This window comes from Dermochelys coriacea, chromosome 3 (genome assembly GCF_009764565.3).
Source record: "Dermochelys coriacea isolate rDerCor1 chromosome 3, rDerCor1.pri.v4, whole genome shotgun sequence".
Lineage (NCBI taxonomy): Eukaryota > Metazoa > Chordata > Testudines > Dermochelyidae > Dermochelys > Dermochelys coriacea.
Window position 1 is genome coordinate 30,140,898 of NC_050070.1, and position 119,694 is coordinate 30,260,591.

The 119,694-nt window shown below is 43.6% G+C and overlaps 1 protein-coding gene across 2 annotated transcripts; it reads left to right on the plus strand.

The window, feature by feature from the left end:
- Positions 1-8,296: 8,296 nt before the first annotated feature.
- On the plus strand, positions 8,297-92,878 carry NOL10 (nucleolar protein 10). Of its 2 annotated transcripts, XM_038396545.2 has the most exons (21): positions 8,297-8,538; positions 11,951-11,996; positions 14,623-14,721; positions 15,871-15,948; positions 17,349-17,386; positions 21,537-21,673; positions 23,280-23,345; positions 23,944-24,004; positions 24,579-24,664; positions 25,046-25,124; positions 27,130-27,279; positions 30,950-31,016; positions 39,131-39,183; positions 69,254-69,380; positions 73,646-73,725; positions 73,867-73,965; positions 75,054-75,140; positions 77,464-77,637; positions 78,032-78,279; positions 85,357-85,459; positions 91,717-92,878. In XM_038396545.2, the coding sequence occupies exons 1-21, from the start codon at positions 8,473-8,475 to the stop codon at positions 91,831-91,833; spliced, it is 2,061 nt and encodes a 686-aa protein (XP_038252473.1). In that variant the 5' UTR covers positions 8,297-8,472; the 3' UTR covers positions 91,834-92,878. The 2 variants fall into 2 exon arrangements, with proteins under 2 accessions (XP_038252473.1, XP_043366180.1); XM_043510245.1 differs by lacking the exon at positions 14,623-14,721 and having other exon boundaries at positions 8,344-8,538.
- Positions 92,879-119,694: the final 26,816 nt, after the last annotated feature.

The following is a 119,694-nucleotide window of genomic DNA, read 5'->3' on the forward strand; positions in this document are numbered from 1 at the left end:
GTTTCCTGCATTGCTGTCATGATTTTGTTTTCATTCCCTTGGTCCACTCATGAAAACTGCCTTTCTCTTACCTGTTTTTTCACATCAGCACTTGTGTGTAGAACTTATTCTTCAAATATTCAGTAAGAGTACTACACTATCATATCTGAGGAACTGTCCCGGGCTGAGCTGTCAATAGAGAAGGTTATGGAACAAAGTGATAAATTAAACAGTAATAAAAGTCACCAGGACCAGATGCTATTCACCCAAGTTCGAAAGGAACTCAAATTTGAAATTGCGGAACTACTAACTGTGATAAGTAACCTGTTGCTTAAATCAGTCTTCACATACCAGATGACTTGTGGACATATAATGGAATGTTATTTTTTTAAATATGCTCCAGAGGTGATCCTGGCAATTACAGGCCAGTAAACCTAACTTCAATACCAGGCAAATTGGTTGAAACTATAGTAAAGAACAGGTTTCAGAGTAGCAGCCATGTTAGTCTGTATTTGCAAAAAGAAAAGGAGTACTTGTGGCACCTTAGAGACTAACAAATTTATTAGAGCATAAGCTTCAGACATATAGATTAACACAATATGTTGGGGAAGAGTCACCGTGGCTTTTGAAAAGGGAAATCATGCCCCACCAATCTATTAGAACTCTTTGAGGGGCTTAACAAACATGGACAGGGTGTACTTGGACTTTCAGAAAGCCTTTGACAAGGTCCTTCCACCAAGGGCAAGCAAAATAAGCACTTGTGGATAAGAGGAAAAGTCCTCTCATGGATCAGAAACTGTTTAAAAGATAAGAAACAATGGGTAAGAATAAATTATCAGTTTTCACAATGGAGAGAGGTAAATAGTGGGGTTCCCCCAAGAATAAATTCATGGAGGATAGGTCCATCAATGGCTATAAGCCGGGATGGGTAGGGATGGTGTCCCTAGCCTCTGTTTGCCAGAAGCTGGGAATGAGCTACAAGGGACGGATCACTCGATGATTACCTGTTCTGTTCATTTCCTCTGGAGCACCTGGCACTGGCCACTGTCGGAAGACAGGATACTGGGCTAGATGGACCTTTGGTCTGACCCAGTAGGGCCATTCTTATGTTCTAGATACGTTCATGGAGGATAGATCCATCAATGACTATTGGTCAAGATGGTCAGGGATACAACCCCATGCTCTGTGTGTCCCTAAACCTCTGATTGCCAGAAGCTGGACCTGGACAACTGGGGATGAATCAGTTGATGAATTGCCCTGTTCTGTTCATTCCCGCTGAAACACCTGTCACTGGCCACTGTCAAAAGATGGACCATTGGTCTGAACCAGTGGGGTCATTCTTATGTGCTTAGTCTTAGTCTACATTCACAGTTTTTGTACTGGTATAAATGTTTTGGTTATGGGTGTGATTTTTTTTTATAACTGAAATAGTTATGCCAATACAATCTTAACTGTGGATACAGTTATACCAGTATAACACTGTCACCACTTATTTCCCTTCCTGGATGGGAACACCCACACCAGCACAAAGCACCTTTATATGGGCATAACTGTATCTGCTCTATGGGTTGTCGATGCTGAAAAGTTATATTAAGAACATAAGAACAGACATACTGGGTCAGACCAAAGGTCCATCAAGCCCAGTAACCTGTCTTACGACAGTGGCCAAAGCCAGGTGCCCCAGAGGGAATGAACAGAACAGGTAATCATCAAGTGATCCATCCCTTGTAGCTCATTCCCAGCTTCTGGCAAACAGAGGCTAGGGACACCATCCTTACCCATCCTGGCTAATAGCCATTGATGGAGCTATCTTCCATGAACTTATCCAGTTCTTTTTTGAACCGTTATGGTGTTGGCCTTCACAACATCCTCTGACAACGAGTACCAGAGGTTCACTGTGCATTGTGTGAAAAAATACTTCCTTTTGTTTTAAATCTGCTGCCTATTAATTTCATTTGGTGACCCCTAGTTCTTGTGGAATGAGGAGCAAATAACACTTCCTTATTTACTTTCTCCACACCAGTCATGAATTTATAAACCTCTATCATATCCCCCCTTAGTCATCTCTTTTCCAAACTGAAAAGTCCCAGGTTTATTAATCTCTCCTCATATGGCAGCCATTCCATACCCTAATCATTTTTGTTACCCTTTTCTGAATCTTTTCCAATTCCAATATATTTTTTTGAAATAGGGCGTGTGATGGTGCCCCCCATAAGGCTTTATGGAAATATGCTTATGAATATATATATGATATAACTGGAATATGTTTTACGCTACATATGCCATGCAACATATCTATGTAAAGGTTATGATCTACTGAATCTATTAATCCTATTTGCATGCATGTAACATTTTTGTATTTGAAGTTATGAATATTTACTGTGTACTTGCTTGATTTTTAAATAGCCTTTGTAAAGCATTTGGTCAGCTTCTTGAGAAAGGAATGTGCAAATTAAGTGCCCAATCAAGAAGCACTTAAGGGACAATGGATCTTGGAAGGCTCCAATCCACATAAGAAGTCTACCTGAGGATGTTCAAGGTAGCATGTGACCCGTAGCTGCTACCTATAAAAAACAGAGTCATGCATGGACATGGGACTTGCCCATGTGACTCCAAAACTCCATCCTGAAGCTGGACTTTGCATAGGAGAGAGGAGGGGGTCTCCACCCACCAGAGAAAGTCTATTTAAGCCTGTGGGAGACCCCTCCATTTTGTCTTCAGCTGGCTAAAGAGATAGCCTCTCCACCCCCCAAGGATACCTGAAAGAAACTGGAACAAAGGACAGTAACTACATGGGGTGTGAGTGATTGCTGGACCTAGACTAGAAGGAGACTAGTCTGTAAAAGGAAGCTTACTGGAATTTCTCTGAGGGTGAGATTTTTATCTGAATTCAGTTTTCGTACTGTATTAGACATAGACTTGCGTGTTCTATTTTATTTTGTTTGGTAATTCACTTTGTTCTGTCTGGAACCACTTAAATCCTACTTTCTATATTTAATAAAATCACTTTTTACTTATTAATTAACCCAGAGTATGTATTAATACCTGGGGGGAGGAGGGGGCAAACAGCTGTGCATATCTCTCTATCAGTGTTATAGAGGGCGAACAATTTATGAGTTTACCCTGTATAAGCTTTATACAGGGTAAAATGGATTTATTTGGGATTTGGACCCCACTGGGAATTGGGTATCTGAGTGTTAAAGACAGGAACACCTCTTAAGCTGCTTTCAGTTTAAGCCTGCACCTCTAGGACATGTGGTTCAGTCCCTGGATCTGTGTTGGAGCAGACTGATGTGTCTGGCTCAACAAGACAGGATGCTGGAGTCCCAAGCTGGCAGGAAAAGCAAGGGCAGAAGTAGTCTTGACACATCAGTTGGCAGCCCCCAGGGGGTTTCTGTGAACCAACCCATGACAGGGCGACCACATCTGCATGCAGTATTCAAGATATGGGCATACCATGGATTTATATTGGGATAGCTATGTCTCTCAGGATGTAGCAAAATCAACCCTCCTGAGATGTAGTTAAACTGACCTAACTTTCAGTGTAGACAGTGCTAGGTCAATGGAAGAATTCTTCCATCAACCAAGCTACTGCCTCTCATGGAGGTGGGTTACCTCCAACAGGAATACTCCTCCCATCACTTTAGTGTCTACGCTGAAACACTAAAGCTGCGCAGCTTGAGGTGTATCCTTCTAAGTGTAGACATAGCATGGTGTACTGCTTTAATTATCCAGCATAATTAAATCAGTACAACTTTTGTGTGTAGATAGCCCTTAGTGATATTATTACAATAGCATTTAAGACCCTAATTGTAATTGAGACCAAAATATGTCAGGTGCTTCATATACATTAGAGACAATTCCTGTCCTAGAGAACTCAGTCTAAATAGACATGACAAAGAGTGGGAAAAAGGAATTATCTCCATTTTGCAGAAGAGCAACTGAGGCAGAGAGAGTAGTAAACTTGGCCAAGCTCAGGCATGTCTGTGGCAGAAATAGGAAGAGAGGTCTCCCTACTCCTACTTGAACACTGTTCATAAAACTATGTTTCCTTCCTCATCCTTTTTAGGATCATTTTCCTCAGGTAGAAATATTGGAATAAAAGACTTCAAAAGGGACCAACCAGTCTTATTAGGTCAGATCTTGGACATTAATTGGAGTTAGAGCATTAATTTAAAGTGGCTTATGTTGTTATATTTTGGACTGGTCTGTGTAGATGGGAGAACACCTATGTTATAATTATGTTACAGTCTTAAACTATTTGATAGCCACACTGGGTACACTGCTTTGCCTAGAGGCATCATGATAGCTGTCCTATTTTGTCATATTTAAGCCTTTTTTAAAGGTGGCATACGGTACACCCTTTTGTTCTACTGAATGACACAAATATGGGAATGATCAGGCCCTAAATATTTCCCTAGATGGCAAATAATCCTAGATAAGACTAATCTTCACATCAACTCCTGAACACTTTGAAGAGCTTCTTTCCAGTGAAGAATTTAGCAAGAACAAACTTTACTTTTTATATAGTTCTACGTGGATGTGTCTGCACTCAGGTAGATCATAGAGACCTCTGTTTTCAAGATCAGCCTAGTACAGGAGCTTCAAAAGACTGAAATATAACAGCACATTTTAGTACCAGCAGCAGCCTTTTTTCCAGTGCTATTAAACATGATTGCAAACTTGAATTCATGCACTTGAACGCTATTAGTGATTGGACATTCTGGGTATCAAACTCTTTCTGTGGAGAAGACTGAACTGCATTTTTAAATATGTTCTATGTGCAGGGGCATATATTAATCTTAATAATATAAAAAAGATTTTTCACCTGACAATAGTTCACTTGTGCATTCAGATATCCGAATTACATGTAGTCATGGTAAGCTGTTCATTGAAAGAAATACCCTTAAGATTAGACTCCGCATTAGGAGTCCTTATCACTATTGAGATGAATATGGCAGGGATTGTCTACATGGGGAATTTTACCAGCATAATTATACTGGTGTAACTCCCCACATGCATGCTTATTTTGGAATAAGAGTGTTCACATGGAGAGGTATACCAATATACTTATACCCCTAGGACAAGCCCTAAGGTCTGGTCTACACTAGAGTTAGAGCAACGCAATGCAGCTTATATTGACCTAACTATGTAAGTGTCAAGTTAAATTTCACTCCTGCTGATATAATTGCCCTGCTATATCAACGTAGTAACTCAACCTCCACGAGTGGCATAGAGTCAAGGCTGATGCAGAGTCAGTGTACACACTGCATTGCTTATATCAACCGTTACTGGCCTTCAGGAGTCATCCCATAATGCCCCACACCGACAGTACAATTGATACAAGTGCTCCTGGTGAGGACGCACAACCGCCAACACAAGAAGCAAAGTGTAGACATGCCCAAGAAATGTAATTACTGCAGTACCTGTATGCTGACATAAATTAGGTGAATTTAATTTTGTAGTGTACACCTGGCTTCAGTCTTACATCTTTACAATACTGTGTCGTTCTATTTCCTGTAAGAGTGAATTGGAGCCGGATCAACAACCTCTGGTTTCCAACCTGTGCTCCTGGATGTAACTTTCTTTTTTTAATTAAACCTTATGGTTGCAAGATTACATCTGGTTACATTTTTGAAGGTTAACAGACAACCTGAAAGAACAGGTCACAGAAAAGTGTGAACTGCTCCATTTATCTCACTAGGTGTTAACTCTGAAGCATAATTATGGTATTAACAAGTTCACCAGTGATTAAAGCACACAAGAAAGAAAAGGAAGTTGCACTATGGAGTTCTGCAGGCTCCACTGTCAGCAGTATTTTGTTACAGTATCAGGAGTGGGTACAGCTGGAATTGTAGAAACTGAACATTGGGAAAGTAACATCGCCCACACACAAATTGACCTCTGGTTTCTAGCAATTTGCATGTCAGGTACTCTGATCTCTTTCCTCCCTGTACTTGGCTTGTTGTTTAAACTCTTGAAGACACTTTGTTCAAGTGTCAAAAATTTCCATTAGTACGTTCTCCTCTTATCTAACTGTTCCTTCAGTGGGTACTTTGGAAGATCCTCCTCATCCTCCCATCAACTTTCTGAGGGTGTTCCTGCAACATACTTCTCTCTGGCCTTGACAAATGTAACCTTCCCATACTCATATCCAGTCAGAATGGTTCTGCAAAGAACGTTTTCCTAACCCACTGCTTTGACCATTTCACCATCCTTTTGCATCCTTACAGTGGCTGGGTCTTCTCTGTTGTATCAAACGGCTAATTAGCACCCTATCATCTCTCATTCACTTCAATCAGCTCATGATGTCAGCCTCCATAGCTCATTCGTTAAGTTTTTCAAACAAGTTACTGTGTGCTTCAATCCACCCTGCCCCTCACACTTGGGAAGAGTTGCCTGTAAATATCCACAAGGCTAATTCATTATCCCCCTTAAAATTTTCCTGTTCTGTGATACCTAAAAAACCCCCTGACAACAGTAAAGCTGTTAGGGGCCTGAGGCTGCTGAGCAACGCTATCTCCTTGCATCCTATCTGTCATTTCCTCTTAGACTGCAAATGTTCATGTTCTCTGTGTGTGTATATAAATCTCCCCACTGTATTTTCCACCGAATGTATCCGATGAAGTGAGCTGTAGCTCACGAAAGCTGATGCTCAAATAAATTTGTTAGTCTCTAAGGTGCCACAAGTCCTCCTTTTCTTCTTTGCAAATACAGACTAACACAGCTGCTACTCTGAAAACTGTAAACGCTGTATGGCAGGGTCATAGAATCATAGAATCATAGAATATCAGGGTTGGAAGGGACCCCAGAAGGTCATCTAGTCCAACCCCCTGCTCAAAGCAGGACCAAGTCCCAGTTAAATCATCCCAGCCAGGGCTTTGTCAAGCCTGACCTTAAAAACCTCTAAGGAAGGAGATTCTACCACCTCCCTAGGTAACGCATTCCAGTGTTTCACCACCCTCTTAGTGAAAAAGTTTTTCCTAATATCCAATCTAAACCTCCCCCATTGCAACTTGAGACCATTACTCCTCGTTCTGTCATCTGCTACCATTGAGAACAGTCTAGAGCCATCCTCTTTGAAACCCCCTTTCAGGTAGTTGAAAGCAGCTATCAAATCCCCCCTCATTCTTCTCTTCTGCAGACTGAACAATCCCAGCTCCCTCAGCCTCTCCTCATAAGTCATGTGCTCTAGACCCCTAATCATTTTTGTTGCCCTTCGTTGTACTCTTTCCAATTTATCCACATCCTTCCTGTAGTGTGGGGCCCAAAACTGGACACAGTACTCCAGATGAGGCCTTACCAGTGTCGAATAGAGGGGAACGATCACGTCCCTCGATCTGCTCGCTATGCCCCTACTTATACAACCCAAAATGCCATTGGCCTTCTTGGCAACAAGGGCACACTGCTGACTCATATCCAGCTTCTCGTCCACTGTCACCCCTAGGTCCTTTTCCGCAGAACTGCTGCCGAGCCATTCGGTCCCTAGTCTGTAGCGGTGCATTGGATTCTTCCATCCTAAGTGCAGGACCCTGCATTTATCCTTATTGAACCTCATTAGATTTCTTTTGGCCCAATCCTCCAATTTGTCTAGGTCCTTCTGTATCCTATCCCTCCCCTCCAGCGTATCTACCACTCCTCCCAGTTTAGTATCATCCGCAAATTTGCTGAGAGTGCAATCCACACCATCCTCCAGATCATTTATGAAGATATTGAACAAAACGGGCCCCAGGACCCACCCCTGGGGCACTCCACTTGACACCGGCTGCCAACTAGACATGGGTCCATGCTCTTGGTCTGTGTGTATTTGTACAGCGCCGGGCACACGGGGGTGCTGACCCGTGACTGGAGCTCGTTGGCCCTGCAGCCATGCAAATAAGGAGACAGACGCGCTCTTCATCCTGCTGCCGTTTCCTGACTCGCCCCTTGGGGCTGCAGGCGCCTCCGCTCTGATCCCAGTGACTTATCCGCCGCTTCGCTCCAGCTGTCGCGCTCTCCGTTACCGCCCGCGGCCCCCCCCCCCCATTAGCCGACTTCCCTCGCTGCGGCTCGGACTCATAGAGCGCCCTCGCCGCCCTCCGCTCTCCCCGGCGGCCCAGCCAGCCCCAGCTCGGCGGAGCGGCTCTGGCCCGTGGGAGGCTGGCCCCGGCCCGCGCGGCAGGCGCCAGACAGCCGCTGGCGGGGAGAGGGTCCTGACCCGCGCTCCGAGGCACAAGCCCCCCTAGGCCTCCCCGGGAGAGCGGGGTCGGGGGCGGAGGCGGGGGGGGGGGGGTGGAACGAGGAACTTGGAGGACCACGACCTAACGGCTCCCGTCCGCCCCCTCGGGGGGGGGGTCACTCGTCACTACCGGATCAAAGGGCAACCGGAAGTCCCAGCGCGAGGGATTCGTTCCGGGTCGCTGACCCCATCGCGTGCGCTGCCCTCCGCTTGGCCGGCCACCCGGCAGCAAAGCGAGAGGCGCGGGCCGGGAGTCGTCGTCGTCGTCGGCGGCCATGCAGGTCTCCAGCCTCAACGAGGTGAAGATCTACAGCCTGAGCGCGGGCCGGAGCCTCCCCGAGGTGAGACAAGAGCGGCTGCTGCCCGCAGCGGGATCCTGGCCCTTTCTCCGCCGCTAGGGGGCGGGGGGCGGCGCAGTCTCTGCTCCCGCCTTGGGGGCGGGCAGGCGGGGAGCTGCACGGAGCACCCCCGTGCTCCCTATGCGGGACCTGGACAGGCGTGTCTGCTGCAGGGGAGCCGCTGCCTCTGCTCCGTCTCGTGTCCCCTCCCCAGCCGCCTGGGCGCTCCCCTCCTGGCCAGGCCCAGCTCTGCTGGGGCGGGGGCGCTCGGGTTGCTGAAACCCCTTTAAACTTTGTGCGTGAAACTGACAGAGCGACGGTGTTTCTTGTAGAGCTGCTGTAGTTGCCAGTTTGGGGGGCGAGGGGCGGGGGGCGTGTTCAGGCATGTTTTTCTGTCTCTGGAAAGCCTGTCCCTGGCCGGTTGAAGATCTGCTTGAACAACAGGCGAAACGGTGAAACTTTCTAGACAAAAACTGCTGCCAAATTTCCAACGGGGGTGGGGAGAACTCCCTCCATCGGTGGTTTTCAACCTTTTTTCATTAGCAGATCCCCTAACAAATTTCCAGTGGAGGTGGCGATTGGGGCTATGTACATGCTACAGTTCAAGTCTGTATAAGTTATGCCACTCTGGTGTGAATAAGGGCTTGTCTACACTGGCCATTAAGAGCACTGCAACTTTCTCCCTCGGGGTGTGAAAAAACACCCCCCTGAGCCCAGCAGGTTGCAGCGCTGTAAAGCCACCAGTATAAACAGTGCCCCAGCACTGGGAGTCATGCCCCTTGTTGAGGTGGGGTTTTTTTAGAGCGCTGGGCAAACTCTTTCCTAGCGCTGCGCCATGACCACACAAGGCACGTTAAAGCGCTGCCACTGTAGACTAGCCCTAATAAGCTACCCCCTGAGCGAAGTACATTACACCAACGTAAGCACTAGTGTGGACAGCGCTATGTCCCAACGACATAGCGGTTACTGCTCATGGGGACTAGAGTAATTGAGTTGATGGGAGAGCTCTCTCCCATCAGCTTAGCGCATCTGCACTAGCAGCGGTGTAGCTGCAAGCTCTGTAGTGTAGCCATAATCAGTGGACGTGCAGGGGTGTGCGGACCACAGGTTGAAAGCCAGTGCCCTAGAGCTTTCTTCTCTAGTCTCTCTGGGATCAAGGTTTCAGTAGCATTCAGAAGGAGATTAGACCTGTATGCAGATAATACTAATATCCAGAATTATATTCGTAAAAACTCTAAAGCGTTTATGGAGAAATATAATACCGCAGGCTTCAAAGGTTAAGACAACCTCTAACTATTAGAGACTGGGGAAAGGTGAGCTGGGGTAGATTATCCCCTTTTCTATGCTTTCCTGCAGCATGGTTATTTTGCAGCGCTTCTGAAGCTCCTGGTATTGACTACTGTTGGTGATAGGATACTAGGTTAGATGTAGATGTACTGTGGTCTGATCCACCTCTGCAGTTCCTCTGTTCATACAGATGTTATGAATTGTGGTAATATGTCTTAAACATTGGGTTTTAAGTTGATGGTGTCCCCTTAATATTTTTGTCCATGTCTCACACTGATATCTGAGAAACATAGGAATAGGACAAAGTGAAGAAAACTGAAGAAAAATATTTTGTCTCATGAAACAATTCTAATAATTTTGAGTGAAGTCTGTGCTTGTTTTACCTAAATTAACTGTCCCAATAATGACCTTTTACATATTTGTGGATTATATCAGTCTCTCCCACCCCATTCCTAGTGTCTCCCTTGACTGCTATCCTAATCCTTGGAATTGTAATTTGCAGGGCTTTTAGACTTTGATAAAAGTTGTGTTGCCAGTATGTTAGCTAGCACATGCTAACTAATACATTTGAAAAGTTTAGTGTAGACTATGAAGTTTATATACTTTAACGGGTGCTAAACTGTTAGAGTTACAGCTAGGTAGGAGCCTTGTCTGCACTAGACTGTTAAAACTTGTTAGTTAATTAGTTAACGTGCTAACAGCACACGTTAAAGCCTCGTCTAGACAAGGCTAGAGTTGATGGAAAAGCTGTTTTTGGGAGTGTAAAGGGGCTAAGCCGGGGCTTGACCCTCTCTGGGGCGGCGGGGAGCCACACCGGCTCACTACACACAGTTAACTTCGGGGAATTTGTCCAGCCACCGGAGTCTCCCTCGGTACCTTTCGCGGTAACTGGGCTGAGCACCGTAGGTCTGGGCAGGGCACCAAATAGTCAGTAGCTCAGGCCCTCAGGCAGGGGCTGAGCAAATATCCTAATGTTAGTAGGCCAGGCCCTGGGTCAGGCGGGACACCAAATAGTCAGTAGCTCAGGCCTTCAGGCCGGGGCTGAGCAACACAGCATGTGTGAATTAGCCCAGGCCTCCAAGGACCTGGAAGAGGGGGAGACTGCCACCCACGAGTTGGGTGGCAGGGGGGACGCAGGCCCACCCACTCCACTGCATCTCAGCCCGGGGTCGTAGCAGCGGCAAATGACCCGCTGCTGGGTCAGCGGGGATCCTGACGCAACACACTGACATGGGTTCTGGCAGAGTTACAGCCAGACTAGGGTCGGCTGTCCCCAGGCTACTTCCTAACTCCCGTCCTTCTGGTACCTGGGTCCCAGCAGTGGTCTCCGGGGAGGTCCAGCACCATGGGTTCCTCGGGGCAGTGGACAAGCGGCCGGACTGGTAACTCCCCTGGAAAGCTGGCGCAGGGCAGGTCCGGTAACTCCCCTGGAAAGCTGGCGCAGGGCAGGTCCGGTAACTCCCCTGGAAAGCTGGCGCAGGGCAGGTCCGGTAACTCCCCTGGAAAGCTGGCGCAGGGCAGGTCCGGCCAGTCTTGGTGTGGACCTGAGGCCGTGGGGTTTTCCCAGTCGCGGGCTAGGCTGACTACGTCTGGCCGCCCCAGTGGCTGGTCCTGTAGTGAGCTCTGAGGGCCCACCTTTCTACTTCCGGGTTGTGCCTTTCTACTTTTGGGTCACCACCTGTCCCTCTGACGGGCGGGCTCAGAGCTTCCTGGCTCTGCCCACTCTGGTGGCTGGAGGGGGCACGACCCTCTCTGGAGCGGCGGGGAGCCACACTGCCTTGCTACAGGGAGGCTGTGATTCTTAAGATTTTATGTGGAAAAAAATGTATAACTGCTCTGATTGCAAAGATAAATGTTCTGAATTTAAAAGCTGTAATAATCGGGTGAATGTTGAGAGACTCACAGCACGCTCAGGTTTTCAATTACTTATTTTCTTAAGTGTGAAATTATTAAATATCTTCCTAGAAATGCTTGCTTTGCTATACATAGCACAATAACAGAAAAAGAATTAATTTGACTGTTAGATCCAAGCATTGTTTCACTGGCAAATTTGATAAGTCTAACTCACACTCTCTTTTCCTAGCACTTTAAGTTAATACTGACAGCAATTATTTTCCTTTTCTTACAGTGGCTTTCCGATAGGAAGAAGAGAGCACTACAAAAGAAAAATGTGGGTAAGTTGTCCTTAACACATACTGTTCAGTAAAAATAGGTTGCATTTATATAGCATTCTAGTCCAGAAGTAGATCAAAAAACTTTACAAACTGATTTAAGAGCTACAATTATATCTTGCTTATGTACGTAGATAGTTGGCAGCCACCTTTGGATTGAAGAGGCACAGCTGTAAATTGCTGTAGATTATGGGGTCAAGAACTAAATTTTCTCATGCGCAATATTGTACAGTTGACTGGATGAATTATGGGTTGTTGAATTCCTATGAAGCATCAGGTGTTGGCCACTGTAGGAAGTGGGACAGAATATATGCTAGACCCCTTCTACGTATACATTATGATAAGATTGTATCTACATCAGAAATGTGATAATTATGATCCTCAAGGACAATGCAGTTGGTTATACTCACATTTCCCAGCACCGAGTACTGATATCAGAGCATTCTTTTCTGGCAAGAAGTCCTGTCACCAAGATCTGTTGGTTAATTAAAATGTGGATTTTACATTTTGAGTTGAAGCCTCCTCTTCTTGTCCCAGACTCTATGCTGTTAAAAAAATGCCCAGCAAACAAAAAAACCTGCAAACAAAGATTCCTGCCCATGCGTAGTCATGCTCCTCTGCCTAGAGATCGGGAGAGAAACAAAACACCTTTTTACTCTGGATTTTTATGCTCTTTTTGTTTTTGATGTAAATACCATAGTGATAACTGCCATATGGAAAGCTAAAATAGATATATATTGGATTTTATTGCATGAGTCCATAACGGAAGGCAATGTGATGCACTATATCATGGTTTCTCAGCCCATGGATCGGGATCCAAAATTGATTCGCCAGAATGTTTCAGAGGATCTCGTGGCAACTCCTGTGGCTACACTCCTGTGGAGCTGACTGGGCTGTCTCCCTGCTCCAGGAAACCTCTGGGGTCCTAGTGCCACTCAAGTTCACTTGAACCCTGGAAGTTGCAATGCCTGGTGTGGAGAGCCACGCCCTGCCAGCCCCATAGCACAGGAGCAGCAAGAGCCGCCACTGTGGGGTGAGTGCTGTGCAGAATCTGCCTGAAACTACCCCAGGGCCTCCATCCCCAGATTATTTACTGGGTCATGACAGGCTATAAACATTTACAGATGGGTCCTGAGCCCAAAAAGGTTGGGAACCCCTGCACTATACTTTGTCTCTGCTATGTAAGGTAAAAAGCTATTTAACACTGTGTATACTATAATTATACTAATGTACCATAACTGAAATGACATGACTTGTTCTATATTGATATAGTCTACTTCTGAAAATTCACAGAATTTACTGATCTGTAAATTTACCACTCAAGATATTTTTGGAAGCAGCATTAATTACTTCTAGGGGAATTCTGTGCATCTGTGGACTAGCCGAATTCATTTGTCTCACATAATTTTGTAAAAAGAAAAGGAGTACTTGTGGCACCTTAGAGACTAACAAATTATCCGATGAAGTGAGTTGTAGCTCACGAAAGCCTATGCTCAAATAAATTTGTTAGTCTCTCAGGTGCCACAAGTACTCCTTTTCTTTTTGCGGATACAGACTAACCCGGCTGCTACTCTGAAACCTGACATAATTTTGTATTTTCCCACATAAAAAGCACTTTGCCTAAGAAGTGCTGAAGTTCCGCCTTTTGCCCAGAAGAGGCATGAAGGCAGCTGGCTGTTCTAGCGCCACAGCCGCTTCTGGTGGACAAAAGGCGGAACTGCAGCACTTCTTAGACAAAGTGCTTTTTATGTGGGAAAATACAAAATTCTATGCCCAACGCTGCAGAATTCTCCCAGGAATAGAGTTCATTACAGCACCCGCCCGCAGAGCCAGGTTAGTACAAAGTGGGGCACACTGGGCTGGGGTTCAGAATGGCTCATGGGGGTGGCGGGGGGACAGACTGGAGCATGGGCTTAGGAGCTAGTGGGGTGATAACATTGAGCCTGGGGGAGGAGGGGCCGGGGTCAGGGGCAGACATGCCTGACTGAATGAGAGAGGCTTGGGGTCAGCCAGGGTCTGCATGGGGGAGCCTTCCCAACACCCTAACAATCTTCTCTCCCACCCGTGCAAAGAAAAACCTCCCACCAACACCCTCCAGGTTCACTCTTAGGCTCCTTCCCTCTCCCTCAACTCCCTGACTCCCCCAAGCCTTTGCACTGCTTCTGAAAGGTGCAGGAAATACAGTTCTGTATTGTAACTTAAATGACTTACACAAAGTTCTGTATTAATATGCCTCGTAAGGAATCTATTTGTCAAAAAAATTACCAGAATCTTTTTTTTTTTTTTTTTTTGGTCTGTGTTGTTACAGGCATACTTTGACAGATATTTTGAAACAAATTACCAAAATAATTGTAACTGGCTTAATTATATTGTGTTATTTTGACAAATAAAATATGCAGAATTTTGCATAATATTCAAATATTCTGTTCCAAATTTTTAATTTTTTCGTGCCGAATTTTTAATTTTTTTGGCGCAGAATTCCCCCAGGAGTATTATATTAAATGTTAATCATGCTTAAAATGAGTATTTTTGTCCTTTGTTTCGTTACTAATGATACTGCCTTAGAAAACTTTGCCTGTCAAACAAAAGATGTTACCAGTTTTCTTTAATAGGAATGTTTTCTCTTCAGATGTTCGCAGAAGAATTGAACTTATTCAAGACTTTGACATGCCCACAGTTAGCACAAAGATTAATGTATCAAGGGATGGACAGTATATTATGGCAGCTGGTGAGTTAATTAAATGTTTATGTATGCCAAAGGCTAAAATATTAGAAAATCTTGACCTGGAGCTACCTTACTGAAGGAGAGAAGACTTTCTAGATAATTTTTAAGTGTCAGTGTATAGGTGCTTTTTCAGCTTACTGTTACCAGGTAGTGATCCTGGTAGCTCACATGTCATGATACTCCGTGAAGCACTTCTTTGTAGCACATGGGTATTTGTAGAATTTAATTAAGTTATTTTTTGCAAATGGAGGCTGCCCTTGACACTTCTATTACATGTCTATGAATCTGGCTTTCAAAATAAGTTTTTAAAGTTTAATTGATTGAAAATCCCAGTGACTACCAAACTATTTAATGATCCAAATTTGCATAAATAATGAAACCTGGTTTTGATTGTTTTTTTAAATCAAAAGTAAAAATCAGTGGAAACTCTGTAAATATTTCATGGATTGGCCCAGGTAAACTATATATTATTTGAGATTAAATGTACTATTTTAAGACATGATAGCTGCATGTCTGACTTGGTGAATGAACAGTAAATGTTGTCTTTAGTTATGAATCTCACTTTAATGGTAAAGTGTAAAGAAAATGTTATCTTCCTATTCCTTTCTATGGGTACTTCAGCCATTTTGGTTAAAATGCTCCTGTTATGAATATTATTCTTGTACAATAATTGTATCCTCTTTTAAATTAATCTGGTATTCTTTAAAAGGATGGAGGTATAGTACTACAACTAAACTTCACAGAGAGAACAACTGAGAATTAGTTATTTAAGCAGACCTGGGCAATCTAATACAGTACACAGGCTTAGCCTTTCAGATACTATTCTATTAGAAGGTACTATTGTTAAATCCAGTCACAGAGACCTTTATCTTCAGCTTAGATGTGTTTGTGTGTGGTTTTCAGAATAAATCTGCAACACCAAGGTCAAGGTTTTCAAAAACGGGTCCCTAAAGTTATGTCCCTATGTGGTTTGATTTTTAAAAGTTGCAAGCACTCAGCAGCTACCATTGATTTCTAGGGCTGAAGGTCGCAACAGTTGAAATAATGGCGAAAGTAAACACTGTGCATACTTAAGGCCTGACTCTATTTAACTGATTGTCTTGAAAACATATTCTCTGGTTTGCTTATGTCAGTGATAAAACTGTTTTGCAGGAACATATAAGCCAAGGATCCGGTGTTTTGATACCTATCAATTATCCCTGAAATTTGAAAGATGCTTGGATTCTGAAGGTCAGTAAATGATATGGCTTTAAACTGTATATGGGAAATAGTGTAGACCTGTGAGTAGAGCACTGAAGTGGAATAGAGACATATATGTTCTGTCTTTAACTTGCTGTGATTTTATGCAAGTCACTTTTTTGTACCTCCATTTTCCCATTTGTAAAAGGGGGATAGTGTTACTTAACGTATTTTGTAAATCATTTTGAAATCTGTGGGAACTTAAATTACATATCTAAAGCAAAGCACAGGCTATCTGATTTACCTTGTAACTTAAGTTTCTAAGATCATAAGGTTTTACATTGCACTTTTCTTGGTAATTGTTAGATCCAAATGTTCATGTTTATCTTTGGTCAACCCAAATGAGATTTCTGTAATCAATAAGATTGCTAGAAAGTGAGCCATTAATCCTAGATAAACATGCTTTTATGGCTGGCTGTCCTTAATTACAAAAAAAATCTAATCAAATAACCTTTATCTAATCAGCTATCAAGAAAAGCAATAAGTACAGAGTAAAACTTACTAATTTGCCTACTCCTGCCTTGAACAGTAGAACCTGTCACACTAGTATTGCAGTTTCTTCTTTCCAAGTGAATCAATCTAGTTAGTGTTCTAGAAAACTCTAAAAAGCTTTAATTTGTTTTTTATTCGGTATCAAATTTAAATCTGTAAGCTAGTTAAGGTTATTAATTATATGTTAATTGCTTACATTCTGAATGGAATTTGAAGCTTATTTCCCTTCTTTCCTATCAGAAAAGAACTTTACATGTTCTGAGTGCTACTAGAAATGAATAAATAATTTCATCTAAAAAACTAAATTAAGATATTGTTAAAGTTGTGTGGTTAAGTGCTCAAGATATGACAAAGGCAAGGTTGTACTTGCAATTTTGTGCATATTCGTTATAATAACCTTTAATTTCATGGTTTACATCTCAATTTGTTTTAAACTTTAAACATGTGTATAGTCTTATAGTATTCCAGAAAAACAATCTGTGAAAGTCATTAATTTACAAAGAACTCCTTCAGAGTAAGTACAACAGTTTAATAGTGGACACCTGCTGACACATAAAAGCTGCCTAAATTCACCAAAAAAAATTTCCTTTCTCTGACTTAACTAGCATCTAACTAGACTGAGTCAAAAAAAGATATACTTGAGTATTATTTTAAGGAAAATACATTGTTTACAAGAATGATAAAACATTACGAGATGCTACATGTGTAACTCTAAGGCTTTAGAAAAGTATATGAAGATTGTATTTGATCATGTAATTAAAGATTGCATACATAACGCATTGACGTCAGTGTGAACTACTTACATGATGAAAGTTAAGCATCAAAGATCTAGGTCACTGTTTGTAAATCATGTTTACATAATTGATTCTTAAACTTCCTTTGTTCCTCCTCTTCCCCAGTGGTTACATTTGATATTTTATCAGATGATTACTCAAAGGTATGTTTAATATTTTATTTTTAATGTCTGTTGAGAACTGAATTATTTTAGACTTCTGTGTATTGAAGGGATACTGCCAATACAAACTTTTGAAGTTGATGAGTTTAAAAAAATGAAAGTCCAGTTTCTTTAAATAGCATGTCCTGACTCTTTAAAATGATATTTAAAATGTTTTATTTTTCTCTGCCTCTGTTGTTTGTGTCTTCTCCTGAATAGTCAGGATACAGGACAAAGAACAAAACTGGAATCTAATGCAAAGTTTGGTCAAAAATACAAAAAAATGAAATGTGAAAAAGAAGGAAATGTCTTTACTAATTTCTTTCAATTATAGACATTTTAGGCCTCATCTATATTTGTAACAGTGTATCGGGTGTGTGTACCTATATGCCTTAGTGACTAGCAGGCTGCATCCATGCTGCAGTTTACAGCTACACATGGCAGTGGACCATCTTCTCCTCACTGCTTCTCCCCTTTCCCTGCTGCTAGAGCCTTCAACTTAGGCAGGGAAAGGCTCCCGCAGCAGGAAAGGGGCAAGGCAGTACACTGCTAAAAATAGCAGGGTAGATGTGGGAGGCATTTCTCAGGTGTGTAAAGAGCTGTGTAGGATAGATACTCCCGTGGTTCTGGTGTGTTTTTACTCATCTAAGGAGTTCCTCACCATCTACAGTACTGTTTATACCCATGCTAGGGGGCTGTTCTCTACACGCCACTGTAAATATAGACATAGCCTTAGTCACAGTCATTCACAACTACAAGGTAGGTACAAATTTTTCAGACAGAAATGTGATTTTTTTCAAATTGACTGTTCCTTTAAAAGTGAATGTATTTAAGGTGCTGATTGATCAAGTTATTAACATGTCTAATGTTAAGCATGTGAGTAATTTTGTTGACTTAAATATGACTACTCGGGTATTTAAATTTAGACATATGCTTAAGTACCTTGCTGAATCAGGACCTCCGTTTCCCTGGACAGACATTAGCATTTTATTGGATACGTAATCTTGTTGCTTGTCTAGATACAGAATGTCTAAAATTCTGCCACCTGCTAGAAAACTAAGAATAACTATGTCTGCATTGAAGGGGAAAAGGAGGGAACTGATTCTGTGAGTTACAGCAGCCTTCCACCTGCTTTCTGTCTAAAGGTACATCTACACTATGGAGACTATACTGGCATAGTCCAGTAGCGTAGACACAGCGTACGTTGACAGAAATGTTGACGTTTTCTGTTGGTGTAGGAACACCATTTCCCAAGCGATATTAGCTACATTGATGGAAGCACTCTTCCATTGACGTAGCTGCTTCTACACTGGGGTTTATGATGGCATAGCTGTGTTGATCAGAGGTGTGATTTTTTTTCATACCTGTAACCAATGTAGCTTTCTAGACAAAGCCTAAGAGAAAATGCTGGCCATCTTAAGGACTGAAAAAAAAAAACTTGTGAGGTTAGCAGAAGACATTTTTGTTTACAAATTAGTTTCCTGTCTGGTTACTAAATATAGTCTTGCTTTTTTGTGTTTAACTGAAATTGCCAATATATTCAGATGTAGAAAAACTATCTAGAGAACTTGTCTAATTCCATATTTTCCTTTTTGTATGTCTTTTTTTAACTTTATTATCCAAAAACATACTATATTATCAATAAGGAGAGAAACTGAAAACCAGTCCAAATAATCCTACCTACTTTAAATTAGCAAAAAAACTAGGAATACTTGTGGCACTTTAGAGACTAACAAATTTATTTGGGCATAAGCTTTCGTGGGCTAAACCCCACTTCATTAGCCCACGAAAGCTTATGCCCAAATAAATTTGTTAGTCTCTAAAGTGCCACAAGTAGTCCTTGGCTTTTTTTTGCTGATACAGACTAATATGGCTACCACTCTGAAACCTGTTACCATTTAAATTAGCAGTGCATTCAAGATATTTTTAATCAAAGAGGCATTACTCTGGAAGTATTTACTAGTTGATGTTTTTATGACTCGATGTATAGGTTTAGTAAGGAATGGTGTTTTTGTTCCCTGACCTTTTCAAAGAAGGTTGTCTTTCCATTTGTCATCCAATGGTTTTATTTTCTAGGAATAACTCAGTGGTGGCAGAAACTGACATGCTGTTAAGGGAAAACTAATATAAAAAAGTTCCACTGACTTGGATCTATTTATTAATAAAGGAAAACCTGAGTGTTTTTCGTTCCAATATTGTAGAGACTTTCCAAAAATATCAAAAACAACAATTATTAGAGATTGAGGGAAACGTCAACATTTGTATGTCCTTTAATTACTCTGAGCTTACTTTATGGAGGAATGAAATTTGATTGTGTTTTATTTTTTAGGTACATTTTGAAAAGTCTTTAAAAATGCTTTTTATGGGGGAAGTAAAGGAGGATGAATATTCAGATTTGTCATTGAAAATAAACTGCATCTCTGCTCCCCTTGAGAGTGATCCTTTGATGTCTTTCCCCCTTTCCTTCTGTTGGTGAACTTAGAACATGTTATTGAAACTTAAATTGAATATGATCTCATTTTGCGTTAATCTTTTTAATTTATTTTCTGTACTGCTCCATGCTTCAGAAACTTCCTTTAGTTTTACTAGACTGTCGAGTTAGAACAGAAGAGCTTCTAGTTAGACTAGAGAAGAGAATTGACCTGGGCATCATTGTAAAAAGCTGAATGAAGAGCTCTGCTTAATGTGCAGCTGCGGTCAAAAGCCAAGCAAGACGTTAGGCTGCATGAGGAATTGGATGGAGAATAAGTTGGAAAATGTTGTTATGCCATTATAATAAATGAATGAGGTGACCTCATTTGCAATATTAATTACCCACATTGTAAAAAAAAAATAAATAAATTGCAGAATGATCAAGGATGTGGGAAAACTATGTTGAAGAGAGATTGAAAATATCTGGATTGTTTATATTAGAAAGGAGATGAATAAGAGGGGACATGATAAAAGTATATAAAATAATTAATGGTCTTGAGAATGTAGATCAGGAATTTCTGTTCTCCCTGTCTCATAACTCAAGAACAACAGATATTCAATGAAATTAAAAGGTGGCAAATTCAAGTAATTTTTCGCACAACCTGTAATTGAATTCTGGAACACATTGCCACAGGAAATCGTTGAGGCCAAGAATTTAGCAAAATTCAAAATAGGTTTGGACTTCTATGTGAATAACATGAATATCCAGAGTTGCTATAATTAATGGTAACAAATTTTGTGGCATGGATATTCAACCTCTAGCTTCAGGGTTTAAGTCAGTCTCTAGTTCTTGGATCATGAGACCTAATGTATGGAGCTGATTATCTTGCATCTGTCTGCTGCAGCATTCTTACACCTTCCTCTCAAGCATTTGCTGCTGGCCACTCTCTGAGACATGATACTGGACTAGATAGACCTCAAGTGTGATTCTAGTTTGGTAATTCCTATATTCCTGTTAGCTGGCAGGGAACTCTTCCCTCTATTCTCCAGAATACCACAATTTATTCTATTTAGTATCTCAGTCTTCACTTGAAAACATCTCCCTTTGCCAGAAGTTTAAAATAAGAAGTTAAAAGGCTTATAAGTCTTGTGTGCACTCAGGATTATTTTAGCACTGGTGCAGCTCCTTGTTGGATAGAATGGTGGAAACACTAGCACAGACTGGGTACAGGTACTTTTACCTCGGTCATGTGTCAGGACTTCCATCGTTGCTAGCAGTGCTGCTAGACCAAGTCCTCCAAGATTATCAAAAGTGCTCATCTGTTAGACATCGGTCCTTTCCTTCCCTTCAGTGAGTGGTGATGGTAGGGGAGTTGTTTATATATGCATACAAATGAACAGAAAACGCCACCACCATTATGCAACTTTTTAAACGCATGTTTAAATTTCACTAAAAACATTGATCAAAGGCTACAGAAATCATTTGGAAAGATCAAACTCTCTCCCCGTACCCAATGAAAATAGTGAGGCATGATCAATGTTAGTAAATTTTACCATTGTTAGTTGAATACAATGTTAATTAAAAATAATAGCCAAGTCAGTTGGTTTTGATAAAAACCTGTGAGTTTGAAAAATCACTGGAGTTTTCTTTAAAGAAAAGAGTAATGAGGGTGGGGAAGGGGGAGGAAACCATCGAAAAAAAACAACCAACCCCCAAATCCTTTCTGCTTTATATTTTCAGATCGTCTTCTTGCAGTGTGACAGATACGTTGAGTTTCATTCACAACATGGCCGTTATTACAGGACAAGAATACCAAAGTTTGGTAGAGATTTCTCCTACCACTACCCATCATGTGACCTGTATTTTGTAGGAGCAAGGTATTGATCCAGATGGGCTGGTCTTTGTTTTCATTTTTCTTAGGACTGTTTTTTTCCAAGTTTAAAATGAAGCTAAAAATATACTGTAAAAATTGACAATTCCATCTACATGCATAGTGGAAAATACTATTCTTTGGTGAAGAGTAGAAAGTGTTTGTGATAGAAAATCTAAGTTGGTTCATTAAACAGAAAACTTTACAAAATTAATTGCAATAACACTCAGAAAGGAAAAATCATACACAAATACTAATTTGGGAATAACTCTGTAGACAATAATACTGCAGAAAAAGATTGGAGGGGATATTGGATCACAAATTGAATATGGGCCAACAATGCGATGCAGTTGCAAAAATGGCTGATATCATTCTGCAGTGTATTCACAGGATTATCATATGTAATATATTGGAGGTAATAGGCTCTCCTTACCACTGATGAGACCTGAGCTGGAGTACTGTGTCCAGTTCTGGGCACCGTATTTTAAAAAGATGTGGACAAATTGGAGAGAGTCCAGAAGAGAGCAACAAAAACAATAAAAGGTTTAGAAAAACCTGACCTATGAGGAAAGGTTAAAAAAACTGGATACATTTAGTCTTGAGAAAAGAAGATTGATATGTCTTCAAATATGCTAAGAGCTGTTATAAAGAGGATATTGATTGATTGATCTCCATGTCCACCGAAGGTAGGACAAGAAATAATTAGCTTCATTTTCAGCAAGGGAGATTTAGGTTAGATATTAGGAAGCACTTCCTATAAGAGTAGTTAAGTTCTTGAATAGGTTTCCAAGTGACTCTGTGCAATCCCCATCACTGGAGGTTTTTAAAAACAGGTTGGACAAACACCTGGCAGAGATGGTGTAGACATACTTGGTCCTGTCTCAGCACAAAGGGCTGGACTAAATGTCCCCTCACGGTCCCTTCCAGCCCTGCATTTCTGTGACTCTCTAAGTCCCTTCATTTCCTTAGTGTGTTACCATTGGATAGTTCTCTGCCCAGTTACGTTATGTTCTTGAAAATAGCTGTCAAAAATTACAACACAATATACTGTCATGTTGAATCATGTGTATTATGTAATGTAAAAATCAGAAAAATCCAAAAGTCAATTTATATTTTTCCATGTTTGTCCTTGTTGATGATTTTGTTACAATTTAACTCAATTTAGTAAAGTTATGTAAAAGCATGAATTATAGAGTCCCTAGGAAGGCAGGGGAGTGAAAGCCATATGTAGACCTTCAAAGTTTCAAACCAAGATGAATAGTAGGTTGGGTTTTTTTTAAGGAAATAATTTATATTTTATCTATAAAATAAAATAAATAACAAACAACAGAAAATGCTGAGAGTTGCTAAGACAACATGTTAGAAAATTAACACATTCCTTATCTGGGATGGTGTAGTTTTTAGTATAGTACCAACATTTTTTGTTGGTGAACATTTGGAGATGGGAAGAAAGGTTAGTCGGGCATAGGAGTTTCCCTGCTCTGTTCAAATTAAGTTCTGAAAATTTATATTTGCTGTAAAAATGAGATCTAAACAAGAATTGTCTTATGATTTTCACTCATTTAAAATATGCAGCATTTAGAGAGAAATAATTAACTTTAACTTCTTTGTAGTTCTGAAATATACAGATTAAATCTGGAACAAGGAAGGTACCTGAATTCTCTACAAACAGATGCTTCGTAAGTAACTACAGTTTATCATGTTCATTACAATTTTTCCAGCAGGGGGAGCCAAATATTTAGCTTGCTCATTATCAATAGCACGTTCCATGCGCAATCCAAATGCACTTTAATATAAATAAAGGTATAGTTTGGAAGAAGCATGGTCAATTCTGAGCTTCGTACTTTAAAAAAAATCTTCACTCTGACAATTAGATGTGTTCAATTTATTTCTATGGATATTTTTTAATTGTCTAATCTGCTCTTTAAAATAGATTTTATGAAACTTCCTTTTGATTAATGTGCCCTCATATAACCATCCCCAGTGCTCTTCAGTCTAGCGATTATATGTTGGCTGATTTCTTGCAGTCTTCATGGTGGAAGTGGGTCTTGAGAAGGGACTTTGAGGCGATAGACTTGTAAATCATTTTAGGGAAGATTTCAAGTACAAGAGGGGATGAGAAACAATAAGATTTATGGAAGGAATGAATAAGCAGGCAGTTGAGGGTGGGATTGTTGGTAGGATTGTGGTTTTGGGATAAACATGATAATTAAAATTGTTGTAGTTCTTCTAAGTCATTTTGTGGGTCATTAAACTTTGCCCCTCTTTCTATTCTAGGGAGAATAATGTCTGTGACATAAATCCCATACACTGCTTATTTGCTACTGGGACAGCTGAGGTAAATGTTTAAATTAACCTTTCTCAGAACTGCGGTAGTATTTCTTTCTCATTTCTTGCTATACAGATCATAGAAGTAAATCATAATATATAGCTGAAGAATTAATTTGATCTAATATATTACGTTAAATGTGAATTGATTAAGATGTTGGACCACATGGCTGTTTTCAGAGCATAATGCAAACACAATTTCTTGCACTATATTGGATGTGGAGACGTTTGATTCCACAAGAAAACAAAGAAAATAATCCTCACATTTAATTTTAAAATATAGACATATGTATAACTTAATTAGCCTACACATATCCTGTTACTATTTTAGGATTTAACATTTTAAAGATATTCAGATCTGACCGTATTTTTTAGAAAAAGAAGAAAACTAAAATGTGGCAATTAGCATGTTGTCACTTAAATCCAATCCTTCCATGAGCTGTTCACCTTTACAATTAAAATGGCTTGTAAATAGATCCAGCATCCTCTATAATTTGATATCTGGTTTCTGACAGGGCTAAATAATTGCACTGTAATCTTGAATTATATATTTTTTTTTCATTAATTGTTTATACTCTGTTTAGGGGAAAGTGGAATGCTGGGACCCTAGAACAAGAAATCGAGTTGGTGTGTTGGACTGTGCTTTAAGCAGTGTAACAGCAGATACAGAGTAAGTAATGATTGGCTGTTAGTGCATAATGTTAGGTCCTGATCCTACATTCCAGTCCTCCTACACATCAGTAATCTCATCAACGTTATTGTGTAAATGCTGTAGAATTGGTCCTTTATCTGGAAAGTTAGGTCTCTTATTTCATTGGTCTGACAGCCAAAGGCTAACTTTTAAAAATGCACATCAGCACAATGCTTGTGAAGATGAACAATAATATTTCTGAAAAATGCATGTCATTGGTGTCCCCATTAGTTTTTGTATCTAATTTCTGAGTATATAAAAAAACATTCAGTATTTTTAGCCATTAACTATAGGCATTTTAACAAATATTCACAGTCTTTACTAAAAGGAAAATATAATTATAAACAGTGTTCTTTTCAGGATAGATGGCCTACCATCTATTTCAGCACTGAAGTTTAATGGAGCTTTGAATATGGCTGTTGGCACATCCACTGGGCAGGTAGGCATGCTGTTGAATTAACTTTGTTTGCTGTAGATCTTGAGAGATACAGTTCTTGTACCAAAGACCTGGATCTTTTCAGACATTCAGTATAATTTTTTTGAAACCCGTTTGTACTAGCGGAGGAGTAAAATATACACAAACAAACATTTTTGTTTGCATACAAGATAGTAATACTCAACGTTAAGGCACAGAGTAACTTCATCAAGAGGAATTAAAGAGCTACAAAATAACAATGTAGTGATATCCTGATGGGATGGTGGAAAATCCGCCCCCACATGCACAACATCTCAGTGTAACTTTCGGCTGACTCAATAGTGTGATGAAGTTACTGTTTTTTGTGGTTCTGCTGCTTTTCAATTCAATGTGTCGTATCCACTCTCCTCCTGGCTATTGTAGTGAAAGGGGTTATTTTTCATCTTTCTTCCAACTGCTCCCAGGTGAAGTTAGGGATTGGCCAACTCCAGTTCATTGATTCAGTATTACTTTGGCTGTCCATGTGTAGTGCAGTGTTGCAATTTCTTCTGTCTTCAGTATTCTGTTTGACTGTAGAGTCCCAGGTTGAGTATTGTTTGTGTACATCTGCTTTCTGAGTACGTGTTCCGTATGTTTTGAGAGAGCCATTCACCTGAATGCTTGGGGTGCAAAGTCTAATGTTGCTGAACCAGAAGAATATTTAGTACTAGCATAGCTCTGCTCATGTGTAGAACTGGGTGCTTTACAAAGGTAAGTTAGCATTAGTCTCCCCACTTTACGTTTAGAAAATTGAAACACTGTCTAAGGCCCAATGACAGATCAGTGGGAGAGCCAGGACCAGAATTTAAGTCGCCTGAATCCCAGGCCAGGGTTCTTTCCTACTGGACCACATTACTTCCCATAAAGGGAATGTGAACACTAATGTTCTCAATGAAAGAGTGAAAATGACATTCCGAGGTAGTAAGTTGATTAAAAAATTCTAAATCCTAAGGAGCTTCTAAGAACCTGAGTTACATATTTTACTTGACGTTACCTTGCCTTATCACCATCTTGTGCCATAAAGGAAAAATAGCACTGGAATACACTAGGCAGATGACAGCACAGATAACACTTCATTTTTGGTATTTACTAGGAAGTGTGGTAAATGCTTACGTTCATATATAATTATCATGGTACTGAAGCATCTCTGTGGTATTGGTATAAGACAGAGGTGGGCAAACTATGGCCCCTGGGCCACATCCAGCCCGCGGAGCCATCCTGCCCAGCTTCTGGCCAGGGAGGCTAGCCCCAGGCCCCTCCTCTGCTGGCCACGCCGCAACGTGGGCAGCTCTCCAGGCGGCGGGGCTGTGCGCTCCTGCAGTGCAGAGCGGCAGTGTGTCTAGCTCTGGCCGGGCAGCGCGGCTGCCAGACATGCTGCTCTGAGCAGTATGGTAAGGGGGTGGGGGGTTAGGTAAGGGGCAGGGGGTCCTGTGGGGCAGTCAGGGGACAGGGAGCAGTTGGATGGGGCAGAGGTTTGGGGGGGCAGGGAAAGGGGGGTTAGATGGAGGGGTCCCAGGGAGTGGTTATGGGTGGGGGTCCTGGGGGGGGCAGTCAGAGGACATGGAGGGGGGTGGTTTGGATGGGGAGGGGTTCTGAGGGGGGCAGTCATGGGATGGGAAGTGAGAGGGGGCAGATAGGGGGCAGGGGCCAGGCTGTTTGGGGAGGCACAGCCTTCTCTACCCAGCCCTCCATACAGTTTCGCACCCTGATGTGGCCCTTGGGCCAAAAAGTTTGCCCACCCCTGGTATAAGAGATTAATTCAGTGTAAATCAGGCTTGTTTCATAAACAATAATCCGTTCAGAACTTCAATTGCTTCTTAGTTATATTTTTTACAGACTTGTCTAAACACAAAAGTTGTACCAGTTTAACCTAAAGGTGGCGATGTACAAATTTTAGTTTAACCGGTACAACATTGAGAGTAGGCCAGGTCTAGGTTGAACCCACTTGATTAGATAGTACAGGGAATTCCTGTTGTCTTTATTTTTCCAGGTTCTGTTGTATGATCTCAGATCCAGTAATCCATTATTAGTCAAAGATCACCAATATGGCCTGCCTATTAAATCAATCCAGTTCCAGGATCCATTAGATTTAATAATATCTGCAGATTCACGAATCATAAAAATGTGGAACAAGGACACAGTAAGTCTATTAAATTATTTTTCATAATTTTGTTTGTGATTTGAATTTATGTCTTATGTCTGCATTTCAATATAGTGAGGCTTTTTTGTGTATCCTAATTTGCTTGGGATTGTTAGATTCTGTTTGACTTTACAAACAGAGCCTTGGGAAAATCTTAAGTAAACTGTTGTGTATTCAGATGCACAGACTGTTTTCAATAGTTATATAGTTGCTTATAAGCCTTTTTTTTAAAAAAGTAAAGGTCTAAAACATATGTAAAATTGGTGAGATGTGAAAAAAAACAAAACACAAAATGTTTTCCTTCCTCTGTCCTTTTGGCACAAAGTCTGTTTTGCCCAAAATGCCTTTAATTCATTTCTAACCCCTGTGATCAACATTCTGTAATTCAAGGAGTCAGATGCTTATATTTATATAACTATGCCAGTACAAAGAAGGAGAAATTAAGCCTACACTCAAATTGCAATTTGCAATATGTTATATATTGCATTAACTGACTCATTTACAGTCTTTTTAACCTTATAAGCTTAAAAGACAGAGATACAGTTGAGCTTTCAGCCTGAATATCCATATGATGCAGGAGATGTCATGTTTGTTGGATGTTTGACAATCTCTTTGTCTTAATCTGTGCATTCATACTAATGTTTTGTATGGAATTACTATGCGCAAATTAGCAGATCCATAATAGCGCAGCGGTAACTTAGTTTCATTTCAGAGTCTTTCATTTTTTGCTGTTTTTCTCTTACCAGTGCTTGCATTACACTCCTCAGTGACTCACTAGCTGTTCTGCTCCTGCACTCTTCTTCTCTTCTGACTTGATGATGGACTTTATCAAGAGAAGTCACAGCCCATTCAGTAGTTTCCAAATGCTTTATAGCCTATTTCAGACAGTCATCTAGGGTTGCACTATTATTTCTCCACCACAGGAAAACTACTTGCCTTTACAAACACCAAGAGGCCTTTTAGGTTCACCAGATTTCTTACAGTTTTCTCTGATCACATATGGGTTGGTTGGTAACAAGCCCTTTTGCAGTAACTGTATAGTTATTTACAAGACTTGATAAATCCTTGACTAGTGTGTAAACACCAGTTCCAGCCTCTCTCAATTTTTCTTAATTTCATACATTTCTCTCAACGACAGTTAAGCACCAGAAAGCTTAGTAGGTGGCTCCTGAGGTGGGAAAAGAGTGTTTCTTACTGCATGAGGCAGCGCTGGGTTTTGACTCTTTCCTAGTGTGGGTGCCAACTGGCCTCACCTCCACCAGATGTTGGTTCCTGAATATCTCTGGCTGAGTGCCAACTGTGCAGAGGGAGATTGGGATGGAGAGTCTCTGGCTTTGATACCAGAGTAGCCCCGTGCTGAGACGTGCTTTCAGGTGGGGAGCGGGAGGCTTTTGTCTGCTGAGATGGGGATGGGAGAATGCTGTTCTATTAATCATCAGGGAAAAGACCAGTGATGGGTGGGGTAACAGCATTCGCCTGGGAGGTAGGTGCGACTGCTGCAGGGAAGGAAGAAGAGATGAGAAATGGGATCCAAGTTTGCTCTGCTTTTGTCCCTCATTTTAGAACACTGAGGACGTGTATGATCATGCTTTTAGTACTGTGGCCCAATTCTTAGAGGCTTCTTTCTTACTGGCTGTCTTATACGTTTGCTTATAAAAGCACCTAACTGTGCTGTCTGGGTTTTCCCACTCTTAAAATAGTCTTGCTTCTGAGTCCCTCTAAATTTGCGCGATAATTCTGGATTCAGTGCAAAACAGGTTCTGACCATAGTGGTCATTAAAGCTCACTTGGCACATTTCAGGTTAGTAAGGATAGATTTGCCATTTCTTTAATAACAGAAAGGGAAAGAATAATAGGAATAACTACCAGCTGGCAAGGAAGGGTATGAACCAAGTGGGTGCCAAATGGCTATTTCAGGGATGCAGCTGCTTTTCTCTGTCCAACTCAAAGGGCCAGTCATCAGAAAATTATGCTGGGAAAGTTTTCTATGAACGAGTGACCCTGTAATCCGTGCAATCGCTGCTTGCAGAGAAGGGACTGAATTCCTACATTTTCAATCAAAACCTTTGCCTTTAGACATCCGCATCTTTGGTAGTAACCTAATGCTTGAAATATTATTATATATTAGAATTTCAAGCGCTATGTTTCAATGTGTTTTTTGCTAATGTTTCTATAATGAAAACGGAGATTGACATCAATTGCTTCCCTCATTCGGTACCCTGCCACACACGGTAGTTTCATTGTCCAGGCACCATTCTAGTTGGTAATCGCATTCTTCCTAGCTAAATTTCCCCTGTAGATTCTACATATGGTATTCTTCACTTTGTCTAAATTGATGTATAGTGTTGCTATGCGTTGTTAAACAAGTCACATTCCACTCAAGAACAGGCTGTCTTTCAGTTATTGGTGAAGTGATCGGCATATATCACTCATGTATCTCAGTTCGTGGTTGAGGATTTGAGATCCTCAATTGAACGGCATTGTATAAATGCCAAGTGGTATTAAATGGCTATTTATGATATAGGATTATACCCAGAATATACTATATACCTAGTTTTCACCTCAGTGTAATTAAGAAGCAGGTTTGGCACCCTTCTATGTCAATTTGTTAGAACAGGCAGACGCCCATTCCTTCTATGCTGTCAGTAATAGGATCCATTTTAAAATATTTAAAAACAAAACTTTTTTTTTTAATTAAAAAAAACAATTCGTGTCACAAAATTATTTTAGTGCCTATCTTGCTTATCAGTGGGATTATGTGTAGCAACAGGAACTGAAAATGGCAAGGTTGTTCAACAACAGATCTTACCCTTTTCTTAATGTTGTGCAGCATTGTTTCCTGTTTATCTTTTTCTCCTGTTCTGTTACTTTGGATATTTTTTAAAATAGTTTCCTCTTATCTGTCTTCACTATAGTAGTTTGGCTGTAAACTGAGATGTCTTTTTTTTTTTTTTTTTTTTTTTTTCTTGATACATCGAGTCAAATTCCTGAAGAGAGACAAAATCCTTAAACTGCGTACTTTTAATATCATTATTAAATCACTATTAACCTCTATTCCAGTCATTCTAAGTTACTTACTACTGGATCCTTTTATTCAGACCTCTTTAATACAACGTTAATAAATTACAGGTAGTGTAAAGTGCTATGCCATGCCTTGTGTTACACACAGGAGTAGGGTGGGAGAACCAAAGCCCATACCCAACCTGTCATTTCAGCTCTCTACTATAGATGGGTTACTTATTAAAATGAAACTACATAAACTGGCACATTCAAACTTTGCCGAAACGAGGGCTACTTTGGCAACTTGCCTTGAACCTGAGGGCCCCATCCAACTTAAATAAAATGGAGTAGATTGCTGACATTCCCATCTTCAATGCAACAGTTCCAAAAGGGAGATTACAAGTCCCAGCATGCAGTGTTGTATTTTGAGTTGAGCAACTAGTAGGCCACATATTCTTATTGAAGAACTGGTCAGCCAGGGGCTACAATGTAGAATTCCTTGAGCTGCCTTTGCCATCATAGTGCAAAGCCTTGTTTGTATCATGCCTTGCCTACTATACTCTTCCACTATATTTTTAATTTCCATAAGGGCTACTTTTTAATCGGTTTGTTTTATTAAACTTCGTAATTGCATCATTTGAAATCTAATGTTTTCTTCCTACTATTTCAGGGGAAAATATTTACTTCCATGGAGCCAGAACATGATATCAATGATGTCTGCCTTTATCCTAATTCAGGTATGTAAAATACCCTAAATACCTATTACATTCAACAGGAAAAGCACCTCCTGCCTCAGGCTGTGATCTCCTTAGCTGTCATAGTGATGGAGAGTCAGGCTTGGTTGACTTTGGTTGGTAGACTTTTTATGGAGCTTCATGTTGTCTTATCTGTATCCTCCTTTCCTCTAAGTCGGTAATGAATCAGTGTGACACTATGGTTATAGGCCACTGTACTGTCATTCGGAGGATCAGCTGCTTTTGGCCATTGAAAATCCCATGCCATTTTTCATAAGAGTAGCGGTTTTAGCTCTGTGTCCAGGCCAGGACCTAATTTGAGTAAGGAAAGTTTTCTTTTCAGAACTGGACAAGTCTTTTTTTTTTTTTCCCCATCAGTTTTTTGACAAAAAATGATTTGTCAACAACATTTAAAATGTTTGGGTTTTGTCATAATTTCTCATTTTAAAACCGACAATTTTGATTGTTTTGAAAAAGAATAATTTATTTTCCCATTCTGTCAATTCTCCATTCCACAGATGTTTTTTTCAGTGTGTGTGAGAAGTTAGATGGGTGAGGGAATCTCAAAAAATTAAATGTTTGAATCTCAAATTAAAGGTTTTTTTATTACTTTTTTGTTGTTGAAAAACAAAACAAATTTTTGAAAATTTTGGTCAGATTGGTTCTTTGGCAGCAGGCGTATCCTTTGATTCACTATTGTTTTGGGGGGGGGTAAGAGGACTGACTGTTTTCACAGGAAAATCTGTCATGTCGTTGGCATGTTAAGTCATGACAATGACACTACTGTCTGACAATGACACTACTGTCTTACAATTCAGTTTAGTCTTGCCTGTTATAGATTCATAGATACTAAGGTCAGAAGGGACCACTCTGATCATCTAGTCCGACCTCCTGCACAGCACAGGCCACAGAATGTCACCCACCCGCTCCTATGAAAAACCTCACCCATGTCTGAGCTATTGAAGTCCTCAAATCATGGTTCAAAACTTCAAGGAGCAGAGAAGCCTCCCTCCAGTCAACCATGCCCCATGCTACAGAGGAAGGCAAAAAAAACCTCCAGGGCCTCTCCAATCTGCCCTGGAGGAAAACTCCCTCCCGACCCCAAACATGGCAATCAGCCAAACCCTGAGCACATGGGCAAGATTCACCAACCAGATACCTAGGAAAGAATTTTCTATAGTAAATCAGATCCCATCCATCTAATATCCCATCTCAGGGGATTTGGCCTATTTACCCTGAATATTTAAAGATCAATTACTTACCAAAATCCCATTATCCCATCATACCATCTCCTCCATAAACTTATCGAGTAGAATCTTAAAACCAGATAGATCTTTTGCCCCCACTGCTTCCCTTGGAAGGTTATTCCAAAACTTCACTCCTCTGATGGTTAAAAACCTTCGTCTGATTTCAACTTCCTAAACTTCCTGGTGGCCAGTTTATACCCATTTGTTCTTGTGTCCACATTGGTGCTGAGCTTAAATAATTCCTTTCCCTCTCCTATATTTATTCCTCTGATATATTTATAGAGAGCAATCATATCTCCCCTCAACCTTCTTTTAGTTAGGCTAAACAAGCCCAGCTCCTTAAGTCTCCTTTCATAAGACAAGTTTTCCATTCCTCGGATCATCCTAGTAGCCCTTCTCTGTACCTGCTCCAGTTTGAATTCATCCTTTTTAAACATGGGAGACCAGAACTGCACACAATATTCTAGGTGAGGTCTCACCAGTGCCTTGTATAATGGTACTAAAACCTCCTTATCCCTACTGAAAATGCCTCTCCTGATGCATCCCAAAACCGCATTAGCTTTTTTCACAGCCATATCACATTGGCAGCTCATAGTCATCCTATGATCAACCAATACTCCAAGGTCCTTCTCCTCTTCCATTACTTCTAATTGATGCGTCCCCAACTTATAACTAAATATATGGCAAGCCAGCTCTGCTATACTTAAGATTCAGGTGCACTTTATAATCTGCATGTCTATTTGGACTATCTTGAAATTTGCTATGCTTCATAGAGGTGTAGGTGGTGTTTGTTGTCTTTGTTTGGGCTCAGAAGAGTAAGGGGTTCCTGAGATACAGCCCCCCTGGAAAAAACAACATTTTACAAAATCTGATTCTTATAATATTTTTTGCATGCACACCTGGGACTCTACCTACGTCTCTGATCATCCTCCAACTGATCTTAGTTCTGTATTTATCTCACCTAGTGCATGGCACCTATTGCTTCTTTGGGGAAGCAATATTGACAAAGTTATTAAAGAAGAGTTTAGATCTCTAGAATGGCACATACCAAAACTATCAAGTCAACAAGATTGAAATACAGATGTGCAGCAAAAGTAGGACTAGAGGGTTCCAGATACCTTGTTGACAGTATGTGGGTAGCTCAAGAGACGATGCTGTGGTTATTGAACAGAGCTACACCCATGTACTGAGAGTTCAAACCCTAGCCGTATCAGGAATCTGAGAATGATCTGTAGGCATACTGCTACTGTCTGTCTCTGTTAACGGTTTTTTGACTTTTGGGAAATGTGCCCAGTAAATTTAGAAGGAGCTCTGTTTTCTGAATGATAATCAATTACACGTGCGCTGCGTAAATATATTAGAGAGATTGCTGGGTACTTGCTACTTTTCTACCTGGGGATTATTATAGCAGAGTGCTAGCATTGATTAACTGGAAGAAAGATGAAAGGCCTTTAGGATAATGTAATCATGTTTCCTGAACAATGAACCGAAGGAAAAGGAAACCTTAAAGAAACCAGGTCGCAGTATCATTTGATCAAGGTGTTCCCGATACACAGCCCTCTCATACAAGATGCTTATAACATTGTTAGATTCTTATAACTTTGTTGGTGCAAAGCTAGGGAATACAAGGGGTCAGAGCAGTAAGGTGGAATGTAGGAGGGTGTTGGAGTATTGCTGGAGGTGTGAGGGATTAGGGGGCAAAGGTGTTGGGGGAATAGGAGGAAAGGGGGATGATTGATTGAAATGATGAGGGGGATAAATGGAAGGGTGGTAGGGACAAGGGATTGTGGGTGTTAGGCCAAGAGGAGGGAGTGGGGATTAGCGATGGTAGGACGGATGGGTGGCAGGAAGTGGGTGGGGGATTAGAGGTTGGGGGCTTGTCAGCTTCACATTCTCCCCTTCTGTGTTCCGAGTCCCTCTCCCTGTTCCCCTATGTGTGCCAGGATCTGGGGAGATCTGAGGCTGCCTTCCTTCCCCCCATGTGTGTGCTGGAATGTGGGTTGGGAAGGGTGTCTGCCCCTCTCCATATCCCCCATGTGACCTGGTAACTGGGGGGGAACATGGTTCCTCTGGAGAATCTGAATTCCTCTCTCTGTCCCCATGTGTGTGCTAGGATGCAGGGGGTGGGAGGACCCTGTTCCTCTGCTTGGTGAGCTGAGAACAAGCATGCATGGAAAATGCACCAAGTATACAGTGCTGAGTCCAGGATGGGGAGCAACAAGGAGTATCTGTCCCTCCCCTCAGAAAATGTCCATGCTGACTCCATGCTAGTACCTATTCTGTTCCTGCAGCCTCTCCCCAGTTCCTCAGTCTGCAGCTCCCACCCTGACACCTGGCTCTCCACAGGAGGACTCTTGTGGAGGGAGAACCAGGCTGTTTTGGACGGCAGAGATAGACAATGAGAAGAAAGCACAGAGGGAGTAAAGGGATTAACAAGCAGCCAGTGCATTCTGTGGCCAGGGTAACTGTTGACAGAGATCCGGAGGCAGTGCAAAGGGAGTGCTGGCCTGTGGTACATGGGGATGCTGAGAAATATTTTTTTTTTTTTATAAAAACAAGGAAATTAAATGTTCCCAATGTCCATCATCTCAGAATTAAGATTGCCTAGTGGAGCCTTGTACCCTTTTGGAACATGGAAGCTGGCTAAACTTCTGAAAACCAGGAAATAAAGTTACAGTAATGCAAACTTCTGAAAACTAGGAAGTGGAGTTAAGGTGCTATCCATTGCAGTCTTAACTCTTCCCTTGGAGTGATGCTCCAATGTGCCCATAATATGCCTACTAACAATCTGCCTTTGCAGTTAGTACAGAACACTCAGGGAACAGGGCACATGATTAGAGTTTAATACCTTATGTTTGCTAAGGCAAAACTTGTATTTGGGTGAGGGGTACTAGCCAGGAGCTACCTATACCTGCCCTGCACTCAAACACAATCTTCTCCACAGACTCAACAAAAAACTTGCTAAAGTGTACAACCCCTTTGTCCTAATGCACAGGATTCCATCAAACACTGTACTTTCATTTACCCATCATTAAACCTACAGACCACTTTCACATTCCACCTCACTATGGCAAGAAGAGCCCCTGTACACCACTACTCACACAACTTCAGAGCTAGTGCTGAAATGAGACGTACTGCATCCCTCAGGCTACACACGCACCTCTTTCCTTTTATATCATACATGGGGTGCCTTGGAGAGAGGCTCATAGAATCATAGAATATCAGGGTTGGAAGGGACCCCAGAAGGTCATCTAGTCCAACCCCCTGCTCAAAGCAGGACCAAGTCCCAGTTAAATCATCCCAGCCAGGGCTTTGTCAAGCCTGACCTTAAAAACCTCTAAGGAAGGAGATTCTACCACCTCCCTAGGTAACGCATTCCAGTGTTTCACCACCCTCTTAGTGAAAAAGTTTTTCCTAATATCCAATCTAAACCTCCCCCATTGCAACTTGAGACCATTACTCCTCGTTCTGTCATCTGCTACCATTGAGAACAGTCTAGAGCCATCCTCTTTGAAACCCCCTTTCAGGTAGTTGAAAGCAGCTATCAAATCCCCCCTCATTCTTCTCTTCTGCAGACTAAACAATCCCAGCTCCCTCAGCCTCTCCTCATAAGTCATGTGCTCTAGACCCCTAATCATTTTCGTTGCCCTTCGTTGCACTCTTTCCAATTTATCCACATCCTTCCTGTAGTGTGGGGCCCAAAACTGGACACAGTACTCCAGATGAGGCCTCACCAGTGTCGAATAGAGGGGAACGATCACGTCCCTCGATCTGCTCGCTATGCCCCTACTTATACATCCCAAAATGCCATTGGCCTTCTTGGCAACAAGGGCACACTGCTGACTCATATCCAGCTTCTCGTCCACTGTCACCCCTAGGTCCTTTTCCGCAGAACTGCTGCCGAGCCATTCGGTCCCTAGTCTGTAGCGGTGCATTGGATTCTTCCATCCTAAGTGCAGGACCCTGCACTTATCCTTATTGAACCTCATTAGATTTCTTTTGGCCCAATCCTCCAATTTGTCTAGGTCCTTCTGTATCCTATCCCTCCCCTCCAGCGTATCTACCACTCCTCCCAGTTTAGTATCATCCGCAAATTTGCTGAGAGTGCAATCCACACCATCCTCCAGATCATTTATGAAGATATTGAACAAAACGGGCCCCAGGACCGACCCCTGGGGCACTCCACTTGACACCGGCTGCCAACTAGACATGGAGCCATTGATCACTACCCGTTGAGCCCGACAATCTAGCCAGCTTTCTACCCACCTTATAGTGCATTCATCCGGCCCATACTTCCTTAACTTGCTGACAAGAATGCTGTGGGAGACCGTGTCAAAAGCTTTGCTAAAGTCAAGAAACAATACATCCACTGCTTTCCCTTCATCCACAGAACCAGTAATCTCATCATAAAAGGCGATTAGATTAGTCAGGCATGACCTTCCCTTGGTGAATCCATGCTGACTGTTCCTGATCACTTTCCTCTCCTCTAAGTGCTTCAGGATTGATTCTTTGAGGACCTGCTCCATGATTTTTCCAGGGACTGAGGTGAGGCTGACCGGCCTGTAGTTCCCAGGATCCTCCTTCTTCCCTTTTTTAAAGATGGGCACTACATTAGCCTTTTTCCAGTCATCCGGGACTTCCCCCGTTCGCCACGAGTTTTCAAAGATAATGGCCAAGGGCTCTGCAATCACAGCCGCCAATTCCTTCAGCACTCTCGGATGCAATTCGTCCGGCCCCATGGACTTGTGCACGTCCAGCTTTTCTAAATAGTCCCTAACCACCTCTATCTCTACAGAGGGCTGGCCATCTCCTTCCCCGTTTTGTGTTGTGCTCAGATCACTCCTTCTGTATATCTCCTTACATCACAATCACAGTTTTGCCAAGCTACTTGGCTAATCGCTCTGCCACTCGATACAACTTCTCATAACACAGTGAAGGCAGCTGGAACGCATGCACATAATTCCCAGTGACTGTTGCCATCTCAGGGGTGGGGGTGCAGAGTTAAGGTTGAGTTGGCATGTACCTTATCTGTACTTCCTGGTTTTCAGAGGTTTATATTTGGCCATTCTCCATGGTTTTGGAGGGCATGAGGTACCACTGGCCACCTTTAACTCTGCGTTATCAAAGTTGTGTTAACTAAGTTTTTGGGTGTATAATATTGATTGAGACATAATCATATTTCCATTGAGTAGAAGTCTCTCTGCCCCATCTACTTCTGTTCATTGTAAGTTTCTAAAGAACTTGTTTTTTTCAAACAGGCTCCAAATTAATACTTCCCATTGAAAAGAGAGTTCTTGCTTATTCCCATCTGTGAAATCTCTTGCATACAAGAAGATTAGTCTGGTTTGTGGTTTGATAGGTGTGTCTCAGTTATCATGAAAGATGGTCAAGGCTAACAAGCTGAGACAACAGAAACATGCATAGGAGACTTCTTTGATCAAGACTCTCTCTTTTTCTATTTCTTAAATTTCCCCTGTGGTATACACCCAGGTACTGTCCCTGAGACAGTTTCCTCCTCTAATTGTTGGTGGAATCTTCCCAAGATGCTTACCTTTACTGTCTTCTTTGAAGCATTAGGCATAATTGGTAAACTGCTTCTACCGTTCTGTCTTTGGGGTTTTCCCTGTTCACTGAATGAACTGTTTTTCCTTTTCTAGTGATAGTGAAATGCTAATGATCCAAGGCACTGTTAATCCATGAAATATACCATAAATCTTTCTGGTTTTATTTAGGTTGCCCGTAAACTTTTCTGGGCTTGGTTTTTAACCTTGCTACTGTGACTCTTTTGGTGTTCCAGAAATATTCACCCCTTTTTCGGTCTTCTAGAGTCCAACTGTATTGTGTATTTTTAATAAAAGGACTGGCTGGAAGGGATTATCCCCACCAATATTAATTGTGTGCCTCTATTTGGGTTTAAATTGTATTTCTCCCCTCTGGCTACATGATGATTGACTGCATTATTCACAGTCTCAGAGGAATCTTTTAGAATCTTTTTAGGTCAGAAAGTTATCTAAATTGATTGATTTCCCCCTTTGTAAGAGTAGGTATTTCCCATTTTAAAGTTGCACAAATTGAGGTACAGCGATAAACTAGCTTGTTCAACAGTATCATAAATACAATTGACACCTGAGTCACAAGATCCTGGCTCCCACTTCTGTACTCAGACCATAAGTCTGATTCCCAGAATGATGTATTCTGGGTCATCACCAATACTGTAAATGGCAGTTGCTTCACTGAGACAGTCTATAGATCCCCAAGTAACAGGAAACTAAAAATTGCTACCGAAGTGGACCCTATCAACGCGAAGGAAATTTTTCAAAAATTTCACCCCAGAATTAACATTGTTTCATCTCCGCTGGTGCTGGCCACCAAGTTAAGCATAGTATTAATTAGACGCCCTCTGAGCAGAGTGAGAGGACAGTAGCAGCACCTGGCAGCCCACATACAGTAGGGCTCATAAGAGTGCTCACATCAGTGGAGATGAACTAGCATTCGCAATAATGGGATTTTTTTAAATAGGGCAATGAGGCAGGGATAAGCAACTTACTTGGGGCCCAGTTGACTGGCTCTATTCAAGTCCTAATCAGTTCTGTTTAGATATGCTGTAGTTAACACTTTTTTTTCCTCAAAGATCTTTCATGTTTACTCAGATTGCTATTCTAATAATTCCTTTTTAGTCTTATTTTATTTTAATAAAATTTGCAGTTACAGGGCTTTAGGAAAAAATAATTTAAGGGAAATGGAATTGATGTACAAATCTGCTTTGTTTTGAATAGGACCTATTTTCTTAAAACACTTCTAAATAAAATAGATAAGCTAGTCTTTTATGGCCACTGTTTACACTATGTAATTGTCTCTCTCTCTCTTTAGGAATGCTGCTGACGGCCAATGAAGACCCTAAAATGAACATCTACTACATTCCAGTAAGTAATGCAAATAAGTTTGGCCCTGCTAGAAATATTTATGAAATATTGTTTTAAAACTGTCAGCACTTTAATGTAGCACATTTTCTTGTCGGATTGTTCTATAGTAAATTTTGTGTGCAGACTGAATTAATTCTGGAAATCTATAAATAAGGCTTCTAGGCATGTGTAATAATTTGTAAGTAAAATCTATTGCTTGATCTCATACTAAACTAGGTATTGGAAACAAAGTGTGGTGTATTTATATTACATCATTATTTTATTGAAAATCAATCCTGAAGCTTGCCACACTCTTAACAATTCCTAAATTGACTAGTGGCAGTGGGGAAATTCAATCAGAGCCCAAGAGAGAGAATCTGCGTATTTTCTATCAACTTGTTAAGATAGATCATTAAATATAAAATGTGGAACTTACCGTCAAGATATAAACTGTTTTCTGAAATAATTACCCTAGCATCATAGTACAGCTGTAGGCAATATATCCATGGCTGCTGCTCTCACAGTCATCTTAATTTTGGTGGCACTTCTTAGCACCTGGTTACCCAATGTCCTATTTGAATTGGAGCTTTTGATTTCAGAAATTTAAATATATCATCAATCTTGAGGTATACTTTAACCAGGCTTGTACCAATCTCTAGTTGCTCACATACAGCTATGCTTGCATTTTAGTCTAACGCATGCGTGTTTGGACTCTTTAAAGTGTATGCACACGTCTTTATCTCTACAGTGTTCAGGTGCTAATATACATGTGAGCAATTTTACATGCAGAAAAGGAGTCCACCTCTGAAAATAGGCCTTTCACCAATCATTGTATTCATGTTGGCTGTATGTCATGCATCTATACCAAAAATGTTGGTATATCAGACCACAGATAGGGCCACCAAGCCTTTTCAACATTCTGGCAACACTTCCTTTCCACAAATCTGACTTGCTCTACAGATTGGCTCCTTAATTATCATTGTTCATTCAATACTTCGTTCCTTCTGAGTCCAGCATGTAGTTTAAAAGCTTTCTGTGGTAGCATATGAGTTATTGCAAAGCTGTCTCTTTAGGAAGATTGAAGTTATGTTAAAAATGTTTCAATCTAGTGTCTTGTCAGTGTTTTCAGTTCAACTGAATAATTTGGTGACTGTACTTCTTGTTTCTAAAACAACATCCTAAGTATGTTGCATTATCTTTTTTTGTGCATGTTATGAATATCACGTGCTTTACAAATGTAGTAACTTACCTATATTCTGTTGTGATGGTGCTGGGTTTTGCAGTGACAAATCCAATGTTGTTTCATAATGAAAACATTGCATGTATGCCTTCTTTTTCACAGACAGGCATGCTATGTTACAAAATGCTATACTCCAGACTTATTTTGGTCAATTTCCTTTTCAATGAGTACACATGTATAAATTATAAAACAACTAAAAAGAATCCATTTTGTCCATCTCAAAAATCTGAAATTTTAAAAATCCTCCTAGGACTGTTGAATTTACACAGTGTTTCTGAATGCAACCTTTTGTATTATATTTTAGATATATTTTAGATTATATCTGAGAAATCATGCATAGCCGGACATTCCCTAGTGACGTAGCATATGTACTTGTGTAGAGCACAAATTATTCCAGTTACATTCAGCATTAGCCTAGACTCAAAATTTTCTCCTTTGCCCCATTTTCCTGTTAGCATATGTCTTAACTGTGTGTGACTCTATCCGCTTTTGATTAGACCATGCCTTCTTTTGGAGTTTTCCTCTCACAAATACAAAATATGGTCCTGGAGAGAGAGACTAGCGCTTAGACACCCAAATGATAAAATGTTCTATAAATACTTGTAATAGATGAAGTGCGGGTTTTGCAGGACTGTAGCGTTCGAGGAAATTGAATTTTGGAGTGGAGATCGTTGTCCAACCATATAACAAATTTAAATGAAGTTCTCTCATTCACCTCAATGAGGCTGTTGAGTTTGAAGTCTACTGAGGATAATTTAAATGCCAACATATGTTTTTAGTACAAAAATCTGTGATCCATTTAAAATGGAAAGTTCTGATACACCATAAAATATATCGAATTTAATATCGAAGTAAACAGCTGGACTAGAGGGGAAGAGAGCCTGGAAAGGTAATGCCACATAACTCGGGGGTTCAAGATGCATATTGAATCTAACATGTCACAATCTGAATTTGCGGTAAACTATTTCCTGAAGTTAGAAATGTGAAAATGCTTTTACAGGCTTCATAGTTAACAAATGGAAATATAAAAGACAGAGATCAGGTTAGTCCTAATATATTTCATGGCATTTATCACCAGGATTAACTCAGCATTTCTTAGTGTCTTCATGCTACAGCTTTACTTTTTAAGCAGTCTGGCTCAGAGACAGGCAGATTCACATCTCCATGTTTCCTGTAGTTTGCATGTCAGTAGATGATTTAGAAACAAAAGTATTTTTTTCATTTTTCTTCACACTTCTGGCTTCCTAAGTGATGTGATGGTTCCCTTGCAGAGAGACAAAAATTGCTTTAGCCCTTTGGCTACTCTGAGCAGATCTTAACCTCCAGGACCCAGCTACTTGCTGTTCTAACTAGTCCAATTTTCCCCAGGCAAGTTTTCTGACTATTCTGGGATTGGTTTGAGCCAGGATTCAATTTTACCAACAAATAAGGGCTTAATTGATTTGTTTGTTTGCTGCAAGTTAGGAATGAATAGTGCTTCAGATACCCTGTCTTTTTAAGATGCAGACAAGAGCTGATTTATTATCCTTTAATTTCACAACCAAATAAATGCCAGCAGAAAGGGCTTACTAATGTACAAGGCAATGTTCCTTCAGAATCTCTGGGGATAATTTAATGTACCACACTTGAATAAAATCCGTTCAACTGATCCTGTCTCTTAATTATTTAGCATGTGCATAGTCATCTAGCCAAGCGATGGCATCTTCAGTGGCGTAATGGCATTCTTTTACGCCACCGCTGAACCTAGTCAGCAGGCATTCATCAACAATGTGCGTCATCGTCTGTATTGCGCCGCAGCTGCACAAAGGGCTGTCATGAAGGCCCCAGTGATACTGGTTGGCTGCACAGAGACCTTGCCCGGTCCAGAACCTGTTCAACAGGGACCATTGGCAACGGGGCAGCTCATAACCAGGCAGGGAGATTGTGGGGTCAGCGACGAGGTACTGGTTGGGGATTATAACAGATACCCATTCTTCTCCCCAGAGTGTTTCCACCCTTATATCCTGGCATGGCGAATGAGACCATAATGGGTGACGTGACAGCATACATGCAGCTGGTGGTTAAAAAAGGCCATTTTGCAGCAGCAGGCTTGAGCTGGCATGTACTTTCTCCGGGCTCCGGGAGGTGCTTAACTCGGGCAGCTCCCAGAAGTTGCCAGCATGTCTGGCTGCTAGGTGAAAGGGTCAGGGGGCTCTGCGTGCTGCCTGCTCCTGCATGAGCAACCCCTGCTGCTCTCAATGGCTATGGTTCCTGGCCAATGGGAGCTGTGGAGCCAGTGCTCGCAGTGCAGGCAGCACACAAAGCCCCTTGCCACCCCTGCACCTAGGAGCAAGACATGGCACTGCTTCGGGAGCCGCACGGAGCCAGGGCAGGCAGGGAGCCTGCCTTAGCCCTGCTGTACAGCTGACCGGACTTTTAGCGGCCTGGTCAGCAGTGCTGACTGGAGCTGCTAGGGTCCCTTTTTGATTGGGTCGAAAACCAGATACCTGGCAACCTTAGATAACATTTAGTCATGTCCCAAAGGAAGCACAGAAGCAGGATGCCTTCAAGAGCTCTCTGGTACACCAGAACATAGATGCTGCTACGCTCATATATGTAGCGGAGATAGTAATGGAGGTTCCTGCTCTATACCCCATCGCCACCCCTATTGGGGTGCAGCATCTACCCCCAGAATAGTTGTAAGGGAGTAGTGCCTATATGCCCCAGGGCGCAGAGACTGCAGTACTGTCAAGGCCTCGTGCAGACCTTTAAACGGTTCCTTACTCTCTCCCTGCGCTGCCTAAAGGCCAAGTGGAATTTGGCCCTTGATGAGACGTTTTAATTTTATTTGGCTTATATGTCAAGGGTCTGGCCTAGAAATTCCATTCTTGTTTTATTCTGTTGGCCTTAACGAGGGCAAGTGCCTCTGAACTGAATTGGGCAGTTTGGCAGCAGCTTAATAGTTGCCTACAGCTTATGCAAACATTCGGAACCTGCATCCCATGAGCCGGTTTCCTGATACATAGTTTGATGTGTGCCTCAGGAAGCTTGAAATCAAAGGTAAGTGTGCTTTGGGATATTTGAAGGCTATTGATGTTAAAAGTGTGCACTGAGCCAGGAGTGTACCCAGAGACTGCTGCCAGGGAGATGAGGAGGAAAAATCTGTTGGGGCAGTGAGGTCCAGTGGACTGAGATCTGAAATTGGAATCAGGAACTCTTTCGCTCTAATTGCAGCTGTCAGATAAATAGATTCATAGGTTTTAAGGCCCAAAAGGACCACTGTGATCCTCTAGTCTGTCCTCCATTTACATAATGCCTTCTGTTCAAGGATTTCAGAACCCCTAATATAAGGGTTTGAGAGTCTTTAAATTATCATTGAGTTAGAAAAGCATTCTTATCGACATTTAAAAATGAGATGGGGAAATTGAGTCTCTAAAAGGTTATATGGCCCAAGGGCTGCATCACTGACACGCCACCCTTGCTGCCCCTGGCCCCGCCCCCATTCTGCCTCTTCCCACCCCTTCCCTGCCCTCATTCAAACCCCAGTCCCACCCTCCAGGGGGCGCAGGAGGGGTGCGGGGTGTGGTGGGGCTCAGGGCAGGGAGTTGTGGTGTGGGGTGCAGAAGGGGTAAGGGGTGCAGCAGGGGGTCGGGGTGCAGGGTGTGGCAGGGGACTCTGGGCAGGGGGTTGGGGTGTGGGGTGCAGGCTCCAGCCCGGTGCTGCTTACCTAGAGCAGCTCCGAGGTGGCAGTGGTGCGTACCGGTGCCAGGGCAGGCTCGCTGCCTGCCCTGGCCTCTGCTCCCGCGCCACCCTGCTCCGCTCTGCTCCAGGAAGCCGCTGGAACCACGTCCGTGGGGATGGGGGGCACATGGCTCCATGTGCTGCACTTGCTGCTGCTCCAGGTAACTCCCCTGAAGCTCCCGTTGGCCGCGGTTCCCCGTTCCTGGCCAATGGGAGCAGCAGGGGGCAGTGCCTGGAAGCGAGAGTAATGCACGGAGCCCTCTGCATGTCGGAGCCCCCCTTCCCCCCCTGCAGAGGCATGGTTCTGGCCACTTCAGGGAGCAGCGCAGGACTCACGGCACCGCGGGGTAGGCAGCAGGGTGTGCCGGGGGGGCGCGGGGAGCTTGGCGGGCCACACGAAAGAACCGCGGGCCGCATGTTTGAGACCCCTGCTCTATATTATGGAGGGATAACAATCATTCCACATTTGAGGTTTGACCAGCTTTCTGTTTAATACAGTCTTTACTCCCTGATGTTGCTAAAATTACATTAATCCACCTGTAGCTTCTTGTATGGTGTAATAAAATGTCTGTGTGACTATATCATTTTCCAACTGCTAGCTCAGAGCAGTCATAATACTGCTGCAGCTCCTAGAGATTGTCATTTCAGTTGTGGTCCTAGATTCCCATCCTGGCTGATGACTATGTTATATGGGTGAAATATGTGGGATGTTCTCAGTTTTTCTCCCATTTCATAAATTTTGTTTTGTAAAGTTTGGGAGTAATGGTATAAGGCTCGTCTTAGCTGATAATTTGAAAAAATCAGTGTGTACATTTAAAAAAAGTTTTAAATGTTTTCCTACCTTGTAACTGAAAGAGCTGTGCAGATGCCACTTTGACAGATGCCTGCCTATATCATAAATTGGTGCTGAATACTTAATTAAGATCAAAAATCCAGTTACAAATATCCTAGAGTCCCTGTAAGGTGGAGCAGTTCATTAATAAATTCTAAGGCCAGAAGGGACCATTGTGATAATCTTTTGTGTAATACAGGCCATAGAACTTTCCCAAAATAATTTCTAGAGCAGATCTTTTAGAAAATCATTTGGTCCTGATTTAAAAATTGTCAGGGATGGGGACTCCACCATAACCCTTGGTAAACTGTCCCAATTAATTAGTTAAATAGTTAAACGCTGTTAAAAATGTGTGCCTTATTTCCAGTCTGAAGTTTTCAACTTCTGGCCATTGGATTGTGTTGTACCATTCTCTGCTAGAGAAGAGTCTATTACTAAATATTTGTTCCCCATGTAGGTACTTACAGACTATAATCATGTCACTCCTTAATCTTCTCTTTGTTAAAATAAATAGATTGAGCTCCTTGAGTCTATCACTAAAGGCATGTTTTCTAATTGTTTAATCATTCTCCTGGCTCTTCTCTGAATCCTCTCCAATTTATCAACATTCTTCTTGAGTTGTGGGCACCAGAACTGAACACCGTATTCCGGCAGTGGTTGTACCAGTACCAAATGCAGAGTCTCATTTCCTAGACTTAAAGATAACTGATGTGGGTTTACATACTTATACCAAATCTGGAAACTTCAGTGTATTGGTCTGATTGTTAAAAGAGGAGTGTGGAATTTTTCTAAATTAAAAGTGTGTCTGCTTTAGAAGTTGTTGACTTTCCTAAAGTCTTGGCATACAGCCACATAGACTGGCTTCTCTTGACTGAAAGTAGTTTAGCTTCTGGTGCAAGGAAGAGATGTTAGTCTCTAAAACTTCCTAGAACATCTTTGACTTTCAGGTGGCTTTGGATTCCTTTGATTCCTTAGCCCTTTCCTGGTTCAGGGCTAGTGTCCTACATGAAACTTGAAAATGCTTCAAGATCATCTTGTGGGGATTTTTCCCCTTGATTATTTCTTCCAAGAAATATCTTTAAAAGGTTCTGGTTTTAATAGAATACTCTCTTTTAGCCTCAGTTTTGTTATGTGGGCATGTCTCTTTATGGCTCCATCCTCTGAATGTCTCTTCATTGTGATTTCTTCTCCCAGAAGGATCAGCAATTCGGTTGACTTATCCACTCAATCTTGTTTGCTTTTCACCTATACAAGGTACTGTTTAAATGATCAGTTCTTGTATTTTCTTGAAAGTCTTCTCTCTTATCGGTATTAAGCAGGATATTTCACTACTTTGCATCTGTACTCATTGAAAATCTCATTTAGAAAAGTGGTGTTGATTTTTCAATAGCAGTGCTCTAACATGTTGTCAACATAGAATGATCTCATCAAATTCTAGCCTTATGTGTGCATGTGTCTTCCATTTAACTAACTGAAAATTGAATCAACAAATTCATGTTCAATGGGAAAATTTGTTCCCCACCCCCCAATATAGATGAAAGGAGCTTTTGACTTCTATAGTCCATCTCCCCTGCTTCACCCTCTTCTCAATCCACAGCAATGCCAAAAGGGTGGCAGGATTGGAGTAAGAATGAAGACATTCTTTTTATCCTGCTGTAGGCTCCTGAATTAGGTTATACTTCTAAGGCCACATGTAACTGAATGGGTAAAGAACTGTGTTCAAGAATCCCATAGACAGAACAAGACAATTTTCTTGAATGGTATTGTACTGTAGTAGTCTGTTGGGGAATGGGTGCTGTAAGAGATGGCAACTAAGCTCAGGGGTCTTGTATAGCTATCTTCAGCATGCCAGTTCAGACAACCTAGTGAGAAACCATCCTTTGTTCACCATTTGCCTCTGCAGGTACAGCCTTGAGTTGTAGTTGTGCACATCTAGGGCTTCACAGGTGTTTGTCACGTCTGTTTTTTGTTATTTTGGGCATTGCTGGTCATATTCCATCTCTTGAGACAGGACTTCTTTTAAGTTGAAAGTGGTGAAGAAGGGACAGAAGCATCCAACCTACCCAGCACCCATTTACTCTCCCTCTTCATGCAAGCACCTTGCACTTTCACTCCCAACATTCAAAATCTCATTCCTGGTTTTTTGCTATGGCCCAAATCCCACAAACCTTGGTTGGTGCAGAGAGTTTGAGTTGCAGGAGACCTTTAAGTGGTTGGGCCCTGTGTGGAAAAAGTTAAGAACCACATAGTGAAGGATGCAGGGCTTGCATCCATTTACCAGTTGATTCTTTAATAGAAGTAGACCAGCAGAGAGTGCCAGAAACAATACTGATTGTAGTTGTTGCTTCCTGTAGATGGCAATAACTGCATCCTATTTGTTATGTAGTGCAACGCAAAAAACTAGTTGTCTTGAAATAGACTTTATCAGTTACATTGCTTCATGTGCATTTATCAAATGTTAGCCTATTCTGTTTTCATTGGAAGAAAGCTATCAATCTGGATCTTAATTCTCCGGGAGTTCCAAGTCTTTTCTAAAAACTCATTTTTTTTCTGCAATGCTCACAGTCATTGACCTGTGTCAGTGAAATGTTGAGCATTATGTCAAGGTGGAGAGATCAAATTCTCATTCCTTTCTCTGTTTTTCCCAGTGTGCTCTCTTACTTGTCTTTTGTAAATTGCAAGCTCATTGGGATAAGATGGTTGTAGAACTAAGCACATTTACAATTCAGAAATAATTAATAAATTGATTTTTCTTTAGGACATTCTATTGTTTTGTACTAGGTAGCATTAGATCACTGTGGGATCAATACTGTCACTAGGCCTTTTTAAAGCACACCCTGTTGGATGAACTTTAGAAGACCAGTGATGTGTATCCTTCAATGTAATCCTTACTGTCCTAATTTTAAGTGAGGTGAAAGGCAACCATGAAGCAAATGAATTGTACCATAAACTCATCGACTTTGATGAAGCACTATGAAATGTGAAATGTAGAACAGTCTCGAATCCCCAAATTAAAATCACTGGTAACATAAACTTAGTGCAGTAAAGAAGATGAGATAAGAATTAAAATGCTGTCCTCTGAATGGAATATTGTGACATTCTGTAAAACCACTTAAACATGTCAGTGGAATTCTTATTTTTTTTTTTTGTTTCCCCCTCCATTGTAACTGTAGTTAACTGTAGTCATAAGGGGCCTTAAAGTCAGGATTCTATTCCCAGCCCTACCATTGAATATCTGCTCTTGTCACAGTTTTAGGCCAAAATTTTCAAAACTGACCACTAATTTTGGGTGTCTAACTTGCCACGTCTGGGCCGAATTTATAGAGATGCTGAGTACCTTCAGCTTCAGTTGAAGTAAAAGCAAATCAATTTCCAACATTTTTAAAATATATATATCAATGTCAAGTTGAACTTCTTCCAAAATAAGTAGATACTTTTGAAAGTTTTGGCCTTAACATTTGTTCATCTGTAATACAGCTAACAGGGATGTTTGGGGGTTGTCATGGAATCACAGGGGCTGGTCTATGCCCCAGCCTGTAATCAGTCCCTTGGGAGTGACCCTTTTAATGTGCTGAGCCCCAGGGATCCACACAGTTTCACAGGGGCAAGCCTGCCACCTCTACAACCCCAAAACTGGGCCTTCGGGATTCCGCAATCCCTGTCTTTTCTCCATGGCTCCCTGCAGTGAATCCAGGCAAGCCAGACTCCTGTGGGAGGCTTGTTCTGTACCCCTTCAGGATTCAGTGTTCTCAGTAAGTATCTGCAGTAGCACCAGGCAGTCTTTTCAAAAAGAAGGTAACAATTTATTAGTCATCTGGCTACAGAATCTGAAAGTCCATAGGTTCACATAGAGAAATTAAGGTTAAGACACAATCTGTACTGGCTAAAGCCAGGACGCCGTTGAAAGCTTTGGCCTTGGGCTGTGCTAGGAACCATGTTGGTTTGCTTTCTCTCTGTCCCTTTGTTAGTCTCGGTCAGAGCTGCTGTCTCTCTCCAAAGGCCAGCTCTTACTACAGCCACCTGATGCCTTTCAATTTTGTTCTCTGGCTCAAGGCCTTTCTCTGATTCCCTACAGGTGGGGTGGCTATGGGGGAAATCTCCTGCCTCTTGGCTGTTGGTTGCTAGGTGTGAGTGTCCTGGCGATTGAGTTAACCATTGTCTTTTGGGATCCTCTGTTGATAGGGTTGATATATTTCAGCCAGTCTTTAAGGATCCATTCATATCATCCCAGGCAGTTGCATGACCTAAACACCTCATGTCTCCCACTGTGCTCCAGGTGTATTTTAACTGTTGTGCGCCAACTGGATAGTCATGTAAGTCACTGCGGTGCATATCATTCATAAAAATGTTATGGAAAATTCCCACCACATCACAGTTTAGTGCTGACAAAGATGTTTTGGGAGCCTCGAGCTAAAGGGTGGTGGCATTAGAAGCACAAAATTTTTTAGTATTAAGAAAACCACTTCTTATTAAAACCAAAGATGAACTTGTTTTAAGACTTGATACATCATCCTCTTTAAAGTATTTGCAAAAAGAAAAGGAGTACTTGTGGCACCTTAGAGACTAACAAATTTATTAGAGCATAAGCTTTCGTGAGCTACAGCTCACTTCATCGGATGCATTGGAAGTGAGCTGTAGCTCACGAAAGCTTATGCTCTAATAAATTTGTTAGTCTCTAAGGTGCCACAAGTACTCCTTTTCTTTTTGCGAATACAGACTAACACGGCTGCTACTCTGAAACCTGTCTTTAAAGTATTTGGTTGTTGTGTAAACTTGAAAATAAGTTCTATCATATCATCCTGATATCTTAAACATGAGTTTGAGCAAATACACTATGAAATGTGTTTTAGGTGAACAATATGTAGCCTGTTTTACAGTATGTTAACAAATTTAACACAAAAAAATTGTTTGTCGATGCAGACGGAAGTGTGAGCTTCCTATCTTTAACCTGAAGATTTTCAGGCTGAAAAGTAGCACACTGGGCATATTCCCAACAAAGGAAATCCTCTATTTCCCATCAGCATTAATTGGTTCAGAAGAATCACACCCGTGCAGGCATGAATACCCAAACCATCAATGTGTGACATTCAGGAAGCAATTTCCTGGTCATCCTGTGGAATCTTTTTGGTGTTGATGTTCAGCTAAAATCATGTGGCTGCATTATGAAAGTATATGAAGCCTTCATATTGCGATTATATCTAATACAAGATAATACAGTAATTAATTGTCCATTTTAAATTGACACTAATACACTGACTCATGACGATAGCCCATGTCTCATTTTGAGGGAAGTAGCCAGTCTAAATACAGACTACACCAAACAGCTCAGGTAGCTTAGTTAAGCGGGACAATACTCCTTACAAAATACGTTATGCTATGGCCACTATTTTTTGTGCTCTGATTTTTACATTAATTACAATAATTGAATATTATAATATCAAAAATCCTTCAGACTAAATTCTAGACAATTAGCAAATTTTACTGTAACAGTGATAAGGAAAAAGCAAGTATCTTCAGTCATCCTGTGAGTTAGAAGGGACCAGTAATGTGGTTATCTACTTGCCCTCTTGTTTCCTAATAAGCTAAATTAGTCCAGGTAAGACTTCCCTTTATGAGCTAGATCATATATCCATACATTCGTAGCTCTAATAATAATAAAGAGGTTAAAGAAGCCAACAAGAAACTGCCCTTTTTGTTCATTAACCCTCTGCTGTGTAGCTCCCATTTTCTTCTGAGCTCTATTTGAGTCCTGAATTGCAGTGTTCTCTATCATTTCTCCGGCAGATTTGATATTCCAAGTTGTGCTCAAATTTTCATTGCAGAGTGCTCCTGCTTTTTGAAGGTTAAATAATGTGCATGAGCAATAATGTGCAATTTTTGAATTGAACTGCAGACTCCATCTTTCGCTTGGTAGCAGGGAGGGGGCTTGAGATAGAAGTAAATTCTCTGCCACTTACATGGTATGTTTTCTTTACCACCATACATGCAGATGCTGATATTCTGAGAGATTTTGTGTTGTGCTTCTAGAGGGCTGAAGCATAAAGCTGAGAGGGGTATGGCCCCCGGAATAACTTCAGGAGGGCAGCCTGTCCTTGGCTGCTCAGAGGCAGCAGTACCACCCAGAATCCTGATGGTGCTACATGCTGTAACCCCGCTCCCAGTCTTGTCTCGGACGCCCACCCCATTTCACCCCCAATGCACTACAGCTTGTATGTGGAGCACTGTAACTGGGCTATTGCAAAGAGAATTCCTTGGATAGTCTTTGTTGTAAAGTTTGGGTAGATGGGCAGTCATTGTCCTACAGATAGTGGTTGCACCTTGCCAGTTGATTCTGTGGGTCTGATTTAGTTGAGTCTCTTCCGTAGATGTGGTGAGAGTTTGTTTGCAAAGGAATCAGTAGTATAGGGACAGCTATTCTTGGGTTCTCATTTTAAAAATAAAAAATGGTTTTGGGGTTCCCCCCCTTTTTTTTTTCCTCTAAGGAGGCAGAAGATTTGAACTTCAATGATCTCTTTAAAAGTTGCACTTGGTAGTTCAGTATATCTGACCTTGTACAGTGTGTGTGGTTTTTCTTTGTCATGTTTATGCAAATATAGAGACAGTGCAGTAATTTACTTAGCCCTAGCCAATGAAAGGGTAAAGGAAACCATCTGCAAGTATTTGAAGGATGTAATAACGATGTAGGGAGAGTTTAGAAACTGGTCTTGTCTAGCAGTATATAAAAAAGAGTAACTGGATATTTGTCATGGTAGACTCCTTCTAATAAAAAAAAGCATTTGTGATTTTTCTCTGCAGGGTAACTTTAAATGTTTGTGCTGCTACCCAACCTCTACATTGTTTCAACTCGTATAGGTATTGGGTAGATTACTCTTTTTCCTGTGAGTAATTTATACAGATTATACTGTTTTATAGTGTGTTTTACTATTAAGCTAAATCCTTCCTTGGTTATGACTCCTCATAATTATGAACCAACAGTCAGAGTTATGAGGATGTAAAGATGTGTTCCCATTTCTAATGTTTAAAGCTGTGAGCTAAATACAATCAGCAGATGCATGAAAGCCAAATAGGGTGACCAGACAGCAAATGTGAAAAATCGGGACAGGGGTTGGGGATAATAGGAACCTATATAAGAAAAAGTCCCCAAAATCAGGACTGTCCCTATAAAATCGGGACATCTGGTCACCCTAAAGCCAACATTAGGAATTATATATTTTGTTTGCATATTGAAAATTGCTTTTATATTCAGAAAAGCTATAAAAAGAACTTACTGCAAATCACTAACTGGTCCCTAACTGAAACTCAGCTATGTACAGTTGCAGGAATAGACTTTTACAGTTTATGCTGGACATCTCTACATTATCTGAATAGATGAATTGGAGACCCCAACAGTTACCCTTCCTTCCCTGTATATTATCAAGCAGGAGTTGTGAGAACTGATATGCCAGTCTTCCTTCCTTCAAGGCTTATAAGATAGGACATTGTGAGGGAAGAAATTAGATTGCCGTGCCAGTGATTTAGCACACACTTGCTCATTGCAAGATTCCCAACTAATTTTCAGTTACACAAGCTAGAAAACATACCACTAGACCTGGCATTCCTGATCCTTTATCATCTTTCTCTCACACACTTCCCATTATTCCTCCAACAGGATTCTCTTGAACGCAGCCAACGCTTCAGACTCCACAACAATATGTAGACTAAACTTTTTTGATAAATTTAATTCCAGTAGAAAGTCTAATATAAAGTAGTCTCAATAAGGAAAGTGTCATAACCCCTATTGCTCTAAATGACTTAAAACTGAGCTAGACAGGTCAGTTGACGATGTAGCACATGAAAAAAAATTTGTATTGTCAGGGCTAAGGACAAGATGACCTGATGGAGCTTTCCATTTCTGGTTTCTAGAAATGACTCTTAGCAACTTTTATCAGTTAGTTTATATTGTATTATATAGGCCAACACAAGCTTATTGAAATCAGTCTCTTGTGTTCCTCTCCTGTATTTTTAGATTTTACTGCTTCAAGTTGGGTTCTGAGCTACCCTTAGTCTTACTGTTGCTCTAAAAATACTCTTGTCATGGAATTCTTTTGTGTTTTGAGATGACAAATTCTAAAATTTAGAACAACTTTAAAAAGTGGAATGCTGAAAGAAGCTTTTTTAAAATAAATTGTGGAGGGTCTTTATTAAATGTGTTCTTCCACAACCTGTGCCATGTTCTATCCCCTGGAATTTTAAAATACTGTTAGTGGAGAAAGGTCTCAGAAAATTATGTATGAGCTGGGTTGCTGCACTTCATTATAAAGAACAGTGGGATGAAATAGTCATAGAGGCTATGGAAGCGCAATGCTGATCAGGATACAATAACACAAGTTTCATGGATAATATTCTAAAGCTATCTGTGTGTTTGTCTGTATTAAAAATGCAAACTGTGTCTTGGTATAGACATTACCATTCAGCTGGTGGTCAAGATAAATGAGACACACGTTTGGGCCAGGAGGTACTATCCTTGTGCCTCTAACATACTATGAGCATGGTAGCCTGGGCACCCAAGTTTTTCTTCAATATACTTGGAAAACAAGGTAAAAGTTCTCTGCCAATGTGCAAAGTTACTGGGTCAGATTCTCCAGTCTGTAAAGGCTTCTTTGCCTTAATTCAGCTGGAGGTAGTCAGTGGAAACTTCCCACCTTAGGGGAGCCCTCTGCAAGTATAATGCTTGTGAGAATGGATCCACTGTGTCCTGCACCAACAACAGCCCCTAGAGTAAGAAGGAGAGGGCATTATGGGATTTGTATTCCCACAGAACATTATAGTATACTTGTGTGTCTAAATAAGATCAAACAGAAGGAAATAATTTCATTTTCCTCTTTTCATGGGTAATTTGGTTAACTAATACCAATTATCAGTCCTTAACATGAATATTCTGTTCAGCACAGCAATCAGAAAATACACAGGATACAAATACCCTAGAGGTTGTAAAGCTTATGAAAAGTAGTGTTTATTTTTATGACTGCAGTGCCTAGGAGCTCTAGTCAGGGACCAGGACCCCATTGTGTTACATACGGTACAAAGGTAGAATGGAAAGCTGGTCCTCGCTCCAGAGAACTTACAATCTAAGACGATGTGGACCCAGAAAGGAGAATATAAGAAAACAATGAGACAGTATTGAACAGCATGAAGGGCCATGCATGGTCTCTACAAATTGTAAAATCATCCTTTTTAAAGTGTACTAATCTTGTGCTTCAAAATGACACTTATGAAACTTGTGTGCTTTTTTTAGACTAAAGTGCTTCTATTGATGCAAAACCAGTGTGTCTCCTACTTTAGTTTAGCAATTTCATCTGCTAGGCTTTCCTGCTGTTGGTGTGTCACTATCAATTTTTAGATAAATTTCTGGCAGCAAGAAGAAATTCAGAAGTAAGTAAATATAAATAGTTCCGTAGGTGCCAAATCTAACTGGAAATGGAATTTCTGCAAATTTTAATTTTAAGCTCATTTAGGGCAACTTATCGATCATAAGGTTTTATATTGGAATCCATTATCATAGTGTTAGTGCTTCCCAAGTTCATTAGATTGGATTAATGAAGTCTTTAGTGAGCCTTTGACTCTCCTTCCACTTCTGTTTATGTGAGTCTCTGCTTGAAGCTTGTGGTCAGGGTTTGTTTTTGTTTTGTTTTTTAAATTCACTGTCGGCCTGTACTCCAACCAGTTTGCTTGGGTGCTCTCACATACCAGTTCTTGTAGCTGCATCTGCTGCACCACAGGTGTGTGAAAGTACACACAGTCATAGGTGTGGCTGCAGGGCATAGTGGTCTAGTAAGAGGATCTGCATTTGAGGCCCAGGTCAGATGCTGCACCTAGGCAAGCTGGGGATGGTGCATAAGTAATAATCTGGTATGAGGTAAAAGGAATGTTGAGTGTCACGCTCAGGCTAGCCCTGGCTGCTCCCACAGCCCTTCTTAGTTTCAACTGATCAGTTGATCTAATGTAGAGCCACTAGGATTCCCTCCCCCCCACCTTATCTCATCAAGGCCTCTTCAAGAGTTAAAGCAAATAAGTAGGGAGCTACTCCTCCTTGGATGTGTGGCAAGCTCAGAATGAATGGGAAAGAGTTTGTTTTACTCTCAGGTATATATCTACATAGATTTTCCTTTTTCCTTATCTTCATATTGAAATCTGAAAGGGATTATGGTGAAAACTTAAAATCCTGTTGATGATCCCTTAAAGCCACTGCTGGTTATACTGAGAAGCAAGACATAAAAGAGGAAAACTGAATCTGGTACTATAGAAGGACAAAAGAGTTTTCAATGGACTTGCAGCTTCTGACACCAATGGTGAATTTGGCCCCAAGATGTTCCTCACAAATAGAGTAACATTTAAAAACTTCTTGAGGGAAAAGAAAGATCTGCAAATCCAAACATAATGTAGGAAACAATGAAAGTGGTAGCAAGATGTTGGATAATAAAATACTAGAGACCAGGAACCAGAATCTAAAACTAAAAAGGTAAGACAATAAACCCAAAATGTCACCAACCAAGGCAAACGGGGTGACAACAAAAAGGAGAGAACAGAGTTGGCGATGAATAAAAAGGAATAAAAAGATTGTTTTTTTTTTTTTTAATTAATGACTCTGTTACTGTGGGGACACTTGAAGATCTGAAAAGACAGCTGTTAGACCAACTAATAAGAGCAGAATAAAGGATGCATTAAAATGAAGAAACAAAGGGAAATTGCCTCGAAAAGAGGCTTCTATCAATTTAATTTACCTTTTTTAAGGAGTGACTATCCTGCCTACTCTGGAGAAACTATTATTTAAACTCTTAGTGATTCCTGTTCCTCAGGGCTGCTCCCACAGACAATGAGCAACACATCCATTGTCTTAATCAGAATCCCAAAAGTCACCCACGGTATGTGAAGTTGGTCCTGTCAATGAATGAATGACTGCAAACCCTGACAGAGCACAGGATAGGATGCATAAAACTGTAAAGTCAAACTGGCGTGGATTAACAAAAATAATGGTTATTATCAGATAATACCAGAATGGGAAGATATTAAATATTACACACTACACTAAATCTGTACAAGTTCTTGCAGCAGTCTGTGTATCATTGTAGAAAAACTTGTTAATAAGAGTGTGGCGTTCTTTGACATGCTGAATAAGCAAAAACAAAAAGTGGTGTTTTTGCAAAACTCTTGTACACATTGTCCAGGTTTTCAGTATGTGAATGTTTTATGCATGGGCGAGATTTGCCATGGGGTTAGCAAGAACATAGCAATGCCCACTGTCCCATCTTATTTGTTATGACTATTGAGCTAGTGACACACTAACTTTAACTTAAACTACAGAGAATGAACCTTTTGGTAGGGGAGAAAATTAAACTGGACCTACTTTATAAACAGGTGACCTGTTATTGTCTTGTAAATCCTCAGAAGTCTGTCTCATGTGCTGGACAGGGCATATCAAAGAATTATGGAAGTCAAAACATCTGCAGCAATGTTTTTGAGAATACCTTGTAAACTAATTAAGAGGTCGAAGGCTTAAGAATCACATGGGGAAAAAAATTGTCTTCTAATGCAATTCCATCCTAAGATAGAAAACTGAATGGACTGAATGGTGTCTAAACCAGAAGGTGGAAAGGATAAAAAGATTATTGGAGAAATCGGGTATAAAAGGTCCTGCCAGCAGTCCTACTGCACCGCCAGGAGATGACGATGGCCAGCAGTCATACTGCACCGTCTGCTGCTAGCAAGATGTATAAAGATAGATGAAGTGGATCAAAACAAGAAATAGACCAGATTTTATTTTGTATTCATTTTCTCCTCCCTCCCTCCATGAAATCAACGGCCTGCTAAACCCAGGGTTTTGAGTTCTGTCCTTGAGGGGGCCATTCTGTTTCTCCTTGATGCAAAGCCACCTCTTTTGTTGATTTTAATTCCCTGTAAGCCATGTTGTCAATCGCCCCTCCCTCCATCAGAGCAATGGCAGACAATCGTTTTGCGCCCTTTTTCAGTGCAGACACCATAGTATTGGGAACATGGAGCCTGCTCAGATCACCGTGGCAATTATGAGCACTATAAACACCGTGCGTGTTAGCCAGCAGGATATGCTGAACCATAACTTGCAAGAAAAGCAAAACCAGGCAAGGAGGAGGCGACTGCAGCACGGTGACGGGCCCCTGCAACGTGCACATCATGGTGTCAGTTGGGCAGGTTCTGGGCCCTGGAAACGAGCACAGAGTGGTGGGACCGCATAGTGTTGCAGGTCTGGGACGATTCCCAGTGGCTGCGAAACTTTTGCATGCATAAGGGCGCTTTCATGGAACTTTGTGACTTGCTTTCCCCTGCCCTGAAGCGCCAGAATACCAAGATGAGAGCAGCCCTCACAGTTGAGAAGTGAGTGGCGATAGCCCTGTAGAAGCCTGCAACGCCAGACAGCTACTGGTCAGTCGGGAATCAATTTGGAGTGGGAAAATCTACTGCGGGGGCTGCTGTGATACAAGTAGCCAACACTGTCTCTGAGCTGCTGATATCAAGAGTAGTGACTCCGGGAAATGTGCAGGTCATAGTGCATGGCTTTGCTGCAGTGGGATTCCCTAACTGTGGTGGACGATAGGGACAGGGGTTCTGTCTATCTTGACACTGGAGCACCAAGGCAATGAGTACATAAACCAAAAGGGGTATTTTTCAATGGTGCTGCAAGCACTGGTGGATCACAAGGGACATTTCACCAACATCAACGTGGGATGGCCGGGAAAGGTACATGATGCTCACATCTTCAGGAACTCGGGTCTGTTTCAAAATCTGCAGCAAGGGATTTACTTTCCAGACCAGAAAATAATCCTTTTGGGGATGTTGAAATGTCTATAGTTATCCTTGGGGACCCAGCCTACTCCTTAATGCCATGGCTTATGAAGCCATACAAGGCAGCCTAGACAGTAGTCAGGAGCTGTTCAACTATAGGCTGAACAAGTGCAGACTGGTGGTAGAATTTGCATTTGGGTGTTTAAAAGTGTGCTGGCGCAGTTTACTGACTCGGTTAGACCTCAGCGAAACCAATATTCCCATTGTTATTACTGCTTGCTGTGCGCTCCACAATATCTGTGAGATTAAGGGGGAGATGTTTATGGCAGGATGGGAGGTTGAGGCAAATCGCCTGGCCACTGATTACGCGCAGCCAGACACCTGGGCGATTAGAAGAGTTCAGGAGGGAACGGTGCGCATCAGAGAAGCTTTGAAAACCAGTTTCAGGAATGGCCAGGCTATGGTGTGAAAGTTCTGTTTTGTTTCTCCTTGATGGGAAACCTCTTCCCTCCCCCCCCCCCCCCCCGGGTTCAGTCTACTTTCCTGTACGCTAAGCACCCTCCCATCCCCCCTTCGATCATCATTTGCAGAGGCAATAAAGTCATTGTTGCTTCACGTTCATGCATTCTTTATTTATTCATCACACAAATAGAGGGATAACTGCCAAGGTTGCCCGGGGGGGTGGTGGAGGAGGGAAGGACAAGGCCACACAGCACTTTAAAAATTTAAAACTTATTGAATGCCAGCCTTCTGTTACTTGGGCAATCCTCTGGGGTGGAGTGGCTGGAGGCCCCCCCCCACTGCGTTCTTGGGCGTCTGGGTGAGGAGGCTATAGAACTTGGGGGGGAGGGCGGTTGGTTACACAGGGGCTGTAAGGGCGGTCTGTGCTCCTACTGCCTTTCCTGCAGCTCAGCCATACACTGGAGCATATGAGTTTGATCCTCCAGCAGCCTGAGCATTGACTCCTGCCTTCTTTCAGCAAGCTGACACCACCTACCATCTTCAGCCTACCACCTCTCCTCGCAATCATACTGTGTTTTCCTGCACTCTGAGATTGTCTTCCTCCATGTATTTTGCTGTGCTCTGTCTGTGTGGGAAGACAGCATGAGGTCAGAGAACATTTAATCACGAGTGCAGTTTTTTTCGCCTTCTAATCTTCGCTAGCCTCTGGGAAGCGTATGCAGCTGGTGGAGGGGAAAAAAAAAGGGAGAGTGGTAGTTTAAAAAGACACAGTTTATAGAACAATGGGTACACTCTTTCACGGTAAACCTTGCTGTTAACATTACATAGCACATTAGCACATAGCACACATAGCTTTCATTACAAGGTCGCATTTTGCCTCTTATTGAGGGTATGCTGGTTTGGTGTGAGAGATCACTCACGCAGGGCCGGGTAGCAGAATTCAGCTTGCAGGTAGCCATGGTAAGCCACAGTCTTTTGGCTTCTTTAACCTTCATAACATGTGGGAATGGCTTCAAATAGCAGCGCCCTCATTTCCCATATGAAGTAGCCGTTGGATTGGCCATCTAAAATGGGTTGGCAATTTAAAAGGAGGGGCTGCGGTTTCTGAGTTCATGTGCTGCAGAAACCCAACTAACACCCCCCCACACACACACAATTCTCTGGGATGATGGCTTCACCCCTCTTCCAACTACATGGCTAACAGCGGGGAAGATTTCTATTCAGCCACAGACAAACAGCCACGCAGGAACGGGCACCTCTGAATGTCCCCTTAATAAAACCACCCTATTTCAACCAGGTGACCATGAATGATGTCACTGTCCTGAGGGTAACACGGAGAGATAAAGAACGGATGTTGTTTGAATGCCAGCAAACACCGGGACCATACGCTGCAATGCTTTGTTCTGCAATGATTCCCAACTATGTGCTACTGCTCTGGTGTGGTAAAATGTCCTACCATGGAGGACGGAATAAGGCTGTCCTCCCCAGAAACCTTTTGCAAAGGCTTTTGGGAGTACATCCAGGAGAGCTTTATGGAGATGTCCCTGGAGGATTTCCGCTCCATCCCCGTACACTTTAACAGACTTTTCCAGTAGCTGTACTGGCCGCGAATGCCAGGGCAAATTAATCATTAAACCATGTATAATACTTACAAAGGTACACTCACAGAGGTCCCTTCTCCACCTTCAGGGTCCGGGAGCCCGCCTTGGGTGGGTTCGGGGGTACTGGGTCCAGGTCTAGGGTGATAAACAGATCCTGGCTGTTGGAGAAACCAGTTTCCCCACTTCCTTGCTGTGAGCTATCTACAACCTCCTCCTCCTCCTCATCTTCCTCACCCCCAAAACCCGCTTCCATGTTGCCTCCCACTCCTTGGACAGAGTCAAAGCACAGGGTTGGGTTAGTGGTAGCTGCACCCCTAGAATGGCATGCAGCTCATCATAGAAGTGGCATCTCTTGGCCTCTGAACCGAAGCGGCCGTTTGCCTCTCTGGTTTTTTGGTAGGCTTGCCTGAGCTCCTTAATTTTCACCCGGCACTGTTGCGGGTCCCTGGTATAGCCTCTGTCCTTCATGCCATTGGAGATGTTTTTCAAATATTTTGGCATTTCGTCTTTTCAAACGGAGTTCTGCCAGCATGGATTCGTCTCCCCATACAGCGATCAGATCCCGTACCTCCTGTTTAGTCCATGCTGGAGCTCTTTGGCGATTCTGGGACTGTGTGGTCTCCTGTGATTATGAGCTCTGCATGGTGACCTGTGCAGGTGAGTTTGCCACGCTGGCCAAACAGGAAATGAGATTCAAAAGTTCGCAGGCCTTTTCCTGCCTACCTGGCCAGTACATCTGAGTTGAGAGCGCTGTCCAGAGCAGTCACAACTGAGCACTCTGGGATAGCTCCCGGAGGCCAATACCGTCAAATTGCGGCCACAGTACTCCAAATTCGACCCAGCGAGGCCGATTTCAGCGCTAATCCCCTTGTCAGGGGTGGAGTAAAGAAATCGATTTTAAGAACCCGTTAAGTCGAAAAAAAGGGCTTTGTCGTGTGGATAGGTGCAGGGTTAAATCGAGATAACGCTGCTAAATTCGACCTAAACTCGTAGTGTAGACCAGGCCTAAGAAAACACAGTATGCAGGCACAGCAGGTCCATTTCCTTGAAGAGTACGTTTGGTTCCCTTTCCTGCATATGATTTACAAATAATCTACCAAAAAGGATTGCTAAGACACACTGGACATAATTGGGTTGAGATCCAAATCGATCCAATTTGGAATTGTCCCCTCATTTATAATGGGAAAGCTATGGAACCATCAGACCTAAGCTCACATGGGCTGAAAACCATATGTGATATTGCTGCCAATTATATGCTGCAAAAAGTGAAATGTGGGGTTCCCACAACTGATTTCTTGTTTAAAACTGCATTCCAATATGCTCCTAGCTGACTAAAGAGAAGATGTGATTATGGTTATAGTGTTAAATCTCCCAGATATTGAGGCTGATGAGAATGTGAGATGTTAAAAAATAGAAATTTATGGGAGAGAGACGTGGGGCCAATCCTGCAAACCCTTATTCAGGTAGGTTGCTGCATTAAACTAATTTGGAGTACTTGCCAAAGTAACAGTTTGCAGAGTTCGAACTGGTTTTGGAGATTAAGTTGGAAAGAGCATATTTGAGAGAAATCAGGGAAGAGCCTGTGGAAATCAAAGGTAGCAAATTACAGTTGATATCTGATTTTTATTACTCTGTGTAATTTTTGCAAAATTCTGAGCATGAATGTAACAAGTGTTGGATCTGGCCTATGCGATGCAGTCTGACATATGCTAACAAAGCCACAAGATGCTTAGCTTGTAGGCTCTTTTGGACAGGGACAGTTTCTTATGTGTCTGTGATGGAGATATCTCATATTGGACCTCTTGGGGCCTCTGGTTCCTTCTACACTGTAAATATAAATGAAATATGGAAACATACATTTCACACTTTATTGGATTTTTGTAAAAATTACTGAGCAGCCTGATTCAGCAGTGCCAAAAAGATGGGGTAGCAGGACAGAGAATTTAGAACCACAGATGTGTCAGGGTTTTGAGGTCAATCATGATATAATTGCAGAGGTACTCTTGATTGGAATGGCTGATTTTGATAATTTATACCATAGATAAGGAGAGATGGATTTATAGAGATTATTATGAGATGGTTGAAAAATATTTAATGGAAAATGAATAAAAGACTAGTCCTTCTGATCATTGATGGTAACTGAAAACAGGAATGCCTTGACAAACAGTTTGGGCTCATTGCACTAAATGAGTAGAAGATTGTTTTGTCCTTCATTAAGACTGCAACTAAACGAAGTAGTGAACGAAGGCTGTTCTTGTGCTTGAAGTCAGACCCATGTCATGAATTGCAGCCTAAAAAGTTAAAAAGAAATAGAAAGCAATGCTGTCAAAGATATAACTTGGAAACATTAAAGGCTTGTTTGCATATTGGTTTTATTTCAGATTAACTGCCATTTTATAAATTAAAGTGGACGGCGTCCACACAATGCAATTCTTCTTCTGAATTAACTGGCTAGTTAATGCAAATTGGATAATTCATGTTGAAAGTTGGTTAAATTCATTTCAAAATTAAATTAGTGTGGGAAAAGTTGTATGGTCTGTATATGCTGTATTTTGTGTTAACGTTTCAATCCTCCCTCTGATATACCACAGTGCATTGTTTCACACCAAGATCAGCCTGTCTTTTTACATGTGCCCTCTACTGCCCCAGGGTCATGATAGCGGGATGTTACCACCCTGTTTAAATCTGTTCTTGGCTAGTAACTGTGTTAAAGTAAAAATGCCTTCCCCCTTCCTTCTCTTGCTTTTTCAATACAGATTATGGAAAATAGTTTCACATTCAGATCGATATCTCTAATGTTAGGAAATAGAGAAGAAAGCATTAAAATAGTACTCTTTAGGTGAGTCATAATTAATTACTCATGCAAGTGCATTGACTAAACTTGGTTGTGCAATTAGAGAACTAATTATGATGAAAATGCAATTGCACATTTAAATTGCCACCCATACCCTGAGGGTCATCCATTTGTTTCTCCTTCCTCATTTAGGCTTGTTGTAGTCTCTCTGCAATTTAAGCAGCACTACTGAAACCTGCAAGCATGTGCAAGTGTAATTATGTGCCCATTTAGACATACTTAACCTTTTTAACAAGTGCATCCTGTTGAAAATTTAACAAGTAATTTTTTAATGTTTAATTAAAAATATAGATACATTTAGACAAGTTTTGCATGAAAGTCCTAATCCAGTAAACTCGTATACATGGATTGACTCTGTTGAAGTCACTGGGGCTCTGCATGGGCATATGAACTTGCACCATCAAAGTCTAAAGAATATATACCTTTCATAACTATTCTAGTCTGTCAGGTTAAATACACAGTAAAAACTGTACAAAAATCCACCTTTATTAGAGAACCTTCTGTTTTAAAAAGATTTCCTCAATGCCTCCCCCAAACATAATGGGCAAGGTTTTCGTTTACACTAAGGCTCCTTTTAAGCACATTCTGGGAATGTAAAGAGGCCTTGCCATGAGAGTGTCTTACATTTTGCATCCATTTTAAGACCCCTGTGCATTACCAGAGCAATGTAAAGTGGCCTTAGGGTATGTCTGTACTTCAGTGTAAGCTCAGGGTTAGTAGAATTCAAGTTAGCAGAGCCTGGGTCTAACTCAGGGCTTGAGTGTCTGTCTATGCTCACTTGTAACCCCAGCTTTGGAATTGTTGAAACCTGGGACTCCAGCATCAATGCTGCATTTGTGGGTTTGAGTCCGTCTTCCCTCCCCTCCCCTCCCCCCCCCATCCGAGACTTCCTAGTGCCCTCCCAAAGTGTTGTTGCTGTAGCCATTTGTTTGTGGGGCAATGTGGGAAAACTTGACTGTACAGAGGATAAAGAAAGTGGAATTGTGGAATACTTTTGGTAGACTCCCAGAACACAGACAAGTGGGGCTGTGCCTACACTGCAAAGCAATAGGGACTGAATGCTGGGTCCCAGCTTGACTCAGGCATGGACCCTCCACCCCCAGGAGTACTGGGACCCTGGGTCCGATCCCTGGATTAGCACAATTTATGATGAAGCGGGGTTAGGCTTGAGCCTGAGTTCGAACCCTGGGCTTACATTGCTGTGTAGACATAACCTTACTATAAAGGAGAATCTGACCAACCAAGAACAATTCTGTTCCACCTTAATTTGAAGACCACCATTAGATAATTTTGTGTGTTGCCTGTTCAAGACAAATCTGACTGCATAGTCTAGCTGTAGTAAAAGGCTGTCTTTGTTGTTTGAACTAGTTATTCAAACCTGATGCATTTTTTTTGGTTTATTTTTTAAATACATTAATACAGTTTTGCCACATGGCTGAGATTTTGCATTCCAAGGTAAATAACCAGTCTGGAATCCCCTAAAAGAGAGGCTTATTTAATATGAAGAATGGAGACACAAGTTATATGCACAGTGATATGGTGTTAACTAGGCAGCGGAGGTGAGAATTACATGGGGGGGGGGGTGGGCTGAGCACTGCAGCACCTGCCTTGTAGGCACCTTGCTGCCAAGTGGAATTCACAACTCTATGTTAGGCACCCAGGCTCGCTATGCAATGCAAGGGAGGTTAGTTAGGCACCTGTAGTGGCAGTTAAGAACTGAAGTCCCCCTTTTGAATCCCACTCGTAAAGCCGCCACTATATCTGCTGTGGAACCCATAACAAAGTAGTAAATGGATGTTTTACAAGATTACACATTAATCAATACTGACCTAAAATAAGAATCCTAAGATTGACTGACTGATAACTTGATAGCCCATATATCCTTGTGTGTTTTGTAAAATGTGAAGTGTTAATTTGAAGCATTACAAATTAGTTTTGTGTTCTGCCTTCCGGGCAATTTAATGCAGTTTAGACTATATAATTCCAGTTTCTGCTGCTTGCAAATATATATTTTAATATTTTTACTGTAGTAGATAAATAGTGCAAAATATTTTTTGTGCAGTGGGAAGACTTACTGCAATTTCTAGCATCCCATTTACAATTTGGTAATTCCACTATAAACTCTTTTTAGGGTCCTATAATGTGGCATTTGGTAAAATAGAACTTTTTATAGAAACTTCTGCTTCCTTTGAAAACTCTTGTTAATTTCAGTTGTATGGGATTGGGCTCATAAACTGCATAAAACTGATACTTAACATAGTACTCTCCCCTTCTTAAAGTCAACTTTGTTCTGTTTATCTCATAGGGCTTGATCATGTGTGGTACTGAGCACCCTCAACTTCCTTGTGAAATCAGTAGGAGTTTAGAGAGTTCAGCACCTTTTGGGATTGGTTCTGTTGTTTCTATGGTTCAAATGAAGCTGTGGAACTGACTATGAAACTGACTGACTAAACAGCATTTAACTGCTCAATTGCTATCAAATGTACCAAATACAGGTTCGCAAGAGCGTGCTGTGCTTTTGAAATAATATCTGGTATATCCTAACATTTCATTAACTTCAGTGGAATGTTAATGGGATGACAACAGCGTGGTATTATCAGGAGAGGTCCGCAGAAATTTCATACACTTTTTCTTTAAATTCATCTGCAACAACATAGATTAACAACTGCATTGTATGAGAGCTGTACCACATGAGGCTCTTGTATTACAATATCATTCTCTTAGTGTTAGTTTAATTGTCCTTTAAAATACAAAGAATAGTAAATCTAAAAAAGAAAAAAAATGTAATTTACAGTAACAGTCTTTTTGGGGAGGTTAATCCCACCAGAAATTTTCTCCCTTTTATAATTAATGTTTGAACAAGTGTTAGGCATATTTAAAACTCAGTTGAACATCTCAGAACACTTCAATAATAGAGGACCCATTACACTTTGTCTTGTGTTAATAATGAAAAAGCTGATAGAATTCTTTGCCCAAACATTATAATGTGGACTAGGAAAACTAGGCACTGTCTGTTGATTTTTTGCATCTTTGCCTGGTGAATCGGAAATGTAATGGCTAGATATTTTTGTCCATATTAGACTGTAGGGGGGAGACTTAGGTGTCCGGCTCTCATTGATTTTTCACTTGGAGTTTGGTGCCTAACTTCCCTTTGTGCCTTTGAAAATCTTCCACTTCTTGATGAATATTGCTAGTGATTTTGAAATTTCTATGTTTATAGAAATATAGAACTCAAATAAAAAATGAATTTAAATGTGTACTGGTTCAGTGATTTACAATTTGCTAACTTTATTAAAATTGGCATTTTAATAGATTAGAAATGTCATTTGTTAATATTGTATAACTGGGAACTTTCTACTTTGTCTAGTTTCATCACATTGTTTTCATTTCTTTTTTTATCTGCAGTTGCATCAGCTATCCTGTTCTTGACCTAATTGCAAATTTCAATGTATTTTTCTCCATTTGGATTTTGTAGAATTATGTATCTCTATGTTGGTTCGTAGGCATATTAACCACTTAGTCTAAGCAGTCCTCCCGCTTAACCTCTCTCAGTGCAAAGCCTGATCTCCCAGGTGGGTAAGGAGTCTCTGTTCCCCTGGCTGTGGCATTGGTAATAGGGAACTGGACAGTCAGACCCTCTCAGCTCCCAGAACACTTGTTGACCCATCAATAGTCTGTGTTTGTACCGGGGGAGGATTTGTCTCTGAATGGGAGAAGCATAGAAACTCTCTGATGGTGCCTAGGACCCTGTGGAGATGGAAAGGCCAAGGCTGGAAGAGAGGGGAAGGGAATGTAATGTGTTTTAACTGAGAGAGGAAGTAAGAAAGAGGAGGAAAGGAATTAATAGTTAAAGATGAAAATAAAACTACTGTAAAATTATTAAAATGGAACATATGCTATAAAGCAAAGGGAGGATGGGCAGGAATTCATTTCAGAGGGCTTTAGGGGAGAAACAAAAGTGGTAAAACTAATAAAAGAATATCTGTATTTAGAGATACAGTACTGTGTTAAATGTAAACTAGATAAAATTAGAGTTTTTTTTAAAAAAAGATTTGACATGGTAAAGAAACTGTTTCTGTGCTTGTTTCATTTAAATTAATATAATATGGTTAAAAGCAGCATTTTTCTTCTGCATAAAGTTTCAAAGCTGTATTAAGTCAATGTTCAGTTGTAAACTTTTGAAAGAACAACCATAACGTTTTGTTCAGAGTTACGAACATTTCATAGGTTTCAGAATAGCAGCCGTGTTAGTCTGTATTCGCAAAAAGAAAAGGAGTACTTATGGCACCTTAGAGACTTCCTTTTCTTTTTGCGAACAGTTCATAGTTATGAACAACCTCTATACCTGAGGTGTTTGTAACTCTGAGATTCTGCTGTATTCAAGATGCACTTTGGAGCTCACTGTGCCTCTGAAATAACCTGTGCTTTAATGGATAAACCTGTAGTTTTTAAATTTTGTTGGACACAGCCTGAGGATGTGGTGTGGTAGCAATGGATGATATCTATTTTTTAAAAAGTTGTCCAAGTGACAAGCAGGAACCTTGCATTTGTTAAAGCAATGTGACAGCAAGATGTTATGAAGAGCTAGTTTTCTGTGGGATTCAAATATACACGAGTTAAGAACTCCACTTATTTCAAAGACTCTTCAGGAGACAGACTAAGATCATGATGACAGAGAATATTTCTCAGCAGTAACATAGGAAAAAAAAAAGTGAATAGAATTGTGTCCAAAACAAGAATTTAGGTAACCACAAAACATATGACTAGGAAAAATCCTTTCTTTTAGCTATGGTAATGAAGCAACATTTAGCAGTGACCGTTTGAATTAGCATGAAAGACTGGAACATTTGTACTCAGTTGACTGAAATCTAGTTTTATTAAAAGCTTTTCATTTAGCTTTGAAGCAGGGAAAAAACAGGAAATATAATTGGAGACGTTTAAGATCTAAAAGGAGGAAAAAATGTCTGACTGGAATGATGACTGTAAGATTCTGCTGAATGTTACAGCATGTAACCATGTGAGTCAAGTGGTTGCTGCTGTTCAGACAGCCATGGAGATTTGATTAATCCAAACTCATTGATTAAGTAGGCAACTGTTTCTGTTGTCAGAGACAAATTAATTGTGATCTTCCAAGGAAAGAGCTAATCTTGGTAAAACGAATGGCCTGGTTAATGATGCCAGTGCACATCTCCAGTTGCCAGGTTTGCTGTGGTTGCCAACTTTGATCACAGTCAGACCTTATTCTTATTTCTTATGACTTTAAAAGATAGTGCTGCAAATATCTAAACTGCAAAGGATATTTATAAAGCCAGTTAATAGAGCAGATTAAACAAAATGAGGAACCCTGCTAAATCTGCCAGATGTTTTTCTTGATGAAGGAAATATTGCATCGGGGCATTTAAATGTTGTTGAATAAATTTGAATGTTATGGTCTGGAATACACTACTGCTATTTTAAGACAACTATAGTTATTTGAAGAAAATGCATTTTTAAAAAGGGAAATTACACTTTTCTAATTGGAGCAGAATGTCTTGTTGTCTTCATAGACTTTGAGAGATCCTTATTGGTATAATGCAGTCTTCACATTAAGAACAAATTTATATGTATTTCATTATCAAATGTTGCCTAAAAAATTCTTTTGAACAGCATCCTCTGCGGTATCTATTGCGACTTTTTTTTCTCCCATTTCACGTATTAGTAATGATGGAACAAAAAAGAAAATGGATTATTAAAAGTTCCACTCTGCTGGAGTTAGTGACCTCCCTTACATCCCAAGCTTCCCATTGATTCTCCACTTTTCCCCCTGGAGAGAGGACCTTCATGTTGACCTTTTTTCCACAGAGCTAGCACGCCTACTAAAATAATAGGCTCAGCACAGTGGGTGTGATTGTATGCATCAAGATTGAGAAGGATTCGTATCAGCAGTGGAAAAAGTGAGGGGTGTTAATTTTTTTTTTTTTTTTAAAACATGCTTTTTGGGAGGAGGAAGCATGAATTGAAAGTACGTTGATAGTCTAGCAAAACTGTGTTCAAATCTCACACGTTTACTATTTAAATTTTTTAAATGTTTCCAATTACCAGCTCACAACAGTGTGCTTTTCCTCGAATGAAAGTATGTGAAATGCACACAGGCATCTTAATTAAATGAACAGGTCAAAATGGGATTTAACATAATTGCCCAGTGAGCTAATAAATTCAAGATCCAGCTGAGTGTAAAAGATTTGTTTGATTTCTAGCATTATTAGGTGAGTTCAAAACTATCCATCATGTTTGGCTTTTAATATATAATCAGCTCAATTTGTCACATTTTGAAGCAGTTAAACTAGAAGCCTCTAAATTGTTGACCTAGATTTAATTACCTAGATTGTAACTGTAGTGCTGTCAAAGAGTATACAGGGTTATTTCTGTTTGTACTACAAGCAGTAGGTTTGACTGTGCTCTCAAGATGATAATGTTTAAGCATATTTGGCTTCAGTGTTGTTTATTTACTTTCATACTGCAGTAGAGCAGCAGATGTGAGGAACTGGCTGTGCTTTTATCTTTTGAGTGTATGTATAAATTCAGAACTCTTCTTAACATGCCTACAGGTTTTAGGTCCTGCCCCAAGATGGTGCTCATTCTTGGACAACTTGACAGAAGAACTGGAGGAGAATCCGGAGAGCACAGTTTATGATGATTACAAATTTGTTACCAGAAAAGACCTTGAAAATTTAGGTAAAATTTAAGAGACCTTCCCCCCACCCCTTTCTTTTTGTGTGTATGTATTTCTTGTCCTCTTTTCCTTGCTCAGTTTTAAAACACTCACATTGCTGCATGTTGCAGGTCTGCAGTTTGGGTGTGCTGTATAGCAATAAAAGGACTGTTAGAAAGTTACTCAAAGTAGTTCTTCCCAACTCTTGCCACAGTTTCTAACATGCCAGTCCTGATTGCCCTAATTGGTGGTAATCTTTGTCAATTTAATGAGAACCTTTGCTCACAGCTTGTCTCCTGAGGAGAAGGTTGATATACAGTGATTTAGTGTGTCTGAGGAAGTGCTTTGAGGTTCTTTTAGCCCAGCGTTTCTCAAATGGCGGCATGCAGCCATCCCTGCGGCCAGGAAGAGCGGTGATGCAGGGGAGAGGCAAAGCATCGGCCCTTCCCCACTCCTTCCCTGTTCCTCCTGGATGCGCAGCCCTGCCCAGCACCTGGAGACAGGTGCGGCAAAATGTTGCAGGAGCACGATGAGTTCTCTACTGGGGGGGGCACAATGAGACTTTGGGCATGTCTACACTTACCTCAGGAGCGATCGATCCAGTGGGGGTCGATTTATCGCATCTAGTGAAGATGCAATAAATCAACTGCCAAGCGCTCTCTGGTCGACTCCAGTACTCCACCGGAGCGAGACGCATAGGTGGAGTCAACGGGAGAACGTCAGCAGTCGACTTACCGCAGTGAAGACACCACGGTAAGTAGCTCTAAGTATGTCGACTTCAGCTACGCTATTTTCATAGCAGAAGTTGCGTAATTTAGACAAAGTTAGCTTCCCTTCCCCCCCCCCCAGCGTAGACCAGGCCTCAGGCTTCAGCCCTGAGGTGCTTGGGAAGCAGGTTCCAGTGGCGGGACTTAGGAAGCCTGGCTGCGTGGACCAGGGCTCCAGGCATGGGGCTTCAGGTGCCAATACCCGTCTCCAGCTGCAGGGTTTCAGGTGCTGACTCCCATCCCCAGCCTTCGGCCATGGGACTTCAGTTCAGGCTCCAACCCCTGGCCACACGGCAGCAGGCTCCAATCCCCATCTCCGGCCATGCAGCGCCGATCCAGTGCCCCGACCCCCGATCCTGGCAGCAGCTGCTGGCCCTGGGCACCAATCCCCGGCCATGTGCTCCGACCCCCAGTCCTGGCCGCTGACCCTGGGTGCTGACCTGAAGTGCCAGCTGCATGGCAGCAGGCGTCGCTCTGGGTGCCAATCCCTGGCCCTGGGTGTGCGACGATCCCAGGTGCGCAGCAATGTGTGCTTGCTTTGGCCTTGTGGCGGTGGGCACTGACCCCCACATCCGACCACGCGGCCTCAGGCTCTGGCCACGTGGTGGCGGGCACTGGCACTTTGCTCCAGCGCCCTGCCTCTGCCCTGCAGCTCCTGCTCTGGATACAGTCACTGACTCCCAGCTGCACAGCAGCAGGTACCAACCCCCGGTTCCAGCCACGCAGCTGCGGGGCTCACCACCCACCCTCCTCTCTCTCATCCATGCCCTCTCTCCATCACCCCTGGACCCCACTGTCTTCCTGGCCCTGCATCCACCCCTCCATCACCCCAGGCCCCCCGCTGCCTTCTCCAGCCCACATCCATCCTACCTTGTCCCCCACTGCCTCCGTCTCTGACTCTCAACCTGCCCCCAATCCAGGGCTTAATTTGTCCTGAGACTTGCTGAGAAAAGTGATATTAACAAAAATACAAATATCACTTTTCACTGTATTATTTTTATTGAGTCTGCAAAAAAAACCCATACATAAATAAATTACAATGATGTGGATGTGTATATGTGCTATTGATTTGTTTTTCCTGAAGTTAATCAAGTATTTTAGGAAAAAGTATCAGTGCTGCCACTGTGAGGCCACCAAAAAATTTGTTGCGAGAACCCCTTAGCCACACAATGAGAAATACATTTTCTCGTCTTTCATTTCTCGGAAAGGAAGAGAAGTTGTTTCTACTTTTAAATATTTATGAGATGCTCAGATACTGTGGTGCTGAGGCCATAGTAAGTACCTTGATAAAGGAATCCACTTGCAAATGGTATCCTCAGTAAGGAGTATATTTTGGACTCTTATACAATGAGATTCATACAAATGTCAATGGAAACTTATTTTTATGGGCTTTTTTATGTGTACACCACCCATAACGCTTTATCTTCATAACATCACTGGGAGATAGGGAGGTATTATTCCCCCCCCCCCTTTTTTTTTTATTTAACAGATGGGGAACTGAGGTACAAACTAATGTCTGGTCTACACTTGAAACTTAGGTCGATATAGCTACAATGCTCAGGGTTGTGAAAAATCCCTAGTCCTGAGTCCTGTAGCTATGCCAACCTAATCCCTGGATAACACACAGCTAGGATATAGAAGAATGCTTCCAGTGACATACCTGCTATTGCTAGGGGAGGTGGAGTTCTTACAGCTATGGAAAAACCCCTTCTATCACTGTAGTCTCTGTATACACTACAGGGTTACAGTCTCAGTGCCATAGCTAGGCTGCTATAGCGCTTGTACTGTAGACATGATCTTAGCAACTTGACCAGCATAATACAAAAAGTTTGTGGTAGGCCCAGGAATAGAATCAGATCTCTAAGACTGTGTCTACACGACAGAGCTTACAGTGGCACAGCTGTACCCATGAAGCTGCGCCACTGTCCTCTGTAGCATGGGTCACGGGTCACTTGGCATGGGTCACTGCTGGAGGATTCTCTGCTCCTTGAAGTCTTTAAACCACAATTTGAGGATTTCAATAGCTCAGACATAGGTGAGGTTTTTCTTAGGAGTGAGTGGGTGAGATTTTGTGGCCTGCATTGTGCAGGAGGTCAGACTAGATGATCAGAATGGTCCCTTCTGACCTTAGTATCTATGAATCTATGAATCTATCTCCCACGTAGCCATTTTATGCCGATGGGAGAGAGCTCTCCTGTCAACATAATTAAACCACCCCCAGTGAGCAGCGACAGCTATGTTGCACTGTGCACACTTATGCTGGCAAAATGTATGTCACTGAGGGTTGTTGTTTTTTCCACACTCCTGAGCAACATAAGTTTTGCCAACATAAGTGGTAGTGTAGACATGGCCTAAGACCTAGTCCAGTGTCTTAACCAAAAGGCCATTCTTCTGTGAATTTGGAGAGGGTTCAGAATGTCCCTTTTGAGCAACTAAGCTGCAGTTTGGGATTTTCATTAACCTGCAGAAATCAAATTCACCTAGGATTGACAAACCAGGTTTATTGGGGCATCTTGCACCTAGAACTTACAGGTATTACTGTTTTGTACCATTAGATGTCAATTGATGTAGCGTCTTTTGGAGCTATACATCTGTATAAGCTTAAGTCCTTTCTATGACTAGTAGCAATCAAGTTTATAAAATTTAGTCCTATGTTTTACAATGATAGCATTGTTTTTTGAACTCAGTCATTTTTTTCTCTTGAAGATACTTGTGTCTTGTTTTTAAAAACCAAATTAGTTTGGGAGATAAGAGAGAAACTTGGTGTAAATCTCTTATTTTTGAAATTGTCTTTTAGCCAAGATTTATTAATTTCTGGACCTATTGGATCTGTAGGTAATGTTTGCTTTAAAGAAAAATTCTCCTTTTTCTTAACTATACAGAGTTGCCTGAAGATAAATACTCTCTCAATCTTCTCCCATTTGGAGATTTTCATTCTTTATTTAGGTTAGGGCCTAGGGTGACAGTTTTATGAACTGCTGTGGTATTTATATCTTTCAGCATATCTGTATATGTGCTGTATTTATATCTTTCAGCATATCTATTCTTCAAAGGTAGTGACCCAAGGCAAAAACTCTTAATTAAAACATCAGTATGCCACACCAAAACCTGTAAATTCAAATGTGTATATCAAACATGTACATACCTTCAGAAAGCTCTCTCCTCACAAATAATGCTTCTCGGTAAACTATCCATAGATTGTGGGCTAGTGGGCATCTTTAAAAAGTGCGCACTAAACATTTACTACAGCAAAAAGAAAAGACTGTTTCTGTTGTGGAGCTGCTCAAATTCTTTGCTAGCTTAACATAATGGTTTGTGGTGCTACAGTCTCGATAGAATGGACATGAATATGGTTAAGTTTGATGCTTCCAAATCAGTACCGTTGTTTTGCTTTAGTCAAGTATTCAGTCAGCTTAACTGGGAGAATTTCCTATATCCTACTCTCCTTTTAAGTCCTCTGATAACATTATGCTGTTTTGTTTTTGTTCCACCTCTTCTCCCACCCCCTCCAACACCCCCAGGCCTTGCCCATCTCATTGGATCACCACTGCTCAGAGCATATATGCATGGCTTTTTCATGGACATACGACTCTATCACAAGGTAAATAAGGTTAATTCATTAAGGCTGATTCTTGTTTTGGTACATTTTTGCCATTATGTATACTATATATTTACTAATTTATATATTTACTCCTTCATTATTTGTTTCCTTTCTTTAATGCCTTCTATTTGTGTTTAAAAGGTGAAAATAATGGTCAATCCATTTGCCTATGAGGAATATAGAAAAGAGAAAATTAGACAAAAGATAGAAGAAACACGTGCACAAAGAGTTCAACTAAAGGTAGAATCCTATTTATGATGATTAAACTTTTAGAGACAATTGTTCATATGGAATAATGTAAAATAACTATACCACAGAGCTGTAATTGGATTAGGAGTTTATGGTGTTTCGCCTCATACATGAGTTTGTTGTTACCAGAGCCATGAAATCAAATTGGAGCCTCAATCTATATACCTCTTTTATATGGAACTGTGACATTCACATGTATATGGAACCCAATTTGATGAAAAGAAACTGAGATGAAGCAGTAGAAGAAAAAGGACACTTTAATTTTGTCATGCTTCAAAACTTCCACAGACTACTCAAGGCATAAAGCTTGCACTTGTTTTCTACTTCTATATGTAAAACTGGAGGTTTACCAAATGACACAGATCCTTAAAATGCAGTTATGCTCTGAAAAGTGACTGTTGAAAATGGTATCGTGGCCTTCCATGTTTGTTTATCAAGGCTTTCCAGATCAAATCTGCTCAGCATACAAGTAGAAAGGAAAAAAAAAAAAAAATTCCACCCCCAAACTATCTGTCCTGATATCTTATCCCTGCCAAGGCCAAAGATGCTTCAGCATTTCAGTACAACTCTACCAATTCCTTTGAACCAGTGATCAGAGGGAATATACAGCTTCTGCAGCTTTCTAGGTGCTGTGTTAACACTGCTTTTGCCCTGTGGTTATGGCAGAGGAATGACCTCTTCTGAAACCGTGATATGGCTTCGCAGTCAATAACTAGAACATGAAAACATGGTATGCTGTTTGCCAGAAGACTCAGTACTGCTTTGGAGACCTTGACCTTTCTTATTAACTTGACAGGGAATAGTCCTCTGACTGTTTCTATGCTTAGGTCTTAGGAAGCTGTTAGTTTAAACATTTTTTATAATAATGTCTGTAACTGTATTGGATGGGTAAACCCAGTTTTTCATTAATTTGGGTTAGACTTTGTGATCACAGTGAGGAAAAAAGTAGAGATGGTAGAGATTATTATTTTTGTCCTTGGAACTAAATTCATGACTGTAAAATGTGTAGTGTAGCCAAAATTTCTTGGGCACGAAAGAATAATATACTGATGAGTTCTACATTTCCTTTTCTTCATTAGAAACTTCCAAAGGTTAATAAAGACTTGGCACTCAAGCTGATTGAAGAGGAAGAGGAACAGCAGCCTACTAGAAAAAAGAAACAAAAGGTAAAACTTTATTTAGGAGGTGTCCAAAACTCTACAGAAGCACCAGGATAATAAATTGTTCTGTGTGTTCATTATTATAAATGGTTAGGCAGATTCGTAGGTCAGTGTTCCTTTGGTTTTTAGATGATCATACACTGAATCTTCTAAATAGGTGGCTTTCCAGTGGAATTCATCAGTGCTAGGGAATCAGGAATAGAGTGCGATAACATATGGCCAATTGTATAACAAACCTATAATGGCGAAGCTCTTGCTCTGGAGACGAGGTGAGATGGAGAGTCCAAAAACACTCCTACTTTTGATCAGTAGAGTATCAAAATAATAAACCTAACTACTTACTTACTTCTCTCTCTCTCTTTCTCTCTCACCTACAATGTGCGAGGCATTGACAATATTATAGGACGTGACAGTTCTTTTCCCAAAGAGCGAACAGTGTAAATATTGTACTTTGTACTCTGATGCAACAGTAACTCTTGTACAATTGACACTGAAAATGCCATACCCGTTTTAGATACGGGCAAGTCTAAACAAATGTTTAGTATCTGGCAGAAGAGAAAAATAGCATATTGCAAACCAATGGTGGAGCTGTGTAACACCTTTTGACGGCTCTTTCCAACATGGGCCATATAAAATCTGCCCTGACACCCTCCTGGTATGCAGCAGAGACTCCCTTTACTTTATATAGATGAGAAGGGTGACTGAGCTACAACGGAAGAGCATTGGAATTCATATCGTTAGCAGAGAAAACATAAGGTTCATGTAGTGTCTGGTCTGGTGAGAGTTTCTGGCTCACAAGTGGGATCGTCGGAAGAGAGAAAGGGGTGAAGAGGTAGATGGTGGTGGTGCAAACTTTCTGAGTCTCTATCTAAAGTCTCAGCTTTTACTTTCATAGTATATTTGTTTGGAAATATATATTATACACTGTGCATTAAAGTAGAAATAAAATACCATATAAAAATATAGGTTCTGAATATTTCCCTGAAACAATATTAAGGATTTTACCAAGGACAGGTGATTTAGTTTTTGTTTGTTCTGCTGTTTATTTTTAGCCAGACATTTGTAGATACTAAGCTTCTCTAATTTAAACCTATCCCCTTTTATGTTTTTTCCTTTCTAAGCAGCTGTGAAAACAAATAGTTGGACCAGAGAGAGCCCTCCTGGTAGTAATTTTGCAGCTGCATCAGACAAAAGGGTGTTGTTGTTTTTTTTTAATTAAAAGAGAAACGTCTTGAGGAAATCTTTAATATGAAGCGTATTAATACTAGTTGAAATTATAAATTCCTTATGCCTGATCCTGGATCCAGTAAAGTCAGTGGCAAAACTACCATTGGCTCCAGTGTTGCAGCATTAGGCCCTTTAATGAGACAGACAAAATTGTCTCTTTCCTTGCTATGTTTGGGATTGGTTGGGGGGGGGAGAAGGGGAAGTATGCAGGATGCATAGAACCCTTGGGGGTGGGGGGAGTCGTAAATATATTTGATACTAAAGCAGTCTTATAAAATATGAATGGAAATGCATCTCTGTGGAATTATTGTTTCATATGTGATGGAACCATCCTGGTCAAGCAGTTTTTTCCACCTGTAAACACGGCTGACTAGCTAACAGATGCTGAGGAATGTCCAAGTTCACATATATTCAACACATTGCCGATGCTAGAGTTGGTTTCATGAAAACGTTTTTTTTGTGTCAAACGGTTTCATTAGGACACAGAGGACTCTTAGATCTAGAAAAGGCGATATCCTGTTTCAGTACTAAGCACCTGTCCTTAATGATTTCAAAAATAAAAATAGACTATTTTTTAATTATTTTGTAATCTCAGCAGTAGTAGTGCATAATGACATGTCATAACATAATGTAAAAATAATAAAAATGAAGAAAAAACATAAAATAAATTCTCAAATAAATATTTGAAATTCCCAAATGAAATTATCGGACCAGAAAGAAATTTCAAATTTTAAAAGTCAGAATTTCCCATGAATTGGAAAGTTGGAGTTTTGACCAGCTCTAATAGACACTTACCTTGAAATATAAAACATTGGACCTGAGGTTCCTATAGTTTGAGTAGCAGAATATATATTGTTAACAGATGTGTCAGAATAGTTTTTGTGATTTATATGAAAATAGTAAAACCATACTATAGATAAATTGAATAGATCTTGATGTAAATGGTCTGGGAGAACCAAGCAATCAATACTTTATATCCAGTTGTCTTTTCTTACTTAATTAAACCTGAGTAGTAATTGAATGAGCTTCACATTTTAAATCATTGTACCAGCATTTGTTTCCAAATTTTGTAACTAACTCTTGTTTTTCTTCTCTTTTGTAGAATCTGCCTAACATTCTCACTGATGACCGGTTCAAAGTCATGTTTGAAAACCCAGATTTCCAAGTGGATGAGAAGAGTGAAGAATTTAGGCTGCTTAATCCACTTGTTTCTAAAATAAGTGAGAAAAGAAAGAAGAAACTAAAGATTTTAGAACAGCAAGAAGCACAAGAGCAGGTAAAACTTTTTCCTTCTAGGTTAGGATTACTTATAGTTCTTTGTTTTTTATTACAAGCATTCAGGCTTTTCTTTTGTAACCTTAGAAAGGAGAAGAAAACAATGGAAAATTATCAATCTGTCTATAAATGAGTGTGATTAAGATTTATATACATAACTTAAAATTAAATTGATATTAATGTCTAAATATACTAATTTATTATTATATCTATCACATAGTGTGTCTGTGAATGTAATTAGAGTTTACTCTGCATGCTGTATTTGGTTAATGTATTAGAATTCTAGTTCTCTTCAAATTAGACATATGTAGAGATTGTCACGTACTCTAATTGGGCAAATAGTTTTTTAAAAAAATCAGTTAATGGTTCCTTAGAGTAACTATTTTTGTCTGCAGGAAGAGGAGGAAGAACCAGAAGGAAAACCAAGTGATGCAGAAAGTTCTGAGACTTCAGATGATGAAAAAGGCTGGGTTGAAGAGGTCAGGAAACAGCGCAAACTTCTACGCCAAGAGGAAAAAGTAAAACGGCAGGAAAGGTTGAAGGAGGATCAGCAAACAACGCTGAAACCCCAATTCTTTGAGATTAAAACAGGGGAGGAATTCAGAAGCTTCAAGGACTCTGCCAAAAAGCAAAAGTTAATGAAGTAAGACTAACACTTCAGTTTAATGAAGTTTGGTTGGCTTGTTCGCAACTGTCTTTTTGTTATGTGGGCCCAGGTTATTTTATTTAGCAGGCACAATGATCCTGGGAGCAGTTTCTACAGCCAGACTTTTGTAATTAGGGGGCATAATTTGAAGTGACACTCATTTAATCTCTTATTCCCTTGTTATGTGAATGTGGTATGTGTATTCCCTGTGCCTTACTTTAAAGGAAAAGAGTAAGGGTTTGACACTTTGAACTAGATTGGGAGGTCCTTACCCCACACTGGTGAGAAGTTTCTCATATAGATGTTAGTGGGACTACTCCATGTGAGCATCAGTTCACCAGTGTGAATAAAGGGTCTTACAATTTCACCCTGTGTGATCTCTCTCCATTAGAAAACATAGAATACCCCATGATTTCTCCATGCTTACAAAGTAAACCTCTCTTTGCTGGGCGGGGACAGTAAAAACATCTTTTGACCTAGATAGGTCCAAAATGTCTGGATTCTATTAAAAAAAAAATGTATTTTAGTTGTCAGAGTTCTAGTCTCCAGGCTTTCTTCTTGCAGTGCTAAAAGCCATGATTAAATATTTTGTCTGAGTTTCATATTTTTTTTTGTATATAGTGTTGTTGTAGCCTTGTTGGTTCCAGGATATTAGAGAGACCAGGTGGGAGAGGCAGTATCTTTTATTGGAACAACCTCTGTTGGTGAGACAAACTTTTGAGCTGATACAGAGCTCTTCTTCAGGTCTGGAGAAAGTACTGAGACTGTTACAGCTAAACACAAGATGGAACAGGTTGTTTAGCATAGTCCCCAAATTGTGGGTTGCACTCCCCTAGGGGACTTGGAGGAACATTTGGTGGGGGAGGGGGGCGTGGCAGGGCCCAGAGCAGCCCCCAATGGGGGGCAGGGAAGCACGCATTTTAAGGGATTATTCAAAGCGAAGTGGCCGGTTGACACTTTTCTAGTCACGGGGTGAAAGGAGACAGTAAAAATCATGGACTGAATAGAGAGACTGGATTTATGGCTTATTACAACTATCTATAACCCACTAAGCTGCCTCCTTGTTTTTTTTCCTCCTTCCTTGCCCCATGACAGGAGAGGTGTTAAATACAATTTTGTGTGTATCCTTTAACTCAGCTGTTAGCTAAAGCATTAGGATTCTGTATCAAGAGCATTTCTGTCCTTTAGAGATGCCAGAAAGTGTCCTGATTTTCCAGGTGTTTCCAAGTGCCAGGCATTCTCATTGACCTCACTTAGATATCCTCAGCATTTCAAAAATCAGACTTTTATTACAATTTTATTATTATAGTAATATATTTTATTATATATTATATATTTATTATATATTATATATATTATATTATTATAATTATATTTTATAATTATTTTTTATTATTATTAATTGGAGAGCTGTGCTGAAACTAATTTAAAAAGCCTTGAAAGACAGCAGCTGCTGAGATAGATATGTCACAGCATGCCAAGTGATCAGCATAGCTCTGACTAGAATGAGTGCTATAACAAGAGGGCGATTATACATGCCAAAACATTTCCCACACAAATAGTGAACAAATGCATCCATCCTAATGTCTGATGATCATTTTGCTGCTGTTCAGATTGGGCAGATTTGTCAAGATATCATTTTGTCACTCAGCTGCACGTTGATGGGCATTTTAGAAATTGTTAGGTAACACAATGATGTGTATTGAAAGGAAACACTGAACCCAAAACCTTTAGGACCTGTTCTTTTTTGGGTTTTTTTTTTTTAACTGTAAAATTGGTTCTGTAATATCAACCTTTGGATTCTACTATAAGCACTATAGAAATCCCTAAGATAGAAAACAATACAAGAAACAATTTTCTTATGGAGTACTATCTAAAACACTTGGCATCATAAAAACTCTGAAGTTCATATGCATATGGGGGCGTTCTTTGCTCATAAATGTTATCAACATGTGTGAAGAGGCCAGTGCTCAAAAATCTATGCAGTTGGAGGCCAGGTTAAAGAACGTTGGGAAGAGACCAACAATCTACATGTTCTGTCTGTAAAGTGACATACACATCTTTGGCACCATATTATAAATCCTAATTGAGATTAGTACTTTAACCTTTGTCTGTTCTGCAGGTGTTGCTTGCATTTTCCCTGCTCACTTCTTATTAGAAATTTTACACATGGCAGATTTGTGTTCATATCTTTATTCAGCGTACATGTTCTGGATGCTTCAACTCCTTATCTAGAATCTTCTTCAGCTTATGTATTAAGTTTTCAGTTTATTTGCTCCTGGCTGTTTTCCTTCTTTTCATTCCAGGGGATGGGGCTGCTTTTGTGCCCTTTTGAGTTTTTCAGAGGCATACAGTTTGTAATGCAAGGTCACTGGGTGCTCTGTCAGAGGGGAGTGGATTGTATGCATCTTTGTTTTGCCACTTCAGCCAATGATCTGAAAAGTAGAACAAATTGTGATCAGGTGGCATGTGCTCTGATTTCCATTGCAACAGAGGCAGAAATGGGAGCACGTTTCACTATTGCCAGCCTACTGTTTTTGTAAGTGCATGCAATGACCTCTGATTAAGGTGTTCTATCCCACTGAAGGAAACTTTCAAATGCTTCCTTGATCTTAAATGAAATGACTGAGGAGCAATTACAAACAGACGGGAACCTTAACTGTAAGCAAGTGGACTGAAAGATTCAATTAACAAGCTAAAGTCAGCTCTAGATAAGACTGAAAAGTTCAGAAGAAATTAATACAGTGCAACACAGCAGAAAAGAAATTACTGTGGAAATTAAATAAAGAATCTTCTGTGTGGATGTGCGGTTGGGTGTGTGTCTGTGTGCGTGTGGGTATATTCGTTGTCTGTTGTAGAGGAGAAAATTGATGGCAAATACTGTAGATCTCTTCATGGGATAAAGGATACCAATGATGACAAACTGAATAGACTTCAAAAATGCTGCCGTATGGAAAAAGTGCCTATTGTACTACCAGTGGGCATGATGTTTTACAAACTTAAAACAAGAAATGATCCTACCATGTGGGGCTTAGGCAAAACACAAATAAGACATAGTGACATGATAGCAAATGAAATGAAGAAGAAGAAATAGGATAATTAAACAAGTGAAATGGACTAGAGTGCACATCGCATCCTTTTCCTTTTTCAGTGAGCTGCTGTTGTCATGCCATGTAAAATTCTTTCTCCATGGAAAAAAATGTTTAAATTATAAGTTCTGTGAAGAGTGATCCCATTTACACTCAGCCAAGAAGCATTCAAACTGCACATGGGGTACTCCCCAAACTTTTCCAAAACCTTAAATTATCAGCTGCTGTCAGTTTATAATACTGTATAGCTGATCTGATGCAAAGCACGATTTTTCCTGGTCTGTGCTTTATCATAAAGGCACAGTCATCATAGTATCAGCTAGCTTTATTATTTAGAACCATGTTTGAACATGGTAGAATTTTGTAAAGAAGACTAGCCCTAAAGAGAAGTCTACTGGCCCTATATCATGATAAATGCTCAGCATTTTTATGCTGACTCTTTGAGCAATGTACTGAAAATTGGAAAGATTGTAGTGGCATGTATCATCTGGTGATTCTGGCATGTTTGTCTTTGATTTGATTTAACCAATTTAAAGAATGACGGTCTGTGACCAACATAATTAAGTACCTTAATGCCTCCACTACCCACTTAATAGCAAAGCGTTCTTTTTTCTATAGTTGTATAATGTTCCTGGGGAAACAGTTTATGACTTATATAAAACTGGGTGTTTCTTTGTCAAGTTCCTGACTCAGCGCTGCTCCAAGCCTAACTTCTGAAGAATTGGTGTATACTTAAAAATGTCTTCATAAATTCAAGGATTTTCAGGACAGGAGCATTCTGAAGCATATTCTTAAATGCAGCAAAGTCCTTAAGATTAGTGTCTAATGACATTTACATAGCGAGCAGACTGAGCTCAGAACCAGTACTCCATCCTCATTCTACTTTGACTTGTCAGCCATGTTTTACACTGTTGACCAAGTTCTTCTTGAAATTCTTCTTTGGTTCCATGACACACTCTCCTGCTTCACATCCTACCGCTCATCGCTCCTTCAGAGAGAGGATTCTCCTTATCCCCCACTCCAACTTTTTGTGGGGATTTCACAGGACTCTGTCTGTAGTCCTCTTCTCTTCTCCCTCTACACCTTATCTCTGGGTACTTTATTTGCAAACAAATTCAAATACCATCTCTGTGCTGACAACTTCACAGATCTATCTATCTACTCCAGGTATGTCTCCTGTCCAAATTAAAATCTTGGCCAGTCTTTCTGACATCTCCTCATAGATGTGCAGCCATTAGCTCAATTTCAGCATGGCTAAAACAGCTCTTAATTTTCCCCTTTCCTTTCCCTCCAAAACTAATCAAAGCAAAACAACCAAAACCCTCCCTGCTACTGCCTTTATTGGTCACACTGGACAACACCAACATCCTGCCTATCGCTCAGACCCACAACCTGGATGTCATCTTCAGTTCAGCCTGCGCGTGAGGACATAGACCTCTCTCTGTGGCCAAAACTTTCAGACTCATTCTGTGTAATATCTCTTAAGATACAACCTTTCATATCCATCTCCTATAGCTAAGACTCTCGTCCAGACTATCATCATATCATGTCTTGAGTACTGCAGCATCCTTTTCTCTGGGCTTGACAAATGCAGTTGTGCCCTGCTCATATCCATTGAGAATGCTGCTGCAAAGACCATTTTCCTACCACAGTGCTTTGACCATGTTTTCCAATTTCTTTGCATCAAATATAAGCTGCTTGTCTTCACTTTCAAGCCCTTCCCAATCTATCCCCACTCTATCTTTCATTCTCTGTCAACATGTCAGTGACAGCCTCCATCATCCGCTTATTAAAGTTTCAGATAAACACCTTTGTGTCTTCTCACATGCTGCACCTCCTTAAAACTCCTCTGCTCTGATGCCTGCAAAAACTCCACAACAATTAAGCCGCTGGTGTGCTGAGATCAGCCTATTCTGCTGACCATTGTTTCCTGGTGCTCCCCTGTCTGTCTGTATCCATCTGTTGACTCCTGTCTTACATTTTGTTTCTGCCCCAAAGAGCTTATGATCTGTCATCTTTTTCTGTCTTTGTACAAAGCCTAGCATGATGGGATCCTCGTCCTTGGCTGGGACTCCTACATGCTATGGTAATACAAATAATAAATAATAATTGAACAGCACTCTTAGTGTACCCGTTGGGCCATGTTTTTGGAGGAGATAAAAAGTATGTTTCCTTCCCCTTTGCTATGGATGGAGTAGTTGTATGTCACAACATAGATGTTTAAGCAATATTTTTGTGAGTATATACCACACAGATACATATATGCACTACCTTATTTATAGAATAAAGCTATTATCCCATAGCATTTTCCTACTATCTCCCCCATATTAATTTTCCTCTGACTGAAGCACCATCCAAGCAGTCATGCTAAAGAATTGCTGGGTAGCAGCCACATTTCTCTCATTCACTTTCAAAGGGGAGAAAAGTGAACTTCAGTTTAAAGTAGCAATGCCGCTACACTGTCAGTGACTGATCTCCTGCCATAGTTAGCTCTGAGGCTTAGCTTGTCTTCTCAAATAGCACAGATGGAACAAGTTTTTACAAGTTCTCACTGAAAAATATACTGGAGGAAAACCAGAGTCAAAATAGCTAGTCATGGGGGGTAAAGCAATTCTTGACAATAATTTTGTATAGTTCATTTGAAAAAGCCTTTCATATACATACATTATTTTTTAACCAATATCCTGCAAACTCCCCTGGCTCCATACTGAGGGCCCAGTCTTTCAGCCATTTGTCTGTCTGTTTTTTCCCTTCATAAAAGTAATCTGTGAAATAGATACATCAGTACCTTGCTGCTGATTTGCACAAAAAAGGCAGTCTCTCTCCCCATCTCAACAAAGATCTAATAGTGAGATCATGGATTTCTAAGACTTCATTACAGTTATGTTAGAGCATTTATAATGAATGCTATTTAAAAGTAAACTACAATTGGCATACTAAATGATGCATATTGCATAATAAAGTCTAATCTTCCTTATTGATTGGTCATTTAGGCCCTGTCCTATTTGCAGTTAGTATTACAGTACTGTACTACATAGGGCCCCAATCATGGATCAAGGCCGCATTGTGCTAGGGACTGTGCAAACACATAACAGACACAGTCCCTGCCCCAAAGAGTTTAGACTCTGTGTCAATGGGAGAAGGAGTCTGTCCACATAGAGCTGCTTATGGAATCAGGGTCTTTCTTGCTAATTCAGAAAAATTCAGTCATTCACAAAGGTCTTCCATTCATTAGTGCAGAATCATGAGGTTTGACTGTATTTTTAAATCTAAACCTATGATAGGTATAGAATATTTTCTCCTGATATAGATGTAGGATGAAACTTTTAGAATCACTTACATTGAGCTGCCGTACTGCCAGTGTTGTTTTAATCAGCTCGGGTAGCTGCTACAAACAGGGGAGTCAGAAATGCCAATTATAATGGGGAAAAAAAAACAAAATAAATATTAGTAGAAGTAGAAGGTAGAAAGTATTTTTGGCTTTAGAAACTAAGGTTGCTAAGCAAAATGGGTGCATTTTGCTTTAAAATGCCTGTCTTGCATTTTATTTAAGATCAATACACTAGAATATCTACTGCAACTGAATTTCTTGGCACCTCCAGATATTCCATAGAAAACTGTTGTCATAGCACATGTTGGTTCAGTGGGAATGGCATGGACTAATTGGGTCTGATTTGTGTCTGAACTAAGGCCTGAATTTAAAAATTAAAAAAATCTGTCAGAAGTTGAAAAACGGCTGTACAATGAGCAATACTTGAAGGGAATAACTGAAACTTGCTTTTCATTTGTTTTGACTGCATGTATGTTGCTTAATAATTAGGTGCAGAATGACAGAAGTACAACCCAATTGCAATTTTTTGCACGTTATAGGATTTGACTGTTTTGTAGAGTTTGTGATTTCTTCTGTTTGCTATTGTAAAGACTGATAATACAATGTGATGGTGACAAGAATAGAAACAGGCTTTTCTTTAATTGTTCTCTGCAGAAAAACTCTTGGAGATCGTTTGAAGCTTGAAGAAAAGCTTGGCACACTCAGTGTATCTGATACCACAGTAGGCAGTAAACAGATGACATTCAAATTAAAAAAGGTGAGTTAAAAAAAATCTTCTGTCAATAAGATAATGCACAGGATGATAAATTTGTCATCTGAAAAAACAGGGAGCCCAAATCAATCCAAAACAGATGTGCCTCTCAATTTCTTCATAAATTGACTGCACCTTTACTTTTTTGCACATCCTTGTGTGTGTGGGCAACCCCATCATATTGTGGTGGGAAACACTAGTTCCCTCTCTTAGTAGATCTGTAGCTATATCATCCAATGCTAGCACCTTGTCAATTCTCACAGTATTGGGTTTGATCAGTACTTGATTCATAGGCAAAAAATACCCAGGATGCTGAAAGAAGTGATGATGATGTCCTGTAGGTGAGAGTCTTCCCTCTGAGTTATTAGTGATGGGAGTGCCTCATATTGATAAAACAGAACTCCCGACGACTTTGATCACTGAAGTTCCATGGCACTATTAACAAGAATAAGAAATGTAGTTCCAATGTACTTGCCAAATTACAATTTGAGTGAGTAACTGCATTCTTCCCACCTAACTTTCCCAAGCAATTTCAACTGGATGGTGTTTTCGTAATTTCTTTCCAGAAACAGTTGTGTAGTTTCTAAAAAGCTGTTTCACCCTCCAGTGATTGCATTTTCAGGGATGGGGAGGCAAGGAGGAGGGAAATTGATTGCGTATGTGTTTACATATTCTCTAAACCACTTTGGGATCTCTGGGAGGAAAAGTGATACACACGTAAAACATGGTTGGAGATGGTGAAAGATAAAGATTCATATTAGTTGATTCTTCAGCTGGTGAAATCTGTTTCAGTTAAAACTGGTCTTCCTCTGGGCATCCTCATCCATTTGTGTTCAGCACCTGTCAATTAACTCTTATCGTGGAAGTAAAACTACAACAGTGTGGTCAGAATGTCTGAAGTAGTTATTAGAATGTGCCACCTTGGTAATTGGGACACAAAAGGTTAAGTAAACCAAAGTCACTGGAATTTCTTATTGTACTTCCTATCACCAATTTTTCACACGCGTTTCTCATCAACATTTCTCTGTATTCACTTTGGAATTTAAAATGTGTGGACTTCGGAATAAGTCACAGATTCCAGTGAAGCTCTGCAAAGGATCACCATTTCAGGAGTCTTACCAGCAGGTGTAATTGATACAGTAGCTCCTTACAGCTAATTAAATGAGTGTTGCAGGGCTTCCCAGGTATACCCTTTTTATAGTAGCTTTAAATTAGAAAACGTTGAGACAGAATGCTTCCTTCAATTGATGATGGGGAACAAAAGAAAGATCAGCTTCCATAAAGATTTTTGGGGGAGGGGAAGATTTGGGAATAGTTGGAAATGCCATTCTGGATTTGATCCCAGCAGAATCAGTATATTATTTTGTTACAATTCTGTTGCAAGTGACTCCATTTAAAAGTTCAGTGTGGGTGCTTTATTGAATATACAAATGTACACAATTTATAATGATATAAAAAGGCCTAGTTAAAAGTAAATATGACACACAGTTCAGTGAATTTGGGCCCCCAGTCTCCTCTCTGTGAGGTGGGGAGAAGAGAGATGAAGAAAAGTAAAATGGGATAGAAAATCCCCCCTTTTCCCTGAGCCAATCCCACTGTAGTCCATGGGAGCCGAAAAAAAGTAGGGCTGGAAAGGAGCCATGTCATATGATATGATCTTTTCAAAAGATGAAGAGAATGCAGTTGGCAAGCCTAGAGGGAGTTTAACACTGCTAGGACCATCATTAACTCCTGCCTTTCATTGTCCCATCTCCAAGGTTTGGATGCAGATATGATGTTCTTTTTGGAACAGGGCAGAAAAGTAATGCATAGCCTTCAAAAGAACAGCTATACTGGGTCAGACCAATGGTCCATGTGGCCCAGTATCCTGTCTTCCAACAGTTGCCAATGCCACATGCTTCAGAGGTAATGAAGAGAACAGGGAACTATTGAGTGATCATCCCCTTTCGTCCACTTTCAGGTTCTGGCAATTAAAGGCTTAGGACCCCCAGAGCATAGGGTTACATCCCTGACTATCTTGACTAGTAGCCATTGATGGACCTATCCTCCATGAGCTTGGTTAATTCTTTTTTGAACCCATTTATACTTTTGGCCTGCACAACACCCGTTGGCAACGAGTTTGACAGGTTGACTGTGCATTGCGTGAAGTAGTACTACCTTTTGTTTTGTTTTGTTTTTTGTTTTCAATCTGCAGCCTGTTAATTTTATTGGTTGACCCTTGGTCCTTGTGTTATGTGAAGGGAAAATAACACTTCCTTATTCACTTTCTCCACATCATTCATGATTTTATAACCTCTATCATAGCCCCATTTAGTCATCTCTTTTCCAAGCTGAACACTCCCAATCCTTTTAATCTCTCCTCAGATGGAAGTTGTTCTGTCCCTCTAATAATTTTTGTTGCCCTTCTCTGTGCCTTTTCCAATTCTAATATATCTTTTTTGAGATGTGGCAACCAGAACTGCATGCAGTATTCAAGGTGTGGACATAACATGGATTTATTAAGTGTCATGATATTTTCTGTCTTCTTATCTATCCTCCATGGGTTTGTATTTTTAGTTCTTGTGGATCAATGTAGTTTGGAGGTTGAACAGGTTTTGGTACCTGAGTGGCTCTGTGGTATCTGCTTCCCTCCAAATCCCAACTTCCCCCCACAGGAATCGATCATTGTTAACGTTGAAAAGTTTATCTCCTGGTGTTTCCTAGATGGTCTGTCTTTTTCCATTGTTTTTACTGTGGGGTCCACAATATTGTCCAATGCCTTTCAATTCCAATTGTTTGCAGTGCTGTTGTAGCTGTGTTGTCCCAGGATATTGGAGAGAGAGGGGAGACGCACAGTAGTTGAGATAATATCTTTTACTGAATCAACTTACAAAGGGTTTTCTTCAGTGCTGGCCTTCTAATGTCCTTCATAACAAGTGACATTTGATTTAATCAGTAAAGTAGCATTTCTAATGTGCTGGATAAAGAAGTGAAAGGGACTGTGTGGAAGCAAAGTCTGGTCATCAAAAGAAAAAGCATGGTTCAAGTCAGTTCCATATTAACAAGCTAATGCTTAAATCAGTGCAACTTTATTTTCTAAAAAGTACTTTAGAATGCATTCTGGACAATGGTAGGAAACCCCTTTTTATAGTATCACATCGCAAGTTTGATATCTGCTTATAGGGTAAGAACAGCTGATATAAATTTAAAAGTCCAAAAAGCAATAACTTTTGGTAGTATAGTAAGTGTTGCAAAGAAATACTGTGTGGGGATTTAAGGTACTTAAGAGAGTTTCTTGAACCAAGAAATGTATTAAGGGTTTTATGGGGTATTCGGATGCTCTCCAGGAAAAAAATTTAAAATGCAAGAACAGTCATTGCAAGTTATTTAAAAACAATTATAATTTTGTTTTAGGAGAGCTAGCACATGTTATAAAGACTTCTATTAAATTAGTCAAAATGGAGACAGCTGAACAGTTAAAGCAAGGGGAATCTCAGGGTATGTTGACACTGCAGTTAAAAACCTGTGGCTGGCCCATGCCAGTTGACTTGGGCTCAGTTTACGGGGCTGTTTAATTGCAGTGTAGATGTTTGGGCTCAGGCTGTTGCCCAAGCTCTGGGACCTTCCTACCTCGCTGGGTCCTAGAGCCCAGCTCCAGCCAAAGCCCTAATGTCTACACTGCAATTAAACAGCCCCTTAGCCTGATCCCCGTAGCCTGAATCAGCTGTCACAAGCCAGCCACTGGTTTTTAATTGCAGTGTAGACATATCCTTAGTAACTTTTTTTTTTTTTTTTAAGAAAAATCTTTTTGGATTAAATTGATCAGTTAATAATATTCATCCCATGCTTTGTGTGCCTTTCAACAATCAAATTGTATTACTTTTTTTTTTCTTATTAGTGTAAAATGTAGCTAATGTACCAAAATGCTGAGTGGTGTAGTAAGTAAGTTCTTGATACACTCATAAAAATATCTATGAAACTAAAGATACATAACTGGAAGGAATAAACTTCTGAATTAACTGGTTCATATACATTCAAAAAAGTGCTAAAAAGCAAAATGGCATGTATTGATTTAATGAATATAGAAACTAGTTCTTTCTGCATCTCCAATAATTGGCTCTTCGCTGCAGCAGACAAAGGTCTACTGGCTAGAAGCCAAATCTAGACACATTCAGACTAGAAATAGGGCACACATATTTAACCATTGGAACCACTTACCAAGGGTCATGGTGGATTCTCAGTCACTGGCAATTTTAAAATCAAGATTAGATCTTTTTTTAAAAGATATGTTCCAATTCAAAACAGGAATTATTTTGGGTAAAGCCTCTGGCCTGTGTTATAAAGGTGGTCAGACTAAATGATCATAGTGTGGTCCCTGCTGACGTTATCATTTATGAATCTGAGTATGACACACGTTTGATGATTAATACAATAATATTAATACAATGGTTAGTACAGTGTCCCTTCTGTGTTGCATTGCATTCCTGACAGAATCTGAATAAAAATAATTCAAGCTTCTTGATTTATTTTTCATGTTATTTATGGTTTGACAGATATAAATAATCTTATAGCATCTAAAGTATACTAGTCCTTTTACAGCACACAGAAAAGATATTTCAGTGCTTTGAACGGCTTCCAGTCAAAGGCCCTGATTTTGCAGTGTGAGCCCAGTGGGCAGATTTCTGCTCTCAGGTGGATCATAAGGGTCCATTCATATTAAACAGATTGCAGAAGCAGGGCATAAATATTCTGTATGCATAACTATTAGGTTTGCTTTGGTTTTATTTCCCTATTAATGTGATTTCTCTCCCCCCGCCCCTTCTCTTTTGTGTATTTCCATGACTTATTGGTGGTGATATGTATTTTGTGCTCTAACAGGAAATCATTTCATTTAACACTGTGAATTCACACTCTAGTGAATTTCCAGGATTGCAGCTTATTGCTAAAATACAAAACAGGTGAGGTTGTGTTAGTGCCTCTGCCTCCTTCCGATGTGGGTGGAAGAGAAATTGTCACCACTGTATAACCCATCCCTGTTCTGGCTTGCGTGAGTCTCTTTGGGGCATGGGGTTATGCAGTGCTCCCCAACTGGCCCATGGAGAATTGTGCATGCTGGCCTCTCTGCCCATTACTCCCTAGGCCACATTTTGCCAGTCAGTTCTTGGGCTGGCCCTACAAAAGTGCTGACTAGTGAAGCTCTACTATAGTTTCTTGTCTTATAAAGTAATACCTAGTTTTCTTTTCCTGAAGTTACAGATATGATTTGTAGAGAGGCAGTTTAATTTGCACTGGGTAACTACATGCCTGCCTTGTTCCTGTTTGTCCTGAAACGTACAGTGTGCTTTTAAGGTTTTGTTGAGCTAGTATTTTGTAGTCAATGATAATTGAGAAGGAGGAATAACATTATCAACAAAGCACAGAAACATGCCATGTTGATACAGAAATTTAATCAATTTTTATGTAAACACATGCCTAGTAATGTAATCAATAGCAGAGCTATTGTGTAACACGATACAAGTTTAAAAATACAAAACAAAACAAAAAAAAAAACCCCTTTGTTTCCTGGGAGTTTCTCTCATTTGTCTTTTGAAATACTTGTGTGTGATAGCCATCTTTAGCCAACAGAGGAACAAACCCTTCTGGGCTTGAACATGAGTAGGTGGAATAGAATACTGCAATGAACTGTAAACAGTGTGTCTCCATTCTGAAGTAGAGGGGACATCAGGAAAGCACAAAGTAAAAATCTTATGTGTGTTTGGAATGTAAATAATTTTGAGTTCAAACTAGAGAGGCAGAAGATTTGGAGAACAAAATGACAAGATTTTTTTTAACCATTACATTAAACTGGGTGCCTCTAAAGTACACCGCATTTTAAAGCTGCAGTGCTAGAACCTAAAGATATCATGCTGAACAAACTGCTATAACCTCACCTTAATGGTAACATTTTTACCATTAGAATTCTCTGCTGGAAACATAGCTTTTTATGCTCAAATAACATGATGGATGCATGTATAAGAACCTTAATTTTACACAAATTCATGCAATGCAGATAAAATAAAAAACTTCATTTCTGTGGTACCTGAGTGCTTGACAGTTTAATGGGGAAAGTTTTTGTAAACTGTAAATATTGCACATAAATTATCTTGTTCCTTTTCGTGTTTATGTCTAGAACTGTGCAGTTTTTACTACATGTAGCTCAGGAACTGTCCTGACTTTGTTAATGTTGTACCATTTTTGTGGGCCAGTTGGAATTCTAACTCAAGTCTGTTTTGTAAATATTCTAGTCAGGGCAGCAGAAGAAACAGCAGGAAGCTGAGAAGCAACATCATCAGGAGAGGAAAAATATCAGGCGTTCAGCAAGCCACCTCAAGAGTAAACGTGGTAGAAGAGGACCATTTTAATTGCGTCTTAAAGAAGCTGGTTTACTTTCACTTGCTACCTGGAAAGTGGGACTTTATAGCACAGGCATTCTCCTTTTTGTATCTAAAAGGTGGACACAAGAAAACTAGAACCTGTTAAACTGTATGTGAGCTAATGAAAAGTTCACAAAATGCTTGGAGTATTTGGAGAAGACTCCAGGAGGACAGTGTTACAAACTCAAAGTCTTGGTTTTGACTTGTGCGTGGAGCAGCAGTGACTGGTTATTGTGTAACCCTGGATGTGATTTATATGAAAGTCCTGTCTGTGCAAACAGGACCTTTATCTGTCTCTTTAATTTGAGAAACTGATTTTTTTTTTTTAAGCATCATGAAATGTTCACTGTTTAAATGTGGATTGAAAAGTTTTAGGCTGCTAAGACCTGAGATCAAGGCTTAAGTCATTTTTCCCTATAGTAGCTGACATTATAAACACACAAAATAGGAATCACCGTAGCTTCGGGTATTGCTGTTGTCCAGATAGCAGATTAAATCACACACAGCCCTGACTTTGGTATGTACTGGTAAGTAAGGCCGTAATTCAGCAAAGTAGTTAAGTACTTAAATGTCTACAAGTTGAAGTCAATGAGACTAGTCGCATGTGTAAAGTTAGGCACATGATTAGTACCTTGATGAATCGAGGCTTAAATTAGGAAGTGACCAGTATGTTCAGTGCTGTGTGAACATGGGGCCTGATCATGCAAACCCTTCATTTATGCAAGCAGTCCTTACCCACATGAATTAGTACCATTAACTTCAAATGTTGCAGGAGTGGAATCATGTCAAGGAACATGCTGTAAATGGGATGTCTATCAAATGCTTTAAAGAGAACTTAGTTGTAACTTTAAATCCTGTACTTTTCAACCGGGGTGAAATTAATTTCAGTGCAGAGAGGGCAAATACAAGGCTCTAGGCAATGGAATGAATTCTGCCTTAAGTGTTTTGAATCTTAAAATAATTTATTCATCATTTAAAAAAAATCTGATACCTGTTTGGCTAGTCCAAATAAATTGTGAACTTTCTGGATAGAGCTAGTTTTCAGAATTTCCTTAATTCAAAGCACTGAGCAGTGATCTTCAAACTTGGGACAATGAGATCATCTAGCCTGATTTCTATATAACACAGACCATATAACATCAACCAGTGATCCCTGTATTGATCCCAGTAATGTGTGTATGACTAAAGGATATAATCAAGAAAAACATCCAGTCTTGATTTGAAGACATCAAGAGATGGAGAAACCACAATTTCCCATGATAGTTTTTTCCAATGGTTAATCACCCTCCATTAAAAAGTTATGCTTTGTTTCTAATTTAATTTTATCTTTAACTTCCAACTCTTTGGTTCTTTATATGTTTGCTTGTTTGTTTGTTTTTTGGTGATGTGGGTGGAGTGCAATATTAAGTACCAGGTATTTTATGTCAAGTCGCCTTTCAGTCTTCTTTTTGATTTGAGGTCCTTCAGTGTCTCTGTGACAGAGTGTATTAGGCCCAGAGGCCCTCGGCTGGAGGCCTCAGGGTCCTACCACACCCTGTCCCAGAAAGGAGCAGTAGAGAAGTCTTCTAGCCTACCTAGAGGGGCTGTGGGGGATGCAGCTAATTGGAGAGAGGCTGCAGGTAAGCAGCCAATCAGGGCCCACCAAGGCCATATATAAAAGGAGCTGGCTTACAAGAGACAGTCAGTTGCTGCCTGGAGCTGGAGGCATGAGGGCTGTTTCCTGGCTGATTGCAGGAACGGCAGGACCACAAACAGATTGGTTGCTGGCAAGATCTGGGGGAGCAAGAGGGAGCTCCTGGCTGGCTGCTGGGACTGAGAAAAAGACTTCAGCGCTATGGAGTTACTTTCACTCCTGCATATACACCTGGTTTCCCACTGGCAGCTTGGAATAATCGCCCAGGTCTCCAGCGGTGATTTAAAGGGCCTGAGGCAGCGGCAGCCGGAGCCTCGGGCTCTTTTAAATCGCCGGCCCAGAGCAGCTGCTCCCTTTGCCCTACCATCAGCAGCCGGAGGGGAGAGGGGGAGGCAAAAGGGGCAACAATGTTAAAGCGTTGCCACGGCAGTGCTTTAACCATAGAGTTATTATGCCTATTAAATAAGTCTTCGGACTTCAAGAACTGTTCCGTCCTCCAAAATTTTCAATTCCTGAAATGACAGAGAAAGCTTCTGTAGTAGGGTGAGGCTACCAACTTCCCCACAACTCCAGTTGCAGAGCCTGGTGGGGGGAGTTGTGATTTTTAACTTATTCTCTCAGAACTTCTTTCATTGTGATTAAACCAGCTGTGCCTAAGGAGTTTGTGCCCTCTGCCAATATATTGAAGTTCAGTTTTCAAAAAGTAACATTTTCTGCCCTTGATATTCCAAAATGATTTTTTTTCTGTGCTCTGGCACTGGGCTATTTGAGACAACCCTCTATGTCTTGTCCTATTCCAGGCCCCTCACTCTCTACAAGCTATAATACCGCCAAAGCTCCCCCACACTGCAGAAGCCAGGCTCCCCATAGCTTCTTGCACCGTTACAAGAGGAAGCGTTTCTGTGTACTTGTGTTGACATTCTGGCCCAGGCCAACAGGCAGGTTGAGTACCAAACGCAAAGCGACTTGCAGCAAGAGGAAAGATATGGTGAGAAGCAAGTGGAATGGCTCAGATGCTGGTTTGGCAGCTTGAGCACAGGGTAGTAGAACAGGAGCAGGCATTTTTTTTGCAGTTCCTGGAACAGGAATGGCAGTGAAGGGGGATGATAGAGTGCACCAGAGAAAACTGTGTGAGCAGCTGCTGTCTCTAATGGTCATAAGACATACCCCTCTGCAGTAACCTGGCCTGCATTCCAAGAACAGCTTGGACAATTGCATGGCTGGGTGGGCCATGCAATTGGGCCCTATGAACAGTGGGATAGGGCAAATGAACCCCATGCAGTCCTCAGTGCTGAACCCCCTCCCTTGTGGATGCCTCCCCCCTTGCTCCAGCCTCAAGTGTATGGCAAAAGTGGAAGGAATGGAAAGGAGAATGGGAGGACAGGGGACATTCAGTAGTAATGAGGGGCGGTGTCTTGTACATCGTTCCACTGATTGTACTTGTTTGTGCTTGGTTACTTTAAAGCTTTTTGTGTTGCTGGTGTAATGGCAGCTGGCTTGCCAGGCAGTGGTTTAATAGTGTACTTTTCCAATAGATGTGGGAAAAAAATTATAAAGAAATTTTATTGCCATCATTGCAACATATCAGCTAATGTGTTTTTTGGGTAATAAAGATCAACACATGATCAGGGACAATTTGGGGGCTGTATGCAAAATCCATGTCTCAATACAGTTTTATATACATAAATCCATACGGTTTCCCCTTTGCGCCCCCCCCATTTCATAAGCAGTAATGTCATTCAGAAATACAGTGCAATGCAGTCAACACCCCGCCCAGACAAACAATCAATGCCGCCTCCTTCCATTGGCCCATGCAAACATCCCTGATTTCTGTTGCTGGATTGCATCCAGCCCCAGCTGTGGTAGGTGCACTTTCTGGCTCAGTACCAGTTCAGCTGTCCCTCACTGTCATAGGTCCATTCAGCTTCACAGACTGTGCAGAGCACAGCAAGCTACAGTAATTCAGACAGCATTGATGACACTGAAATCCCTACAATGGCTACAGAGCTGTTTGGATTCCAATGTGCCAAACACACATTCCACCACTGTTCTACACCCCCTGAGAGAGTAATTAAATCATCTTTTGTCAGGGCTTCTGAGATCAGGGTATGGTTTTATAAGCCATGGCAGAAGGAGGTGGGGGGGGGTGTCTCCCAGAATAACACTGGGGACAGTAACTCTGTTTATGACAATGTCATGTGGATGGAATAGTGTCCCAGCTTGTCCATGAAGGTAGACGCCGAAACGTCAGAAAACCCTGGCATCATGAACTTTCCAGAGCAGCCAACACTGGCATTCATAAATCAGCTTCTGTGGCCCACCAGAGCCAGCATAACTATGGAATAGTACCCTTTGCAGTTTATATACTCATGCTCTCTGAGGAGGACAAACTATGGGCACAGGAATCCCATCAATGGGCCTGGCGCAGCAAAGCCAGCAATTACTTCAGGCATGTCTTTTATGCCCACCACTTTGGGGTAAGCCACATGACTGGTTACCTCAGAAACCCTCTGCCACCATTTTCCTGCAGTCAACTTCCCAACACCAAACTGGTTAGTAACGGACCTGTAGCAGTCTGGGGTAGCCACGTTCTAGGTGGTTAAAGTAACCTACTTGTGGACCAGCATGGCTGCCCTTATGCACATCTTTATGCTGGGCAAACTATTCACGGTGCTTCAGAAGCTTGCTTCATGCAAATGTTCTGGCCCTATTGCTTGTCATCCCATCCAGTCTGTGCTTGTGACCCTGCCCCAGAAGCACTGGCTGCATACGGGGCAGTGGCTATACTGAGTGTCATAAGCATCATCAGCCAGTCCGAGTCTTCCATGACTGTCACCTTCCTTCTCCATCATTAAATCTCTCAAGTGCCTTTGGTGGGTCAGGAAACACCACTGAGCTTCCCACCAGTGTCTCATGGAAGCTCTGTTTACTTCCTGAAACAGGAGAAAAAGCCCAAGTTAGAAAAGTTCTTGAAATGGCAAGTCCCCCATGTTCCTGAATCTGGTTGCTGGGAGCACTCAGACCAAAATGGTGACTTGTTGACAGCCTGTTCAAACTTCCTGTAACATGCAGGGTGGGCAGTCTAATTTTTCAACAAACAAAGGGCTAGGGCAGCCACATTTTGGGAGTTTGGGATACAGTTGGCTGGACGTGGCAGTGTAGATGCCAGAGCCCTCGGTTTGGCCTGGGTTAAAACATTCTTAAGTCTTCCTTAAGTCAACCTTAAGCTAGGGTTGGCAATCAGTGTGCTTAAGCCCTGGCTTCTCAAACATGGGTCTGCTGCCTCAAGTCCCACTAACTCTGGAATTACATTGCAGTGTGGACATACCTATGGAGACACTCACAGAAGCAATGGAGAGGTTACTTACCCGTACCTGGAGAGTCTTTGAGATGTGTGGTCCCTCTCTGCATTCCACGACCCACCCTCCTTCCCCTCTGCTTCAGATCATTATGATTTGTGATAAGAGCAGAACTGGAAAGACGTCAGTCTGCACTGCCTCTTACACCCCACATCGGAGCATGAGGAGAGCAACTGTTCAGATGCGGACCAATGGACACTACTTACTAGAAATCTCTGATCTCAAGCACATGCTGCACATGTGTATCTAGGTCTGGAATTCAGATAGGGACCACACATCTCAAAGAACCTCCAGTTGAAGGCAAGCAATATCAATTTAAGAGGTAGAACTCATTGCCACAGGAAGTCATTGAGGCCAAGATTTTAACAAGAGTTAGACTGGATATGGATACAGATATCAAGAATATCCAGAGTAGTTATAATTAATAACAAATTTTGAAAGGGATATTCAACCTCATGCGTTAGGATTTAAACCAAACTCTGATTAGCCTGAGGCCTTTGTGTGGGCAGATTATCCCACGTCTGCTGACTGTGGGTTTCTTACACCTGCCTCTGCTGCATGTGATGTTTGCCACTGTTGGGACAGGATACTGTCCAATGGGCTCTGCTCTGACCCAGTGTGGAAATTCCTAAGAGGTTTTAGACATTTATTGAAATTGCTTTGGGCACCTTAGAGAAATTAATGATTCTAAATGATCTGTGAGGGGTAACCAGATAGTATGGCCTTTTAGAAACCAACTGCTCAGTATGTACTTGGAGTTACTTCCTGAAACAGTAGAAAAAGCCCAAGTTTGAAAAGTTCTTGAAATGGCAAGTCCCCCATGTTCCTGAATCTGGTTGCTGGGAGCACTCAGACCAAATTGGGCACGAGTTTCAAAACTGACTATAGAAAAAGTTTCAAAACTGACTATAGAAAAAAGTGTTAAACAGCAATTTTAAAGTCAGAGAGATGCATAAATGACATACTAGTTAGACAAAGAAAAAGCCTAGGGTCAGATACTGATACCTTTATTCATACTTAGTAGCACTTTGCTCCACTGACTTCAGGGGCACTATTTGTGGTGTTAAATTACTATCCCACTTGGGTAAAATTCAGCATCTGTCTCTTAATGATTAAAGTTTAATACGCTTCTCAAAATACTTATGAAGATATTTTAATAAATCAAGAAACATGTTGAGCTCCTATGATGCAAAATTCACTCTGAAAACTAAAAACACCAATGGACTTACCCTAAATAGTGAAACAACATTGCCCTCCATTAAGAAAACGTCCTTTGCCAATATGCCCCCTGGTTTAAATAATCTTAGTGAAATAGGATCCAAAATATTTCACTCTTAAATATTGTTTGTAGATGTATTTTATCATAAGATTTTACAGATGAGTAATCCACCAGCATACAGATCTTTAATGTATTGGTTGTAGAATGTAAGGGAGCTACATTAATTGAAATATGGGTCTCCATAATATATTCCTCCTCCCCCACAGACAGTCCCTCTGAATTGCAAAGCAAACCGCTTGCTACTTTTCCCTTCCTACTTTTCTTCATAATAGCACTTTTCTTAGCTTTGTTACATAGACAATTTGCTTTGTGTCTGATCTCAGTAAGCATAGCTTTTATATGCTGAATGGAAGCACTGCAAACTTCTATTATTAGCTTGTAGTCCTTGATCATATTGTTTTCCCTCTAAGCCTTTGTGTTAAATAACTGACTCTGTGATGAGCCTTAAGCAGTCCTGTTGTATCAACAGAGGAGACAATCTCCATTACAATCTCCAAAATATATATATTAGAATCTAAGGCTTTTAGTAAATACATATTTAAAGACCATTTATTGGAGTACTCAGAATCCAAGTTGTTTAAGTATTAATGCAACAGGTTGGATAAACATAAAGCTCTTAATACAAAGTGCTTCTCCAGTTATTTTGGCTCTGAAACTGCACAGCAGACTCTCTGGTTTAGCTGATTTTTCTCCCCCCTCCTCCCTAAATCCACATCTGACACTCGTCCTTATTGTTTTCTTTTAATGTTTACTTCCTTCTTCAGTCTCCCTTTTAACTTTTCCTGTATTTTCATCTAATTTTAGGTATAGCTTCCCCTCTGCTCCCATTTTAAAATTTTGTTTGGGACTTATCCTGGTCCCAATTCAGTCCCAGTGGCAAAATTCCCATGGACCTTAATAGGACAGGGTTTGGCCTCGTGTATGTGTAGGCTTGGAACCCTTTTATTTTCACTTTCCTCTCCTGTTCATTCTTCTTTCATTTTGTGTGTGATTTCTTCTCTGCTCACACAGTACTCTTTGTTTGCAACAGATATAGCCTACACTTATGGAATACTTGTGCACAACCTCAGGAACCTCTAGATAGTTTATTAATACAGCCCTGATTGGGGGAAAGAGGTGAATTGTATAAACCAGAGTAAAAACTACATTGGTTGAGAAACTACATTTTAACGTAAACTCCTGCATATTTTTATTTCTCTCCTACAACATCCAAGAAGGAGAAATATTTGTCACGGAATTAATTTATCAATTAGACTATCAGGTGTGCACGTGCAGCAGATTATTACAATTCAGTATAAATGACAGAGAGAATCTTAGCAAGAAAAACCTAGTGAAATCTAGCATGAGCCCTCTGTACACAAGGCTCCCATGCTGGGACCAGTGTCTACCACTATAGAAGGTTTGGATGAGACTATAGTGTTAAATAAGCATTTATTATAATATTTATTATTAATAAATGATTTAACACTACAGTCTCGTTTAAATCTTCTCTAGTGGAGGGCTCACGCTAATGTTCCCACAGGTTTAGCTGGGCCAGTGGGAATGTGTATAACATTGTTTATTTTTCCCAACTGTTCTATGGAGGCTATAGTACTTGCCTATGGTATGGATGTGTGGCATAAACTTGAGGTTAGCACATTTTTAATACTTTAAAGAGTAAAGATGTGTGTTTTCTCTCCAAAAGAGCCTCCAATTTGAAACAGAACAGCTCTTTATTTCTAGAACACTGTATTTGGTGATGGTGGTTGTTATATTGCAACAATTTGCCCAATATATGCCAGGCACTTTCAAAACCTAGGAGGGCACAATCTCTGCCCTGCAAATTGCACACTAGAATGTGTGCTTTACACACATTTAAATAGTTTGCAGTCTAAACCAGTGTACATGCAGAAGAGGAGGAAGGGAGATATCACAAGGCAATTCATCACAGAATGTCCCCAGAGGTGGGTGGGAGTGGGGGTGTGAGTGAGAGAGACTAATCCACTAAACTAGTTTGAATTTAAGGGAGGAAATGAAAATTATTAATAAGCTAGAACTGATTTCTGGGAGACTGGGTTGTAAGGAGATGGAGAGGAACCAGGTGTAATGTGGTAAAAGGTTCAAATCAAAATTGTGAGGAAACACCAAGGGCAGGGGGAAATGAGAGCTCAGATGGAGGAAGAAGGAGGCAGCAAGATTATCCAGGACTTTGTAGAGAGGGAAGAAAAGCTCAAATGTGATGCAGAAGGAGACACAAGTTAATTCAGAGATTCAATGAACAACTGACCTGGCAAGATTGGTGGGAATGAAAGAAAGCTGACTTCAGCGGTAACTTTTGGATAGACATGAGGAGAAAAGAGGCAGGATGACTACACTGAAAATTGAGATTAATCAAGACAAAGGAATGAGCACTGCAGGGAAAATAATTTCACCAGTGGGAACAATGAGAAGAGGGCAGATTTTGGTGATGCTAAAGAGGAAGGAATCGGACTTCATGAGAGGCTAGACATGTAACTCGGTCACCACTGAATGATTGGAGGTGCAATCTTCCTTAAGAATCTATCTTGTCTCACATGTTTGAACAACATGTGTGTGAGGCCTCTTGAAATCCTTTCTAAACATTATGAATACAGTATAATCAACACACTGATGATGCACAATTGTGGGTATCCTGTCTTTCGTGGATCCTGCAAGTTCCCTTTCTATCCTGGTAAAGTGATTAAACTGTATTGTCCTCTAGAAGTGTGAAGGAGAAGGGGAAGGAAGAATACCTTACCCTAAACTCTGGAAAAACAGAACTCTCACTACTCTGCAGAGATTGCCCATCTTGCTCACTCCTTTGTGGGACTCCAAGTAGAGAGAATTAGTTTGACGCTGTGAGTCACTTTCAACTATGATGGTGAAACAGCTGAAGGGAAAAAAAAGTCATTTGTAAAGTTGGTTAAAATGTTTTAATCAAAACCTTTTTTAGTTGGAAAATGCCTTTTTGATGAAAATGGAAATCTTTGCAAAAAATTCAAGTTTCATCAAACTGAAACAATTTGTTCACCGTTCAGAGAAAATAATTTTCTGATTTGATCTAGTCACTTGTACAAAGTGTTCTCAGTCTTCAAGATAGAATTTTAGATTTTTCCAGCCAGCATGCAATGTAATTAGAGCTGATAAGAAAACTTAGAAACAGTCACACAAACATGCTCAAACTTCTTGTTTCAATTTTCATTGAAATTTGGACTCATTAGGAATTTTCCATTCAGCTCTATGGAATCACAAGATTTGTCAGTCATTCCAAATGGCCACTAAGCTTCCTTAAGCTCCCAGAACTGTCTTCCCATGCACTTCTTTCTGGGTTTATGTATCCACCTTCTTGCACTGTCTGCAGTAGAAAAATGATGGTGGTTGTTATCAACAGGTCCCCGGTCGGCCCTCAGCTGGTTGAAAACCGATTGTGTTAATAGCACAGTAGTCCAAAGCAGTTAGAGGAAGTTTGATAGGAAACCTCTGTATTTCATGCTGTCTGTACCTGTTTTGTCCTAGCACCTAAGTGGGACGTAGTGGGTATGAGTTGGTGACAACCACTATCAGCACTGAGGTTTTTTGCTAGTATAGGCAGAAAGTGATGACAACTAGCCCTGATAAGCTAGAAGCGGGGAAGATTTCATTTTTAAATCACAGGAAGTTGTGGCACCTCTGACACTTACTTGTGGCAGTATTTTTACCTCCAGTTTGTTAAGCATTATCCAAGGTCCATCTGCCTGTGAAATTGACAAATCCGTATTTATAAAATTCAGTAATTTCAGGGCATCTTGATTCATGCACCCAAAATAGAAAAACCACTTAAAAAGAAATGTTTAGAGAATCCAGTGTTGTGCAACATGCTTACACAATCAACAAGCTTCCACTACACTTAAGTTACACGGTCTCTACAGATCTAAATGCTTGTCTGTTAATTAGAAGTGGGTCCAAGCTTCGCCACAAAAATACAGATCATGATCCCAAACTGCTCAAAGTTGAAAGGTGTTTTGAATCCAGAGCATGGGCCCATCTCTACTATTAATAATGGAAATAAAAGGACACTGTCCAGTACTCTTACAAATCTTTAGTGTAACACCCTCCTAAAAGCTTGAAAATAACATTTATCCATTTGCTTTATCCTCTACCATTTAACCAATCATCATTTCTGAATGGATCAGAAGCCAATATTGCGTTGTACCTTCTCAGATGGCTCCAAAAAAACTCCTTTGTCAGTTCCAATCTCTTTTTAGGCCTTCTCTACTGTGAAAAAGCTCTGTCCTTGCCTCCGTGGGTCCTGCATTTCCTGGCGGATTTCGCTAGCCTCAGAGGCTCACTGTAACCCTTCTTTCTCTAGAGACAAGGGTCACAGTCTACTGAGCCATTTTCATCATAAGCCAGTGAGGGAGGTGAGGAGAAGTTATCCTTCCTTGCACAGCCTCTGTTGTCTCCCAGTGATTAATCAGGGGGCAAAGGTGTGGAGGGGGGAGCCTGGGCCCACCCTCTGTTCCAGCCCAGGGACCCTAATAGTATCAGCTATGGTAGCTGACCTTTTAGAAACATGACACGTACAATTCCCTGGGCTACTTCCCCCACAGCAGCCCTCACTTCCTCAAGCTCCACTTCACCCTTACCTCAGGGTCTCCTTCCTTGTGCCTGATATGGTGTGTACTACTCAGCCTCTCCAACCGCACAACTTCTTCCCACAGCACCTGACATGCACCCCCACCTCACTGACTGGGAGGCTTTTAACTAGTTGTAACCAGCCCCTGATTGGCTTCAGATGTCGGAATCAACCTATCCTTCTCCCTGCCTTCTGGAAAGTTCTTAATTGGCCCCAGGTTCTTAATTGACCTGGAGCAGCTTCCATTTCACTGATCCTGGAACCAGGGATTTGGTTAGCCTGGAGCGAATCTCTCTCTCTCCCTCCCTCCCACTGCTCTTCCATAGCCTTCTAGCGTGGAGGGAGGTGGGAAGCTGCTACTCCTGCTGCTGCTAGGCCCTAAGCTCTCCCTGCTGCTCCAGCTGCTCCCCTGGCTGGGCCAGACACCCCCCATTCTCTGCTACTTGACTACTGGACCCCCCACTCTTGGGTGCTGCTACTGCTGCAACTGCAGCCCCGGGGGGGGCCTGCTAACCCACTCCCCAGAGAGGAGGAGTGAGGGACCCCAGCCACTGCTGTTGTGGACACCACCACCACCACCACCTGAGAGGGGTCCTTTCTGCCTGCCTGGATCACCACCTGGAGTTCCTGGAGCTGCTGCTGCTGCAGAGGCCGCTGCCTGGAGCTGCTGAAGCCCGAGGAGGAGAAGAAGAGGATCATCTGCCAGTGGGGCAGCACCTAGAGACTTTGCAGACCACCGTGGAGGGGACCATAAGACTGAGTAATTTCCAAACTGTGCTCTTGTGGTGGGGGTTTTGACTGTGTTTGTAGGGACACAGGGGGTGTGGTGTGGAGCTGCCCCCCGATCCATCTGTGTGTCCCCCCCAACCCCCACCACTATTACCACCACCGCTGCCCCCTCCACCACCCCCACTGGCTGTACACCATCTGCCTCAGCTCCTGCCTCTGGACTCAGCTGCTTGCTTGGCTTGCCACGCCCTATTTCCACCCTTTGGGCCAGAAGCAGCAGCCAGCTAAAAAAGACTTGTGCAAGTGCACATGGGCACATGTGCCCCCCCGGACTGCCTACCCCCCAGCTTTGCCCTTTACTACCTGCCCCATTTGCCACTTGCTTTGCCTCCTCTTTTGCTCCAGCCCCCCTTACTAGCTTCAGTTTGTTTGCCTGCCCCGCCCATTTCCTTCTGCAGCCTTTGTTTGTTTGCCCCGCCCCAGCCTCTGAAGCTAGCCCCTTGGTTTCCCTGTTCTACCCCCAGACCGCTTAGCCCCTCGCTCCGTGTGCCCATGCCCCCTCCCATGTGCTTGTGCAATTCCCCTTTTTAGTTGCAACCCTCTTCACTGCACCCTCAATGTTGTTGAATCCCCCCCCATAGTGCACCAAGAGGAGCCGGAATTCCCCCTTGTGTCGGTGACTGACCCCTAACCCCTGATTGCCCCCCATCCAGCCCACCCCTTTTGGCGCCCTCCTCCCCTGCCTGCAGCCTAGCGGGGAGGAGTGGTCGACCTGTTTCCCCTCTCCCCTCCTCCTTTTGGTGTCCCCCTTTCCTCCTTGTTCATGATGGCGGGGGATGAGACGGGTGAAACCCCTCCAGCAGCCCAAGCTCCCTCTCCCCCGCCTACCCCTCTGTCACCCCCCCAAGCTTCTACCTCCGCTGCCGAACCATCTGCCATCGCCCCCGCTGGGGCACCAGCAGCGACAGGCACCGGGGTGACCTCCACTGCTGCCACGTCTATCACCCCCTCAGATTTGGGGGGAGTCCTCCCAGCCGGCGGGAAGGGCCAGGGGAAGAAGAAGGGGAAGGGCCCCGCTAAAAAGACCAGGCCCTCCATGGCAGGGGCTCTCCCCGATGCCCCGGCCCCATCTCCAGCTGGGGCGCCCCTCCCCGCTGTTCCCTCCACCAGCTCTGCAGGTGTCCCTCCCCCGGCCCCTAGAGCATACGCCCAGGTGGCGGCAGCCCCCCCGCCTGCCGATACATCATTTCTCCAGCCCACCGCCTCCGCTACCATCTATAGCGGCCGGGGCCCCTTTCCCACCATGACCAGGAAGCACGGCGTCCGTTGCCTCCTGGTGCCCGCCTCACCCCACGTGGAGACCTATGTGCGGGCGTTGGCGAGGGTGGTGGGGCCCACGGCCATTCATAGAATCATAGAATATCAGGGTTGGAAGGGACCCCAGAAGGTCATCTAGTCCAACCCCCTGCTCAAAGCAGGACCAAGTCCCAGTTAAATCATCCCAGCCAGGGCTTTGTCAAGCCTGACCTTAAAAACCTCTAAGGAAGGAGATTCTACCACCTCCCTAGGTAACGCATTCCAGTGTTTCATCACCCTCTTAGTGAAAAAGTTTTTCCTAATATCCAATCTAAACCTCCCCCATTGCAACTTGAGACCATTACTCCTCGTTCTGTCATCTGCTACCATTGAGAACAGTCTAGAGCCATCCTCTTTGAAACCCCCTTTCAGGTAGAGTGGACCAGATGATATGTCTGGGGGGAGAAAGCAGAAGGAGACCCCGCTGGTTGGGAGGCATGAGATGCGATGTCCTGAGGTTGGGGGTTCCACGACCACCACTCCCAAGAGGAGAAGGCGGGTGGTGGTGGTCGGGGACTCTCTCCTCCGGGGGACTGAGTCATCTATCTGCCGCCCTGACCGGGAAAACCGAGAAGTCTGCTGCTTGCCAGGGGCTAAGATTCGTGATGTGACGGAGAGACTGCCGAGACTCATCAAGCCCTCGGATCGCTACCCCTTCCTGCTTCTCCACGTGGGCACCAATGATACTGCCAAGAATGACCTTGAGCGGATCACTGCGGACTACGTGGCTCTGGGAAGAAGGATAAAGGAGTTGGAGGCGCAAGTGGTGTTCTCGTCCATCCTCCCCGTGGAAGGAAAAGGCCTGGGTAGGGACCGTCGAATCGTGGAGGTCAACGAATGGCTACGCAGGTGGTGTCGGAGAGAAGGCTTTGGATTCTTTGACCATGGGATGGTGTTCCATGAAGGAGGAGTGCTGGGCAGAGACGGGCTCCATCTTACGAAGAGAGGGAAGAACATCTTTGCCAGCAGGCTGGCTAACCTAGTGAGGAGGGCTTTAAACTAGGTTCACCGGGGGAAGGAGACCAAAGCCCTGAGGTAAGTGGGAAAGCGGGATACCGGGAGGAAGCACAGGCAGGAATGTCTGAGAGGGGAGGGCTCCTGCCTCATACTGGGAATGAGGGGCGATCAACAGGTTATCTCAAGTGCTTATATACAAATGCACAAAGCCTTGGAAACAAGCAGGGAGAACTGGAGGTCCTGGTGATGTCAAGGAATTATGACGTGATTGGAATAACAGAGACTTGGTGGGATAACTCACATGACTGGAGTACAGTCATGGATGGTTATAAACTGTTCAGGAAGGACAGGCAGGGCAGAAAAGGTGGGGGAGTAGCACTGTATGTAAGGGAGCAGTATGACTGCTCAGAGCTCCGGTACGAAACTGTGGAAAAACCTGAGTGTCTCTGGATTAAGTTTAGAAGTGTGTGCAACAAGAGTGATGTCATGGTGGGAGTCTGCTATAGACCACCGGACCAGGGGGATGAGGTGGATGAGGCTTTCTTCCGGCAACTCACGGAAGCTACTAGATCGCATGCCCTGATTCTCATGGGTGACTTTAATTTTCCTGATATCTGCTGGGAGAGCAATACAGCGGTGCATAGACAATCCAGGAAGTTTTTGGAAAGCGTAGGGGACAATTTCCTGGTGCAAGTGCTAGGGGAGCCAACTAGGGGGAGCGCTTTTCTTGACCTGCTGCTCACAAACCGGGTAGAATTAGTGGGGGAAGCAAAAGTGGATGGGAATCTGGGAGGCAGTGACCATGAGTTGGTTGAGTTCAGGATCCTGACGCAGGGAAGAAAGGTAAGCAGCAGGATACGGACCCTGGACTTCAGGAAAGCAGACTTTGACTCCCTCAGGGAACAGATGGCCAGGATCCCCTGGGGGACTAACATGAAAGGGAAGGGAGTCCAGGAGTGCTGGCTGTATTTCAAGGAATCCCTGTTGAGGTTACAGGGACAAACCATCCCGATGAGTCGAAAGAATAGTAAATATGGCAGGCGACCAGCTTGGCTTAATGGTGAAATCCTAGCGGATCTTAAACATAAAAAGAAGCTTACAAGAAGTGGAAGGTTGGACATATGACCAGGGAAGAGTATAAAAATATTGCTCGGGCATGTAGGAAAGATATCAGGAGGGCCAAATCGCACCTGGAGCTGCAGCTAGCAAGAGATGTCAAGAGTAACAAGAAGGGTTTCTTCAGGTATGTTGGCAACAAGAAGAAAGCCAAGGAAAGTGTGGGCCCCTTACTGAATGAGGGAGGCAAGCTAGTGACAGAGGATGTGGAAAAAGCTAATGTACTCAATGCTTTTTTTGCTTCTGTTTTCACTAACAAGGTCAGCTCCCAGACTGCTGTGCTGGGCAACACAAAATGGGGAAGAGATGGCCAGCCCTCTGTAGAGATAGAGGTGGTTAGGGACTATTTAGAAAAGCTGGACGTGCACAAGTCCATGGGGCCGGACGAATTGCATCCGAGAGTGCTGAAGGAATTGGCGGCTGTGATAGCAGAGTCCTTGGCCATTATCTTTGAAAACTCGTGGCGAACGGGGGAAGTCCCGGATGACTGGAAAAAGGCTAATGTAGTGCCCATCTTTAAAAAAGGGAAGAAGGAGGATCCTGGGAACTACAGGCCGGTCAGCCTCACCTCAGTCCCTGGAAAAATCATGGAGCAGGTCCTCAAAGAATCAATCCTGAAGCACTTAGAGGAGAGGAAAGTGATCAGGAACAGTCAGCATGGATTCACCAAGGGAAGGTCATGCCTGACTAATCTAATCGCCTTTTATGATGAGATTACTGGTTCTGTGGATGAAGGGAAAGCAGTGGATGTATTGTTTCTTGACTTTAGCAAAGCTTTTGACACGGTCTCCCACAGCATTCTTGTCAGCAAGTTAAGGAAGTATGGGCTGGATGAATGCACTATAAGGTGGGTAGAAAGCTGGCTAGATTGTCGGGCTCAACGGGTAGTGATCAATGGCTCCATGTCTAGTTGGCAGCCGGTGTCAAGTGGAGTGCCCCAGGGGTCGGTCCTGGGGCCCGTTTTGTTCAATATCTTCATAAATGATCTGGAGGATGGTGTGGATTGCACTCTCAGCAAATTTGCGGATGATACTAAACTGGGAGGAGTGGTAGATACGCTGGAGGGGAGGGATAGGATACAGAAGGACCTAGACAAATTGGAGGATTGGGCCGAAAGAAATCTAATGAGGTTCAATAAGGATAAGTGCAGGGTCCTGCACTTAGGATGGAAGAATCCAATGCACCGCTACAGACTAGGGACCGAATGGCTCGGCAGCAGTTCTGCGGAAAAGGACCTAGGGGTGACAGTGGACGAGAAGCTGGATATGAGTCAGCAGTGTGCCCTTGTTGCCAAGAAGGCCAATGGCATTTTGGGATGTATAAGTAGGGGCATAGCGAGCAGATCGAGGGACGTGATCGTTCCCCTCTATTCGACACTGGTGAGGCCTCATCTGGAGTACTGTGTCCAGTTTTGGGCCCCACACTACAGGAAGGATGTGGATAAATTGGAAAGAGTACAACGAAGGGCAACAAAAATGATTAGGGGTCTAGAGCACATGACTTATGAGGAGAGGCTGAGGGAGCTGGGATTGTTTAGTGTGCAGAAGAGAAGAATGAGGGGGGATTTGATAGCTGCTTTCAACTACCTGAAAGGGGGTTTCAAAGAGGATGGCTCTAGACTGTTCTCAATGGTAGCAGATGACAGAACGAGGAGTAATGGTCTCAAGTTGCAATGGGGGAGGTTTAGATTGGATATTAGGAAAAACTTTTTCACTAAGAGGGTGGTGAAACACTGGAATGCGTTACCTAGGGAGGTGGTAGAATCTCCTTCCTTAGAGGTTTTTAAGGTCAGGCTTGACAAAGCCCTGGCTGGGATGATTTAACTGGGACTTGGTCCTGCTTTGAGCAGGGGGTTGGACTAGATGACCTTCTGGGGTCCCTTCCAACCCTGATATTCTATGATTCTATGATTCTCCCATCTGATGTGGAGGCCCCCCGGAAGACCAGGAAGGGGGACACCGATGCCGAGCCTTCCGCTCTACCCACGGGTGTGTTCCACCCACCAGAGCCGGCTGGGGAAGATGTGGCAGCACTGGAAGGCGGTATCTCCCCTCCACGGGAGTCCCTCCCCTCCAAGACCCCCGAGGCACCATCTGAAACCCCAGTGTGCCCCGAAGTAACCATCGCGTCAGGTGCCGGCGGGGAGAATCCCGGGGTAGCGGAAAATAATTTCCCCTCTATATATGAGGAGATCGAGGCCCTGGGTCTGACCCCGGTCACCCAGGGGGAGGATGATCCTATGCCAGCGGGCCTCGATCTGGGCGACTTCTTTCCAGCCCCCCTTTCCCCATACTCCCTCCTCCTAACCATTGCTTCTGCTCCCACCTCCGAGGAGCCCCTGGACTCCTCCATCAACCCGGCTGCAGAGGGCACCCCGCTGAGAGCCGCCGAGCCAGTTGAGGCGACGGCCAGTGCCACGTGGCTGGAACCTGAGCCACCAGGGGCATCCCTCGCTGGTGAGGAGCATTCGACCTCCTTTCCGAGAGAGGACCCTACAGAAGAAAGTCCACCTCCTGATGCCGTGGCTGCCAAATCCACCAGAGAGCTTGCGCCCGGCATCAGTGAGAGCCCTCTCTCGACCCAGACTCTCACCTCTACCCCTGCCCCTGCCCTTATCCCGCCCACCTCCCGAGATGCCACCCCTGGGACTGTCTCCCTCCCCTTTCCAACAGATGACTCCCAGGGAATGGCCTTTGTGTTTGCCCGTCCCGACCCACCAGGGGCTGCTATCCTCCCTCCGCTGCCCCCTATTGCCCCAGCATTCAGGTCAACCCATCAAGAGCCCCGTCGGGGATCCGCACCCTGTCTGCCCATCTCGCTGGGCCAGGGGGCTGTACCAAGGGCCCCATTGGGGAGCAACCAGACCATAACCCCAGCCCCCCATGCGCTGCGAGAGGAGTTGCTGGAGTTCCTAGAAGACGTCCGTGGCTCCCGCAACAAAGTCCAGCTTGCCCTCCAGCGATGGGGGGACTTTAATCAAATCCTCCGGGTCGCAAGGGCCCTCATGGGGGAGGGGAAAAGGACCGGGAGACAGGGCGCCGCGGCCTACCAGCGGGTCCGCCACTTCCGTGACTCCTTACTCACCTACGGGGTGGGTCACGGACTGCTGCGCGGCCCGCCGGGAGCCACGAGCATCCCTGCCGGCGAGGATCCCCCCCAGCCCTCCTCATGGCACCCTTTACCATTGCAACATTGAACACCCGTGGCTGTAAGATGGGTCTCCGCAGGTCCCAGGTGCTCTCCTTCCTTCGAGAGGGGAGGTACTCTGTGGTTTTCCTGCAGGAGACCCATACGGATCCTACCGCCGAAGACAGCTGGCGGCTGGATTGGGGGGACAGGGTCTACTTTAGCCACCTCACAGTTCATACGGGTGGAGTGGCGACCCTGTTCTCCCCCGACCTACGGCCCGAGGTGCTGGGGGTCGCCGAGGCTGTGCCGGGTCGCCTGCTGCACCTCCGGGTCCAAATGGAGGGGCTCGTAGTCAACTTCGTCAACATCTATGCCCCAGCAGCGAGCCCGGAGCTGCTGCAATTCTATCAGCAGGCATCCGCCTTTCTCGGCACCTTGGATCCTCAGGAGTGCCTGGTCCTGGGAGGGGACTTTAACATCACCCTTGAGGAACGGGACCGCTCGGGGACCGAGAAGAGCCCGGCCGCCGTCGCCGTCCTCCAGGAGATAGTCGAACACCACTCCATGGTGGACGTCTGGCGCGACCACCACCCGGATGACACTTCCACGTTCACCTTTGTCCGGGTGGAGGCCCATCGGTCGCGCCACTCCCGGTTGGACCGCATTTATTTATCACGCTTTCATCTTACACGAGCCCACTCCTCCAGCATCCGGCCGGCCCCATTTTCTGACCATCACATAGCCACCGTGACAGCCTCCCCCTGCGCGGAGAGGCCGGGGCCGGCCTATTGGCATTTTAACAACAGCTTGCTGGAGGATGCGGGCATCGTGGCGTCCTTCCGGGAGTTCTGGCTGGCCTGGCGAGGGCAGCGGCGTGCCTTTCCCTCGGCACGGCGGTGGTGGGACGTAGGGAAGGTGCGCGCCCGGCTCTTCTGCCGTGACTACACCCGGGGCACCAGCCGACGGAGGGATGCAGCGATAGAGCAGTTGGAACGGGAGGTCTTAGAGCTGGAGAGGCGTCTGGCCGCCAGCCCCGAGGATCCACCCCTCTGCGGAGCGTGCCGGGAGAAGCGGGAGGAGCTCCAGAGCCTCGAGGACCATCGGGCCCGGGGTGCCTTTGTTCGATCCCGCAGCCGTCTCCTTCGGGAGATGGATTGCGGCTCCCGCTTCTTCTACGCCCTGGAAAAAAAGAGGGGGGCTAAGAAACATATCATCTGCCTACTGGCAGAAGATGGCACCCCCCTCACGGATCCGGTGGAGATTTGCGAGAGGGTGAGAGCTTTCTACGCAAGCCTTTTCTCCCCGGAGCCGACCGATCCTAACGCTTGCAGAGTGCTTTCGGAGGAGCTCCTGACGGTCAGCGTGGGCGACCGAGACCGGCTAGAGCTGCCCCTCACTCTGGCCGAGTTCTCGGAAGCCCTCCGTCGCATGCCCACCAATAAATCTCCGGGCATGGACGGGCTGACCGTGGAGTTCTACCGCGTGTTCTGGGACGTCCTGGGCCCAGACCTAGTCACCGTCTGGGCCGAGTCTTTGCAGAGCGGGGTCCTCCCTCTTTCGTGCAGGCGAGCCGTGCTGGCCTTATTGCCAAAGAAGGGGGACCTCCGCGATTTACGAAATTGGCGTCCCGTCTCGCTCCTCAGCACGGACTACAAAATCGTGGCAAAAGCCATCTCCCTGAGGCTAGGGTCCGTGCTGGCGGACGTGGTCCACCCAGACCAGACCTACACAGTGCCGGGCCGCAGTATCTTCGACAACCTATATCTGGTCCAGGACCTATTGGAACTTGGGTGTAGGGATGGTCTGTCGTTCGCCCTCCTGTCTTTAGATCAGGAGAAGGCGTTTGACAGGATGGATCACGGGTATCTCCTGAGCACTCTGCAGGCATTTGGCTTCGGACCCAGGTTTGTGAACTTTCTCCGGGTGCTGTACGCTTCCGCAGAGTTTCTGGTAAGACTCAACTGGACCCTGACCGAACCGGTCAACTTCGGGCGAGGAGTACGGCAGGGGTGCCCCCTCTCAGGCCAGCTGTACGCTCTGGCGATCGAGCCCTTCCTCTGTCTCCTCCGAAGGAGGTTGACAGGGTTGGTGCTGAGGGAGCCGGAGCTGCGGCTGGTCCTGTCGGCGTACGCTGATGACGTGCTCCTCATGGTCCAGGACCCGGGCGACTTGGTGCGAGTGGAGGCTTGCCAGGCCATCTATTCAGCAGCCTCCTCTGCGCGGGTCAACTGGGTCAAGAGCTCTGGCTTGGTGGTAGGGGACTGGCGGCAGGCGAGCCCCCGCCCACCCGCGCTTCAAGCCATCCGGTAGAGCACGGGTCCACTGCTCTATCTAGGCGTTTACCTTTCTGCCACGCATCCGTCTCCGCCGGAGAACTGGCAGAATTTAGAAGGCGGGGTGATAGAGCGGCTCCGGAAATGGACAGGACTACTCCGGTGCCTCTCCCTTCGAGGGAGAGCGTTAGTGCTTAATCAACTAATCCTGTCCATGCTTTGGTACCGGCTCAACACCCTGGTCCCAGCCCCGGCTTTCCTGACCAACCTGCGGACATCGATTCTGGAGTTCTTTTGGTCAGGACTGCACTGGGTCCCTGCAGGGGTTCTCCATCTACCTGTGGAGGAGGGAGGGCAGGGCCTCAAATGTCTGCTTACTCAGGTCCATGTCTTTCGCCTCCAGACCCTGCAGAGGCTCCTTTATGGTGCAGGTAGTCCGGCGTGGAGCATACTGGCGCACGCCTTCCTGCGCCGCTTCCGAGGGCTCCGATACGACCGACAGCTCCTTTATCTCCATCCGAGAGGTCTTCCGCGAGACCTCTCCGGGCTGCCGGTCTTCTACCAGGACCTCCTCCGGACCTGGAAACTCTTTACAACGAGCAGGTCCGTGGCGGCCACCGAGGGGGCAGATCTCCTCGCGGAGCCCCTGCTACACAACCCCCAGCTCCGTTTGCAGGTGGCGGAGTCCCGCTCGGTGCGCCAGAGGTTGGTCCTGGCAGAGGTCACAAGAGTCGGAGACCTCCTGGACTATGACCGGGGAGACTGGCTGGATCCCCTAACCTTCGCTCAGCGCATGGGGCTTTCCAGACCTTGTACTCCCCAACGCATACTTCAGGAGGTGAAGGCCGCTTTGCTGCCTGCTGCTCGGGTTTATCTCGACCGGGTCCTGCACGAGGGCACGCCCCGCGCACCCACTACCCCAGGCCCGCCGGACCTTTTAATTGGACCCCTGCCCCGTGGACCCAACCGATCCCTTCACCCCTTCACTAAAAGCCGGCTGCACGAGATGCAGCCGGTCTGTTTTCAAACCGCGCCAAGAAAACATCTCTACACACTCGTGCTTCACACCCTTCACGTCCGCACCCTCGTGTCCCGCCCCGATACAAAATGGCGGGACCTCCTGCCACCTTTGGAGGGTGAAGAGCCCCGGTGGGCCAGCCTATATTCCATCTTAGTCCCAAAGCCCGCCGGGGATGTCAGTTGGCGGCTCCTTCACGGAGCCGTGAGCACGGGCGTGTACTTGGCGCGGTTCACCACAATCCCAGACACCTGCCCCTTTTGCGGCGTGAGGGATACCCTGGCACATGTCTACCTGGAGTGTGCCAGGCTGCAGCCCCTATTCCGGCTCCTCACCAATATCTTATTACGTTTTTGGTTGCACTTCTCCCCTCACCTTCTCATTTATGCACTCCCTATCCGTGGCCCCACAAAGTCCCGGGATCTCCTGGTCAACCTCCTCCTGGCCCTAGCTAAAATGGCCATCTACAAAACCAGAGTGAGGAGGTTGGCCGATGGAGTCTCCTGTGACTGTGGGGCCTATTTCCGATCCTCGGTCCGTTCACGTATCCGGGCAGAGTTCCTCTGGGCGGCGTCCTCTGACTCCCTTGACGCCTTTGAGGAGCAGTGGGCTCTGTCCGGGGTTCTCTGCTCGGTGTCCCCGTCCGGTTCCCTTCTTTTGACCCTTTGACCGCACTCCTGTCCCTGTTATTTTATTAGTTGTCCCCCGGAATTATTTGGGCATCTAGGTCCTGTGGATCCCCCCTTTTAGGCTGGGGGGACCCTTTAGCAGTGGACGGGCTTCGCCCGCCCACTTCCCGGATCCCAATAAGACTGCTCTTCCATAGCCTTCTAGCTTGGAGGGAGGTGGGAAGCTGCTACTCCTGCTGCTGCTAGGCCCTAAGCTCTCCCTGCTACTCCAGCTGCTCCCCTGGCTGGGCCAGACACCCCCCATTCTCTGCTACTTGACTGCTGGACCCCCCACTCTTGGGTGCTGCTACTGCTGCAACTGCAGCCCTGGGGTGGGGAGGGGGCTGCTAGCCCTCTCCCCAGAGAGGAGGAGTGAGGGACCCCAGCCACTGCTGTTGTGGATACCACCACCACCACCACCACCTGAGAGGGGTCCTCTCTGCCTGCCTGGATCACCACCTGGAGTTCCTGGAGCTGCTGCTGCTGCTGTGGAGTCTGCTGCCTGGAGCTGCTGAAGCCCTAGGAGGAGAAGAAGAGGATCATCTGCCAGTGGGGCAGCACCTAGAGACTTTGCAGACCACCGTGGAGGGGGCCCTAAGACTGAGTAATTTTCAAACTGTGCTCTTGGGGTGGGGGTTTTGACTGTGTTTATAGGGACACGGGGTGTGGCGTGGAGCTGCCCCCCCCATCCATCTGTGTGTGCCCCCCAACCCCCACCACTATTACCACCACCGCTGCCCCCTCCACCACCCCCACTGGCTGTATACCATCTGCCTCAGCTCCTGCCTCTGTACTCAGCTGCTTGCTTGGCTTGCCACGCCCATTTCCACCCTTTGGGCCAGAAGCAGCAGCCAGCTAAAAAAGACTTGTGCAAGTGCACATGGGCACATGTGCCCCACCCGGACTGCCTACCCCCCAGCTTTGCCCTTTACTACCTGCCCCATTTGCCACTTGCTTTGCCTCCTCTTTTGCTCCAGCCCCCCTTACTAGCTTCAGTTTGTTTGCCTGCCCCGCCCATTTCCTTCTGCAGCCTTTGTTTGTTTGCCCCGCCCCAGCCTCTGAAGCTAGCCCCTTGGTTTCCCTGTTCTACCCCCAGACCGCTTAGCCCCTCGCTCCGTGTGCCCATGCCCCTCCCATGCGCTTGTGCAACTCCCCATTTCAGTTGCAACCCTCTTCACTGCACCTTCAATGTTGTTGAATCCCCCCCCATAGTGCACCAAGAGGAGCCGGAATTCCACCTTGTGTCGGTGACTGACCCCTAACCCCTGATTGCCCCCCGTCCAGCCCACCCCTTTTGGCGCCCTCCTCCCCTGCCTGCAGCCTAGCGGGGAGGAGTGGTCGACCTGTTTCCCCTCTCCCCTCCTCCTTTTGGTATCCCCCTTTCCTCCTTGCTAATGATGGCGGGGGATGAGACGGGTGAGACCTCTCCAGTAGCCCGAGCTCTCCCTCCCCCGCCTGCCCCTCTATCATCCCCCAAGCTTCTACGTCCGCTGCCAAACCATCTGCCATTGCCCCCGCTGGGGCACCAGCAGCGACGGGCACCGGGGTGACCTCCACTGCTGCCACGTCTATCACCCCCTCAGATTTGGGGGGAGTCCTCCCAGCCGGTGGGAAGGGCCAGGGGAAGAAGAAGGCGAAGGGCCCCGCTAAAAAGACCAGGCCCTCCATGGCAGGGGCTCTCCCCGATGCCCCGGCCCATTCTCCAGCTGGGGCGCCCCTCCCCGCTGTTCCCTCCACCAGCTCTGCAGGTGTCCCTCCCCCGTCCCCCAGAGCATACGCCCAGGTGGCGGCAGCCCCCCCGCCTGCCGCTACATCATTTCTCCAGCCCACCGCCTCCGCTAGCATCTATAGCGGCCGGGGCCCCTTTCCCACCATGACTAGGAAGCACGGCGTCCGTTGCCTCCTGGTGCCCGCCTCACCCCACGTGGAGACCTATGTGCGGGCGTTGGCGAGGGTGTTGGGGCCCACGGCCATTGTGGCGGCCTCCAAAATGTATGGCAAGGTCGTCTTCTTCTTAGCATCGGAGGCCGCCGCCCAGGAGGCGGTGGAGAAGGGCCTGGCGATGGGCGGCGTGTTCGTCCCTTTAGAGCCGCTAGAGGACCTGGGCGTCCGCCTGGTCCTGACCTCCGTCCCTCCCTTTCTCCCCAATGCCGCCCTGTTACCCGCCCTTTCTACCTTGGGGAAGCCCATCTCTGTCATCAGCCCTCTCCCGTTGGGCTGCAAAGACCCCGCCCTCCGTCACGTCCTCTCCTTCCGCCGGCAAGTGCAGCTTCAACTGCCCCCGGCGGCGCGTGACGGAGAGGCACTGGAGGGGTCCTTCCTAGTCCCCTACCAGGGGACCCATTACAGGGTGCATTATTCCACGGGGGAGGCCCGGTGCTACCTCTGCCGGGCGATGGGGCACGTCCGGAGGGACTGCCCCCTGGCCCGGGAAGGAGGGGCATCCAGGACACCCGAGCCCCGGCAGGACACCGGCCCCGTCATCGCCGACGCACCTGGCTGCCCGGCACCCGAAACTGCCCCTCCTCCTTCCCAGTCCACCATTGCTCCCGCTCGGGCCCAAGGGGTACCTCCCCCACTATGCCCAAACGAGCGGGAGAACCCCTCCCCCGCTGTTTGCAATCTGGCGGGGCCTGTGGAGGAGGGTGCGGCAGGTACACCGCCCTGCATGGGAGAGGACCCGCCCCAAGGGGAATCTTCCCTCCCTTGTGCTGCCCCACCGTTACCCCCTCGAGTCCCTGAGCCATCGCCTCTGCCCCCTGACACAACCCCTGCTAGCCAGCCCCGGGATGATGCCATGGAGGGCTGGGCCCTAGTCCAGGGGAAGCGGGGCAAGCAGAAGGCTCGAGCTCCGCTCCTTCCATCAGACGCGGAGGCCCCCCGGAAGACCAGGAAGGGGGGCACCGATGCCGAGCCTTCCGCTCTACCCACGGGTGTGTTCCATCCACCAGAGCCGGCTGGGGAAGACGTGTCAGCACTGGAAGGCGTTATCTCCCTTCCATGGGAGTCCCTCCCCTCCAAGACCCCCGAGGCACCATCTGAAACCCCAGTGTGCCCCGAAGTAATAGTCGCATCAGGTGCCGGCGGGGAGAATCCCGGGGTAGCGGAAAACAATTTCCCCTCTATATATGAGGAGACCAAGGCCCTGGGTCTGACCCCGGTCACCCAGGGGGAGGACGATCCTATGCCAGCGGGCCTCGATCTTGGGTGACTTCTTTCCAGCCCCCCTTTCCCCATACTCCCTCCCCCTAACCGTTGCTTCTGCTCCCACCTCCGAGGAGCCCCTGGACTCCTCCATCAACCCGGCTGCAGAGGGCACCCCGCTGAGAGCCGCCAAGCCAGTTGAGGCGACGGCCAGTGCCACGCGGCTGGAACCTGAGCCACCAGGGGCATCCCTCGCTGGTGATAGCATTCGACCTCCTTTCCGAGAGAGGACCCTACAGAAGAAAGTCCACCTCCTGATGCCGTGGCTGCCAAATCCACCAGAGAGCTTGCGCCCGGCATCAGTGAGAGCCCTCTCTCGACCCAGACTCTCACCTCTACCCCTGCCCCTGCCCTTATCCCGCCCACCTCCCGAGATATCATTGCCACCCCTGGGACTGTCTCCCTCCCCTTTCCAACAGATGACTCCCAGGGAATGGCCTTTGTGTTTGCCCGTCCCGACCCACCAGGGGCTGCTATCCTCCCTCCGCCGCCCCCTATCGCCCCAGCATTCAGGTCAACCCATCAGGAGCCCCGTCGGGGGTCCGCACCCTGTCTGCCCATCTCGCTGGGCCAGGGGGCTGTACCAAGGGCCCCATCGGGAAGCAACCAGACCATAACCCCAGCCCCCCATGCGCTGCGAGAGGAGTTGCGGGAGTTCCTAGAAGACGTCCGTGGCTCCCGCAACAAAGTCCAGCTTGCCCTCCAGCGATGGGGGGACTTTAATCAAATCCTCCGGGCCGCAAGGGCCCTCATGGGGGAGGGGAAAAGGACCGGGAGACAGGGCGCCGCGGCCTACCAGCGGGTCCGCCACTTCCGTGACTCCTTACTCACCTACGGGGTGGGTCACGGACTGCTGCGCGGCCCGCCGGGAGCCACGAGCATCCCTGCCGGCGAGGATCCCCCCCAGCCCTCCTCATGGCACCCTTTACCATCGCAACATTGAACACCCGTGGCTGTAAGATGGGTCTCCGCAGGTCCCAGGTGCTCTCCTTCCTTCGAGAGGGGAGGTACTCTGTGGTTTTCCTGCAGGAGACCCATACGGATCCGACAGCCGAAGACAGCTGGCGGCTGGATTGGGGGGACAGGGTCTACTTTAGCCACCTCACAGTTCATACGGGTGGAGTGGCGACCCTGTTCTCCCCCGAACTACGGCCCGAGGTGCTGGGGGTCGCCGAGGCTGTGCCGGGTCGCCTGCTGCACCTCCGGGTCCACATGGAGGGGCTCGTAGTCAACCTCGTCAACATCTATGCACCAGCAGCGAGCCCGGAGCGGCTGCAATTCTATCAGCAGGCATCCGCCTTCCTTGGCACCTTGGATCCTCAGGAGTGCCTGGTCCTGGGAGGGGACTTTAACATCACCCTTGAGGAACGGGACCGCTCGGGGACCGAGCAGAGCCCGGCCGCCGTCGCCGTCCTCCAGGAGATAGTCAAACACCACTCCCTGGTGGACGTCTGGCGCGACCACCACCCGGATGACACTTCCACGTTCACCTTTGTCCGGGTGGAGGCCCATCGGTCGCGCCACTCCCGGTTGGACCGCATTTATTTATCACGCTTTCATCTTTCACAAGCCCACTCCTCCAGCATCCGGTCGGCCCCATTTTCTGACCATCACATAGCCACCGTGACAGCCTCCCTATGCGCGGAGAGGCCGGGGCCGGCCTATTGGCATTTTAACAACAGCTTGCTGGAGGATGCGGGCATCGTGGCGTCCTTCCGGGAGTTCTGGCTGGCCTGGCGAGAGCAGCGGCGTGCCTTTCCCTTGGCACGGCGGTGGTGGGATGTAGGGAAGGTGCGCGCCCGGCTCTTCTGCTGTGACTACACCCGGGGCACCAGCCGACGGAGGGATGCAGCGATAGAGCAGTTGGAACGGGAGGTCTTAGAGCTGGAGAGGCGTCTGGCCGCCAGCCCCGAGGATCCACCCCTCTGCGGAGCGTGCCGGGAGAAGTGGGAGGAGCTCCGGACCCTCGAGGACCATCGGGCCTGGGGTGCCTTTGTTCGATCCCGCATCCGTCTCCTTCGGGAGATGGATTGCGGCTCCCACTTCTTCTACGCCCTGGAAAAAAACAGGGGGGCTAAGAAACATATCATCTGCCTACTGGCAGAAGATGGCACCCCCCTCACGGATCCGGTGGAGATGTGCGAGAGGGCGAGAGCCTTCTACGCAAGCCTATTCTCCCCGGATCCGACCGATCCTAAAGCTTGCAGAGTGCTGTGGGAGGAGCTCCCGACGGTCAGCGTGGGCGACCGAGACCGGCTAGAGCTGCCTCTCACTCTGGCCGAGTTCTCGGAAGCCCTCCGTCACATGCCCACCAATAAATCTCCGGGCATGGACGGGCTGACCGTGGAGTTCTACCGCGTGTTCTGGGACATCTTGGGCCCAGACCTAGTCACCGTCTGGGCCGAGTCTTTGCAGAGCGGGGTCCTCCCTCTTTCGTGCAGGCGAGCCGTGCTGGCCTTATTGCCAAAGAGGGGGACCTCCGCGATTTACGAAATTGGCGTCCCGTCTCGCTCCTC

Coding starts and splice junctions, on each gene's coding strand:
- NOL10 (XM_038396545.2), top strand. CDS start 8,473: ATGCAGGTCTCCAGCCTCAACGAGGTGAAGATCTACAGCCTGAGCGCG. Junction 73,966..75,053: donor CACAAAGAGTTCAACTAAAG/GTAGAATCCTAT, acceptor TTTCTTCATTAG/AAACTTCCAAAGGTTAATAA. Junction 75,141..77,463: donor CTAGAAAAAAGAAACAAAAG/GTAAAACTTTAT, acceptor TCTCTTTTGTAG/AATCTGCCTAACATTCTCAC.